Below are 142301 nucleotides of genomic sequence, written 5' to 3' on the forward strand. Positions count from 1 at the left end.
AATGCTTTTGTGTAAACTTGTTTCGGGAGGAACGACGAAATTTAATAGGAAACAAGGGATTTGGTATCGTGGATAAAACTCATTTTGTGACCGAGCATTTTCGGTTACCGAAAAATCGCAACGCCACAACGCGAAAATTTGAAACTGTGTTGTCGAAAGAAGCGGGAACAATAAATGTTTAGATAAATATTTATTTAGCGACGGATGAAGAAAGCCGGATCGAATTTCTGAATACAATTCGTTTCGGCGGTACTTCCGGATCCGGTGCCATTCGGTTCGAAAAATAATTTGCCGCAGACGCGAAATTCGGACGATTCGACGTTCTTTAGTAACGTTTCCGGAAGACTCGAGAGATTCGTCTTCACTCCTCCGGTAAAGATTTCGTTTTCTTCCTCCTTGGGAAAAGGTAACCCGGTCGGTAATCTGAATTTTCCTGGTTTATTATCAAAAGGGCACTACTTACCGCCAATCAGACGGCGTCGGGGATAGAAGAAGGGGCGTCTGGTCGGCGGAAGCGGCAGAATTGGCAGACGGGTCGCAACATCCGCTTCAGCCCCTCGCGATGGGCCCTCCTACTCAACACGTAGACGATGGGATCCAGGCTGAAGTTGGTGGCCAACAATACGTCGGCCACTCGGTAGAAGGGGCGCTCCTCCCCCTCCGGATCGGCTTGGGCCATGACGATGGTCACCTGTCGAAATAAAATGTATTTCTTAAAAGCTTTTCAAATAAAATTCCCAGAAGTTCTTCGTGAAATTCACCATTACTTTCAAAAATTTTCTTGTTTGCTTTATTATTCCTTTAAAAATTTTTATATTGATTATTTCAAGTACGAACCTTCTGGTATTTCATACAGTTAGCTGTCACTTTATATCGTTTCTACATTTTACAAATAACGGGAAAAAAACGTAATTGTAAGTTCATTACCGTTTCTGGTCTTAATTTTTAGTGATCACGAGAGCGTGCGGCTTTACGTCTTCGCATTGACTCTCCTCGCCAATTATCGAAAGAATGGGTGGGGAAAATGCGCATTACTTTCGAAATTAATTCGTGCTAATTGCAGTTCAGTTAATCAGCTTCTACAATATCCAATTCTATTCTAGCACCCGGGCAGAATTCGTCTCCTGGAAGATTCGGAGTCAGCTCTATCGATTGCAATGAATGTAAATCAATTCAAATTGATACGGATCCACTATTCGATTCGTCGAATTGGTGATTCTGCTCTATTAGACCAATAAGAAAGAAATTTAGGTGTCGCCTCTCGGCAACACTTAGCCTGGCAAAGGACAGCGAGATCTCGTTCCTACAAAGCCAAGAAGAAGGCGCTGTAAGAACGAGATCTCTCCTATTACGCCCTCTTCGGATAGCGGACCGCCTGCTGCACGCGCGTAGAATAACATTCTCCCGTTCGACTCACCCACTTGGGACCTATACCATTGCCGAGTGTGTTTGGAAAAAGCAAATTCATTCTTGTTCGCGGTTACCGCACCTCCCGTGGCACATTGGTACATCGGAAGGACTCGATAACCGTGGCATATTATCGTAGGTGAAGCCATAGAAACTAATTTTTACGGTCAAAGCAGATAATTACCATTTGGGGCAGCCAACAGACGACGAAGAAGATGCAGAAGACGATCATCAACTTGGCGAAGGCCACTTCTTCGGCCGTGACGTGGTCGAAGGCCAGTTCGTTGCTCTCCTTGCGAACGACGGTGCGGCCGGCACCCGCCTGCCACTTCTTGGCGCCGATTCGACACAGAACTTTGACCACGGCCAAGTTGCATCCCGCCATGATCAGGCACAGGGACAGGCCGAAGCCCAGCATCAGGTAGGCGTAGGCCACGTCTTTGGCCGACCTGGCGAATCTGTATCTGACGCAGACGGGTCTCCCGTCTGTAGCCTGGCCGTCGTAATACAGGCCGAAACCCATCAGAGGTAGACAGACTAACGCCAGCGCCACCATCCACGTGGCTAAGATGACTCTCTTGATGACTTTGTAAGTGATGTGCTAAAATTCAAACAGGAAGGCATAAATATGAGAAGAAACTGAAATACTAAAAAAATATAGAAATTTATTAGTAAAATATGTGTTGGATTTCGAGTTACGAGATCGTTACGTATGGCTAGAGGATTTGTTTCTCTTCGGCGGCGAAATTTTCAGGTGGAATATCCCAGTTGCAAAAAGATATTTTCTAGGGTTGTAGAAGGATGGTCGAGATGGTTAAGAGATTAAGATGGCGGCATACTTTTCTTGGACCCAGAATCGAATTGTAAAGAATGGAAAATCCCTCGTAATTTTTCGGGATAGTTCATCCGGATACGTCGGGCACCGTCCTTCACCATCCGCCCGCCCTACCGTGGGCCTAGCCAAACACACAATGAGCTGGCTAAAAATGGCTCTCGTCGCGCTCACAGGACGGAAAGAGTTTTAAAAAACGGTAAAGGATTCGGATTCGAATCCGATTTGATTGTTACTCTTCTTCCATTTTTCAGTTAGGCCGATCGATCGATCGATCGTCGAGTGCCAGACTATTCAAAATATATTAAACCCGTTCACACTGAGGATAGTCGCAGATCTCGGTTCTCTAACCTCTCGAGTACAAACTCAATTCAATTTGGTGAGATATCGGCTGGATATCCTTGTTTGCATTCCCTTCTCCGTTGAGACATTATAATACTTTTTAAATTAAATTATATCCACACAGCAAAACAGTCTGGTAAACACACTCTTATGGTGGCGATCGACTTCAAGGGAGCGTTCCACCACGCGTGGTGGCCGGCTATTCTCTCCACACAGACTCTCACTGTCCTCCGAACATCTTTGGCCTATTACAGAGTTACTTCTCTGATAGGATCGCCAGGGTTATTGAATCCGGCACCATCCATTATTCCAATAACATCTCCAGAGGCTGCCCTCAAGGGTCTAAATCGGGTCCTTTACAATGGACTCCTCTCCATTACTGACAGGGCCCCCTTCGAGGGAAACCCCTACCTTCAGGCTACGCAGACGACACGGTCGACCTCCTCTCGCACCAAAATCAGGAAGTTCTTCAGAGGTACACTGACAAGGTCCTACAAGCAGTCCACAATTGGAGCGAGGAAAATAAACTCCTATAAAAAAAAAGCCTTTCTATCTCCTTCCCTAAAGGGAACCCCCTCCAAAAGAAACCAATAATCCGAATTAACGGCCAAAGGATCAAATGCGTCGATTCCATTAAATACCTGGGGATTATCCTCGACCCCAAACTCACGTGGAAAGAGCACATATACTATATCTATAAGAAGGCTATTACCACCTGCCACTCTCTAAGAAGTATCGCTAGGAATTACTGGGGATTAGACCACAGGACTTGCCATATCATTTACAGGGGTGCCATCGAGCCCATTCTAACCTATGGCTGTGAGGCCTGGGGATATTCGGTCCTGAAGACCCACATCCAGCGGAAGCTCCTGTCTGCACAAAGGTAAACTGCCATTGCAGTGACTAAAGCCTATAGGACCGCGTCAACGAATGCCCTGCTGGCGATCGCTGGCCTAACTCCAATCCACTTCTTAATCCTACAACGGTACCTAAAGAATCTGCTACTTAAAACCCATTCTAAGGAACTATCTACAACCCAGCTGCACAAAATCATCAAAAATCTCAAGCTGTCAGACGAAATGCATCAGATAATCTGCGACGTGGAAACCTTTGGTATAGACGTTGCCACCAACTCTGATCCGATCCACCCGGCGGAAAACTTTACCATCTCCTTTTCTGCTATCCACAACAGTTTCCCCCAGGGGAAAAATTTTTACACTGACGGCTCCAAATCAGACAACTCCGTGGGTGCTGCCGTTTACCTTGAGGATACTTTTAAAAAGACCTACTGGCAGGCAGTGGCGCGACTTAGGGAACACTGCTCCAATAATCAAGCCGAGTCACTGGCCATTCTCTGCACGCTGCAATACATAAAGGCGAACCCCTCTACCTACCAGAACACAAGGATAAATATTATCAGCGACAGTAGGGTCGCCTTGTACCAACTTAAAAACGCAAACCGCAAACTTCCCATTGTCAAAGACAGTCTCGCTTTTCTTAATGATCTCAAGAACTCTGTCACCATCAACTTTTACTGGGTGAGGGGTCATTCTGGTGTTCCCGGAAATGACAGAGCTGACGCCCTGGCTAAAAACGTGTCTGCCATTTCTACTAACTATCATACCACGCCATTCCTCAGACTAAAATAAATGGTACACTCCGGAATATCACTCTTAGTAAGTGGTAGCACGAGTGAGACCACGGCTCCACCGGCCGCCACACGTATGCTTTCTTTCCTAACATCAAATCTAGGCTCGCCAAACCCTACTTTCGGACCACCCACTCCGTTACCCAAATGCTCACGGCGCACGGTAACTTCAAATCGTACCTGCACCGGTCCTCGACAAGTGCACCGCACAGTGTGACTGTGGGATACCCGAGGACGAGGACCCAATTCATCTCACCTTTACACTGCGCGAATTATCATACTCAACGGACACCCCTTCGTTGCATGGCCGAATCTGAAGGCTTCCATTGGCCATGCCGACCACGTGACTTCCTATCCAGTGAAAAGCTCTTCACAGCCTACAAGACCTTCGTGTCCCATCTGAATTTGTCTAATTACGTCCAAACTATGAAAAATACCAGCTGAACTCCACCTCCATAGCTCATCTAACCTTGTACGCCCAGCTACATATTGTTTTGTATTCTCCTTTTTGGTAACCGTCTCTGTGTATTATACTACCATTATGAACCTCACTCAAATTCCACTCTTCGTTACCATCTAGGGTGGGTCCTACTGTAATTTAATTTCCCTGGCACTGTATTCAGTGCGACTCTGTTAATGGTACCTCAACTCGCGATATACTGTAAAATTTTATGTTTTCGAAATTTATGGAACCCGGCAAGCACTGTCGCGACCTCCCTTCCTCCTCTTTCCTGTCTTCTCCTCTCACTCTCCCCTTTTACAATCCATTCTATCTATCTCTCCCTTTTCCCCATTTTTCCTCTCAGACAATACCCTATGGGTACGCCTTTCATCTTTAATAATAATAATAATAATATTTAAATATTATCTTATATTCCGGTCCTATTTATACGTTACTTAGAAGAGAAGGAGAAATCCTCACAAAATTCAAAAATTTACAGACGAGATTTAAGTGTAATTGATTTTATAGAACTCGATTTGAATATAACAATTGTAAAAATTCTGAAGTTTCTGTGCGAAGTAACAGAACAAAATATGGTACTGTAAAATAAAGTAATATCTTGTATTAGCATTCGATGGTTAACCTTAATTTCGAGTCTGTCGACGGTGGTAACTCGAAAGATTACTGGCATAAGTTCCCACTGTACTTGTGTGTGATAAGGTAAAAACATTTACCGCACTAAAATAAAGTAGTAACTTCTACTTTTGAGAGCCGAATTTTTGGAATCTCCACGTTTCGTTACCCCTAAACCCAAAATAATTAAAAACTAAATACCGGACTGGTGTGGGTGTGTTGGCGTTGGATAGCATAAATATTAAGAAAGAAAATTTGGCAAGACAACTCGCATACAAAGGAACATTTACGCTAGTAAATTTTGGTGGTTAAAAGAGAGGGGTGGGGAGATAGAGGGGATGACATGTCTCGAGTGAGTTAGGACTCGATAAAAATGTTACTGGTTACTGGCATTTAAAATATTTATAAAACCTCGTCTCTGCACTTGAAATTAAGCCATTTTGTTTTTTTTTTAATAATTAATAACATAAAAGTTATTTTTAAATAACACGTCCCGAGCTAATGTCGTAGTGTTTTTTAAAATTAAATATTTTTCTAAATGGAAACTTTTTTATCACCATTCGACAAAATTACTCCTCTTAAACTTTTGTTATTACTTAAATTTTACATTCTAGTATAATTAAATATTACCGAACTTCCCGAATTAAACCCCTTGACCTCCCTCGGTTCCTTTAACGTTCGAGTTCCAGGAAAGTCGGGCCAGAGCCCCGGTCAGACGTTTTTATACTAAATTCCGACGATAAGAAACGTTGCAATTTCGATTTACAATTGTATTTCTTAACTGTCGTTGTAGGCGGGGAATCTTATCTCGCAGCAATTTATCGCATATAACGTAATATACGTTACGTGATATTGCACCGACCGCACTTTTTTTCCTTCTAACGCTGGGATGAAAAGGAAAGCATCGGAGGTAGAAAGCTTTTAAGTGTTTCTCGCTCGACACCCACACAACTCGTTTACTAAGCGAGTGTCATCGGTCGAGAAGACGTTAGTTAAGTTAATGTGAAGATTTAACATTAACAAAAGACGATAGAAGATGAAACGATTTCGGAATACGTTATTAATTAACATTGAAATTAATTTAAAAGATTTAAATCCTTTAATTAGAATAAAATGATATAAATCGTGAAGTTCCAAAATAAAATATTTATATAAAATCCAACGATATTGTAGTGGGAGTTTGAAAATGCTTAGCAAACGAGGAATTAAATTTAACTATAGAATAATTAAACTAAACATTGGTTTGGATTGTTGGCGCGTTAACCAAATGAATGAAGTGGCTAATGAATAGACAAAACTTAAGAGGGAAACACGGCATCCAAATCAGATCCGAATTTCTCCTCCTTCTATTAACAATTTACGGGTGCCGCTCTCTCTGGAAGGAGATCCGCACCCACGTTTTTGATATATAACAATACTCGTTGTTTGGTTGGTGCTGCAAAAAAGCTGGGGAGGAAGGTGAAGTTAGTGAAACCTGTCGATCTTTAAATTAAATCTGGTGATTTTAACCTTTTTCCAAAATAATCCGCACTTGGGGATAACGAGTTCTGGCATCTTTAAAGTAGAAGTGATGACTTTTGTTTGTCGATTTGTTAGTTAGGTTTTGGTAGGATTTGCTGGAGCGTGGCGGAATTCAGAGTTGGCAGCACGACTATGAATTTTTTCAATCAAGCACAACGGCGCTTACTTAATTCTTACTTAATTACTTACATAATTAAGTAAGGTTTTCAACGGGTCTCGATGGTACATACTCTCAGACATGGCGGAAAAAAATGTCAAGTCCACATTTATCTTATTTCTTCCGCTATAAAAATGGAAGATTTTAAGAAAAAAAGGCGATAGAAAATTATTTATCACAAAAGGAAATTTCAAAGAAGTATTTCTGAAGCAGAAAACATCAATTAGAACAGTTTATCTCAAATGAAAACAAACTTCTTTTCAGATTATACAATTCAATTGTTCATAAATGTCTTTTTTCGCCATTAAAAATGAACTGGAAGATATTTCAACCTTAAACTTGTTTGATTTTACACCGGATAACTCTACAAATTAAAATTTCCAGCTATTTCCTTTTATCCTTTCCTCTCGAGAGTTTGTTTTTTTTTAATATAAAGTATTTACTTCCGTTGAAATCAATAAAACTCGTAATCACAATAATTGTTTAATTTATCTTCCTACCCGAATGAGCGATGGCCCAGGCCGAAAAATCGCGTAAAATATCTATCAAATTATTTCGTTAAGATGACGACTCTCTTCCCGATCCTCCCAAACTAATGTTTGGTCTCGATTTTCATCTATCTATTTTGTTTCCTGTGTTTACGGGTGGTACAATACGCGAGCTTACGTACAGGAACCCCATAGAAAGTTTTAAGAAGCCAACGGGTGCTTAAAGCTTCCTAGTGGAGTGTGTATTCGCACGCGTTATATACCTTAACGAGACATTGATCTATAAAGCAGTTTACAGAGGATGATATATTTGGAATAAAAGTACGTTAGTGTGTCTGGATGCCGCTTTTTAATTAAAATTCTTATATACTTAAGACGAAAGAGATCTACAAACAGAATTTTATATCCCTAATTATAATGTTTTTAGAAAGATTTCTAATTACATTTAATAAAATTTGGTTTAAAAAGTAGTTAAATTAAATAAATCCAGTGTTAAAAAATAGAAACGTAATTATAATGATATAAATTTATAATACGAAGAGAATCGAATACACGTGGAAACCAAAGAGCCTTATCGATCGGTGCGGATTATATATAAATATTTATAAGATACATTTTAAAATGTTTGAGAAAAAATATGTAAATAGGTAGAAAGGGAAAGAATGGAGATCAAACGGAAAATACATAAACTAACAATGAAAACAAACACGAAACTAGAGAAGGAAGTCGCAGCCAAGGATAAAACTTATTTAAACATTCCAAAACCCGAATTTCGTAAATTCTAGTTTATTTGCTGACAGTGGAAATATCAGACTCGTTTATCGGTGTCTCCCCCGCTTTAACACGGCCCCGTTTCCCCTAAACTCCGGGTCAGAAATTAGCATTGGAATTATATAATGTCCCGCAGAGTTGGCCGACATCGATTCCTTTTACGCGGCTGCAAATTAAAATCGTGACAGTTAAATTGGGGTGCGAGCGAAGAAGTGGTGGGAATTTTCGTTTCTTCAAAATTTCAACGTAAAAGTGCCCAGACGTCTCCTTCTTTCCACGTTAATTAGTTATTAATTTACTCGAGGCGTTAAATATTTTAATTTACACAACTCGCTTTTAAATTCGTTTAATCGCTAATTAATACGCAATTAGCCGATTATGAGTGAATTCCTTATCTTAATTAGTTAAAAGGTGTTTACGAAATTTTACATCGTGTCGTAATAGAATTTTCTATTCATTTTTAAACCTCGTAAATTATACACTGTAAATGCAAATGACAAAATTAATTGAAACGCGTAACACAAAGAAAACCTTCCTATACATACAGATGCAAAACTTCTAGAGATTTTCCGGATTTACAGGGAATTTCTAGGATACAGTATAGAGATAGGGGTGCGGATTCTACCTGTTGACGGGGTGGAAAGAGTGCCAAAACTATTCACTCGACTTTTACATAAAAATAAAGTACCGATCGATGGTTTTCTAGTTACGATATTAGCGGTTGACGTTCTATTTATACAATAGAATTGATTAGACCACTAACGTTAGACGACCGTGCCTCGTCCTTCTACTCGACACTCTCTTATCGATCGACATTGCTTTTTCTCTTTCGCTTCCACCCGAAAGCCTAACACAAAAACGACGTTTGTTTTTGTGTAACGTCAAGAACTAACCTTCTGTTTAATGTTTTCCGGCAGTAGAATTTGTCTTTGTAACTATAACATGCTTTAAATTACGATGTCGTAATTGTACTGTACATATTTACAACTTAAGAGTGTTCTATACTTAGTGTTAAATGGGAGATGGAATCGAGCCTCGTTTAGCGCTGTCGAGGGTTCTTATGTTTTAACAATGCTTCCTAGAGACACGCAAAAAATATTTCGAGTATGCGAGAACATTCTTGTACACTGGATAACTAATTATAGTGGACAATTCTCCCGGAAACCCGTCGTAAAGCGAGAGCTTAAAAATCTAATTTTTCGGTAAAACCGGCAATTATTTTATTGTCGTATTGTCACAATGCCGGTCGGCTATTTTTAATCATATTTTTTAATTTTTTTAATTTAAAATATACGCTCTCCACCTCGAATTAGTGACTTGCCCCTGTACATCATACTTTTCCTTTAACAATAAAGTCGTGCCGGTCGTCTAACTGCTTTTGAGGAAAATTTGAAATTTTGAATTGAAATAACGTAATTTTCGATTTACACCAGACGTTTATGTATAGTTAATCGGGATCTTCTGCTCCTAATATTTCCCTATCTGCTGTTGATTTTAATTCATCTTACACTAATCTCGAAATTGAGGAAAGACAGACAGATTTGTCGAATAAACGAGTAAATGACCTAAAGGATCCTTCTGTCTCTGCGGTAAATATCGACCCCCGCAGAGTTGCTAATCGCTCTTTATTTATATTGAGAAAATTTACTACCAACTTAACTTATCGTCTCGATGCACTAACGAGAGTCGAGTTACAACACGGTTAATAGTAGCTTCGTTCCTCTTACGTCACTAAATTCCAGCCCCGTCTGAACAAAAGACGTCACTCGGACGTAACGCGTAACAATTAATTCTATTAAGTGTGACATTCTTGAATTTGGAAATTTTGTTTACCGAAATGGAGGAGCCAACGAGTTACGACCGGCCGGGAATGTCACCGGAAGAACACCGAAATGACAATGCGTTCTTCTATTTTGGGTGGATTGCGTGACAAATGAACGTAATTACGCGTTATCTTTGCTCGTCTTTGTCTCTTCGTCTCGTCGAAGGTTAAAAGGATCGTTCGTCTTCTTCCGATCTTCCTACATACCAGTTTATCCCGTCCATCGATTAAAGGTAGGGGTGTCTAAAATACCCCGTAGTGTAAGGGGACCTCTACTGTACTTCTTCGATCCAATCCCGACTAATTTCTGACCCACTTCGGCGGTCGAAAATTAGCCACTTCGACAGTTAAAAAAATTTCGGGTCCCGATTTAGCCCCCTTAAATCAGCAGCGTAAGCCCGATGGCGTGTTTCGCTTAACGATTGCTTAAGTGTTTTCCTACCTTCATACGTAATTAACGCGTCAATCACACGAAGTCGAGCGAACCGGAGTGAGAAGTTGGAGAGAATCGAAAGGTTGTATTCTCTAGAAACACCTCCGCGTGCAGAAAATAGACATATTTTCTTCAAATATCCTTATCAGGGATTAAGAAAGACGATCGACTCGAGAAGAATCCCATCCCCAAAGAAATAGGATAAAGAATCGACAGTAAGTTTAAGATTAAGAAACTAAAATGGTAAACAATTTATATAAAACACCCGCCTACGTAAGACAATGACGATTAAGGAAGAGTATAACAATCAAATATTCGGTTTAACGACGCAAGTTGGCCCTCTTACCCCGGTCAATAAGTAATTTCGTTAATTTCTTCGCCGATTGCCGTACAGGGCGCATCTACGTTGCGTCGCAGGTAAGACTTTTCTGTCCTTTACTAAATCGTAAAGCGTCAGTCGCGTAAATTTATTACTTAAATGTCACTTCTGCGTCAAATTCCGACGACGAAACAATCGTAACATTGGGCCAATTATTCGTAAATTATCGGCAAATAAACTATCTCGACACCCGCGTTATTCGTTGTTTTTTCGTCGAAACCAACCGTCGTCTTTCTCTACGTCGTCGAATTGATCTTCGCTCCCGAAAATATACTTTTTGGGATGCTAGATTTTGAGACGGCGCGAGACCGGCGCCGTCCCGTCGCGGCGCGCCATATCCCAGCGCGTGCACCATTCCGGATAATAGTAATACGTCGTTCTCGTTTCTACGAAAAGAAGAACTCTAATTAACACCCGTCTTTTGTCTCGCTCCATTTCTGACGTTTTTTTCGGCGAGTAATTAGACGTAGAACGAAAGCGCGTCGCCGCGAGCTCTCCGAAGCGACGTCGCGCGGGATCGACGCTGGCGGTAAAATATAACACGAAATTGTTATTATAATCTACTTTTAAACTCACAACCCCGATATAACGTACCCGCCCCGCAATAAAGTTTCTCTTCAATCTCGATTCTTCCGTGGGGATCGAATCTTTGATAAATGTATCTATTAGAAAATGTGGTTTATCTTCGGTCCATTCTCGAATTTTGGACGGAAAAGTCGTGAAATCGATCAAAATAAAGATAAATTTTAATAAAACCGCGAAATAGAGTGATAAAAATCCAGCCGTGTCCTTCTTTTATCCCTTTTAAGAAGCTTTCGGAGAGGTTAGAAGCGGTAAAAAGTGATAAAGTAGAGGAGGAATCGACGAATAGAAGAAATTTTAGATCCCGAAACCATCAAAACATTTAAAGTATTTTAGAAATGCTAAATGCTCGTCCGTTGTTTATCTGACCAATCCACTCGCTCTTTGTGTCCCTTCTCGAGACGGTAACCACGTGACCACCGAGAGCGATTGTTACCACACACTTAACCGTTGTCTATCAATTTTCTAAGCTCCGGAACTTCCGGAAAAGTTTCTTCCTTTCCGGAACTTCTTCGTATCTGTATCGAAGGACTTCGCTAGTTCCTCGAGCCAAACGACAGTAAGTTCGACGAGAGAGAGAAGGAAAGTGTCGGGGTGGACCCCTCGTCTTTCGAACGGGCTAGTTTTCTTTTTAAGGAGAATCGAATAAAAGAAGGGACTCACCTTATGGTAGAGAAAGGGTCGAGCCAGAGCCAGGTACCTCTCGACGGCCATGACGGCCGCCACGCACCCCGACCAAAGGCCGAAGGTCCTGAGCAAGACGCGGAGGGCGCAGAAGACGGAAGTGGCCACCCGGCGAGGGTCGAGATACAGGCGAGCGTACATCAGGGCGAAGGAGCCCAGGAGGGCCAGAAGGTCCCCGACCGAAAGACAGCGTAACATCAGCGCGTGCTTTTCGTTGGCTCCGGCTCTCGCCTTGGCCAGAAGAGCCAGAGCACAGACGTTGCCACCGACGCCCAACAGGTAGAAACAGGTGATGAGCGCCTGTCCGGGTAAAGACACGTGTCTGAGAGACGAGTCGGAAGAATTCCAGCTCCGGGTCATCTTCCAACCTTCGGCTCTTCCGTCCTCCGACGATTCCCGTTCTCGGCTTGCGCAGACGCCGAGCGGCGGCGCGCGCCGCCCGCCATCGGTGCGGATGCGATTTCGGGTCCGAACCCGCGACGGACGTGTAATTCCCACTCGGGCTTACGTCTACCTGCGTGGGCGTCTTCTCCACATATTTCGCCCCAAAACGAACGGGATAAATGGAAGTGGGACGAATCTCCGAGGACACGCAATATTGAGACAGATTCCATTTTAAAGTCGCGAAACACCAGGCAATAAAGGTGGAATCTGACCGACAATAACAGAAAATTGAAAAACACCATCGAGGTCGATCCGGCGCGCGCATTTATCAAAAAATATATCGAGTTACAGACACCGAACGATTCTTACGACACAGCGCGCGGTGTTTGCGCCACAATATAATTTCCTGTTTTCCGGAAGTGGCTCGGATGTTCCGCAACCCCCGATAGGTTTAATTACGTAACGGCCATTGTTTCCGTCTCCGGCGCCTTTGTTTCCCATACGCCGCATGCAAGTCGGAATTTAGTGTCTAACTTAAACAATACCAAATTAGGCTGAAGTTTTAAGACATTTTTTATATCGGCTATGTCCATCGGTCAAAAAATGACCCCCGAGATATTTGGACTGCGGAGACCTCGAAACGTCGAGAAATGGAAAAAATTCGGGGTAATTTCTGTATGTGTTCACCCTCTTTCAAGCTTAACTCCCGTGTTTTTTCTCGAAAATTTCTAAACTTTTACAGGGAGGTTTGTTTATTAGGGAGATCGATGATATTAAACTTTGATGGTTAAAGGTCAATGGGTGGGAAGATAAGGGAAGTCGTGTGCATTTCCAGTAGGGTCGGACTTAATGACGATTTTACTAGTTATTAGCATTTACAATTCTTTTATAAAACTCTCCCTACCCTCGAAATTAAGCTTCTCGCCGTTTTATATAGAAATATAAAATGTTTTAAAGATAAGATATGGTAACAGATGGCGCCAGAAAATTTCAAACGTCGCCGGGAAAGTCGAGCAACTCGTTGCCGGTTTATTTTTCCATCGATTGTCAGATTATTTTTAAACTATTCGTAGGGAATTTCGTCGACGTCATATTATGACGTGGCCATTTATCTATCGATGGGTGTCATTCCGCATTCTTCGCATTATCGGTCGTTGGGATATTTTTCCATTTAACCTAAATTTGTAACCGTACCGTGATATTCCCCGGCAATTTTTGTCTGCCCGCTGAGGGAAACTCTTCTATCCGACTTCTCGACTTAATGGCACTTATTAAAATATCTAAATTCTAAATTCTCCAAAGGTCGATAAATTCTAAGTTCCAAAATGCTTTTATACTTTTCGTAATGCTTATTTGTCTTAAGCATTATTAACGGGCGGGAGATGCAGCTCCAGTTAACAATTAATTAACGTGGGATTCGTTTGTAAAATGGCATTTTACTCTCTTGCCTCGAGCCTAACTAAAAATATTCGATAATTGCATATTTTTTTAATTCCTTTTTTCACAAAATCCAATTATTTCGCCATTTTGGTTCGTTACCGGCGTTGCTGCCAACGGGTTTCTTTTCATTTTAAGGTATTTTAGCGAAAACTTAAATAAGCAAACGGCCTTCGGTTTGATGTATAAAGGGAGGAAAGAGAAAAGATGGCGTGCGGATGTAATGTCCCCTGTCGTTCGGCTTCTCCTCGATACTTTGGTGGCAGGAATTCGCAAAAAATCGTAGAAATAATCCAAGTTCTGGTAATTTTCCTCACCCGATTAATCTCGATTTACTTCGGGATATTTGAATAAACTCCGTCCAATCAAATTCACTTTTGTCAATCTTAAATTCTTTCCAGTCAACAAATCTCACTTTTCATTTGTATCTGCACGCTACAAAATTGGCAATTTCTTTGTTCGGGGAGTGGAAAACAATACGAATTTTTATTTGAAAAATTCATTCTTGTCCGGAGTGAAATTCTCCCTCCAAATTTTCGCGTGTTCTATTTATAAATTTCACGTAATTATAAGTGCATAACCTATTTTAAAGCCGCAAATTTCTTCTATAACTTGCATCCTGCCAGTTGTTTATTTGCAGCCTGTTTTCTTAGTCGTCGCACCCCTTACCGGAGCCAAAAGGAACCGGAAATTGGGTGTAAATCACGGTTTATCGAGTAGCATCGAGCGCCATTGGTGAAACGATCGATTCTAAATTGTAGAGAAAATATTTTCGCTGCGCATTATACGCGGATGAAGCGGATATTTATGCCTTATTTATCGAAAACTCGACTTTTCTCCGGCGAAAACTAAATGATTTGTGAGGAAGACACGAAAGAAAAGGGATATTTTAATAATTGAGATGTAGAGACGAGAAATTTTAGTAATAGAAAACTCACTTCTTATACACATTTACTAAGTATAAGTGAATTCTTTGCTTAACGATGAGAAAACGGCGTAAGAAAGGGGTCGAATTTGACGGCCAAAATTTTAATAAATTCGCGCGCGTTACGGGAACAACGCAATATCCGTCGGGGTTACTAACAAACATTTGTTACGTAACGGATGCCGTGGCGTGACGTCGAAGAGTGTTCGTCTCCTGTAACCGTCCTCCCACCGCGATATCGGCGGGTGTCCTAATTAACGGACGGCAATAACACGGCAAAACAGAACAAATTCAGAAAATTGATTCCGTCCAATTACATTTCGGCCAATTTTCCAGAGAAGCGTAAACGTTTTGCGCATTTTTTCCGAAGGGAAGGGACGTAACACTTCCTAATACATCAAAAACACTATAAAATTATTCCCGAATCCGTCCCGCAAGAGGATAAGAAGTTACGACGCCAGCTTCAGCGGAAGTAACCGGTGATCCAGATGTCAGGTATGCTTAGCGGCACGTGCGTCGCATCTGTACCTTTGGCCAATACCAAAAATAAATGTTATGTTCTTAAGAAAAAGCAAATAATTGCGTGTGGAGATTATGCAGAAACGAAGGGGTGTAGAGAAAACGTATAAACGTCACGTTAAAATAAAACAGGTGAGAAAAGTCGAACAACACGCAGTATTTATGTTGCATTTCCTCGGATACCGACTTAAAACTTTTAATTTTAGTCTAGAATTTCGGGAATTTAAGATAATGCTCGAATAAATTAAAAATTACGTCAAGAAAACGTAATTTCTAGCCATATTTCTCATCTGGTGTGTGATCCGAGCGAAAATACTTGTTCGAATGTCGGGGAGAAGAGGCAAAAATATCGAGTGTCGTTCTTCTTCCGGTGTTAAACTTCCGTTTTCGCTTCTGATCGACACGTAACTGGACACTGCAAGCCGGAAGCAACCTTAGAATCCTCCGATTAAACCGGAAGAATACGCGAACTAAAGTAGGGGGAGACGATTCCGGTCGCTATGGCAACTTACACAGCGGATGCTATGCAGTGACGTAAGCGATATCTGTACGCCAGAAAGTTATTTCCAATATTTAGCGGTGGATAATCCTCTTCGTAACCCGGATTGGCGCTAGAAACGTATAGAAGAATGGTTCCAATCGTTTACGACAATGCGGGATAATTACGTAAGTGATTTAAAGGAGTGCTCTTCTTAAAACAAACGAAAAGAATTTCTGGTATTACGTAACGTTTTCGGTAGTATTTTCAATTCTTCTTCGATACTTTTCTGTCAAAGACACAAACGCGCTTTATTCCCAAGTGGACTTTAAACGTTTAGCGGGAAACGTCTGTTGATCTCGAACTCTCTTTACCCACAAACAATAGAAGTTGATTATCCGAAATTTAATTTCTCCTAAACGCTTGAAGATTTTTAGGTGTTGTAAAAACTACAAATCTCCAAGCTCCTTCATCTGTTTCGTTTTCTGGTTTCGCTTCTTTATCAATAATTCGCTGGAATTTCTCTATTATTTTTGACATTAAACAATGTAATTTTCTTTAAAACACTCGTCTCGGGAGACTTTTAGAAGTATTTTTTTTTTTAAATTAGTAACGGCAAAACTCCTCAGTACACTATAATTCCGTTGTCATCTTCGACATAGAGCAGTTTTCTTCTCGAAATTCAAACCTTCGTCTCCTATAAATCATAGAAAAATCGTAAGATCCGAGACGGAGGTGTTAAAACAACTTCTGTCGGTGACGTAGGGTCGATAGAAATTCATACAAAGGGGGCTAATGAAAAAATCGAGATTTGCCGCCGAGAGATTAGTTTGACAGAAAGATCAATCGAATTCTTGCATCGGACCAATTCCTTTTCGATTTCCAGTGAAAAATAACCAGAGATAATTTATGTGTATTAAAGTGTTGACCAAATTTAATTATTTGAAAGAGACTTAAAGGAAAAACTTTCACAAAGATTTTTTTCTTTAGCCGAAACGTTCTTACACAAAAAGAACTTTTAGAGGAAAAAACGTATTTAATTGTTGGCAACCGGAGCTTCCTCTCGAGAAAAGAAAGTCCAGAAACGTTTGCTTTTGACAGTTAAATACATTTTCAAAAATTTCTTTGTGTTAGCAACAAAGTTCACTCTTTCTACAATTAGAAATGAAAAAACTTTGTGCCGTTTTCACGTCCACGAAGCGACCGAGATTCTTCTTTCTCTTCTTCCTTCTCTTTAGCTTCCCCCACCAGTCCTATTTCTTACACGTCTCCACCTCTCTCTATCGTCCCCCTTACTCGACTTGTAAACAGTCCTTCCGTCTCTTCCGTCTACCCCTATTCCTTCTCCCTCCTTATCGTTGAATCCTCTTTGGCACTTTCTCTTATCCTTCGTTCCTACTTTATCCTAGCTTCTCCTCAAACACACTCGTCTCTTCTACCCCCTTCTATGTTTATTCATTTCTCCACTCGGCCGGATACGTTACTTACGTACATTTTAAGTTTCGAACTGGGGCTGCATATGTAACAATAGAAAGTACTAGACCATTAGAAGACCTGGAAGCGGATTTTGGGGAGGGCCAGGCGCAGCCGCACCCCTTCTGGATATTAAAGTAAGAAATCGCTAAAAGAAAGTTCGGCAGAGTGGCCACGCTAAAACTAATTGCGTAGCATTTCCTCTACTAAAATAATTGCCTTCGTCGTTGTTTGGACGGACATTCAAAACAAAGGGAAAACAGAGAAAACAATTGCTTTCTTGTTTATAGTTAACAAATACGCCAATAGGAAAATTCTCTCATTAAAATATTCTTCTGTCGTAATTATTTATTGCGACGTGATCACAATGCCGGGCTGCAATTTTCGATTATATTTTTTGATGTATTTCATTTAAATTATATACTCTTTACCTCAAATTAAGTAGTGGCTCGCCCCCGCACATCATGCTTTTCCTCTAACAATAGAGTCGTGCCGGTCATCTATCTAACTCCTTTCGGGGAAAAATTTTTGAATCGAAATAACACGACTTCCGGTTTTTAACGGCCGTAAGCGGGAGGCCGTACATTAAGGTGGAAGGAAAATTCCGCGATTTTCCACGTTTGAAATTTGTTGGAAATGCTTTGTTTGCGGGAAACTAGGCCAATCGCGGACCCGTACAAGCCCACCGTCGTACTTCCTTCGTTAATCTCTAGAACGGAGCTAGGAAAATCCAGGCCGGATAGGGAAAGCTTGGGTGCCGCGCTATACGCCGGCTTCCGTTCGGACCGAAAGTCACGCGACTTTGAAATTAAAATACCGTTCAAAAGTTTCAGCCCGCGTAAGAATAACGCACCGTACCTTGGATTTTTCTACTTTGTATTGTTTGTCTCTGGGAATTTGTGGGAATTTGCTTTGCCACGGTTTTCTTCCACTTCCACGTTTGCTATGACGAAGGTTTGACCTTAAAGTCCCGCTGTAAAAAGTCTGGGGAGAAGACTAGGACTTTGGAGGAAGATGTCTTCCGTAAAAGACAAACGTCCCATTTAAATTACATTTAGATGCCCAAACACTACGGGGTTTCTTACAGTTAGGAAGTAAAACCGCGCTACTTTTCCGACACTTCCTAATTCCCGCGCGCCTACTAACTCCGGAAGCCGTTAAATCTTATTCTTAAAGTGTGGTTAACCGAGCCATTCCCGCAATTATTACGTCCTCCTCGGCCAAATCGGGTTGTATTTTAAATCTGGTGGGTTATCGACGCAGTAAATCCTTAGGCGGGAGCGAAATTTTGACACTTTAACCTTCTTCCGCTCTCTACTCCGTCGTATAAAATGTCATCCCCGAGGTAACGATATCGTTGTACTGTATAAGTTATTTCCGTAAATTAATTTACTGGCTACCGCTAACCGTTCTCTACTTTCTGTCCCGTTACGCCGTATACAATACTTTAATATCGATTTTTTTAAGTTTAATCAATTCTTTTATCCATCGTTTATCGGCTTTGTTTCTTTTTAAACTATGGAGAACGACTCCATTTACTTTATCTGACTTCTCCTCCATTGATTTAAATGACATTACTTACGCTATTTAGACGTTGGCTTGTTACTATCTTATTTAAACGAAATCTTGTCAAAGCCGCTTAATTTCTAACACTGTAAATAGATTCTTATACTACAGTTGAAAGTTAGGAATGTACACTTACGGCCGTTTAATACGTCAGAAGTGTAAACACCGAGAAAGAACACTTTAAAACGCAATACTCCAGTTAATTCTTAAGCCTTTGTGTCCTTATTATACAAATTTATTATTTAAATGTCTACTAGGACGGGTCGTATAATAAGTCCTAATAACGCGACCTGTCCTAGTAGACGTTTAAATAATAAAACAATAGGCCTACTCGAGTGTTCGATATAAACACGACAGATCGATGAAAGACGAAAACAATGCGATTACCGAACGTGTGTAAGCGGAGATTAGCGGATTAAACTAGAAGTTTCCTTAACAGTTTACGGAAGAATGACAAATCGTCTTCGTTGACAGTGTTTTGATAGCGGTTCCACCTCGTCTACTTAAATTCTTTGTGTCTTCGAACAAAGAATTAAATCGTCCGTCTGTTCGTCTGTCCTTCCTTTCGACAACAGATATGGAAACCAATCGAAACGGAAGTTCCCGATTATACACGAACTTCCGGTGCAAACCGGAAGTGCGTTATTTCAATTCAAAAATTCTCACCCCAAAAGAAGTTAGATAGATGACCGGCACGACTCTATCGTTAAAGAAAAAATATGATGTACGGGGGCAAGCCCCTAATAATTTCAGGTGGAGATAATATATTTTAAATTAAATAAATTAAAAACGATAAATAATTGCTGGTTTTTCTGGTTTCGTCTTGGGCTAATCGAGAGAGCTTCGAGTGTAATCTTCGGTTATATCGGAAGAATTAGGAAATCTAATTAATATGATAAATCTGTAATCAAAAATGATACGAAGTTAAATAGTGAGGTTTTCTTTAATCGACGGAAGAATCGATCCGTTCTTTTGTTTTTTAAACATCAGAACACGCGCCATTTCCTTCTTTAACGTGTGTTTAATCGACGGTTAATCGAAAACAACAGAACAATGTACTGTACTTCCGTTTTTATTGATCTGTCAAAGATGAAATTTACAACGGAAATTGAATAATTTACGTGTCTCGATTAAAGAATTTCGTCTTACGTTTCCCACGACAACTTCGGGAAACAGCAATCGACACTATTATAAATAACACCTCCGAGCATTCTTCTCTTCTATTATTAAGCACTAACAGTTCTTTAACTGTATTGACGGATTATAAGAGATTACGCAGCCATTTGTAAAACATATTTATCTTGGAATAACATCGTTTGTTCTTAAGGTTCAAAACACTACAAACAGAAGAATGGGAGAATCTCTTGTAAATACACTAATTGCCTGACAATTTATTATCCTACCGTATAAAGTGCGGTCATAAATCCTAAAGCAATATTTCCAGGTTAAGTATAGTAAATTTTTGCAGCTCGCTTATTACGTCCTCTGCTGAAAGAACATCAATCGACCGGTGGAAAAATGTGTGCGAGTGGTGTAAACAACTTCATTTTTTTTCCGCTTCTTATTTATATTTCTGTAACGCGTGATGTCCAGTCGATACGTTGAAACCCACCCACCGCCGGGCCTGGTCCAACCCGTAATGGACTAAAAAGAGCCATTCTTAATGCTGGAATCGGCGCAACAGACCGTACAGAGTATTGAGTTGCTATTATTATTATTAAATACATTAATTGTAATTCTATATGTATTAGTTTTAATCCCATTTTTTAAATAAATAAATTTAAATCATTTATTTATTATATTGAACAAGAGATGGCGGCTGGGTGCTCGGCTTCCTGCCAAATTGCTCGGTAATTATTTTGCCTTAATAGCCCGATAAAGGAATCCGGCTGTTGGTTAGTATTGGAATTAATTATGAGTTTAGTTGTATTAATTATATTTTTAATTGCGATAAAAACTTCATAAATTTATAATAACATCCAAATTATATTTTTTATATTAATAAACATTCCGATAAACATCTTTCTTCCGTTCAGAATCTATAACGTTATAAGATGGAACCAGGTCCTTAAAACAAGTTTCTTTTATATAAAGGTCTACGGTATTGGGACAATGGAATTCAATTAGTCAATAAAAATAATTCAATAAGCATTAAATTATATCAACTTATTCAATTCGGCAAAAGGATCGTGTGTTTCATTATAATTACTTACACCGAAATGCTTTCAACCCGTCTATTAGAAACCACGCTGACATTCTAACTACTATATTATTTAACATTTCAAAAATTTAAATGAAATTCGAACTAGAATAAGCGAAATTTTCTTTATATAAGTACGGGTAAACTGCAGGCGACAATCGCTTTTCACAGTCTCGCAGGAAATCGCCATTGGAAAAATGATAAATTCACTCGATTTGAAATCGAAATTTATTTTAAAACATCCCGGAAGCATTTTTTACAGTTTTATGACAGTTATCTGTCAAGATAACCGCAGACCTGGAAGTCCATTCCTTTTTCAAACTAGAATATAGAATATTTGTTTTATAATTGTAAATACAATACTTACTCGCCCTCTTATGGCATTGCGTCTTCTACTTTTACGACCGGCGTGTATTTTCCATTATAATTGGGTAAATGTGAATGTCGTATTTTTATTGATCCCTTTGTCTTCTATTATATAGTTATGATTTTATTTTCAAGAACGTAATCCAGATTTATGACGTGAACGAAAAGCGCGTCTCGCTTTACGACAGTTTTCTAGAAATCAATTAGTTGTAAAAACGAGGCTGCTTTTTATATACCTCGAATGGGTGGATAAAACTACCGAACACTGGTAGCTGGTGGTACTGGTAGATTGTGGGTTCGTGCCTGGCCAACGAATTGGCCACGTGCAGTTTTTTCGGGTTTTCTTTGAGGGGACTAACGTAGCCACGTGAGATCAACGTTGGACTTCCCATCAGATTTGATCTCAGACCCCTCGGAGCGACGACGACTCCCTTCATTCGGGGTGCTTAGTCTAGAGTTATTAAAAATTTATGCGTTCGAAGATATTTTATATTCGGTTTTATTCTTATAAATTCTTTACATTCACTATATCGCTTTATCTAATTAATATTACAGTATACGACCGCTTCACGACTCATCACGTTACCCTTCCCGATTATACGACCACATAATGTACAGTACTGTACATTACGTTTCGAGCCATCCTCGTGTGAAACTTTACACATAAAATCCTTATTTCCGGAAATGTAAACTCGGTTTGTGACACGGAAAATTTGGCAGCTATTTACGACGATTTTACAAGAAAGCTGACTCCGCAAACAATAAGAATACTCCTTTGTCTTACTTCTCTAACTGTTATTTAAGATGTAGTCGCCAGCTCAGATTGAAGCAAATCTCGGGTGAAGCAAGTGACCTTTCCGCTACTTCCTTATTTTGGTGGTTAAATGTCGAAGAGTAGGGAGATACGGTAGAATGCGTCACGATTTTACTCGTTATTGGCATTTATAGAAAGATAGCGCCAAACACAATTTTGTGTTAGTGTGTCTTAGTGTTTCTTAAAGATATGTAATTTCTCTCTTTCTTTAATTATTTTTATAGGGCAAAATACAGAGTGATTAAAGCGTCTTGATTCATTTTTGTAAAAATGGCAACAAAATCATTTGTTTGCGAGTCGTATGAAGCGTGCTGACCCAAGAAGAAAGAATCGCTGTGCTTTGCGCATGTTTCGGTGGATTAAAGCACCATCAAATCTTCCTGTTCCATAGCTTTCGAGAGAGATCGTGACACGTTGCTTGGCAGCAGTGGCGGATCTAGCACTTAAGAGGCCCAGGGCGCTCAAGTGCTAGATTTTGAGGGTCACCTCTAAATATTTCCACTACCCCTACACCCTGACGGCCGGATGGCCGAGCGGTCAAGGTGGCAGCCTACCGCTCTGGGGGACCCAGGATCGAATCCGAACGGGTCGAATAATCCCCAGGAATTTTTCGGGGGGTGGACCGTTTGGATATGTCGGGCCCCGTCCCTCACCACCCGGTCGCCCCATTGTGGGCCTGGCCGAACCCATAATGGGCTTACTAAAAAAGGCCCTCTTAGTGCCCACAGGACGGAAAGAGTTACAAAAAAAAAAAACCCCTACACCCTATAGTACATTCCGAACGATAAGCTGATAACTGATTCCCTGTGTCTATTTATGAATATTCTTGCATTTTCATACTCTGAAGCATCTGAGAAATCTGTTACGTGTAATCTATATATATAATCGAGACGAGTTGATAATAATACTCGTAATAATAATAATAATAATAATCAGCGCAGAGCCCAAATGGTTAGGAGTTGAAAGTTGAAATTTGGTATACAGTTAGGGTACGTCACGAGGACGCACACTAAAAAGGGATTTTTCGAAATTCCTCCCCACGGGGAGAGAGACAGGATTAAGTCTTAACACTTCCATCAACAATGGACGTGTTAAGTAACAATGGAAGTGTCAACAATGAAGTGTTACGTAACAATGGAAATGTTAAGAGCCCAAACGGTTAGGAGTTGAAAGTTGAAATTTGGTACATAGTTAGGGTACGTCACGAGGACGAAATTCGGATTTTTCGAAATTCCTCTCCACGGGGAGAGGGACAGAATTAAGTCTTAAGACCTCCATCAACAATGGACGTGTTAAGTAACAATGGAAGTGTTAAGAAAAAGCGACGTGCAAGTCGCAGATGCAGTTTTTTTTTTTTTCGTTTTTGCGGGAAATCGAACATATTTTTAGATCCATCTAAAAATTCTCTAATTAGTCCGGAAACAGGGGGACCCAATTCTTGCATTCTGTGAAAACGGGTAAGGTTTACTATAATGTAATAATCTTAACCTTAACTATCGTTAATTTTGCCCGAGCAACGCCGGGCCCACCCGCTAGTATAAACATAATCCTGGTTGTCTTCGACAAATCGAATATCATCGGCAGAAACGGATAAATGATGTAGAACTAAATGAAATTGGGTCTTTTATCGATTAGTCTTCGAACTAAAACAAGATCTTTTATTTGCCATTATGAAGTAAACAATTAAAATTACGTTTCAATCGAAACATTCCTATTTACAGCGCTTCATATAACACGTTACTAAATTCGAGCCAAGCAAGTGCCTGGGGACCAACAGAAATCTGGTTCGAGAGTATTTTTCGAAGCCTCCACAGGCTGCTTAATTACTTTTTTCGCTTAAGCGAAGATGGAGGCGATCATGCACGAGGAACAGAGAAAGAAACTTGTTTTCTTTTATGGAAAAAGCTTCGAAGCCGGTGCAAGCGGCGGTAAATCCTCATCACTTTTCTTCCGCTTTATTTTCTCGGGAAAATTGCCATAGACAAAACCTTTTTGATGCAGTTAAATACTCGAGTTCACGAAAACTGCCGATGAAAAGAAGGCCATCTTTAAACGTTGTCGACTAAGCGATTAAAACCAATCCTAAATATTCGGTGCTGCAAAGGAGCTTTCGTCCCTCCTATAATACAACGCTAAAAGTAGGAAATTATCATAAGTATCAATTTTAACAAATAATTAATTTGAATGCAATATTTTCATCTGGCTAAGGATTATACTACTCTGTAAACAATTGTATTATTTTAATGAGAAGGTAAATGTTCGACTATAAAATATTTTTATTGAAAATATGTGATAGTTGAAAAAATGCTCTGTGTTTCGAAAATTTCTGTTCTATCGAACGTGAAAAACTTCTATTTTCACGTTCTTTCTATTCCACGCGTGCCCAAGTATAAGAAATCGAATTCGAAATCTGTAGTAGTGGTGAATTTTGAATCGTTGGTACCTTTCTTCTTTTTCATCTCAGAGATCTCTTTGAAGTTGAGAATATTTTGAAGTAAACGATGCAAAATTTGTGGTAGTTTATACAAAGAATATTGCTCTTAAGTATGAAACGTATCTATATTACTCCGCCTTGCCACTTCGCTTTATAATTAGTTCAATTAAATGCATTTAATTTTCAATACGTCGTCAAACACTGCAGTCGAGTAACAGTAAAATTCGGCGCGTAAAATAACTTTTCTCCGTTTACTTTTGTTACAGAAACAAGACAATATGTACGAGAAAAACAAATACGGCACACGTATTTGTTTTCCTCGATGTATTCGATCTACAAATACAGATCAAGATCGGTGATTCCGGTTTTGAATCCCAATCGCTAACGTGTACCTGAATATTATTTTATGCTCGAGAAACTATACATATTAAATGACATAAATAATATTAAATTATTTTATTTTCTTTATTTTTCGATGTTATGATCGCGTTATTTGTTAATTAACTTATCTTTACAGATTTAATTCGCTAAATAGAGCGACATCTCGCGTTTATACGATAAACGAAAATTAGAAAGTATGTTGCCACTTTTACTGATTCTTCAAACTTTTATAAATTATAATAAATAAATAAAAATTAAATATTACAATTATTAAGCTTAAAAAAATTTATGAATTTTCTGTGAATTTTATTACTTTTATTATAAAATAAAGTTTTGGTATTTTGGGAAAAAAAAAATTTAGAATGGTTGGCAACACTAATGCGTATGTAATGGTTACTACATGTGATTGTAGTGTTTACTGTAGATGAATTTTTTTGTTTTCAATAGTAATAAGGTAAATCTAATATCTTTGAATTTAATATTCTTGTTTTGTTTATATTACAAATAATAAAGTTTTCAATATACTCGACTACCGAAATCCAAATACTAAAAGTATTTTAGTTATAATACTTTTTGGTGAGAAGTCACAAATTATTCATTAATTTTATTACATATTTTATCATTTGTTGATATCCACTGACATATAACAAGATTTAGATGAGATTCTAGCTCCGAATGAGGGGACGGGAACCCCCCAAAATTGTACACCCCTGTGCCTTCAAATAATGCCTAATTCTGAGCCAGATTTAACATTAAAATATGATAAACACTATACAAAGATATAATTAATATATACAATAAATATTCTGAATGAATTTCTGATAAAAATTATTGTTATTTTCAAATTTATTTTTTTCAGAAATAGATTATAATAAACACATTCGTTGGACAAGTTGCCACATGGTAAGATATTGGGATATTGTCCAACAGGCAATTGGGTTCCGACCTCCTCTATGTCCATAATTTGTTTATTGGGCATTGTTTTTCATTTCTTTATCTGTGCCAATCATATCTCTTGTGGATTATGTTAATAATGGGTTTGTCTGGCCTTGTGGCTTTACTGTATACATAAAACTGGCTTTACTGTAGAGCCTTGTGGTTTAGGGATCTCTACAATTATAATGCTATTAAATACTTCTGAAAAATTTTGAAGAAGTGAGAAAAGCAATTGACATTAGACAGATTCTTTAACTCCCACAAACGGAAAAAACTGTGTTGATGTCTTGCATTAACTAATCAACAATTGATAAATGTATCAAAGAAAACAATCGCTCGAATTAAACGAGCTTTAGTCTAAGACGGTGCTCTACCGCCTTTCTCGTGCACGACACACTTAAGTTCTTCCAGGTATTCCGTAGGCTGCAAGTAAAACTATATAAAAAATATAGGAGTTACAAGGTATACCAAACAAATATTTATTTCTTATTATTTTACTTATGATAATATAAAAATATTTGAAAGTAGTTTATAATTGATATTCTTAGTTTTTGAAACATGCACATCATACTTTCACATGCTACTAGATAAATGAAAGAAAAACAGACATTTTTGGCCACTTTAGTGGACCTCCTTGGGTTTCAAAACTTTTTTTACAGTGTGTTGGATGAAAGAACTTTTTACTGACAAACTTTTTACAAAAATTCAGACAAACAAATATTCTGCACTTCGATGATGGTATATAAATTAAAATTTAAAAAATTTTTAAAACAAATTTTGAAAATTAAAATGTAAAATATATTTAAAAATTTAAGACTACAACATATTTTTAAACAACGAAAACAAAATTCAATTCATAGCAAGCAATGTTTGTCATACTTGTGGTAGATTTAATATTTAGGAGTTATCTTATTTCTTATTTTGATTTTTTAACAATCCAGAAATTATCCTGACAAAGTATCAAGCAGGGAACTTCTGATCTAAGGTTACAGGACAGAGACATTGTCTACTTGTCACTTCACAAAAATCCAGATAACAAACAGTTCTAACATACGATTCACCAAATTTACGCATGCACAGATTTTTGTAAAATACAATTCTTACTGTTTAAGAAGAGTTTGTGAGTAAACATTAATCTTTTTTTTTTTTTGTCTGAAGACTTCTAGGGCTTCTGATACATTATTTGGTTCATTTTCATTTTTAATTGTTTATTAGAATTACATAAATTTCAGGAACAACTTTGCTATATCTGTTAATTTTTTTTTTCTGAGCATATTTACTGCATATTATTGAGCATATTATAAATTTACTGCAATATTTCAAAAAATATTGCAGTAAATTTTCTCTAAGTAGTTCACAAATCACTGGACATTCTCCTTCTCAGCTACTTTGCTGGATTGTTTTTTTTTTCTTTTTATTTTTCTTCCTGTTTGTAACTTTTTTCTTAAGTGTATAATTGTGTTCAAAGTTATTCTTTGGAATAATAAAGTCTGTTTAGTTTGAAGTATTTGAATTAAAAAAAAAAGTTAAATTGCAAATACAGTGGGTGATCAGTTAATGAACACTTACGTGAAAGATTTTTATGTTCAGACAATGAACACCTCACAGAACAAACACAAGAAGTAACGTGAAATAATGAATACCGATTGGTCTTTTCTTGTTTTCAGGCAACAATTCAAAACTTTTTGGAGCGCGGGAGACGTCGACATTAATGCTCAGCCCAGTATATACTAATTGGATAGTATTCCTCCGAACTTTGAAACTCTCCTTTGTAATTCCTGCCTTTTATTTTTCTGACAGAAACAGTTCTTTTATAGTATTTGCAAGACTGTCGGGCAGGCACTCGTTAAGTTTTACATTGGTTTTTATTTTCAAAAGATGAGAGTATAATAGCAAAGGTAGAGAGTGGGCAGACGACGTTGCTAGGCAGTATGGCTTATACAGGTCTACAGTAGGCCGCAGTTCAATCTTATCTAAGATAAATACTGTATAATCAAGAAGACTCAAGCAGCTTAAGGAGAAATAAAGAACATTGAAGAGCTCATAATGGAACCCAAAACTAATCTAATGACAGAAGAACACCAAGAACTCTTGAATGAAGAACACACCAAGAAACTTGGCGAGATATGTTTTCTTGTGAAAAAGAGGATTAATGCCGATATCTGCTATTAATGATCTTTTGAAGAAGTAGAAGGATGTCAGAACGACAGTCTTAGAATGGCATCCAAACCGAGTTGAGGTTAATAGGCCTAGGGATCTCTACAATTATAATGCTATTAAATACTTATGAAAAATCCCAAAGAAGTGAGAAAAGCAATTGACATTAGACAGATTCTTTAACCCCCACAAACAGAAAAAACACGACTAATAAAAATGAAAAACTGTGTATATATGTATTTTTATGATTACATGTAAATAAACGTTATAAGAAAGTAAATTCTGCAATCGGAGCGAAAGCTTACACAGCAAGTAGCATTGGAACACAGGTACAGAAAGCTTGTGCACAAATTAATACTTCGATACCAAAGCACGGCTCAAGGCCTACCACAAAGGTAAGAAAGACTGGATAAGGACAAGATCATCCCAATCACATATAATCCATATGTCCGAAAGCTATATGGCGAGATAGCGAAAAAGAAACACGTACGCATCGCCTACAGAAGATGCGCGACATTATTTAACATCTTGACCAATGAAAAGGATGAACCGAATAGAGATAAGCTGGCCAGAGTCTACACCATTCCACTTATGGATAGCAGATGGGACAGAAAATACTTAAACACCTAAAAAGTAAAATGTAAAATTAGAATTAATCTAAATTGGATAAAAGGGCACGCGGGTACTCAAGGTAACGAGAGGGCGGATCTTTTGGCTCGCTTGGCTCCGAATTGGACAAATAACTATAATTATAGTTACACTCCCATAACTTGGTTAAAAAAGAATATCAAGGAATTCATCTGGCAAAGGGTGGCAGAAGAGATGGGATGAAGGCACGACTGGAAGGATAACACACGAATACATTCCAGACGTCAAGCAACATAATAAATTCGGACATTTAATACCCAACTTCAACATAACTCAACTGTTGACGGGACATGGGAACTTTCGGAATTACCTCAGGAGGTTTATTAAAAAGACAGATGGTTTGTGCCAATGCCCTCTGCAAGAAGCAGACACGCCACAACATATCATTTATCTTTGTCCAAACTTTAAGAACCAAAGGAAAATTCTGAGAGAAAAGGTAAATGATGAAGGTGAACTTTGGCCATGCGAACTGAAGAAGTTTATTAATAACAAGAAAATATATGCAGCCTTTAAAGAGTTCGCAAAAAGTATCAACATCCTAAACTGAATTCTCCTACTTAGTGGTAATAACAATATAGTCAGTCGATTTACGTTGCGCTTGCGAAAGTTTGGTATTAACTACGTTAATAGCCTTTAGTTGTACATATGTAAATAGTCACGCCTTGTTCACTCCACGCGCTTAAATATGTATCTCAACAATCTCTATGTTCCTCGTTCTATTGTTATGTAGTATTACCTAGTACTGTAAATATGATGTAAACGCCATGGGACTCCATGGACCACAACTATCTTTTATTCTTTCCTATCCCCCTTCCCTTTCACCTACTCCTTAACTGTTCAACCTTTCCTCCTTTTTTCCTCTTCTTGTTTCTGGGCTATACCTATGAGTGAGGCCCATAAATAAATTTTTAAATTCTAAATTTCTATACGTGGGCTCCACCAAACGATCTCTTGAGATTAGACTTAAAGAGCATGCCACGGATATTCAGAGGCAACGAAACACGACAGCACTGGCAACATACACATCCAATCCTGATGTTCACCCTGAATTAGGTAAAGCCAGAATTATCCACACTGCACGGCACCCACAACATATCAGATGGCTGGAGGCAGCCACCATATACCTAGCCAGCCTTAAAGAAAATCAGTGCATTAATTATAAGGATGAGATTACGCTTTCACTAGCGTGGCAGGCCCTTATGAATGATAGTTTGTTAGCCGAGTTGGTCAACTAATGCGCATGCGTCAGTATTATGTAAACGGGAAACGTGAATTCAAACATAATTTCGACGAATTTAAAGTGATTCGAATGGCAGTTCCAATGAAATTCGTATTACCTGAGGAAGAACCGACGTTTGTAGTTCGAAAACGTTTGTATACACCTATTTGTGTTACAAGTTTGGACGAAGAGGGATTATACACCAGTAAAAGGTTAAGAGGTAGCTATTGTTATAAGTATATATTTTTTTATTTTTGGGGGTCTCCAGAACAAATTAATCATATTCCCATAAAAACCTACAGTAAATTGATAATCGGTTAATGAACAATTCAGATGGTGAACAAAGTCTTGGAATGGATTATGTTCATTAACCGATCACCCACTGTATTAATAAACTTAATTAAATATTGTCAGTAATAAAAGATTTAATTTAGAGAAAATAATTTCTGTTATCTTCTCTGTCTATCTTCTATATAATGCTTTGAAATTATATTAGTACAAAAGAATGAATTGTAATGTTAATATATTGATTAATCATTTATAAAAAACAAAGTTATAACAACATTTTTGGGTTATTATAATTTATATATATATATATTTTCTTATAGTTTTAATAATGGGAAATGTCAGTTCAAGTTCGGGAATCGATGTGTCAGGTCCCCTTGGAAATGCCACCATCTACGAAATGCCTAGAAAAGACGCCGTTCCGTCAGAATGTCCCATGCACAATGCTCAAAAACAGAATGTCAACTTAGAAATGACAAGGAAGGATAAAAATGATGACATAATACCTAGTGAATGTCCCATGCATAAATCTAATCAAGATAAAATTGCAAACGAATGTCCCATAAAAACAAATGAAGAAATTAATCCTGAAAATATGGTTAGTATTTTGTTTTTAATTTTTATATATGTTACTGTGAAAGACTGAAATTAGAGAATGTCGATATTCTCCGGTGAATGTCGACACATACAAAATATGTCAGTGAAAGACCGAATATTTCGTTATATTATTATACATTTGAATAATTGCTGCTGTATGTCGACAAGCACAGATAAGCTTTGGTGGAGGTCGAAACAACACCCGAGAAGCCGACGTCGACAGAGAGGCGACAGTCTGTCGCCAAATCCTTTGTGGGTGGCCGGAGGCAGGAAAAGGTCATGCCTCTTTTCCTGGCAACAGTTTGGTGGAAACCACCCACTTTGTCACTGGATGGCGTTTTTATTCTTTTGATCCCGTGAGGTGGGGATCGGTTTGTTAGCTTTATACCTATAATCAGTTCATAATTTGTAAAGAAAAGTTATGTTCCATAGATGAGATTTCTTCTCAAGAAATATTGCTGAGAGAAGCAGCTGCAGCTAATTCAAAAAGTGCAGGGCAAGGCTATATATGCTGTCATTGCAAAAAGAAGTATTCCACGAATAAATGCAGTTGTAAAAAGCAAGGGACTCTTGTGCAATTCAAAGTGCCATAACAGTTTAAGTTGTTGCAATAAATAAGGTTGTATAACGTTAATCACATAATTTATGTGTAAGTTTATTATTGGTATTATTTTTCTTTAATGATTAAGAATGTACTGTTTGTTTTAGGTTCAACAGTTTATTTACATGTGCTGTTACTTAAGCTTTCTCCTATTTTGACATATTAAAAAGTTGTGTTTTTGTCTTAACGTAATAAAAATATTTTTCTTCAACATTCACCATCAGTGCATGCTGAATTTTGACATTTGCCGGTGTAAGTGAGAAATAATGATATTTAGCAAATATTTCATACATACACGAAACGACTGTGTGAATGCTGACATTCACCAGATATCGGTCATTCACAGTAATATATATATATATAATGGAAAAGTTTTGAGAATAAAATAAAAACTATCTCTTTCATCTTTCATCTTTCATCTGTGTCAGATGCCTCCACCTAACCAACAACCGGCTGCCGACCAGCCTTTCGAACTGTCGACGGCACGACAGCTTTCTACCATTCCCAAAGCCGGAACGGATAACGAAACGTGGGTCTATCCTTCGCAGCAAATGTTTTGGAATGCCATGCTTAGGAAAGGTTGGAACTGGAAAGAAGCAAATCTTCAACAAGAAGACGTGGCACACATTATTCGTATTCATAATGTTAACAACGAAGTAGCGTGGCAAGAAGTTTTAAAATGGGAAGCACTCCATGCAAAGTAAGTTTTCAGTTATTTCTCAATAATATGCAAGTCATTAAATTGTTTAATTAAGAATTTCTATCAAACTCAACTGCTTATGATTATAAAATATTAGAATTCCTTAAATACCAGCAACTTCACTATTAAAATATCAACAAACATTTTCTGGTGTTTTCAACATCTTTTGGGTCCTTTTTGAACAAATCCTGTGATATACAAACACTACTACTTGTTCAAATCTATGAAATTTGTAATTTCACATTGAATTGTTATAAAAGTTAAAACATTACTTCAAGTAGAACAGTTCAATACACTTGTTCTAAAATTTAAACTTTTGAATTCCAACACGTTCTAAAGAATCTGCCACAATTTATGCTTCTTTCTTATTATGCTTTTTCATTGTGTGATTTTCATGCATTGGAAAGGTCCTCCACATTTCTCTGATTAATTTGTTCCCCTTTTTGACTGATTTATAAATTTCTATTTTACTTATCATACAAAAGTTTACAACTTTCTGTATGGGTTTTTTCTAGGGTTTCTCGTTTCTCAGTCTTTTGCTTGTCTCAACCTCCAAAATCATATTAATAATGCTGTGTAAGATATATATATTAAAAATTACCTTTGAATTACGTAGAAATTTTCACAAATAGAAAAAATTTATTAAAGTTTGCTGGAAACTGCATACAACAAAAAAAAATGCTTTGAATTGAGTTGAAAATTTAAAATAATGAACTTGAATCAAACTTCTAAATTAAAAGGGAATTTTCGGTTTAAAATAAAACAGTACAAAATATTATTGTAAATTTTTATAATAAGATTTTAAAAAGCGAAGATGATCGATACTCCCGTCACTCAATCTGATTCTTATTTTAGTAACGAAAAGTCCTGCTACCGAGAATGCCCTTTCCAATTCAATTGATATGAGTGGAATCTTGTTTAATACATTTAAGAGAAGACAGACGTTATGTGTTTTTTCACCCGTAGCCTGGAAGATTTCTATTTCATTTTCGAGATGCATTACAATATTTCTTTTGTCATCTAGTATTCGTGATTTGTCTACCTCGGCTGCTTTAATAGTGGCATCGAGCTTATATTCCAATAATTCGGCAATTCATTTGGCTTTAATAATTAGGTTTATGAAGAAAAACGTCATACTTGCAGATTTCATACTCATTTGTATCCTTGCCCAATTTGCACCACTTGGTGTTATGCAGTTATTGAAGCTACTGGGCATGGTTAAAAATTAAGACAGTGTAAGCACAATTATTCCAGATCCTTTACTTGTCAGAACCTATAAAAGTAAAGAATTTTCAGTCCTGTCACAAATAAGCTATGTATTGATTATTGACTATTTGTGACATGCCATAATGAGGAAAAATTAAAAAAAACTTAACCACTTTTCTTGATGCTTTTTTCACTGCCTTTCTATTCGTTACAAATTACTGCTGTCTATTTATTATAGCTTCTATAACATAATTTGACCTTAAAACAGTCAGTAGAAATGCAATGAGAAAAAAAACAATCAGAATCTAACTGCAACAAACTAAAAGAGGGAGAGAAAACTCCAAAATGAAATTAATAGGATTATTCCAGCTTATTATTCATTGGTTAAGTTCTTGAGGTTTGACTGTACACATCAGTTCAAGATAGCTGGGTTGTTTTTCCAAATTTTATATATTAAAAATTCTTCTACATACTTGAGTTTAGTCAACAATTGATAGGAAATTAATTATTCTTGTAGTAATCAAAGTGGGAGAAACTATTTTATAAGACCAGTTTGTTACTTCACCAATTTATTGTTTTTTGCATTTTATTGTATTTAAATTTTTTCTTAAATGATTAAATTTAAATCAATTTTTGATAATTAACTAATAAAAGTGGAATTATTTTGGCTGTTAAAATGTAGAATGTTTCTTTTTGTATGTACTCGAAAGATTTTCCGAGGTAAACTTGTTATGTCCAGTTTTTTTTATTTTTACTGTAAATTTCGGTATGACTTTTTATATAGAAATTTTAGGTGTAAATATTTGGATAACTAGTCTTATAAAAGAAATCATCAGACACTGACTTTGACCTTTCATGTTGGAGATGTACATTTCAAATTTGGGTCAGATTCAGACTACTTGTTTACCAACTCTGCCCACTGCTATTGTTGATCTTATTTAAGAATAAAATCAAATCAGGTTTCTTCTTCCATAATATGAAAGCCCTATATTCCCTCAAGCAAGCATAATATAAAAACCTATATTCCCTCAAGCAAAAGTCATACACACCACGTACTGCATGGACCACCTCAGATGGCTTGAGGCGATATACATATGCTTAAACACCTTTAAGAACAATAATTGTATTAACTACAAAGAGGAAATGGCTCTATCGACGGCCTGGCAGGCCTTATTCGATAAAACTTTAAAATAACACAGCACCGTTAACGTGCAAGTCCGCAATGACGCTATCGGTTCGCACGAGAGACTATTCCAGAAGATATTCCGTAACATCTTTAAATTCAATTGGAAATACATTCGAATAGGAAGTTCAGAAGTGCCCGAAGAAGAGCCATAACGGTTCTAAATGTTTGCAACTGCTTTATTATTTGGTTGGAAGAAGCACACCGGTAAAAGGCAGAGAGGTATGTGTATTATAAAGTACTTCGGTGTAGAAATTTCTATAATTTAATTAATATAAAAGCATTATCACCATATCTAGTGTATACATATGTATGTTCTATTGGAAGATTGGAATCACATTACTTTCCAGAGTTCTTAACACTAATTCTTACAATGTACCAGACAGAGAGCTTCTTGAGGGGCCTTCCCTTTCCTGTATAAGTGTTTCACTCTTGTGTGCAAAAGAAAAGGAAGGATAAAACAAAGTTCGTAAATTCTAAAATATCAATGGTATTCTTGATGTTAGCAAACAAAATTCATAACTTACAAAAGCAGGACTGAAGTGTACAGGGAGCTGGCTGCGAGTCCAATCTCCAATTTTTGGCAAGAGATCCTTTGATGAGTGGGTTTTTCTAGAAGATGCATCACTCACGAAGGAAATGTCATCAAAGAGAAAATCTTAAAAACTTTTTCATTATATTTGTCATTTCAACTTAAATGATTTTTTCTCTTGAACAAATATTAAATAATTACTACTACTACTTCGCTGCCTTTGTCCCTTTGCAGGGGTAGGTCTCCTGGATCTTGCGTTGCCACTTTCCTCTATCTAAAGCGTCCCCTTTCTCCAGTCCTACTATTTTCATATCCTCCTCCACCACATCAACCCATCGCTTTCTCTGTCTTCCTCTACTTCTCTTCCCCTCTACTCTCAGGTCAAAAGCCCTCCTTGCCATATCATCCTCTCCTCTTCTCAGCATATGTCCGACCCACCTCAATCGAGATTTAGTTATCCTGTCCAAAATACATTCAACCCCCAGTTCTCTCCTGATCTCTTCACTTCTCCTTCTCTCTCTGAGCGAAATACCGGACAACCATCTCAGCATTCGCATCTCGGTCCTCGCCAACATCAACTCCTCTGTCTTTCGGAGGGTCCACGTTTCCGATCCATACAAAAGGACCGGTCTTATTATTGCCTCATAAATTTTGATTTTTAATTTCCTTGGCATCTTGGCATCACAAAGTACCCCTGCCAGTTCTCGCCATTTTAACCACCCCTTACTGATTCTACTTTTCACCTCCACGGTGCATCCTCCGTTTTCATCTATCATCACTCCCAGGTACTTAACCTTAGCCTTTTGCGTGATGTCAAGACCGTTTCTATCCGTTAACTTCAGATTTATCTTCTGATTTTTAACACTGGCCAAAACCTCTGTTTTGTTAATGTTTAATTTCATTCCTCCATTCTCCAGACATTTCTGCCAATCCCCCAACCTTTGTTGCAACTCTTCTTCACTGTTCGCTATCAGCATTATGTCGTCAGCATAAAGTAACTCCCACAGCCCCTGTCCACCAATGGTTTTACTCAACTCATCCATTACCGTTATAAACAGTAGAGGACTCAAAGCTGATCCTTGGTGTAACCCCACTCCAACTTCAAATTCTTCTGATCTACCCTTAGGTGTTCTGATAGCAGTCCGTGCCCCTTTATACATTTCCTCTACCAGCCGAACTAGTTTTTCAGGCACTCCTTTCCTTCTTAAGCACCAGAACACCACCTCTCTAGGTACTCTATCATAGGCCTTTTCTAGATCCAAACAAGCATAGAACACTCCCTGGTTTCCCTCTAGCCTCTTCTCTTGTATCTGCCTTGCTATAAATATTGCATCGATGGCACTCCTTCCCTTCATAAATCCAAACTGTCTTTCATCTATCTCCACCTTTCCTCTCAGTCTGCTTTCCACCACCTTCTCCAACACCTTAAAGGCGTGTTCTAACAGCTTAATCCCTCTGTAGTTGCTGCACTGTAGTGGATCTCCCCGTTGCTTATAGATCGGCACCATATCACTTCTCTTCCACCCCTCCGGTATCTTCTCAGACATCCATACTCTTTTCATTATGTTAAATAACCATTCTTTCCCTTCCGGCGCCAGAGCCTTAAGCATTTCCACTACCACTCCAGATGGTCCAGCCGCTTTACCGGTTTTTCATAGACTCCACCGCCCGATTAACTTCTGCCCGTGTAATATCCTCCACCGGACTAAGGTTTTCTTCTACGTTTATCAGGACACCTCTCTCATTTTCCTCATTTAACAGGTTTTGGAAGTATTCTTTCCATCTGTGGAGTATCCTTTCCGCCTGTATTAACAGCTCTCCGTTCTCACCCTTTAGCGCATTTATTTCTAATATATCCCTTCTAGCACTCGCTCTGTTTCTTGCTATTTTATATATAGTCTTCTCTCCTTCCTTGGTCTCAAGCTTTTCATACCACTTTTTCCACTCTCTTTCTTTAGCAATTCTCACTGCTCTTTTGACTGTTCTGTTACACTCCTTATATCTTTCTCTATCTTCTTGATTGTCTCCTTTCTGCCATACCCTAAATGCTTCCTTTTTCTTTCTTACTGCTTCTTTGACCTCCTCATTCCACCACCATGTCTCTCGCCAGAGCCGTTTCCCTTCTCTTGTTTTTCCACAAATCTGCTCCGCGGCTCCCTTCACAATATTCACGAAATCGTCCCATTCCTCATTCACTCCTGCCTCCCCATTCAGCTTCCTATCTTTCATCCTTTCCAGTACTTCTCGTTGGAACTTATTAACATTCTCCCCTTTCATTTCCCATATCTTCAATCGAGCCCGGCACTTTTTGTTTTCTCTTGGAGGTCTATCTTGTACCATTATGTCCATTACCAAGAGCCTATGCTGTCTCACAGCCGCCTCTCCTACTATGACCTTACAGTCCTGTACTAGCCTGCTATCCTTTTTTGACATTAAGAAGTAATCAATTTGGCTACAATTTCCTCCACTCTTGAAAGTAATCAGGTGTTCTACTTTCTTTAGGAACCAAGTGTTCATAATTTTAAGATCAAACGCTGTTGCTATTTCAATGATCTTTTCCCCTGCTTCATTTCTCTCTCCAAACCCTTTACCACCATGAACCTCTTCTGACCCCTCAGCGGTCTTTCCCACGTGGCCATTTAAGTCTCCTCCCAAAATCAGCATATCCTCACTTCTTACATTTCGCAGAACCTCTTCGAGACTTTCTTCAAAATCCCTCTTTTCCTCCTCAGAGCATCCCACCTGTGGTGTATATCCCGACACCACATTCACTATCATCTTTCCTATCACCATTTTAATTCTCATTAATCTTTCACTCTTCCTGTCTACCTCTATCACTTTCTTTTTATACTCCTCATCCAATATTATTCCCACACCATTCCTTCCACTCTCTCCAGTGAAGAACAACTTAAATCCTTCTCCCATCTCTCTTGTACCACTGCCCTTCCATCTAGTCTCCTGAACACATAGAACCTTCACCCTTCTCCTCATCATTACATCAATCAATTCTCTTCCTTTCCCTGTCAAACTCCCTACGTTCCATGTTCCCACTCTCAATTGAGTCCTTCTCTCTTGACCTTCCCTTCTCTTTCTTTTAGTTTTCCGTTGCCGCTGCATATCCTCCGGTCTTTGACCATCATTTATTGGGATAACCCCAAATGCAGAGGAAGCGGGATCTCCATCTTTCTTTTTGTCGTAGGCTGATGGATTCGCCCACGGGATACTTTGGGCTGTATCCTGCCTCATCGCAAGATCCTTATTCATTATTTCTTGAAGCCGAAAAATTTTCCAGCCGGATGCCCTTCCTGACGCCAACCTCTTTTAATCGCCTTTTACGATACGCAGAGGATACGGTTGCTGTATTCTAATCCCCGAGCAACAGGGGCAAAATATTAAATAATTAAATTGCCTAAAATACAAAAATGCTACCTCAAGTTTTCACAGAATTATAAATTTCACAGATTTGAACATCTAGTTAGTTAGTGTTGAAATATCACAGGATTTGTTCAAAAAGGATCCAAAGTCATCAGAAAATGTTCATTGATATTTTAATAGTCAAATTGCTAGTATTTAAAGTCTGTGAATATATTTAAGAATTTCTATACTTATTTAACATTTTAAATGTGTAGTCGCATTCAGTTAATGGCTTTTAAATATTTCAAACATTCTTAATGATTGTAAAAAATCTTTAAAGAAATGAATTGACAATTTGTAAAGTTACTCATTCAGTTTTAATGGATCAGATAGAGAAATGAGTTGTTGATAATTATTCTTGGTATTAAATTGTTCGAAACATAACTCTGTGTACATTTTTAAAACAGTTTTTATAAGAAACAATTATAAACTATATTATAATTATCAAAACTTTATTTTTCACATTTAACTTCCAACTTGACGTCAAATAAGTCAATCATATGTAAATGGACTTCTGTCGGACTATTTATAAGCTAGAAATTATTAGAGTTTAGTTAGAAGTAGATGGATTCTTAGCATTTGATAACTGTAATAATTAGAATTAATTTTAATGACAGTAATTTGACTCTACTGTAGAATTGCAGGATCTTTGTCACTAGATATACATGTAATTTGGAATTAACTAACTACCATGTAATGTTTAAGTAAACTTTAAATGACCAAGAAGAAATCTAGAAGTATTTAGTAACTTGATTTTCTTTTAATAATGATGTTACATTTAAAGAACTATATTAGTATTTTATTTACATTTAAATGATTATAATTAAATTTATTGTAATTGTTATAATATTCACAAGATGACAACTTGCCTATCTGTGATTCAAATTGTATAATACTTTAATTGATTAATTAAGATGTGTCCAGAAATTTTTAGTTTTCAAAATACAAATATATTTTTCCTAAACATTATTAATAGAGATGGTCCTAAATTTTGAACAATTAATTGAGTAAATTTGTTTTAATCTATCGTCTAATATAGCTTTCTTTTGGGAAAAAGTTCTTATCTTACGTAACGGGCATCCGTTACTATTACCCAAAGCTTTCTAAGTAATTTGATTGTAAATAATTTATCAGTAGAGGTATAAATATTTTGAAGGCCTTACGTAAGCCATTCCGTATCTGATTTTAATAATTAATTCCAAAATTTTCAGATTACACAATATATTTTACCAGTTAATAAAGAAAAGTTATTTTAACAAGCAATAAATTTTATACTGTAGATAAGTTTATTTTGGATTATTAACAAATAAAACAGTTTTTATGATAATTGCTAATTTATTCCTTTTAATATATTGGGTTGTTCGGAAAGTAATTTCGTGTTTTTATTACTAGAGGATTTAGATATATTTTTACCAACCAATTTTATTTTAAACCACATTTTCATTATACAGTAGAGCATCGATTATCCGACCCCCAATCAAACGTCACGTCGGTTAACCGACCGCGTTCTAGTCGGAAAATTCAAGTGTACGATAGTGATGTGGTGTTACAATATTTGGCTATGTCTTGGCTACTTTAATATTATTTTTGTTAAATGTTTGCATGTTTTAGCTGGTAACATTGGCTCAACCGTGAAAGGGAGGCCAGTATTTAAACCAGACTTAATTTTCAATTTTTTTCTTTATTTTTGTATTTATTTTGTGCAAAATAAAGAAATAATTTTTAACAATACAATAGTGACAATTATTATTTTTAAAAAATTTTGTTAGGCTTAACATCGATGAAAATTCAATGCGAAGTAGGTTAATAGCAATACACTAATATACTAATTACATGGGATATACTAATATACTATACTAATATTGTATTTTTTCATACTTTCGGTTATTCGTTTTGTCAGTTATCCGACCAACCCCAGTCCCCAATTGAGTCAGATAACCGATGCTCTACTGTATACTTTGACAGCTGACATTTTAAGGCTTATTTGTAAAAAATTTTGTTCGATTCTATACAATTGTTTTTTTTTTTTTTCGGAGACCCATCAAATATGGAAAATCAAAAGCATCATTTTTGGCATATTTTGCTTTTTTAAAACTAAAAAATCAAAATGCCGTTCAAACAAGAAAAAAATTGTGGTGCATGTTTGGAGAAGACGTGTTGAGAGAAAGACAGTGCCAAAACTTGTTTACAAAATTGCGTTCTGGCAATTTTAATATAGAAGATACACCATATTCCGGACGGCCATTTGAAGCCAACGAAAACAAAATAAAGGTACCGATGGAAGCGATCTGCCGTATAACAACACGCAAAACCACTAAGAGATTAAATCTGTTAAATTGAACCGTTTATTATTACTTAAAACGAATTGGTTTCGTTTCAAAGCTCGACATATGGGTTCCACACATTATTAACGAGAGATGCTCTCTATGGTTAGATTTTAAAGAAATTTGTTTTTGAGCTTTTACCAGACAATTTAACAATTGATTCGAAAGTGTACTGCCATGGAGTAAACAAATTGAGTAATATCGTCAAACAGAAAAGGCCAGAATTGATCGACGAACAAAGTGTAGCGTTTTACCACGATAATGCCAAATTTCACACAAGTTCGGAAACTGTTATAGCTTAGATGGGATGCGTTATCGCACCGACCGTATTTGCCAGATCGGGCATGCTCGGATTATTACTTGTTCCGGTCTATACAAATTTTTTTAACTAAGACATTTACTTGAAATGACAATGTCAAAAATCACTCGGATCAGTTTTTTTGTAAACGACGATCTAAATTTTTATGAATGTGAAATCGTGCTACTACCAGAAACAATGACAACAGGTATTTGACGAAAATGGTCAATATATAATTTAATAAAATATTTATTTATTATAAGAATATTGCAATTATTTTTCTATGGAAAAAACGAAATTACTTTCCGAACAACCCAATATACATTTCCCACTACGTTGTAAAACTTTATTATGGAGTTAAAACTCAGTTTATGTAATTCAGTAGTGCTGATAAATTACATATTTAACAAATGATGGTAGCTTTAACCCAAATGACATGTTTTGTAATATTGAATAGAGATGACATCAAAAAGCAAAATTTAATTTTTGAGTTCTAATATTATCAATATTAGAACTCAAAAGATCAAGATCCCATCGTGCTTTTTTTGGGATTTTTGAGATCATTTTTTGTAAACGTCAAACACGCAATACATTTTTGACTTCAAAATATAAAATAAACGGCAAATATATTTAAAAGAACGATTTTCAAATCAAATTTAATTTTGCTATTTTTATTAATCCTACATGTGTAAAAAGATGTAATTAAAACATAAGATTCTAAAAATAAATGATTAAATTTTCTGATTTAAGTTATTTTGTTTTTATGTTTGGATTGAATGTTAATTTTTTTACAACAGAGAATGTTGTAATCCGAAGCTGAAAAGGTTTGGCGGGAAGGCTCAAGAATATTCTCCCAGAGCTCGCATAAGGAGTTTCCTCGGGTTTGTAAAAATCTAAATACTTTTACTTATTTTTACCGTTACCGGAATGATTTGGATCAAATTACAATCAATTACTATGACCAAAGTTAAACAAAGTAGGAAACTATTTGTATATTTTTTTAATAGTGCTTATTGTTTTATAATAAAAAGTGAATTATAGAATGTAGGTTTTTTTTTCAAATATTAAACAAACAGCCAGTTCCTTTTATGGTTGGATACAAGTAAATGCAATTTGGCAGTAGATCAGCCTCCATGTAATCATTTCTTGTTAAATATAATAATTGTAAATAAATTAATTTAATTTAATTAACTTTAGAATATTTTGGAAGAGAAAATTGGCCCAGAGTGGGACTTGAACCCACAATTCCTGCTAACCATGCAGGCATGTTGCCAGTTATGCTATAAAGACATCTGTCTGATCTTCACCTCTAGACTACATAAATAATCAGCTAGTTTACGTGTATCAAAACACTACAGAAACTGGAATCATAAATAATAATTTCTTTATGCTTCAAACTCTACTTCCAGCAGATAGCTTCTTTGTCATACAAACGTTTTCTGCCTTTTAAGAGGCCCTCTTCGGGTATAAGAACAAAATCGTAATAGCTCGAATTTAAAACATTGAATAAATTTTGACCAGTAAGAGATCATTGGAGACGGTTGAACTTCTACACAGTGAAAAAACTTTTTAAAAAAGCCAATGACCAATACCATTTGATTCAAGATCAAAATGTTCCAAAATTTGATTTAGGTTCAAAACATGCAAACAAAAAAAACTACACACTCCGAACCAATATATGGTGTGATAACGTCAAAAAATTTTGAAAAACATCGAAAAAACAAGCATTTTCAAACCCCTTCTGGGCTCTGCTTCGGTTCGAAAATGTGTTTTTTTTTTATGTTGTATATTGGTTTCGAGTGTGTAGTTAAGTTACTGTGGTATGGCGAGTTATTTAACACGTGTAAACATTTTAAATAATAACAGTTTAAGGTTAAAGTTAGATTGCATCAAAAAGGCTGTCCATCACTAAAATATTTCTTTGTAGCCAGTCCTCATCTACATAGCATATATTCTGAAAAAAGCCTGCTAAGCATTAGGAAGGCTTAACTTGTCCTTATTATTAATGCACCCTCCATTTTGCTTGTTTGCAAACTTCCAAGGCTTAATATGTTTTAAGTTTCGATCTATCAAAAGTCCTGGTTTCATCCCAGCCAGGTGACATACCAGGTTCACTGGAAAATTGGGCCAAACCAGTTATGTAGTTTTTCTCAGTGTTGTAAGAATGTTCTTTTACTCTACATATTAGTTATCTTCACATATATCCAATATAGGCCAGTTGGGCTTTAAATCTGGTATCCATTGAAGGGACTTTGTATACCCCAGGCGATCGCTATTTGCTAATTATGTCCCTATGAATGGTAAGAAAACATGAAAAAGTCCATATTTACATAGTTTTTAATTGCTATTCTGTGTATTTAAATGTAATAAAGGAAGATTAAGTTGGCTCTTATTAGCTAAGTTAATTTTCTAAACAAATTAATATAACTGTCATTACAATAAAATGGAGCCAGATCTAGCAGTCACTTATCATTTTAAGAACTAATATCTCTTCTATTAGCCTAGTAGTTTATTAATAAATTCTACAGAGGAAGCAATGTCTTTTTATGACTGTTATAAGAATGTAAGTCTGACTTGTATGTAAAATTTTATTATGTTTTTAATATTTAAAGCCTATAAATGGCAGGTCTGTAGTACGAGATCAAGTGATCGTTAATACATAAAATATGTTGTTCGTGATTCTTTGTTTACTGCAGAATTCAATTTTATAACATTATTTTTCTCGTTTGGAAATTTTCCTTGTTATTATTAACACTTCCTATGGAAGAAATATCAAAATTTGGTTCAGCATAGAGAAAAATTTTGTGAACCAAAGTCCAATAAATTTCTGTGATGTTAATCTTACTTTCTTGTTTTAACAAGTTTGTGTCTGTGTGTAAATTTTTGAGGCAGTGTGTTAGTGAAGTCTCTTCTATGTAGCTTACAGAATTGAGTTTGTCCTCAAAATTTGATGGACCAATTTTGATAAAACTATGCCATTTTCCATTAACTGTAATGAGGAATCCAAAAATGTAATAAAAACTAGGGATCCATGATTTTGTTCTGTGTATGCCTGATGGAAAATGGTTTCCAAGAACAAAACAATTGACAGCAACTAAATTTAAGAATTGCTTGTCTGTGCCCAGCAGATGTGAGGATTGCCTCTCCATGGTCAACAAGTATAAAGATTATCTTCTTGTGTAGTAATCAACTGTTTTTCTAAATAAATAACGACTAACCCGTCACAAAGCTATACATCCACAAGAGCCGAATTATCGGGCTAGAGTTGGCTATAATAAATAAATAATTAATAAGACAATTTGGCACTAGAGCTTGGCGTTAGGTGCCATCTCTTACTAAACTTAATAATTATAATTAAATTAAATAAATAATTTTAATAATTTGGAACTGGAGGAAAAGAAATTGGCCTGAAGCGGGACTCGAACCCACAACTTCTGCTATCCGTGCAGACACGTTACCACTTACGCTACCCGGACCTTCAGTTCGATCGCCTCCTCCAGTATATATAAGCTAACACGACGACCATCGACGGTCATTACAATGCCGGCCGGGGACACATCAAGTGCCCATGTCCTCCCAAGGCACTCAACCGGCAAGCTCTAGTGCCAAATTGTCTTATTAATTATTTATTTATTATAGCCAACTCTAGCCTGATAATTCGGCTCTTGTGGATGTACAACTGTTTTTCTTCAATCACATGCTCACATCCCCACACATCTTTTACATATATATTCAAACACATGTCAGTGCTCAGGTTACAGAGCAAAAGGTAACTTGTATGTACTAACACTAACTTAAAAATTCCTAATTTTAAAAATGCAATGCTCTACCTCAATTCTGTTGTGATACAACAAAGTTCTGCAGTCTCACTAGTACATTTTATATAATTTTTGAATTTCTCTGTTTGCATTATTAGTTTTAGATGGCTCTTTATTATTATTTTTAATGATTCGAGTTCAAATTTAATAATTTCTTAATAATATCCATATCGGTAAAGGTGCCCGTCGGGACAGATATCAATTGATTTACGTCATTAGTGATAATTGGCATAGCAGCTCTGTTACACTCCTCGTTTCATTCTCGGATAAAACGTCTGATGAAAGGGACAAGTTACTTTAATTATTATGATTATTTTGGCCTCTCTGAAATGCATTTATCTTTTATGTTGCAAAAATTTTAACACTTCATCTACTACTTTATTAGGACACAAAGTTCAAGAGAATTCGTTCTGTAGGATGCAATTGAACAGGCAAATCATCATAAAGCAAAGATTTTTTAGTACAAATAGGTTTTTTAATTAGTGATTATGTTTTAAATCCAAAAGAAAATGTTAAATGGAAATAGCCATTGCATGATTTCCTTGTAGAAATATTCTCTAACTAGAGATATTTTACACATTACGTGCACAACAGAGATCCATTTCAAAATACATCTGTTTTCATCTCTTATACATACAAATTTCTTTATTGTAGTCAAATTTATTATTAATCATCGTTAACTATACAAAGTTGCTTTACTTTTTGAAAATATATATTGGTTGCATTACTTACAAATGAACTGGTTGGATACTTTAGACACAACTGGTAGAAATTAGAGAATGAAGCATGCTCTTTCTTTTACAAAATAACAGTAATTGTGTCAGTCTCAATACATTATTATTATTATTATTATTATTATTATTATTATTATTATATTCAATCAACATTATAAACAACTAGTTCAATTCTATAACAGTAATGACAAGTAATATTATTGGGCTGCAATTTGAAAAAATTGTAGACCTATAAATTCCCACTGTCATCCATCTCTCTGTCTGTCTTCCTTAATCTTGAGAATGGTGTTAAACAAAAGTCAAGACCAGATACGAAAAGCCTAGGTACAGTACATCAAGCCTCAATTGACTGTATACAAACTTCTGGTCTAGACTGGAAGTCACATGAATTCAATTCAAAAATTGTTACATAGATGAATGGCTTGATTCTGTTATCGGCAAAAGTATGACGTACAGTAGACCCCCCTATAACACGGATTCGTATAACACGGCGGAAAAATTGCGATTGTGATCGTATAACACGCTAAAAGAGGCTTGTATAACACGGTAAAAGAACGAGACAGATTGTTGTGGCCGACTTGTGTCTCGACGGGAATGGTCAAATCTGGACCAATAGTGGTCGAGTAGCGGTCCTACTCGAGAGCTACCGGCATAGCGAGGACCCGATCGGATGACCGTTGTCCAGCGGCAGGCGTATATACGGACAGTTTAAGTGGGAAAGTCGAGTTTTCTTGTGGAAAAAAAACATTTATTATTCAACGGCCATAAAAATTGTTGTCACGTAGTGCCTTAAGCCTGATTACTAAAGAAAGTTATTTTAAATATAACAAGTAAGTTAATTGCTTTGGGCTGTGAACGGCTCATGTATTTGTAAAATCTAAGTGACTCGTACAACACAGAACATATATCTACTGCGTTATAGGGGGGTCTACTGTATAAGGGTAAAACACTACATATTTGAGATTGAGAACATATATTTTAAATTGAATAAATTAAGAATACGATTAAAAATTGCAGCCTGGCATTGTGACAATAAATAATTGCTTGTTTAATTTAGTAATAAATTTTCAATTGAGTACAACTTAAACAGTAGACTTTTAATAATTATACAAAGTCACATAGAAAATTGATATGTTTAATAGAAATAAAATATATTTGAGATCTAAATTTTACATCATTTAATTATTCAGTTAAATGAACACACACAAATTATGTAGCAGGTGTTTTCAATTTTAAAGTTTATAGAAAAAGAAATTGATAATCTTACTAAGATTCTGTATTAATTCTGTAGTTTTATATCGGATAACGTAGACGCATTAAATATATTCAAAGTTTTGAGGATAAAACCATCTTCCGAAGTTAATTTGAAAAAACAAAACAAAGTTTTTAATGGTTTCAATAATTTAATTAGCACAGAATAGCCTCTTCTGAAATTGAAATGGAATAGCAATTAAATATAGAGTGTCTGCATGTTAATTTAAATTTGACTTTATATTTTATTAATAAATAATTATCTTAGTAATGTAAAATGTTTTAAAAGATGCTGCAAACATTCTCTTCTAAATCTCATCTCAAAAAAGTGCTCATTTAAACTTGAAAATTTAAATGCATTTGCCAAATGTTTTTGGAATGTTGTTTTGGTGTAAAGATATTCGATTCAAATTAAAATTTTAAAATATTTCTGTAACATAAAATTGTTTGTTATTGAAATTTATACATATTTATAAGAGCGTAGGAACTTTCTTATACGGTAATATCAAACACTTCTCTAAGATACGTAATAAAAATATTGTTTGTAAATTTTTCAAGTTTTAAGCATTTTATAATCGTGTATAGTGGATTCATTTATTTTAAAATGATTGTATTTGTTAATCCTATATATACTGAGTGGCTACAATATTAGATACGTTTTCTGCACAGACAGTGTAGGATTATGGATAGAGGTATAAAAACTATCAGTAATCAGCTATCAACACAGTAATCGAGTTATTGGATGCCCATCCAGGAACTTGATTACTGATTGTTGTTATAGTATACAAATCCTTGGTGCTAGATATACTGGTTCCAGTTTCACAGTAATGGTAACTCTTTTGGGCTGTTCACACACACAACTTTATCAAGAGGTTACCGAGAACGGTACAACAAACAAAATATAGCCGGTCGGATGCAGTTTTACGGGCAAAAACAGCTTGTTGACGAGAAAGGTAGCGAGACGACGACAAGAATTGTATGACAAAACGAGACTCCTGTCGTACAAATAACAACCAGTACAACGGTGGTGTGCAGAACCACATCTCCAAATGCATAACTCTTCTATGTTTGTCTTGGCTAGACTGTATTGGCAGACATTTGTGTTTATCTTTTCCATTAGAAAAGATAAACGCAACTCCAGTGGGTTTGCAGCCGGCGATAACGGACAGTTGAAAAGTGGAAAAAATGCCTCTCTTGCATTATGCTGATGGCCATATCAGAATTTGGTACAAATAGCATAATTCTATTGATTCATTCTGTGTGGTGTCACCAGCATAAACTGTTAGTGACAGCATATTAGTTCCATACTATTATGTTTATTATACTATATTGTTTTTTAGCATGTCCAATACAGTATCATTTGAATGCCAAATCACATCATATTTTGTTGACAGGTGTATGCCATCATGACTTCAGTATCTCTCAACATTGCATCATGTCACAATGCAGATACTGTTGTAGAATAATTTCAAAGAACACAACATAAGAGTTCGGACTTAAATTTGATCGAACATCTGCGTGATGAGATAGTACAATCAATTCACAATATGCCTGCAGCAACTGGACCAAGGTTTCTATAGAATACGTCCAACACTTCGTCAAAGGTATGCCCAGACAAATTCGGGACATCCTACAAGATTGCTTTAGTACCGTAGGACAAATCTAATAAAGTAGCCGCTCGGTGTAGACTAGCTTAAACAAATATTTTAGTTTTACTATTCCGTTACAGATACGAGCTACCTTTCGACCGTCACGATTGGATAGTAGACAGGTGCGGTAAAGAGGTGAGGTACGTGATCGACTACTACGACGGCGGCGAAGTCGACCCAAACAGCGGACAGTTCGCCATACTGGACGTCCGACCCGCACTGGATTCCTTCGAGGCACTGTGGGACAGGATGAAGGTGGCCTGGTGGCGTTGGACGACGAAAGCGGAAGACTCTTGAGAGCGACAACAAATTTCGATGCCACGGCATAGAAATTAGAATCTATTTTGTTAGAATCTATTATATCAGTTGACGACGTAGCAATAATCTTTATATAATTTATTACAAAAATTATGTAAATTAATAAGAAAATACAAGTGAATATGAATTGGTACTTAAACAATTGCAATGTAGTTAGTGTTTTAATTTATTCAGAATAAATATTATACAGTTAATATAATACCATTTAGAAACATTCCTTCTAATTCATAAGAAATGATTTTAAGCAATTTATGCAATTAAAAGAGTAATTTATTGCTCTCTTAATTGCATAAATTATGCAGTTACTTTTACACATATCAAAGTATTGGTTTATAAAACCAAGTAGTTCCTATTTTTAAGTTTGACAAAAAGCTAAGTCACATTACTATCTATAGAAATTGTTCTGTTCCCTATGAATGTTGCCTTGATATTGCCTGTCAACAGTACTTGCAAATTATTATTCTGTAACACCAATAGACTGCTATGTGACTTAGTTTGTTGTATTAGTATTTGGCATTTAGTTATTTATCTTTGAATATATCTTATTCTAAATTATTTTCTAAAATTGAATGTTTATCTTTTTTTTTTTCACATTTAAGTACCGTATATGCTGGCACGTAAGTCGATCTCAGTTAAAGCCTCCGTATGACATTCGAGAGTTTGACAATTTAAAATTATCATCACATTATTAAATTTTTAGTTTTTTTATACAAAATCACACCCATTGAAATAAACTGCTTTACTAAAATATGATCAGAGAAGCAAGATGCGTATAGTAATCCCCAGAATAAAAATGGAGTCGATGTGCTAGATCTCGAACGTGTCGCTCTAGTAACTCGGAAAAAAACTTTGAAAGTTCAAACACGATGTTGTGCGGCTTCTTTTCTTTCTTGTAAACTCTCAAATTTCTTGAAAAAATGTCAGAAAATTCAAATATATAACAGCATTTTAAACATTTTCAATTTCCTAACTTATGTTCTATATACAGTGCATTACATTATGTTGATATTATACGGAACTGTTTTCCTTGGCTCCTTTCTATTCTGGGAAAGACTATTTAAAATACATACAATGGAAACATTCTATAATGTTATGTAATAAATAGAATATTTTTATTAAAATCCATTAAATTACAAAAAACTTATTTTAAAATGCTTACATGTAAAAATATTTATTAGTTTACACTATTTTTTTTTTTCTAAAAATATATAATACAAAAATTACTTCATTTTTTTATTACTGTACAATGCGCTAGAAATTGTTTTGTAATTTATTTCTATCTTGAAATTCTTTATCTATTGCTTTTGATAATGCATCTAGATAATTATCCAAATTTGTTGTCGGTTTTTGAAGGAACAAAGCGTGTGCCAGAAACGGTAATCTGCGTAATGTCCTGCCACTTAGACCTTCGCTTTTCTTTGCCAGTTCCTTCACTCTGAGACTGTAACCGATAAACGAATTTTCGCCGATTTCGGAAGCGATGTTAAGTTGTCTGAGAGGAAGAACGACGCATTTGGGAGCGATTATCTCGACGTTCTGCAACTCCAGGATGCAGGACCGATATATGTGATAGATGGCGGAAGCGGAGGGCGGACCCACGTACTGTTTTACGTCGGCGCGGTCCACGAACGCCAGGTCGATGGCTCCCGTGATGTTCGACGTGGTCAAAATTATCACGTTCGGATATCTCCTTATGTTATCCAACTGGGTCAGCAGGGCGTTGACCGCCCTGACGGCGTCGGAAGGATCGGCGCCTCCCGCGGAAGAGTTCCTGGCGTGGGCCAGGCTCTCCACCTCGTCTATAAGGACGAACACCAGCGCCTCCCGATCGTCGATCAGTTCCCGTATCTTGCTAAACATCTTCATCACCAGTTTTCCACTTTCGGAGAACCACTTGGAAAACAGACTGTGACTGTTGATTTCTATCAGTTGGCCGTAAGAATAACGACTCCCCAGTCGGACGGACAGCTTCTGCGCCAGCGCCTTACACAGGGAGGTCTTTCCGGTCCCGGGAGGACCGTGCAGGAGAATCACCCCGTTCCAAGAGACGACGTTAGAGTCCACGTTCCTGTCGGAGAAGAGCAAAGTGGTGGAAACGAAGTTCAGCAACTGCGACTTGACCTCGCCGTCGTAGATCAGACTCTCCCACAGGCCGTGAAATTCCCTGCTGGGTAATATCCAGTGACTGGCGGCCGACAACTGTTCGTCGTCGATTTCTTCCGTGCTGGGTTCGTCGTCGACCAAACGGTACACGTGATAATGTAACCGAGAAGACAATAAGGACACTAATTTGCCATTCGACAGATTCTCGTCGACATCACAAATGGACACACTCTCCACGTGTTGCGCAAGTTCCGGTTCGAAGTCGTTTAAGATACAATCTCCATAAAGATTTTCCATCTTCTTTATCATCTGATCGACTAAGGACTCGACGTTTCTAGGAGGAAGAGTGCTTTTGTTGCTCTGTCGCACTTCGACGTGTATCGTAGGAGAAGAATCTAATGCCCTTTCTTCTTTCATCTTCTTCCGAAACATTCACGATTCAATGTCTAAAAACACGTTTTTAATAACAAAACGTGGAAAAAAGCACTTTAACCGCCAACGAAGTTCGCCACTATCTTTAAAATTGACGCTTTTGAAAGTAATAGTGTTGCCACCTCATTAAGCTATTTTCCATCGCCCAAATATAGCCAAATGATGTCATTGAGAATAAAATCTTGTTTGCGATATATTTAGCTCACAACAATGTCGTCGTATTCTTACGTTTATATTTAAATATTTCAGTTTTATCATTCGTCAAAAATTCGGGTTATTTTTTCATTCAGATTTTAGAAAAAAATCATATTTCCAAATTCGCTTGGAATAGAGAAACTAGAAATATAAAACTAGTACTTGTAATTGGGGTGGTGCATCCGGATATGTCGGTCCCCGTCTTTCACCACCCGGCCGCCCCATTGTGGGCCTGGCCGAACCCATAATGGGCTTGCTATAAGATGCCTTCTTAGTGCCCACAGGCCGGAAAGAGTTACAAGAAAACAGTACTTGTAATTAAACTTAGTTTATCATCTTTTGGAATTTATAGAAATTATTACGTTATTTAAAATATTTGAGAAACATCTTTATTTTCTTTACTAGTAATAATAGTATATCTGGAAGGTACAACACGGAATTAGCGAAACGGCAATGATTTTCGATTGTTTAGAATAACAAAATTTTAGTAAATTGAACTAATTATCTGTTTAAGCTCTGCATAAGTTTTTCAATTTTACTCATAATTATTAATCGTTAATTTAAAAAAAAAAAAAAAATCTAGATCGGCATCCGAATATAGGAATCCGCTGGCGACGTAGAAGTAGCGCGTCATTCAAACACGCAAGAACCCAACTTCGATTTTTGACAGGCAGAAACTTTTGTTAGGGTCGAATTATAAACTCCGTATCGTATCCGTATGGCAGTACCGTATTCCGTAAGAAAAGTTTGGATCGATCAAACTTTTACGGTAGGAATACGGAGAATTGACCAACTGCGCATGCGCTAGGTCGCCTCAGTCAATATACAATCGGAAGTAGTGCGGAAGCAACCGACGAAACTCTGACAAATTGGTTAACATGTAACTTTTGCCCGAAAATGCCGCTTCTGAATAATATAAAATTTTAAGTTAAGAATTACTTTGGTCATAAAAAAAATAGAAAAATAATTATAGTATTAGATCTGGCAATAACTACCGATGATTTTGCGCATGCTCACGATGAACTGCTTCGAAACCGCAAAAAAGTTTGTTCCTTTACGGATACGGAAAAGGCCTTACGGTAGTTTATAACTATTGCTGTAGATATCCGATGTAGCAAACATTTACGAATACGGATACTGTTACGTTACGGAGTTTATAACTCGATCCTTAAACCGACTGCAGAAGTGGAAACGACTTCGGCTTGCCATTCTGAAAACCCGGGTTCGAGTGCGGATACTTTGGACCGGTATTCTTTCCGCCGATCACTCCATTAGATTTGGCCCGACGCGTAAAACAACAATTAGATACGAAGACGATGATGAAATATTTTTAGAAAGACGTTAATGTAAAAGATTATATACCTGAATCAGTGGCGTAGCTACTCATTCTGCGCCCTGGAACAAGTAGAATCGGTGCGCCTCTAGTCCTCGGAAGAGGTTTCGCGAAATTTGTTTTGAACATTTAATTTAAAAATATATATCTAATTATTTAATTTATTTGAGATTCGAGGCATTTCAACAATAAAATATTCAATTTAATAAATATATAATAATACTATAACATTATATAATAATAAAACAAAATAATTCTTTAAGTATGGAGTATGTACCTAATAATATTTACTACACAGTATATAAACTGTATTAACAAAATGTATGCAAGTTTAGTTTCATAACAAATACATAATAATAAATTTTTAAAAAAAACTTCAAAATTGTTGTTTTCTCGCTTTTTCGTATGCGAATCGGCCAATCACTTTCTCCAGATCGAGTTGACAAGCTATTGTTTTTTCAATTGATATAGCCAAAGAACTAAGACAGTGTCGTGACACGCTGCTTCTTAAATAAGTTTTGATTAATTATTAGAAGCAAACATTTTTTTACAAATGTTTTTACAAGTTTTTATTTCGCCCTTTCTAACTTGGCGCCCTCGTGATTCGCGCGCCTGGAGCAATTTGCTCCAACTGTTCCACGATAGCTACGCCTCTGTCCTGAATGACAATTTCGACTCTATGATTAAATCTATAACTTGCTATTTTTTCCATATTTTTGAGCGGAGTTTTGCACGAGTCAGAAAGAGTTTTGTCTGTTTTCGAAGTTTAAAGATAACGCACCACTACCGAACACGATTTTTTTGCAAATATGTACGACTCGGTAAGGTGGCCGAACGGTCGAGGTGGCAGCCTACCGCTCGGGACCCGGGATCGAATCCGGTTGGGTCAAATAATCCCCAGGAACTTTTCGGGGGTGGTCCGTTCGGATATGTCGGACCCCGTCCCTCACCACCCGGCCGCCCATTGTAGGCCTGGCCGAATTCATAATGGGCTTACAAAAATGAGGCCCTCTTAGTGTCCACAGGGCAGAAAGAGTTTTAAGAAAACCTGACATATTCTTTAAAATCGTAGTCAGAAAATGCATCCAGTAACTGTAAAGGGAGCACAACTTGAACACATTTTGTTTCATCATTTGCAAGTTCACTTTTCAAAAGTGCGTTGATAGGAATGTCGTCATTCGAATCAAATTCTTCTCCATTAGTTTAAAGCCAATTAGTAGAAGGCCAGCGTGTCGCAAACAATTTGCTATTGTTTACATTTTTTAGTGCCATATGGACGTAGTTTATTTGCATCAAGATTTATAGAAAACGATTCTTCGCTGTTATCTATAGAAGTTGGCATTTTTAAAAGGAGAATTTGCCGATAGCTGTTCTTTAAGCTGAGTGATCTAAAGCAGGCCTGGCCAACCCAAATTGTTTCGCGGGCCACTTTGATCACGCGTAACATTACGGTGGGCCACAATTTAGGCAAACATGCTTTTAAAAAAGTAAAACAAATACAAAATGAATAAGATTTTATTGTTATACCAAGAATTCGTACTCGCACTTGCGCATTATAACAATGACACATGCAAATTTTCATTTATTTAATTGTTTTGGTATACACATAACTGGAAACAAAAGTTTTAATAGATATATAATATCGCTTAGCGGGCCACACAATTTAACGTGACGGGCCACGGGTTGGCCAGGCCTGATCTAAAGGCAGTGGCGTAGCGTAGAGGGGCGGCAGGGGAGGCACAATTTCACAATAAATAATAATAATACAATATACCTATACAATACACAATAATAATGATTGTTCTTGCCGAAAAGTTCTTTAGAATTACTGTATATTTTAGTCTTTAAAATTGAGATACCTAAATAAGGGGGCGGCGAATTTTCCTCCGCCCCGGGCGGCTGACACCCACACTACGCCACTGTCTAAAGGTTGTATTTTTGAACTTGTATTGGGCGACATTAGAGCCTGGACGCCACATTACCGGAATTCGCGACGTAATCGTAAAACTGAAAGCCAAACTGACGAAACTTCCGGTTTTGGAAGGTTCTGTTGGACAGAAACAACACTGAAAGCAGAGTTAAAAATTATTTAACTTTTCAGTTTTCGTTCCGCGCTTCTGTCGTACTGCAACCAATAAAAACGCGAAGATTTAGTGACGCGTAGTTACGTGATTTGTCACGTGAAGTTTGAAATAGTCATAATGGTGGAAAGTTTAGCTAAGAGAATGAGAAAGCAAGTAGATTTGGAATTATTTATTGAAGAAGTCAGAAAGTACAGGCGTTTATACAACAAGAAATGTACAGAGTTTAAAGATATAGGGTTAAAAGACAGGATATGGACGGCGATTGGTGTGAAATTTGGATTGAATGGTAAGAAAGTTTGATGTACTGCATTCAACTCCTAAAGTGGAATCGTTTAATTATAAAATGTTTTAAATAGGAAACGAAGCAGAACAGAAGTGGAAGGTACAGAGGAAAAAAAAAGATTGGGGAAAGTTCAGTCAGTGGTAGCAGGAAAAAAGATATTTATAAGACCACGTGGCATTTGTAGGGATTTAATGCATAGCGTCCTAGGAGACTACATAAGCGAATATGTAAGGTAAGTTTATTAATGTCACTGTTTCGATGATTTCGGTGAAGTTTCCGATCTATCGATAATTTCATTGATAAATTTCATTTTTTAAAATCCAAATATTGTTCGTTATATATGGGTTCGTTGTAACCGGAAAAAATAACATTACTCGTATTCGTACTTTTAAAATTGGTTCGTGATAGCCGAGCGAACACTACTGTATCAACAATAAACTTTTTTCTATAATTTTTTAACGCACTTTATTTATGAAAATGTGAAAAGCAAAGAGATCGATAAATACAGTAGACCCCTATAACACGGATTCGTATAACACGGCGAAAAATTGCGATCGTGTTCGTATAACACGCTAAAAGAGACGCGTATAACACGGTAAAACGTCATCGCCGACTCGTGTCGTGACAGGATTGGTCGAACCTGGACCAATAGCGGACATTGCACAAACCGTTGAGTTTAAACGAGCAGCGGACCTACTAAAAACCATTTATTATTCAACGGACATAAAAATTATATTTCTATTAATGATGTCTCCAAAGTTCAGCGAATTTTTCGCACAAAGAATAACTTATCGGGAAACACGCGTCCGCCGTTCGACGAGCCGCTCCGCGACGAAAATAAGCTTAAGCAATGGCATCGTCGAACGGTGCACGCTCGGTAAGTAATCCTACAATTTTTTGTTTATATCATAGTTTATTTGGATTATTCCCAAAAAATTATACGTGATTTGGAAATATTGAGTCGAATTAGTCTAGAATCGATTAATTTTATAGAAGAAAACCTTTCAAACAGCCTTAGCCCCTAAACTGCACACGTACCGGGTTGTGATTGGCTCATGTATTTAAGTGACTCGTACAACACGGAACGTATCTACCGTGTTATAGGGGTCTACTGTATTAATCAATAAAATAATGGAAGACGGAAAACGAAACAGCTTGTCTATAATGGCAATAAAAGTGCGACAGGAGAAACGAAGGTCCGATTGGAGCGCCTCTAGCGGGGGGAAATTGAAACATTTAACATATAAGATCTTGGAAATTGTATTAATATTTTAAAAATATACCCGTAAACATTAATGTCGTTATGTAAACATACAATTACACACGTTTTTGGCAATTTTAAGTTGAAATTTTGAAGGAGTTTAGTTTCGGTTTCGGGATTATTTTAACGTTCGACCGCGTCCCTACTTCAAACGTCAATTCCTGTGGTAAATTTACGGATCCGAAGGACGAGCGAGAAAATGTCTGAGACCGATTTCTTATTCAACAACGATAATTCGACGGTTACCATCGAAATCTAACCCGATCCCATTGCTGCAGAAGCATGGATCGAGAAGTTCGAAGATCTCATTATCGAAAAGTCTTGGTCCTTACTTGGTGGAGACGTGAATAATCGGTGCGGCCAGATGGCCGAGCGGTCAAGGTTAGCAGCCTGCCGCCCTGGGGGACCCGGGATCGAATCCAGACAGGTCGAAAAATCCCGAGGAATTTTTCGGGGGGTGATCCGTCCGGATATGTCGGTCCCCGTCCCTCACCACCCGGCCGCCCCATTGTGGGCCTGGCCGAACCCATAATGGGCTTGCTATAAGAGACCCTCTTAGTGCCCACAGGGCGGAAAGAGTTGGGGAAAAAAAAGACGTGAATAATCGCCTCCTACGAGTAAAGAATCTGCCGATACGATATTTCGAAAACGAAATTAATTATTACAAAGAACTTCAACGACTGAAAACGAAGTATGCAGAGATACAAAAACCCTTATTCGAAAGGAGATTTTAAATTATTAATGGAATCGAAAAGCATTCGACGGACATTAAAGAAGGAAGATCGGATCCCGAATCAAACCTCAAGAAGAGTAAAGGAGAAGAAAATGGCGGTATTCCAAATTTTTGGTTGACGGTTTTTCGGAATTCTTACATCCCGTGTCTGTCGCGATTAACGAGAAGGACGAAATGGTTTTGAAGCATCTGAAAGACGTGGCCGTGAAATACGTTTCGGACACTCGAATGGATTTCGTCTTAGAATTCCACTTCGAACCTAACGAATATTTTAGTAATTCCGTACTAACGAAGGAGTATCGTGTGAAGTGCGAAACGAATCCCGATGAACTTTACAATTTTAAAGGGCCCGAAATCGTGGGATGCCAAGGATGCCTTATCGAATGGAAAGATGTGACTGGAAGCGCGGTTAAAGGAAAGAATTTATTTTTCGACTTCTTCAATTTGCAACAATGGGAAGACAATTCAGAAGTGGAGAAGAGAAACCAAGTTTTGGAAGCTGACTACGAGATTGGCAAATATATCAAAGAGAAAATTATCCCTCGGGCCGTTCTTTATTATCTCGATGAAACGGAAGAGTCTTTTGATTCGGAATCCTCTTTCTATTAACGAATTTGCTCAAAAAGTTTCTTGGAATTTCCAAATAATTTCATAAACTCGATATTTGCATTTTGAAAATGACTGAAATTTTCGCAATTATTCAATTGTTTTACAATAATTCGAAATTTTGTTTTTTCAAACACTTCATTTATTTAAAATAAAAAATAATTTTCGTTTTAAAAAAAGTACTTTGCACGTTTGTAGAATTATCTGCGTAACTTCTTAATGGTTTTAATTAATCTTGCAAAAAGTTCCATATTTCATTAACTCAAGCATTTTAATCGATTTAAAGTATTATTCGTTTGCTCCGGTGAAATTCTCATAAAGTTTTTATAACTGAGAATGTGTGATGCCATTTTTCTCCAAATACGTTTTATCGAAGAATTCTAAACGCAATGTTTTTTGCTACAATATATATATATTGTGGCGCTAGTGGCATTGAAAGTTTTACTTTTTATTTTTATCAGAAATTACGTGCCGGGCTGTGATTTCAAAATATTTTTCTGGTCGAAATAAAGGAAGGAAATCGTCGGATTCGCGTGTATCCGTTTAGATAACAATGGATAAATATCCCGGTTCTCCCGTTATTGTTTTACCTCTGTGGAAATAATAGAAAATGACAATTGGACGATTTTCCAATTGTAAGATTGATCTTCATTCGTTTATTTTAAATTACTCGTACGCTGAATAAGGAACAAATAATCGGAATATTTTTATTTATTTTCACGTAAGAGAGGATGTTGCTAAGCCGAAATCAAGATATTTATCAAAAAAAGTCTACGATTCGTCATTATTCGTGAGTGTCTCCCCTGTCCTATGACTTTAACACTTGCTGTTAAAATGCGTCATTAAGCGACAAATTTCGCGTTTAAAATCTTTCTAGAATAAACAGGACGGAAGTAAATGAAAGACGAAGGCAAAAACCCGACGGAAAGGCAAAGAAGGAGGGAGTCGAAAGATTTTCGGCCGCTCTTTTGGAGCGAATCTGGCAGTTGGCCCGTCCCAAAACTGCCGTGGCTTCCGGTCCGGGTAGGCATCCTCCCCGTCCGGTTCGAGCGTCTCCCCTCCCTCCTCCGGAACCGCAAATTTGGTGGCCGAAATTGAAACGGATCGAGCTTTCCCGACCCACTGCAGTGTCCTATGCGCAACCGCCGTACGTATGTCTTTAGTGTTTTATGTTAGGAAATAAAACGCAACAATCTGTCGAGAGTGGAGTCCCTCCCGGAAGGACTTCCTATTTACGTGTTTCTTGAGAGAAGACATCACGCGGTCGGTCGCGGGTTCGTGCCCGACTACCAGAGGTCCGTGGTTTTTACCACTGGCTAAAAATCTAAGCCCATCTGAAAAAAAAATTATCACGTTTCTTCATTGGTCGTTTTCGAAACGACCAATTAGGAACCGCGGTATGTCATTCCGGAGATGCACCTTTCGGGGTTTCCATACTGTAAAAGTCACGTGTGGTTCGAAAAGGCGGTGTTTGATAACTAGTGTATTCGCAGTGTATAACTTTCCCGACTGTTATGTATACGTAACAAGAGAAAGAATTGGAATCGTGCGAAATTTCACTCTCCGAGTTTTTTGCTAATCTCCACATTTTTAACCTTTTGCGTCTATTTCGCTTAATACCTCACCATGCTAAATTTAGTTTCTTAATCTTTGAAGTAAGAAACAAACTTTGGCACGATGGCTTGTATATGAGAGGCATTGGTGCGATTAATTTTTGGTGGTTAAAGGTCATGGGGATGAGGAGATAAATGGCTGTCGTATGTCATATCTCGAGAGGGGTAGGACTTAATGAAGATTTTATTCGTTAACATTTATATCTGTTTATAAAACTCATACCTACCCTCGAGATTAAGTCTTTTGCCATTTTACAGTAATTAAAAATATAAAAAGTTTTTATAACAAAATCTCGTAACAGATGGCGCCACACACAATCTTATTTATTTTGCTTAATAATATAAGCTTTTTAAAAAATAAAACTCATAACAGCCGAGAAAATTACGCAACTCGTTGGTGGACTTTTAAAATTCTTTTATAGTATGGGAAGCATTGGGTGGCGGAATACCTAATAGGCGCGCTGTAGGGCCACGGCGTCTCGAGAGACCCCAAAAATTATATAGCAGAAATGCGCCTTTAAAATTTTATTAAGGTGTACGATGTTGGCTAGAGTTTTGGTTTATTCTAATTCTCGTTAATTATAAACTGATTTTGGTATAGCGTTTAGTTTTAACTGTCTTCTATTAGTAAATGGCCAATAAAGCTTTATATTAAAAATGTAAAATCTTTAATTTGAATTTTTATTATCTGTTTCTTCGTTAAAGTGGGTTTGTTGTGAGAGAAATTAAGGAATGATATTCCTTTATACGTTCCTTTTTCTGTTGTTATTTTAACATCCGAATGCGCACGTGACGTAGGCATTTTTGTTCGTTATTCGCTTTATTCGAAACGAAACGGATAACGGTCACTACGCCAATCACGTGCCCAGAGCCACCTTCTTCACATACTATCACGTGACCTAATCCAGTCCCCTCTGGTAGAAGAGCGGCTATTTTCTACGCGCCACCGGTGACATTAGATTTTCGTTCATAAATAGTGTTTATTTGCAGAAAAACAGAAAAGAAGAGTAAAACGAGACTCGTGGTCTTTCCTCCCCCGAAGAAAGCCACGGCCGATGTCACTGGTGTTTTCCGCCGACGGACCGGAAGAGAAACCGAAAATACAAGAGCGGAAGAGAAAATGGAAAGAGAGCCGCCGAAGAAAAACTCGAACGTTTCTCTTCCTCGGAAATCCTTCGTCCGATTCGAGGAAGAAGAAAAAACGATAATGAAATTTCTGGGACGAAAAGATTCTTTCATCGAGCTGAAGAAGAGACCCGTGTTTATGGATCACCGCTTCGATTACCGAGACAAAGAAGAGAGGCGAAACAGATCGGAGGAGGAGATCGAATTTCTGGAAAGACTCTCGTACAAATTAGTGAGTCAGGTGATAGATAAATGCCACCAGATGGTGGGTTGGAAAAAATCGGTCGGCACCCTCTTTCCAATAGAAAATTCCGTCGAAATTTAGAGTTGGAAACAACAAAAGCTTTCAGAACAAGAGGGAAAGAAACTGTCAAAGGCACCTCTAACTGAAGTCAAATGTGTCGAAATGATCGTCGTCAGTCTTCAAAATATTAAAATATACTTTTGTATTTATTGCATTTTCACGTGTAATTTCTGTGAATTTCTCCATTCGTTGCGTAATTTCTTAGGTCAAGTTTTTTAAAGTTTTTCAACACCTCCTTAGTAGGGCAGATACTGTATTTTATTGCATCTAGATTCCTGGAAAACGTTTTGATCCTTCGAATGTTTTTCATTCTGTTGCATTTCAGTTATTAATGCCGCTAACCGCTAACAGTAACGGGGATGTGGTTCGATTTCAAGCACGAACCGCCATTAATGAGCATGATAGGGTGATCGATGGTATAGTCTCGATGCGCCGGCGTTAACTAATCGATAGATCAATCTAGATCTTCGCGTCGATATCACTTTGAAAAAATACGCTAACGGAAAGGAAATGCCAAAAATATGCCGCCACTGGAAACCGAATTCGAACTCTAGTAGCAGAAGCGCGATGCCCATTTTGGGGGCAAAATTATAGCTTTGGTGCAAAAAAGTTGCGGATTTTGTTTCACTATTCGAATATCGGAATAGAAAAAATGATTAATGTTACCTTAGGTAGCCAAGATGGCGGCTCGTCTCTAATTCCAGCAAGGAAACAGTGGGATGCACGTTCTAACCTAACCTATTCTAATCAATTATCTCATAATTATTAGCTAACCAATTATTAGAATAGGTTAGGTTAGAACGTGCATCCCACTGTTTCCTTGCTGGAAATAGAGACAAGCCACCATCTTGGCTACCTAAGGTAACATTAACCGAAAAAATAATACAGAACATTTAACAGGCGTGCACTAATCGTCCGTTACCTTTAAATCATCTCTTCGAAAGGACGTTTTTCGTAAGCTCTTACAAAATAACGAATATTTTTCCCGTATATTGCGCTAGATCTTTCAAACAAATACCGTCGACCGTTTATAGCGAAATTCAAATGAGTTTCTCATTTAAACGTGGCAGCTTGAAAATTTTGGAGCAATCTCCGAATTCTTTTGTAACGTTAATTATGCCCGGTAGAAAGCGCGAATTTGAAAGCCAGGCTGGAAAAATGTGACGTAAGAAAAGTACGAGCGTCGATGGCTATCGAAACCGGATTTCTAACGTGTCATAAACTCGTTATTTCGTACGCGTTTAAAGATTGCCAATTACGTAATCATTTCAAAAAATGAAAGAAAAGAGGTTACAAAATGTAATGAAGAAATAATACAACCGACTTGGACGGATTTCCTATTTATTTTCAAATAACCGCTTTTAAACTTAATTCAATATTTTATCATTTCCCGGGCGTGATGAGATTGTTTTACAATACAGGGAACCGGTAAAGTCGCCGGCATGTTTACTGACGTCATTCGTCAATTCTGGTATATAAAATTCTTGAGGTTGGTGGGAACCCGGTGACGATTCCACGTCACACTCTTTTACAATTTACTGCGTTTTTCGCCTCTTTACCTTTATAACTCGGGATACGAAAATTTGAAATTCCTCTTTCGCTTATATCCCAATTCTTTCCGTTCTTCTAGAAATATTTCTGTTTTAGAAGAGTTCCATCCCAAGTACCCGAAAAACAGTCTAAAAATTAAAAATTTGTAAACTGATGTAAGGCCCCATCTTCAGTTTCCATCTGAAAAAGCGTAGTAAACCCCCGTATAGAAGGTATGAATCTTAAGATTTTCGAGTAGATCGATGTCTGTCTGTTCTGTCACTTTTCTTCCACCAGTGGAAGTGACTAGACACAGAACAGACAAACGGGCGGACTATCCACTATTACTTACATCGGTCGGCATTATAATTTTCATTTTTTCTTCATTTTCCGATGCGCGATCGTCCTAAGAAGTTTGAACAGATCTGTGAATAGAACAATATTTTTACTTACACACAAATTGTGAAGATACAGCTGCATATTTGCATAAGTTATTCCCAAACTGGCGAAATTTTCGCGCGTGGGAGTTAATTTTCTGAAAGACCAATCGTAAGTCAATATTTAAATTTCCACAATCCTACGTAATCGAAAGCGGCAAGGGTGCAATGGCACCGGGACCACATCGCGCGCTTCCCAGTTTTCTCACGTATTACCTCCGGCTAATAAGACTATTTTAATACTTTACGAATATATGGAAATAATCATTTTTATAACGATTTTATTGACTATTCGGGGAATAAAGTCAAAATGGGGATCAAGGCCGAATTTCACAAAAATGGAGACATTTTGCCCGTTAACGGAAAGTGTGGGACGTATGAGATCAGTGCTTAAGAATTCCCTGGCCGTGACACGAGGGTTTCCAATTGCTACTTCTTGGTCGGTATTTTTATTTACTTGTGTTTCACGTAGGGAACATCCGGACTAAACTACAATCGATATGACGTCATTATGATTCGTTTCGATAATTCGGACAAATTAATGACATTTTTTCCTCGAAAACAAAGGAAAATGCTATAAAAATTTTACTCTTTATCGTCGTACTGTACAATTAAAATCTCAATTATTAAAAGTTTATTCCTTTTTTTACCCATGACGAAAATATCTCTGCATTACCATAACTGTCTTAACGAGGAAGAATAGGAATGTTTTCCTTTTTTAAATTTAGTAATTATGATTCGACCGGTTCAACAGCAACGTACTTCAATGAGGAATCAGTCGAAGACGATCGAAGGGTGGGCAATGGGTCTATTCTTCTTCATTTGTCAATTGTCTGTTCAATTATCCCGTTTGCGATTTCCCTGAAGGTACAACGGGCATTTCGAATTTACAAGACCATTTACAGACGTTCCTATTCCAGTTCTGTAACACAAACGTTAGAGTAATTGACTTTCGTTTGATATAAATCAAAATTCGATCTAAATTGTCTGTAGGGTGTCACGAATCGAAAACACGCCGATTATATATACAAGATCTTCCAAACAGTGAATGTGTATCAGTTTTCTGACTTTATTGGGTTCGGCAGACTCAAACGTTGGGATTTATAAAAAACCAGGAGGGTCAAATTTCACACGATTACAATACTTTGCGTGTTACGTTATAACAGCCGGGAAAGTAAAAACGTTAATAGAGCAAAGGGACGAGGTATGTTAGATCACTACGATCGTCTTACCAAGGAACACGTTAAAGGAGAGTCGGGAAATTTCTCGAGAAACGGGTTATGAATGTCGTTTAAGTGTCAGATATTATAAATTATCGAAGTATTTCTAAATATATTCTATCATTTTAATAAAAATAATTATACTTTGTCTTAGAATAAATTATAATTACTTAGTAGCAGGAAAATTCCCTGACTCTAATTTTACAGTTAAGCGGTGTTGGCTCAGTTTCCCAATCCCCAATATTTTTCGTGTATCGATCCTTCTAAGAAAATTTTTTCCATCATCGACTCCCTGCGTATTCCTTAATGAGAAATAGTTCCACGATTGCAAAATGTTTACGTGTACTGAATTCTCGATATAATGAACAATTTTGTCGGCATTCTTTATGTACAGGCTACAGCCAACGATTTCGCTCAAACTTTTGAGTATCGTTATAACGAGAGGAGTCCACTATATTAACAAATTTGTGTTACGCAGTTACTCTGTTGTAATATCAATTATAATAGTATAAAGTTATTGTTACGTTAAGCTTATATTATAAGCAATCGAACGAATTCTAGGCGCCATCCGCTTTACGCCACCTGTCACGCTCTTCTCCCTCTATATCACTCGCTATTTTATAAAATGAAACGGAGAACGCTGGAGCAACTTTCCTCCGTTTCGCCGTATTTTCTGGCGTTATAACACCGAAAATCCTTCGGTACTTACGTATATTTGGGACCATTCAAATGTTTGTAGGGGAATTCGTTTGTATCTCTGAAGATGGCCGACGACGTGGGCAGGAAAGGGGTCTTTGATGACGAAAAATAATCGCCGCGTATTTTAAAACGGCTCAAACTGGGTGACAATTTCGGGGAAGGAGATACCTTGATTTCGATGATCGGCGATTGATTGCGGTGGGATCAAACTCCCCTTTCGGAAAACACTCTGCCATAAAATCCTTCAAATATTCGCACGTGAGACGAAGAAAGGAACGGGACAAAACAGTACTTTTTTTCTTCTGTCTGCTAGAAACTCCGTATTGCCAGTAACACGACACCCCAGGAATGCTGGTAAGGTCTGAAGTTTGAATGGAGCTTTCGATCAAAGATAACAACTATTTTCTGTAAAATAATAATCAAAACGAAAAGAAAGGGATTAACAGATTAAAGAACTCTTCCATAATTCCTTATATATTTCTTACGTCGACTCGCCCCATTTAATTAGTCTTTATTAAATTTCCGATTTGATATACCTTTCTAAATATATAATTTGAGTTTATTTTAAGAAATTCAATGGCGATATATTAAAAATATTTAATGGGTGTCGCGACGAAAACATGCCATTTCTCACTCCCAATAGGGAAAACTTAAGTTGTCAACTATCGCCTTGTTTTTAAATTACTTCCATAACTATAATAATGAGAAGCGCCTTGTTCTCGGCCGTTTCCTTTATTGTAAGGTTACGCGAGATCCTCCTAATACATCGAACGGGTGTGCCGTTTGTCATCTCACCCCTCCGTAATGAACTAGTGTAGACGGATCGGCTCCCATATCCGAAGATAGGTTTATTTTTTAACAAAATATCCCTTATAATCCGTTTTTAGATTGGGACGAAACACTCGTTCGGTGTTTTTAATGAAACTTTCGATTGTGTACATACACTTTGTGGACATTATACAATTAAGCGGTGACGTCTCCAGTTGGCGTAACACGAGAATTCCTTATATTCTTCCCGTTGCTTTTAGGACGTTTCGTATTCGTTCTCGGTGAGAGGAGGGTTGAGGGAAATTTCCAAAGCCGCGATTGCGTGTCAGGCAACTAGCTAGCTAGTTTAACGATTTACGGGCTACTCGTAATCCGATGGGGTGGCTCGAATTCTCGTAAAACGGGGAATAAATAGGCAAAGACCCCGTAATTTGGAGAATAAAGTCGTATGCGGCCTTCGCTCTTAACTTTGGTAACCTAGCTTTATGACGTCGTTTACACTCATACAGCTAGATAACCAAAGAAAATAGCGATGCCAACGGAAATTCGGGCAGTGCGCTCGTCGCGTCGCCGTGGCTAATGGCCACCGCGCGCCGCGAAAATTTTTCCCAATTTCACTTCTCCGAATATGCGTTCGTAAGTGTGTGACGCTTTCGAAATACAGTTTCAAACACCATAAATTGTACTGCACAGACTTAACCAGGCGAACTAAAAGTTACTTTCGAACGACGCGACGCGACGCCGAGCGCCAGCGACGAAGTCTAAGTAAATTTTTGGAATCTCATAGGTCCGGTTTAACCGGGCGCAAAAAACCGGAATCGCTACGTTCGGATCGTCGTCCGCGGCCGTCCTTTAGTAGCGACCTCCCGAACGCGTCCAGACATAACCCATCCGGCCCTCCGAACGCGTCGCCTCTCTTTCCAATATAAAGACGACGACGTCGTTACTCCATCTTAATCAATATGGCGGCGAGTCGACGAAACGAAATATTTCTTTCCGAACACGCAAAGGTCGAAAGTCATTAAAAAACGGAGGTGTCGTTCCGCATTTTCTCGACCTTCGACCTTACCGGTCGTACAGTCGACACAATAGCATCGTTGTAGGTTATCTCTCGGCTTACGGGACCAGCGCCAATCGACCCGACCTCGATTGTTCGTCCCAGTTTCTTTCACCGCGGACGGGAACACGCGAATCGAAACTGGATCATATTTCTGCAGGTGTCGCCAGAGGAGGGGATGGAGAGCCGCGGGAAACACCAGGGAAATCTCGAGATAAGTGGAAGACGGGTGTCTCCATTCGATAGAAAACCTCTTAATTTCTAGCGAATTAACAGACGTCTGCCCTCTCCGGGCAAAACAACAAACGAAAACAATATGAAACGACGTCGCCTCAGATATTGCACTTTACATATTTTCCGGTTTCGGGAGGCATCCGAGACGGGAAAATCTGTAAATTGAGAGATACGAAAGGAAATGCTTAGCAAAATCTCGACGAAAATGTAGCGACGGGCGTAATTGCAAATTTGCTTACGACGACGGCGCGTGGCGTGGCGTCGGCGCCACCAACACGGAAGCGAGTTATCTGGATGATAATCGGAATTAGGATTTAGAGAATTTGGAGGTAAGAATTAGCAGAATCGCCTTTGCACTGGTCGGCGGACAAACCGGAGCGGGATTTCGGCGCCAGAACCCTATTTACCCGTCGGGCGCGCGATGCTATCTACCTGGACGGGTGGCATGCGGTCTGAACCGCATTCCTGCGCTCGTCAGCCCGCGGCTACCCCCTCCACCCGACTCGACACCGTACTTTACTCGACGGATCCTCTCCAACCTTTGTTACTTCCCTCTTAACCCCACTTTCCATTTTGTCTTCCGGATGGAATGCGTACTTCCGACCGGAATCGGAACCGGCCACGACGTTTCGCCAGAAGTGGCGATCTTATCCAGCGCACGAGAGAACCAGAGATTAGGCGCGGAAAATCAAATTTGCATCCGTCACCTCTTCCATGCGGCCAATACTCGTCGGGCCGTCCGGGGCATTAAAATCCCGCGAAATGGCCGAATCCCAAGGCCGTGCCGGGTGAGAGCGCAACTTCCAGAGTGGCCATTCCCCGTACAAAATGGCGGCCAGCGAACCAGCCGGACGTCTCGGGGGATCGGCGGTTCGAATCCCCACCCCAAAGAAAGGGAAGGAGAAGGAATACGGCCGGGAAGGGAGAAGGAGACGAAAAGTTACCTGGAGAGGCGCCTGACGCGGATCCGAAAGAAGGAGAAGACGAAGGAACGGGCGAGTCGGCGACGAGGTGCGCATTCTAAAAAGGTTTCCTTAATGGAACGGCCAGGTATCCGGTCGACCGCGTTGGAGCGAGCACGTGTACACGTTTCGTAGCTTAGACATTGGCCACTCCCGCCCCTACCGACCAAACAGGTAGGACGAGGCTAGGGCGAGTCACGTCTGGCCTCCTCGGCCCTCGGGGTGCGGGCTACAACCCGGGGAAATTTCCGCCCGGGCAGCGGGCCGCCCGCCGCCTCTCGGGCCCGAAAAACCGCAACCGGAATCGGAAGTGCCGGAAGAGGAGGCCCGACGGAAGTAAAAGAAGCGCCGCGCCGAACGGCGAGGGTGGGTGTCCGGGGGTCGCGCGGGTCGTCGTCGAGAAAAAACCGGTAAAGTTATTAAATGGGAAAATTATACGGCGCGAGAAAGCGTCCGGCCAAACTCGTTTGCGACGTCCCGGTAGGTAGCGCCTCCCTCTTCTCGCGGAATGTGCGGAGGCGGCCGTCGATCCCTTCCAGGCTCCACCCACTCCCGGACGCCGGCCTCCTTAAAAGGTCGTCCTCCATACCGGTTCCTTCGCTCTCGTTCGACTCTCGCGCTCGTTGCGTAACCCGGACGCGCTCTCTCCTCCGTTCGACCGTTTCCCACGACCGCAAAAATTTAACTACGTCACGGAGCGAAGTACGAAGAAATAATACAAATATAAATATGACGCGCAGGCTCGTGCTCGTTCGAGTTTCCCTCCCTGGCTCTCTACGCAGCTCCCATTGGTCCGATTTTCTCCGACGTAAGCGTCTTCCCGATATCTCCCGCGTCTTGAAGATTATCGACGTTTACCGATATCGACGTCATTTTCCAACTAGAACGGACCAATCGCGTTCGTCGACGTTTTCTGCCACGGTCGTAAACCGCGCCCGATTTTCCATATTTGGAAGTGGTAAATATTTCTGGTTTCTCGTTGATTAGCCGAAATCACGCGACATTTTTTATATAAAACTTATTTTTAATTTATTCCGAGTTTGGTAAGTTGCGTCACACACGTCTTCTCCTACTAACAACCCTATTTTGGTTGTTTTCCAGGGAACTACATAGTCATTATCTACAATCGTTAAAGTTGTACTACTTGCACTCCTCTTTTACCAACTCTATTAAAGGTAACGCCCGTTTTACGTAGGGGGACGTGTCTCACGTGTTTTCTTCCACACTTGGACGCTTCGCGTGGCGCGACGCTTCTCTTTGCGCGACGACACGATATGGTGAATGTTTATCAAAATTATTATCTACTTTTAAACGGCGAATTATATTTACTTATTACGTTTAAGGACATTTTCTATTAAATTTTTGCTCGTCTGACGATCCACCTCATTTTTATACTTGTGATTTTTTTATACGGGCGACGCGCCACGCGAATATAAGCGCCCACTTAACGCGTTATACGAGAAGTCGACGTCGAGACAATAAGTTAGAGTTTCCCAAGCGGTGGGTAGCGACCCGGGGTCACCAGCCTTATACCAGTAAATGTCAGGGTCTTCCACTAAGCTAAAGGGGGATGGTAAATAAAAAAGACGGAGAAACATTCCCGGACGTTCCACCCACGCCTAGTCTTCGGACTTCGACCCGTCCGACGTAGGATCTCGCTCATTAAACGTCGTTTTCCCCTCCTCCCCCGTCTTCGATTGTTTGGTCGTTCGTCTCTCCCCTACCGACGTTAGAATTGGAGAGAATTCTCCTTTCGAAGTTTTGTTCTACCTCCTCCTCCCTCCTCGAACCTATAAGTGACGTGTAATTCGTTGTTAAGTGTCTTTACAAATCTCGTAAGTTTCCAGATAACCAGACAAATAAAATGGCGATACTCTTGTGTTATAATATTCCGCATAATTATTCATTTGCGAGAATAAATTCAATCCTCTGGGGATTTAATTTTTATCAACTTTTTCTAAACAAGCGTTCCATCAAATTCATTTAAACCCGTGTGGTAATTTCCTAGTGTTAATAGGAAACTATAACACGGGGTCCGAATAGAATAGTAAGATCCAGTCTTTTTAATTAGTTCGAATCGTCTAGGCGAAAGCTATTCTTCCACGTAACAAGCGCAGAATCGATTCACGCGAAAGAATAGGAGGATTGATGGAAGAATGCCAGTCTACTGTCTGTCGTTGACGTATACCCGTAGATGTACTTTTTTATAGGTCCACGTAATGTAAATAACGAAACGCTTCACTCCGCTTCCCATCCCGGACTGTCTAAAGTGTAGAAGACAATACACGAGAAGAGTATCGTCACACCTAACTCCGAATTGTCTTTTAATAATAAAAATAGTTTTAAAAAAGAGGTTCCTCTTTATTTTATAGTTTTGGATTATCTTTAAATTCAGGATTCTGGCAAAGTTCGAAATAACAGAATTTTTCGGTTACTCGCGAACCGTGGTGGATGCGTGACGACGGGATAAAGTATTGCTCCACTCGTGTTTCGCATCTTTGCCAACGCCTTACGGCGAGATTTTCCACCAGTTTAGCAGACACCAGACTTTTGTAATATATCGTAGCTTTCGTGACCCGTCCCTGGTATATTACGTCATCTTGCCACGTATCGCTCATCAAATACGCTAATGCCGCTTTCTCTAGCGGAACAACTAGTATTATAAAGTTTGAGTTTATAAAAAGAAACTGTATAAATATGATGTACGGGAGCCTCAGGATCTAGAAGAGCCACTTGCCAGCCGCAATTGGCCGTGGTGGTAATATACGATTATAATTGTAGAATAAATCATCTTCCATCATTTGTGGATCTTTAAATCGTTCCGATTTGAAGTATCTTCTGGTAGACTCCAGTTTTCATTCGTTTATCTTATTGGTTCGAGGATATCATCTGTGAATCTCCTTATTGTCGTTTAGGAGGTGGAGAAATATTTTGTATTGAAATACAAAATATTTACGTGGCGAAAACAATTTCCTTCGTTACGATGCGATAATTTTGCATGGAAATCTTCCTATTTACGTTTAACTGAAGTTTTCGTTATCGTAAACAGCTGAATGTTTCGTTCGTTCTTGGTATCAACGAGAAAGTGTATGCAATTAAAAAGCGTTGTTGCTGACTTTCCCGGTATTCTTTATTTGTTTTCATTCCTAATAATTGCTACCATTACCCAAAACGAATGGTTAGGTTTTCAGATTGGTTTGGGAGATATTAAGGAAGTGAGGGTCCATATTTTCTCGAATCAATTGGTTCGATTTTCGTCATACGAGAATCGTTACGTGTGTCAATCGCAGTTTCGGAAACCATATTTTATCGCATTTTTGACTTTGTACCGAAAATAATTGTAAATATTTATTGCTTCAAGTGTTAACTTTTTTGCTTTAATTGTTACATTTTCGTCTCCGGTCTCGGAAATTAAATAAATGACAAACGATAACAACAAAGTTTCGGACTTTCTCAAATTCGTACCCGATTATTTCGTTTCTCGTCTCGTCTTTCGTCTTCGCCCTGTTCTTCAATTTTACGCTTTATCTAATAGAGCTTACTCTGGTGACTTTACTCGTAACGTATATTTTGAGTTCTGTTAAAGCCTTTCGAGCCGTTTCTCTGCATACAAACCCTGTATTCCTATTCACTTTTTCACAGGGGCGCTGTCTTTATCTTGGACTTCTTTCGCCTACGCTCTTCTAGGCGGATGAAGACAAAACCAAGAGTTTTTCGAAATTAGCGGATCCGTTTTATGCTTCTTTCTTCTCTTTCGTTGTGCAGTTTCGATCGCATTTTAGCCGACACGGAATCTCTTCGTTTGTATATTCGTAATGGCTACACTACTGTTGTGGTATTTGCTCCTTGACCGTATCTTTAGAGGGGCTTTTCGTATTCGTCTTTTCGCCATTACGTCAGTCGTTTCGTTTTCTTTTTTCGGCCCGCCAACGGCCGAAGGATCGCGCATTACCAACGGGCCGGTCTCCCGGAGTTTCCCGGATTTTCCTTGTGTCTAACCGATCTCCCCTGCGTAGCCTTGCCTTATTCTATCAATCTAACTTCCTTGTACTGTAATTTGATTCTGTAGCAATTTCAAAGAAATTCGTTAATTTCTGCAATTACTAAATGTAGAATGCTACAGAAAGCGATTGTTGGCCATTCTGGATTTACCGAAAAGACTCCATTTTCCAACTGAATATTGCAAAATTCGCCCGAGGAAAGAAAATTAGATTGTTTTTTCTAAATTTAAAATCCGTTCTAATTAATTATCTAATACTGTTACTCGACTTTTTCGAACAAATCTAATTGTAATCGATTACTTCTGCCCGTAAAATAGCACGCAAACCCGTTACGGAGGTAAATAAAGGTGGCGCTAATAGTCGATTGGTGTCGTCTATTGTCCCGACGTCTTAACCGTGAACGTAACGATTGTATGCAAATTGCATCGGTAAATGCAACGTCACGAATTTGTCCAGTTTATAAAATATGAAACTTCAGTTAAATCTGCAAAAGTAATGCGAAATAAAAACAAAATTATTTAATTAAAACGTCGACATTAAGTTTAAAATCTCGATAATTACGGTATATAAATATAAATTTTAATAAATATAAACTAAATAACCAGTTTCTATTTTGTGTTTATGTTTATTTACAAATAAACGAATTATGTGTTGTGTGGAAATACGACGGATTTCGTCAGATGTCCGCCATTTTTTCTATCCATTTGAAGTTTGAACGCAAAATGGAACAAACGAAGGAAAACTTTAGAGAATAATCGATGTATATATTCACAAGTTGTTTATTATTTAAAATTTAGAAAAATTAAAAGCTCCAAAAACTTCCGGGTGTAGATCTACAGTTGAATAATCGGCCCAAACTATCGTTTACTCAATTTTTTTAAATAGGTTTTCGTATAGGCTCAAAATAGGCTTGTGAAAGTTGTGTTGTTGGTTCATGTTATTAATTATTGTATTAAGTAAAACCAAATCTATCCGAAGTAAAAATACACCACGCGCATTTCAACGGCGACCCACAGGCGATTTGTGATGGTAATATGATTTGGATTATTTTGAATACGAAACCTTAGAAAAAATGGCCGTAGTGTTTCGTATTAAAAATCTACAAATACGTAGAAAAATGCGGATTTCGTTTATTTCTTATCTTCGCGGAACAATTCGAAGGATCCATTCGGCACTGGGTAAATAAAGGCCAAGTATTATGCAACTATTCTATTTTGGAAGACACAAAGATTTCTAAAGCCTAAAAGTTACCTTCTACTTTTTTCACCGGAAAATATTTAATTGGTTAAAATTTTTTCTCCTGTGGGCATTTCGGGAGCCTTCTTTTGTACCCCGACGGGGTTTCGAGTGAGATCGATAATATAAGGCGACGCAACTCGGAGAGATGTGCCAAGGGAGACGCGCCTGTCAAGGACGTCTTTTTTTTTTTTTTTTTTTTTTTAACTGTTTCCGCACTAAGAGGGGCTCTTTTAGCCAGCCCATTAGGGGTTCGACCAGGTCTACAATGGGCGGACGAGTGAGTGAGGGACGGGGCCGACATATCCGGTCGGATCACCCCCTGGGGATTTTTCGCCCCACCGGATTCGTTTCCAGGTTCCCCAGAACGGTAGGCTGCCATCTCGACCGCTCGGCCATCCGACCTCTGCCGGGACGTTTTTCGGGGTTAGGAAGGACCAACCTAGCAATTATGTAGCCCCGGGCAAGATTGTTATTTGTCGCCTGTTTTAAATAGAGGCTTAGTGTAATTTTAATCGAAAATTCTCAGGGTTCGGACTTCACACATTTAATTACTTAATTATTTTCAAAAAGTAAAATAATCGAATGTAATTATAAATATAAACTTTTTAAAATATTATATAATCACATTGCACTAATTTTATACATTAAGAAAATACCGACAGTATTAAAAAAATGTAATACAACTATTCCTATTATTTTACGTCGCTGCGTTTATAGTGACGGGTATGAACACGCATGTATGACGTGTACATACACGAGCAATTTACAAGTTTCAACTTGATGCGTACGTGCTGTTTGTAATTTGATCCACGTATGGAGAAAATTTTAAATGAAAAACAAATGCAACCATCACATTAATTTCTTTTCTTTACGTGTGTACTTATTGTAAATAAAACGTTTATAAGTTTATAATAAATGATTTTTTCTCATAAAATGATTTCGTTATTGTCTCGCGACCCCCCGGTTGAGAAACACTGTTTTAACTAATAGCAATCGGTTCCATAAATGTATCTACAGACACCTACCCGATACCTTTCTACGCAATATCGCGGGATTTATGAAATTATAGCCGCGTTTTAAATATTAATCAAAATTGATGTACACAATACAATATTCAGAAGTTTAGCTAGGCCGTTTTATACAAATATTACGAAAACAGAGAGATTACTCGCCCCGTTTCTAATCTCGTTACAAACGACCGATAAGAAAGGAACGGGAAATCCTTTCCGTTAGAGAACGGCGCAAATTTTAAATTATCCTCTTAACTAGAACACTTCGAGCTACGTACAGTACGAGCACTTCGTTACTTCCTCTACGAGAATAGAAATCTCTAAACGCGTATTGTCTGGCCAATTATTTTATTGTTAGAAATACGAGAAAGACGTTCGTAAGTTTTTAGGTTACGTCTGGATAAAACCGGTGGGCGGAAGAAGGGGCGTGGGTGGGACCGACTCGAATAGAAATGACATCACGCGCGTGGCCTCCGTCTCTGTTATTACGTTTAAAAAACCAGCGAGAGCGAATTAATATTCCGGCGCTTAAAAAATTGGAATTTACTAAAAAGGAACCGTTAAATTTGTAGAGGGAGTCGTTCTCACTGCCGACCGCAGAGGGCGCAGTCTTCCGTCTCGGACACGAGGGTCGAGCGCAGTTAGTTCGGGTGCGCTCCTCTCTCTGCTCGGTTTTAGTCTAACGTCTCCGTCGTCGCCGTCGGGATCCGTCCCGATTTCTTGCGGGCAAAATGTCTTCTAAAAGCAGAAGAGCGGCTTCTTCCGGCCGCGGCAATCCGTCGGAGGAGAGAGCCGTCAGTCCTACCCGACTGACCAGGCTGCAGGAGAAGGCGGAATTGCAGAATCTGAACGACCGCTTGGCCACGTACATCGAAAAGGTGAGGAGTCTGGAAGCGGAGAACAGTCGCCTGAGCGTGCAGCTGCAGAGCACGGAGGAGACGGCCACCAGAGAGGTGACCAGCATCAAGTCCATGTACGAGCAGGAACTGTCCGACGCCAGGAAACTGCTGGACGACACGGCCAAGGATAAAGCCAGACTTCAGTTAGAAGCGGGAAGATGGAAGTCGGAAGTCGACGAACTCAAAGTCAAGTGAGTTCTTCCGTTTCCCATTTATTCCCCTTCCGTCGTCGCCCATGCGGCGACCCCACTCCCTTATTACGTAATAAATACGTTACGTCATCGGGAAGTTATTTTTCTTTTTACCGCGCAACCGGGCGAGTTCGGACGCCAATCCGGGATTTAATCGCGTTTATTCGCCGGTAAAAGTAAAAATTTCCCACCGGGTTAACCGGAGCCGGTGACCGGCGATGGCCAGGAAGACTGGTGTCGTGCTCGGTGTCTGCTGCCCGTCCTTCTGGGAAATGTACAGTACGTGTCGTCGTCTGTTTTTCAATTTAAAACAAAACAGTGAAAAATCTTGAGATTGGAAACTTCGTCTATTACGTAACAAAGACGTATTTTCGTACGAACGTTCGTAATCGAACTTTTTGCCGTTTTATAATTAGAACCGGCCACCTGGAACGCGAATTTATCGTTTGTCTTTTAAATTTTTTCCGGAATAAAACTCCTAAACCCAGGCGAGAGGTGGTCCTCGTCCCGTGCCGTCAGGGTCGTGCTTGTGTAAAAATCTAAAAGGAATCCGGTGTTGTTTCCTTTTGGCGGAATGGTAATGTTGCATTTTAACCGTGTGGATGACGGAAACCGCCTGTTTGTTTTGGTATTTTTTGGTGGAACTTTCCACGGTGTTCTGCTGCCGGAGGTTTTTACCACTTCGGTCGATCTTCCGGGAGGAGTGGCATCCGAGTGCTTAGTTTTTTCCTTTATCTTGTCAAAAATAAGACTTTTTTACCGTCCGGGATGCATTTTTAAGACGACCGCTCGTTCCTTTTTGCCTCCCGCCTCTTCCGGCTTCCGTTTGTCTATTTTGTTAATGCCGTCGAATAATACTTTTTCCAAATGTTTTTTCCCTTCGAAATCGTAAGGAAGCTAAACTTCTCCATTTGTATAATCTTTGTTTGTTTGTTATAAGTTATTAGACTTAGTAAATTTCCCAGTCTGTAAAGTGTAAATATGGGCAGACGATCGAATAAAAGTATTTACGTAGACGACGGAACCTCGGTAGACCGTTTCTTGGGAATTTCGATAGAGTTGTCCGTCGGGTCGGACGGTGGAAGACTGGGCTCGGACCTCCCTCCCGACGGCACTTTTCTTCGTTGCTCGAATCGACCCGATTGTCGATGCTTATAAAAGCTTTCGATTGATATTAAAACTAACGGTTAAGCCCGGCTTTGCCCTGGCAAAAAATAAGAACGAACGTTAAGATTAGGTAATTTCGTACTTCTAACCCTTCTCTTGTATTACTGTATTTACTGGCGTATAAGATGATCTCGCATATGGGATGAGATGTGACTAAAGATCTAAATAAAGAAAGATATATTAATACAATTCTAATTTTATTTCGTTTAATCACAAATAAAATATTATCAAATGCACATAAATGCACACGTTGTCCCGTAAAAATTACTAGCATTTTCAACATTAAGGAAAAATCTTGTAAAATTGACAACGTAATTTGTTAATGTAAAACTGGATGACTGGGAACCAATTCTCAACAGTCTAATCCACTCTCCGTCGATTACGCTTAAGAGTTCCTCTAAATTCTGATTTCCGAATAATCGTCTGTTTTCATGTGGGAACGGATCCAAACTTATATTGGGCTCTCTTGTGATTTTGGAATTTCGTTTGTTTTGTTGGGCAATCTGCCTCGGGGATGCCTTCTGGGAGGTCTTTTTAAAGGTAACCGGCTCCTATTTGGGCATTACGGACGTAGAGAGAACCCGGAAAACTCCGTGTCCCGGCCAGGTGCAAACACGCGACCGGACTCCCGGCGTTCGGGGAACAGAACTGCTTGGCCACCGGTAAGCCGATTTTGGAATTTTGATTTGGAATTCAATTCAAAAGCTTTTTCTATTGCTATTTGTCTTTACTCCGGACAATACGCAAGAATGATTCAAAAGACCCAGATAGAATACTTTTGTTTTTAAACACCAGCGAGTGAGCATCCGGTAAAAAATGCAAAGACTGGGTTGACAAAAATTATAGCAAAAATGCAAAGAATACTTTTTTCGCACGTATAGGACGACCTAGTTTTTGAAGCAGTGAAAAATTAATAAAAACCTCGTCTTATATGTGAGTAAATGCAGTATATTATAGAATTTAGTTTATATAACTATAAAGGTTATCTTATATAGCCCATCTTGCCCATTTTCACCCGGTGCAAGAATTAGGTCCATTCTTCCGGGGTTAGAGAATTTTTGGATCGGTTTAAAAATATGTTCGATTTCCCACAAAAATGCAAAAAACTTCATCTAAAATAGAAAGAACAGGTAGAAGCCGAGTTCTTTGGGGTAATCCTTAACCCTCTCCTAAGAAGGAATTTTTCGAAATTCCTCTTTAGTATGCATTCTCGTGGCGTATCCTAACTGTTGTGCTATATTTTAACTTTTGACTTCTAACCGTTTGGACTCCGTGCTAATCATTGTCGTTAACCCATCTCGATTATATTATAAGATGTATAATTTCAATATTTTGAAATCTGGTTTAATTTGTCATTTTCGTGTAAGCTTTCTTTGCCGGGGAAATTGTTTTCTAATATGATGATTTGCAACAGATTCTGGCATATAATCTGTACATATATGTAATATGACAAGATTGTCATATTAAATGTATGTAAATTAATTTAAAATATATTCTTGTTGTTTTTATACTTAGAATAATAGAAATTGTATTGTATCTGTATCTTGTTATTATATGTTTACATTCCAGACACTTCGTATTATAAAAATTAGCTCGCATGTTTTTTGTTTCTCAATGTGTTTAGTTGCCTAACCTGAAATTTGCAATAAAATGATTTGGAGTTATGCAGTTAAAATGAGGATTTTTCTCTTTTGGATCGTCACGAATAAATTTTGTTAGATTCTATAATAGAATTATATTTTGCATTTTTGTCCTCGCGTCCGAAATTATTTGGTACGAAAAAGACGAGCGAAGGTGTCTCGTGCCGGTTAAAGTTTTGTATTCTTCGATCGTACTAGAAGAATTTAATTACTCGAGTGCATTATATAATTTGTAAAATTACTTTGTTAAAAATGTATTTGGCCATTCCTCGATATATTCGGTATTTTTTAAACTAAGGGCACGTCGTTTCGAAGGACGGAGTAAACTTTGTTTCGAAACGTCGGATACTTTACTTGCCGACCGGCCGGTTACCCTAACCGGAACAGAAAATGAAGAAATTTAAATAAATGTTTTATGGACAATAGTAATTTCTGAAAAACAAACAAAATAGATTAACACGGTCAATGTAACTTTATTTTAACTTGCAGAAGTAATACTTCATTTTGATCGAGGATTTCTGAGAGTTAAAGCGAGAAAGTTATCTCGATTGGATTAATGGGTGAATGACCGAGATGCTTTCTAACAAAGAATGAAAATTCTTTGTTAAAAGCGAATTTGTATTTGCGTATAAGTGTGATATTTCGTTTTGATTGAAAGTTGACTTATATTTAAATAGAAAAAAAAGTTGATTTTTCTGAAATACTTTTGTTAAGTCTTCTGACAGGCTTTCAGTTATATTTTTAATTACCTTCATTTAACTGTTATGGCATTACAATGAAAAAGTGAACACTGACCTTAAAACTTAACCCAAAAATCTGACTTTATGGATATCTTTATTGGGTTGATAATTTAATAACTAGTTAGGTTATATACCTTGTGCATTAGTAATATATACATTCAAAAGTTAATTTATAATTCATATTATTGTAAGCCCTCTAACAGAATTTTTCTTTGAGATATTTACAAAATAAGATATAAATGAACTTCAATAAAAATGTCAGTATTTCTTTTTGGATAATTAATGAATAAAGCCAATATCTGTCACTAATATATCTTTCTCTTGTTTTTATATACATTAAAGAGTGTTTCCTCTAACACTAAACTGTCTGTTGTTTTATGTAACAATTATTATTACCCAATACTATTTGTTGGAAATTTTCTAAACGTAGAAAAGCATTGATTGTTTATCAAAATAATAAGATAATCGCAGTAAAAAATGTAGGTCGGTGTTATAAGCGATGTATCCGGTGGATTATAGGCAGAGAATTTTACTGAAAAGTCGGTCTCCTATTTTATTGGTGGATTAACTAGTCGTTTAGATTTATTTATATTCATCTATGTTTATTTTAAGAAAGTAACACAGGTTCCTATTGTTTCTGTAGAATAGTATAAGCTACAAATAGAAACATCTGAGAGTTTGTTTATATATTTTCATACTTTATAAGAACTACATTCTTATTTCTTTAAGAATCTGCTTACAATAAATTAAATTATATTTCAAGTTTATAATTATATTAAATTGTTTTGTTAAACATCATTTAAGACTTAAGGAATGGGAAGATAAAAATTGACGGCAAATGCAAATACATTTTTTAATTTAGTAGGAAAGTGCCGAACGGGGAAACGTCTACCTCGTTTGCGTGTCCCGAATACCAAAAGGTATCGAATTACCTAATTGAATTTTGTGACGGAAACAACTTATTTATTGGTTTTAATTTGATATTGTATTAGAAAATAGTCTATTTTTTCTTAACAAAATTTACAATATTTTTTAATTACAGAAAAAGACAAATGAGGACTTTGTTTACAGTTAATTAATACTACTTAGATTTTAGTACTTTAATTCTATTTAAACTAAAAGTTTTGATTTATCACTGGATTTACCACTACCGTAAATTATCTCTTATCAACATTACATACACTCTTTCGGTTTTACATCTTATTTCTTTAAATTTTCTGATAAATATATAATAAATAGAAATTAATGTGTTTAGAATTTCAGTTTTAGAGCTACATTTGATCACATTTAACTAATGTAGAAGAATTGAAAAGCTTCCAATATCAACAAAGATTAGTCAGTTTGTTCCACTTTCGAGTTACGTCATGTTTTACTAACTAGGTCTATAAATAGAAGTGAAATAATAATTTTTTTTGTAATCATTATACATTTGGTTGCTATACACTTTCATTTTTATTTATTAAATGTACTGAATATTCCAATTAGAAAATTTTTGTTCAAATTCTGGACAATAAGTGTCTAAACAATTATAAACATCATATAAAGTTATCAAAATGAATTTACTGCAATTATAAAATACCTTAAGGTGTGTACAGTGTGTGTATGTGTACTCTTACACTTTACATATAAAATTGCTGTTACTTAATAAAAATCCAGATGGATAGTTATTAAAAAAATTCAATCCTTTGTCACGGAAAATTGTAGGCAGGTGGATTTTTTTGGGTCGATCGCTAGTCCGGCGTGAAGCAGATGTCCTCCGCTCCACAAATCTAACCTGGCCTTCCTGGACCTCTCTACCTTGTAATTAATAATTTCTCTAAATATTTTACAACGAATCAAATCAAATTTAAATAATTCTCCATCTTGTTAAGAAAACAATGAAATTTAAAACCTTTTTTTTTTTATTTTATACAAAAATAAAATTATTAAAATGGTTTTAAATTTTATTTTTCTTTTATAAAAACAGTGTGATGATTTGTTAAAAATGTTTTTATTGACGTATCATGTATTTGCCAAGAGTAAAAATAACCAAACCGGCCGTATTGGGCGTGTCTCCGACGTACGGCACACCTAATCAATGAATTAGATTTGTGACGTGATGGGAAATTGTCCACCCTTGATGTTTCCATTGAAATTTTTTTTTTTACTTTAGATAAAAGAATTGTTATAATATAATAAAATAATGTGTACGCGCACATGCATGTTCACACACATGCTAAATAAATATATACATATATAATTATAATAATATAAAGGTAGATTTAATATCTTAGATTGTATAATTTGTTATTTTATATATAAATGCACACATACGTGTGTGTGTGTGTGTGTAATTTAAATTTTGTTAAACTGTAGTTCTTTGACAGAGGTGAAGTTTAACATTTTATAGTAGTCTGGCTGAAAAACATTTGACATTTAAAAATAATTATCTTAAATCTATTAATTTCTTCCTCATTACAACTTATAATGACCATTCAAAGTTACTTCAGTTTATTCCATTATTTTCAACTTCAGTTCTCCGTATTTAAATCCTTATGCCAAGACTCGATTATTGAATGCACTCGCATATAAATAAACTTGAGTCTCTCTTTAATAGTATATTAAGTTATATCAAAACTTTGGTTTATCTCTAAAAATAAGCTTTTATTCTGCAAACAATTGTTGTATTAAATTGGGCTGTTTTGGTTTGATTAAAGCACAGGCTTTGAGGTTGTGTACACGCGCGTGTGTACATAATACACACTTTTTAGAAGTCAGTTGTTAAAGTTTTGGCATCCATAAATTAAAATTTGAATTGTTTAACAAAATATTTACTCAAGCATTAACATTAATAAAAAAAACTTTTGTTGTTAAAACACGACTTATTGAAGTGTTTTGGATTTTTAATATATGTCTTTTTAATATACAATTATCAGTTATTTATTGTAATAAAATATGGTTTAACCACTGCTCTTTGCCAATGAAAATAATTTTACATTTTTAATAATCGACACTATATGAATTTATTATTGTGTGATCTGGTACCAAAAATATCGGAGTTTTGACCGGTAGAATTTAAAAAGGAAAATTAGAAACCGGTAATTAAATGCAAAATACTTTTATGTAGATGATAAAAAATAATAATTTACTTTTAAGGTAATATAAAATTACACCGACCTAAAAATGCTTAATGTATCTGCAGTGAGAATAAAAGAAAACCGGTCTTCGACCCGATTCGGTATCGAAGTCGAAATTACATAACGGAGTTGACGAAACTGCTTTAAATGAAATGTTTCTTGCAAGTTGTTCTTGATTTGTCTTTTGAAAAATAGCATAAAGCATTTCAAAAAATAATAAAATAAGAATCTCTCTGAAGATTTGACAACTATTCCGTATTGCTGTTAATAATGATAAGTGGAAACATTTTCAGAACATCTGTTTTTGATCACACACTCCACTCAAACCACTATTAATAATTTTAATGGCACATATGCATCTCTGTATAATGTGAAAAAGAACAACAATCTTTACAAGTTTTGTCAAATGCCCAAAATATTTTTGGTATAAACTTCGGTAGAATTTGTGGAATTTTTAATCTTCATATTCTAAGAGCAATAAAAATACTTAAGATTAATTTGACTGGTTTAAATGCAGTATACGTTATCATTAGATAAATTTGGTTTTATTTGAGATTTAATGGAAAAAGTTTTTGTTTAAAGATTTGAATGTGGAGTGCAAAGCAACATCCATTTTCCTGCATATTTGTAAATCTTATTATTCAACCTGCAGAATTTCTTTTTAAGCTTTTTGTATCCATCCATAGCAAAATTTTTCAAAACATTTCAATGCTAAGGTAACTGTTCTACAATTTCTCTCAAAATCAAAATAAATATGTGAGAACAGATATAAAATCTGTGGTCAGTATTTTTACAAAGAGCAGCTTTAACATCAAACTGCAATATTATAAACAGTATATTTGGTGTTGCATTATTTTAATACAAAAAAAAGCAGACTGTGCAATAAATGTACTTTAAAGATTTTATCAAAAGTTTCCTCAATACAAATATAATGTAAATTATAATGATTCCTGTAAGGAAAACTCAAAAATAGCCATGTTTAGTTTATTATCCAGTTATTAGTTATACAAGGTGGGCAGAAAGGACAGATGTTTTTGAAATGGCGAGAACTCGTCACCAGGTAGAGTGACAGATGTGTGGCAGGAGGTGTGTAGATAGTAAGGTCTTGGCATTGTCTTTTCAGTTGAAGGCATGGAACCGTGGACAATAGAACACCGTGTGTTTGTGTACAAATGAGGAAACGGTCGTATGCAAAGGGGATCACTCGGTTGTATACGTCTGATGGGAATATGTTTTTGTGTTTTTTCATACAATAAAAATGTATTCCCATCAGATGCGTGTGGTTTCAACAGAATGGGCGACAGACAAACAGCTAGAGCATCAATTGACATTATTTGTCTCTTCCCTAGTCACCTCATTTCCAAGTTTGGTGACATTCGTTGGCCTCCTCATTTGCCCGACTTATCCATGTGCAATTATTTTTTGTGGGGGACACCTCAAGACGTATATACGAGCATAAGCCCCATTCTTTGCAAGAACTGAAGGAAGCTATTCATGTGAAAGTTGCCAAAACAGCCTCCAGAAATGCATCACTGATAACGGACACCACAGGGAGATGTTGTTTTCCACACTTGATTCTGTAAAATGCTATTTCAATACGTACTCACATCTTCCAACAAATATCTTTTCTAGTAACAATTACAGATGTGGTTTTTTTAAAAAAACATCCATCCTTTTTGCCCCACCCTGTATTAATATGCATTTGGCATTACATTATTATTTCTAATATCATATTTGATATATCTTTAAACATAATATAATAGATAGAAATAAACATGCAATATATATTTTACCAGATCCAATTTTTGTAAACCTGATGTGATTTAACATTTTGTTTTTGACTATAAACAAATGGGTAATGTGATCATTTTAAATGAATGCATAATAATATAATGTATTTATTATGATAGAGTATTTTAATGTCAATAATTGTGCAAGTTTCTGTGCTTATGTAAAAGTTGATTCATTGCCAAATTTTTCATAATACGAATGTTGCACTTATATCCACAGTTCAAAGTTTTTAATTTAAAAGAATTGTGCAAAATTCTTCTTAGGCTGTTAAAATGTTCGGTTCAACTTGTGATCCTCCTTTTTCTGATGTCCAAAAAGAAGAAAAACTCAAATTTTACATTTCACAAAAAATATATTGATGTATTTTATAAACACTAAGATTAATATTTGGTTGCAAGGCTCTGTACCAGACTTAGTAACTAAAATATTGATTATTGTATTTACTTACATATAAAACGAGGTTTTTATCCATGGATAAAACAAATAACAAACTCTTACTGGAACGGAAATAAAACGTACAACACCTTTAACATATCCCTTATTAAGCTATTAAAAAATTTGTACTGGATATGTTAAAGGTGTTGTACGTTTATTTTTTGTTTTTATCCATTTTTCACTGCTTCAAAAACCTAATTTGTCCTATATGTGCAAGCAAAGGATTCTTTTTATTTTTTTATAATTTTTGTGACCTGTGTATTTGCATTTTTTTTACCGGATTCTCACCTTCTGATGTTTAAAAACAAAAGTGTTTTATCTGGGTCGTTTGAATTGTTCTTGTGTATTGTCAGGAGTAAAGATGAATAGCAATAGGAAAAGCAGAGCTTTTGAATTGAATTCCAAAATTACATGGGAGCCGATATGTTTTAATCTGTTCCTACATGAAAACAATGATTATTTAGAAATCAGAATTTGAAGAAACTCGTAAGTATAATTGACAAAGAGTGAATTCGACCATTAAGAATTGGCAAAAAAAGGTTCCCGATTGTCCAGCTTTACATGAACAAATTATGTTGTCGATTTTACAGATTTTTGCGGGACAATGCGTGCATTTACGTGCATTTGATATTTTACTTGTGATTAAACGAAAAAAAGTTAGAATTGTATTAAAAAATCTAGTTTTCTTTATTTTGATCTTTAAACTTACACCTTGTCCTATATGCGAGAATGTCTTATATTCAAGTAAATACTGTATATTAGTAATTAAAATATTTTATATTTATTATCTTAACTGAAAAAATTATATTGTAAGCACTAAATAACATTTAGTGTTATGTAAATATTAATATAATAATAATTACTGTTCTTACTTTAGGATCAATAAAAAGGAAAAGGAACTGTCTGCGACAGAGAGAAGACTAGGCACAACAGAACTGCTAAACCAAGATCTCCAGTCTCGTCTGCTCCAGGTGCAAAACGAACGCAAGAAACTTCAAGATGAATTAAAGGTTGTACCATATTATTGATACTAAGTTTTTATTTAATTAAATTTCATGCAGTGCTACAGATTATTTAAGATATTGTCTGAGGATAATCCAGACTGCTTATTAAAAACAGATTTAAAAAGAGCAATCATTGAATTAATACACTACACAAAAAATGTAACTCATTTTTGATTAATGTATAAATTTTATACATTGAATAATCAAAAGTTATTTGATTGCAGAATTTTCTTAAAATTAAACAGTTTATTCAATTAAATCATTTCAGCGAATAAAGATATCTTGACACTGATCAAAACAATATCACTCTCGGTTTACTTACTATTCTAAGTTTTCTTGAAATAGGAAAAAATACTTATGTAGGTTTTAATGAAATTTATACCATTTACACCCTCCCTGTCAATATTCTACAATTATGCAGTGATTTTTCCCATTCACAAACTTCATTTAATTCTTCATATTGCTTCTTGTATATTCCTTTTGATCTTTGCATGAAGAAAAGGGTCAAGAGAATATTCCCTGGGAATTTTCAATAAAGTGATTAAATACAATGATCACATTACCAACAACTATCAGGTTATGACTTTACACAATATTTGTGATCTGATCAGAGATTTAAGTTAAAGTATTAATTATATCTAATGCTTAAATAAATAGCAAAACTATACTCTGCTTTTGATATTTACTTTATCTGTAAGATACTCTATTATTAATTATACAGGGTGGTTAGAATTAAACTGACAGTACTCAGACATATGTGGAGCCAACTGTATTGAACTGAACCAAATGAAACTCTGTAATAAACCAAACAATCACTATAATTAATTGGACTGATTAAGTGCTATTATTAATGATTAACTATTAAGTACAGTGGAACCTCGCTTAACGAGCACCTCGTACAGCGAGTATTTTGCATAACGAGCAAAACAAATTGTAAAAATTTGCCTCGCTTAACGAGCAATGTTTTGCATAACAAGTAATGAGGAGAGGGGAAGTCCCGAATTGTGTGCATGCGGCATGCTCCATCATTCTGTGTTTAGCACTCCTTCCGCTAGCATCTTAGTGTCACTCGTGATCACGTATTTTTCCAAACTTGTGTTCGCACATATTACTTATAAACATCAACAACCCTAGCCCATTATATAATAAACATGCCAAACGATATGCCAAATTCTTGGGTCATTAAATTTAATGACCGATTCCAAATTAAATTTTAGAAACGTCTGAATTAAAAATTAACTATTTATAATTATTGAATTTAATACGAGATTGAAACGTAACTGCCTACCTCTAGTCAAATTAATTAATTCCCAATATTTAATTATAGCATTTACATAACCCAAGAATTTGGTATATCGTTTGTAGTGTTTATCAAACATATTAGCTCTAAATTTTTTTTAATTTGGTTTGTTTCTGCAGATCGAATTTTCATTCCAGGATGGTTCATTCCTCGCTAGAAGAAATGATGATGATGAGTCACGCTCCTTAACAATGTTTATTGTACAATTTTTTTGAGTAAACGTTAGACACAAAACATTTGAGCATTTTTTTGGCATGGAACGCATTATTGTATTTTACATTAATTTCTATGGGAAAAATCGTTTTGCTTAACAAGTGTTTTGCATTACGAGTAAGACTCTGGAATGAATTATGCTCGTTAAGCGAGGTTCCACTGTAATTTGGTACTAGGAGTAAACATTTCATGCAATCTCTTATTTAACTTAATAATTATTATAATTACTAATTTATGGGTGGATCAAATGAAAACGAAACAGTAGTCATAATTCGGTGTATGTGAGTGTAACAGAACTGTGTGTAGATGTAGAGTGGGAGGTGAAAGAGGAGAAACCCTGTTGAGGAATGGACTCACCCTTGGTAAGCGCACACAACCCCGTGGTATGAGCTGGCAGGCAATCAGTCTGCATCATGTTTGCGACTAAAGAAAAGCAACCTGGTACCCTGGAACGTTTGCGTGCAGCAATCGAAGCCAAGCGGCCAGGAATGTTGTCTTCTGGAGTGCTTTGGCTCCACGACAATGTGCAACCACATACGGCCACTCGCACACTGAGCATGCTTGCGAAGTTTCGGTGGAGTGTGTTGGAACACCCACCATACAGCCCCAACATTTCACATCTTTGGTCCGCTAAAAAAAGCATTGCGGGGTCAACGTTTTCGATCGGCAGCGAAGTCACGGACACTGTTCGAAACTGGTTTCAATCTTAGCCAAACTCTTTCTAAGAATGAGGTATTCACCACTTGGTGCAATAGTGGGACAAGTGCTTGTGTAATTTTGATGATTACATTTGAAAATAAATAATGGCTACTGTTCTGTTTTCATTTGATCCACCCTTATATAAAGGCCATTATCTGTGTGTGCACGCATGTGCATGTGAATTCTTTATAACTCCTGAAATTTTTGTCCAATCCAGACGAAATTTGGTTATATTCGTTTTATGTTTTGATGGAAAGTATAGGCTACTTATTTTATGAAAATATTGGCTATAGACTAAACATTTTATTGATTTCAGGTCTGTGATCGCATTTACATTGTAGTGACGTCAATGATCTCATTTAGTTCATGCTTGATAAGGGAATTTCCCTTAAGTTGCACTTTTAAATATTTCTGCAAATGGTATAATTTAAACTTGCTTCATTAAATTTAAACTTTAAAAAAGATAGCCTCATTTTGTCACTTCTGTAACAATTTTTTTTAAATCTTTCCAAAGTGATCACATGACATTCTATTATCTAATCAGAAGTCATGATCTAATGAGCCTGTTATTTAGAAAATATTATCACTCATCTAATTAACATAAATACAATTTGTCTTTGTTTTTAAAAAAGATTAAAAATGAAATTAAAAAAACTTGTTTTGTCAAAAAACACCTAGGAAAAAGCATAAGAATAAAATTGGACAGGTAAATTCTAGACCTAAAAGGATAATAACCAAAACCTTGAAGGCAGCGAAGTCCGACTTGAGCAACATAGAGTAAGAATGGTTTTGCCAAGGACTACAGAAACAGCATCACGATGTCAAGCTCGACTTGAAGTTCTCAATTCTTCAATATTTACTTTCTCATAAAAAATATTCCATCATGCTTGATGGGAGGATTTCTAGTTAATTTAGAATATTCTAGAAGAAAAGAATGGGTCCAGAGTGGAACTCGAACCTGCGACTCCTGCTTACTGTGCAGATGCATTGCCAGTTACTCTACCTGGACCCCAAGTGATTCTTCGCTTCCAGACATACTTAATTGTCGATACAACCATCCACAGTTACTCATGGCACTGACTGGGGATGACTCCTATGCCCATGGCCTATATAATCACCCACTATGGCACCTAGCTGGCTATTGTTTTACCCTGGCGTGTGTGTGTGTTTTTATATATATATAAATATTACTATATGAAACACTACATGTGCAATTCAAATCATAGGGAATAGATTTACAGGAGGAAAAGATTAGTTAGTCGAAATTTTCCCACCAGGGAAAAATGTGGCACATGTAAAAAACATACAGGGTGGGCCAGCGAAAACAAAACGGCTGAGTGTTCGTGTTCGTCCAAGCAAAGCGCTCGGACAGGTCGATTTTACTCTCGAGGGGACATCTTTTGCAATAAAGTTTTTGCAATTCTGAATACAACAGACAACAAAAAATTTTAAAAACTCATTTATTTTGTATTAACTAAACAAGCATTTATTTCGAAAAAAATGTTTGTTTAGTTAATATTCAGAATCGCAAAAACTTTATTGCAAAAGATGTCCCCTCGAGAGTAAAATCGACCTGTCCGAGCGCTTTGCTTGGACGAACACGAACACTCTGCCGTTTCGTTTTCGCTGGCCCACCCTGTATAATTGTGGAATTATTTGAAAGATTGTGTTTATCAGGGCTGCATGCAGCTAAAAGCTTGCATAGTACTGTACATGCTACTCAGATTCCTCCCAAAATGTTATGTATGGCATCAAGAACATGGTTTCATGATTGCAACATGTAGTCTACAGAGGATCCTACAGTGAGCACATACTGTAAATGTGTAAAATGTAACTTTATTCTTCTAATAAAATTTTGTCTCTTTGTCTTATAATTGCCATCCTTTCAGTGGCACATTTTTCTGAGATGGTGAAAATTTTAACTATTTTTTCCCCCTCAAAAAATCTTTCTTGCGATCTTTGTTGCACATATACAGAGTTTCATTTGATTCGGTTCAGTAGAGCCGGCTCCACACATGCCCAAGTACCATCAATTTAATTCTAACCACACCCTGTACAAAATACAATAAATAACAAGCTTATAAAATGTTTGATCATTTAATAAATATAGCAATTTGAAAATCAGTTGCACTTCTTTGTATAAGCAAATGTGTAAAATGTAGAAGCATACTGTGACATCACAATATATTTGTTTTGTACTATGACAATAGTCTCATGAATATTTTTACATTTTGCTCAAAGTAATTCCTTTTTTTCTAGCAAATTGAATAAGTTAATGAAACATAACTTATATCTCATTTAATCTTATTAATTTTAAATCTCATTTGATAGCACTAAATTTAAACTTTTAATTATCTTTAATGATTAAAAAAAATATATATAAGTATAAAAGCATGCTTCATTATCAGGATTATGATGAAAATATAATAATGATATTGCATATGATTGAACAATATATTTAAAGCATTGTTTTTTGGATAATACAACAAATGAACCCTTTTTAAATTACCAAATCAAAATTTTATTCTCAAATAACTGTGTTTCTAATGCATTTAATTATATATTTGGCTTTTCAAGTGAAACATTTGAAACAAACACATAATTTAAAAATACAATAAATTCACAAATGCAGATTTAAATAACTGTCTTACTGTTAATATGTAAATGAAGGTATTATGATATATTGCCAATAAAATAATATATAGTTCATACTTTTTGGTATATTCAGTATTTATGTATATATTTATTTATTACAACAGAAACTTGATTATCCAAAATGGTTTTTAAAAAAAATAGTAGAATATAATACACAGTAACCAAATTCTCTATGTAACTGGAAATTACTATATCACTTGTCAATTGTAGAACTAGGTTCATATAAGTAACATTATATTAGATTTTAAGTAAATTAATTTACTTTCAAATACAGTTATCGCAATGCCTTTGGTGCCACCCTTCACAGAATGCAAACTCACCATCTAAAATGCAGTTTGTAAAGGGTAGCACTGTAGAGAGAGTATTTTGGTTGAACGATTGCCACGTGACTCCCATCTTTTGAAGAAGATTCATCTTAATGCAGTATGACTAATCGACATGCTTCAAGAAAAGAGCATTGATAAAATGTTTAATACTGCATATATTATATTAACTTATTTTGAATACATTTATAAATTTCTTTGTCTTTTGTCCATTCTTTATCCTTTGGTATTTTATAAGTAATTTACATCTTTTTTTAAAAGCATACAGCATTATTGCAATATTTTACTCAATTTATCAAGTTTGGCACTATGTTTTTTAAATTTGTAATTTTATTTAAATCATTTTATATTTAAGTGGTTATCAAAGATTGTTAATTCTGGACCTAAACAAATTGAACAGATATTTTACAAATGTCTTAAGCTAAAATATATCCTACTTTGAAGTAGAGATGAGAGACAAAAACCCTTTACTTAGATCTTTGCACTAAACAGAGTTGACTCCATAGAACTTAAACCAATAGTTCTATATTTTTTTTAAATAAATGCATGAGTTACAACTACTTAATGTTTTGCCATTAAGTCTCTTCACAAATGGGAAAGAATTTTATTGTATTGCATTTGTTCTTCTAAAAGCATACTTAAATTTAATCTCTTCAGGTATAATCTTTCTATCAGCTATTGATACTGAAGAAAGCTATGCATATGTCATTATTATATACAGTAGTTTTTAGGGACTACAGTTAATCCATAACTATTCTCAAGACTTTCATTTTGTACATGCACACTTGCAGGCTAGAAGTACAGTCTGTTTTTAAATATTGTGAGTGCAATTCAAAAAATTGATGTCGATATTCCTTTAATATATAAAAAATATTTTTTTCGTTGACTTTTTATATCTTCAAATACTTAACAAAACAATATTTGAGTTTTGGAAGAAAAGTATTTTAAAATCAAATTTTTGTTTTCCTTTTCAAAAATTTGATTTTGTAAGTACAGTAGAGCGTCGAAAATTGGAACGTCGGTAATTGAAATGGCCGGAAACTGGAACGATTTTCAGTCGGACTGTGTCGTGCTGAATCGAACGTTTTTGATACTAAATTTACTTCTAAAGTATAATTTTCATGTTTTTTATATTCTTCAATATATTTATTTTGTTTGTACAAAATGCAGAAATAATTTTTAACGATACGATAGCCTCGATTATTATTATAAAAATTTTCGTTAGGCTTAAAATCGACGAAAATTCAACACGAAGCGACACGCAACGGAGAAAAATTCAACAGGAAGCGATACGCAACGGAGAAAAATTTGAACATCGGACAGGTTAATATATTTTTTCGTACATAATCGGAAATTGGAAAAAATCACTACTTGGAACGACCCCAGTCCCCAATTGGTTCCAGTTATCGACACTCTACTGTAATTTAATATTTTGTGATTGCCATTTAGACATTTTTTTCAGAAGAAAATGATCTGCATGTCTGATTTTCCTCGACAGACTTTAATTCGTAATTTACTGCAAGATTAATGTACATAAGAGTGTCAAATAAAGCCAAATTAAGTCTCTCTTGTCTGTTCAAATTGGCTCTTTGTTTTCAATTTCCTATGTGTACACAAAATGCAACTGCAACATTTAACTATTGATTTGAATGGTAAACTTTTGTTACCGTGGAAAATTTAAAATGCACGACTGACTTGGAATGCAATCTCACCAAATTTGAAAACACTCCATGTTTTCAATACATTATTCATTGCATACTCTTTATCTGCAATTCAATAAAGGGGAATAACAAATATGATAGATTTGCAAACTTATATGTAGCATAATTTGAGACTAATTTCATAGTTTCTAAATGGCTGTTTTAGCTATATTGCTTATATACACTTATTATAGTATCTCTTTAAATTAGATTGTACAAAAACAGGTTTGAGTGGTCTTTTTTTGTGCATTTTTTTGTGCAGTATATGAATTTTGATCAAATTGGTATACCGCACAAAAAAAATTTCACAAAACAAATCGCATAAATAAAAAATCGCACAAAAAAAGACCGCACAAAAACAGGTTTGAGTGTATTGATTTTTACATGCATTATTAAACATCAGTTTCACTATAAACAAGTGCAACATTTTTAGTAATGCTTAAAACTTGCAGACCAATTATCTGGTTGTTTTGGCTTACAATACAGTAATACCTTGGTTTTTGTTGGCATGCTCACGCGACCTCCTGCTAATTTTGCAAAAACATAGGGCAACCCACGTATTTTCCTGCTCGGTGTGGCATTGTTTCTCATTGTGTGAGCATTACCCCCACACATCTAGCCAAACAATTCCATTGCTTTCTTTCTTTTGGCTCCATCACGAGACCAAAGAAAGTTTCCAGAGCCAGCAGCCCTTCAAATGCTATGTTAAATGTTCATTTATTCTTTAAATTAGTTTTTTTATATTCATTTTACATTAATTTCTTATTGTTTTTAGTATTAAACACAATATTTATTCTCTCTATAAAATGTGTTTTTGGTATGTATTTTAGTGTCTAGAACGAATTAATTAGATTTACATTGATTCATATGGAAGTAACTGCCTCGGTTTTCGTCGGTTTCGGATTTCGCCGATTGTTTTCAAATGGATTATCGGCGAAAACCGAGGTATTGGTGTATATTGTAAAATTATTGTTTTCAAATGAATTTTAAAGATTAATTAGATTCTAGAGTAAATTTGGTGCATATGAAATATGCAAAGTTAAATATTACAAATTACTTATTTTAAATTATATTGTTTCTAGAAAAATAAGTCCTCATACTTTATCGCCATTATTTTGAAGATAAAATCTTTAATTCTTTTTAATAAAGGAATTGCAAGCCGAATTGGCCAAACTCACAAAGCAGTTGGCCGCCATAAAGTTGCAGCTGGAGGATGAAATATTGAGAAGAGTGGATCTAGAAAATCGTCTTCAGAGCATGAAGGAAGAATTGTCTTTCAAAGAATCTGTTCACGAAAAGGTATGGCAATTTTTGCATTAAAAAAAATTTGATCATTTAATAAAACTCTGAAAACTAATTTTATATTCCATGATTTCTTTATTACAAACATGAAACTAATTCAACAGGTTTTTATTTTGAATTGTTTATTCTTTGTTCTAAAAAGTAAAATATTTACTTTCTATTTATTTGTTCATATACAGTAGAAACTTGATTTGACATTTTCTGATTTTAAAGGAAATTTTGTTTGTTTTACCAAACCCTTCGATCTTTCTAAAATATGATATTAATGTTACTGCATTGAGTGACCTTTGAATCTGCATATTTTTGGGATTTAATGCAAGAAAAACTCAGTCCCAAGATGAATTTTCATATCAAACAACAATTTTCAAAAACAAAAAAAAATGTACTGTATTTTTATTGTTCACATGGGTGATTTCGTTATAAAAGTTCGACAAATTAAGTGTGAAAATCGCACTGTGAAAAAAGCTAATTGTCCCTAGCAGAAATGACAGTAGGTACTACCGGTTGCAAAGAGGCTGCGGTGAGAGAATGGTTGGGAGGTAAATAGCACGGACATCTACGAGGTCATTTCTATCTCGTGAAGTGAAGAGCAATGTGAATGTTGAATTGAGTCTGCAATATGGGTTGTATGACAGATGTTACCGAGTGGCAAAAAGGAGTCGTCGTGTTTGGCCGTGCCCAAGGACACAAAGCAAATGAAGTAGCCAAATTCGAAGCATACTTTACAGTTTGATAAATTAAACTATATGTGACAGTAAAAGAATTGTCAATTCTGTGCATTGTTCCACCAACAGCTGCAAGAGCTTTACAAAAAAATTTATTGAATTTCAGAAATTCACTTTTTAAATTTTGTTTTGTACTGCAAGTCTAAACATTAATTAGTGAATTAAACATGTATATGACAAATATCTTGTTCATGCCCCATAATTTTTTTTTCTTTTAAATAAAAAGACATTACGTAATAAAAACAAAATTGTAAAATAAGTTGGATGTTAAAAAGTGATACTTATCAATTATTTTATTAAAATAAAAATTAAAATATTATTAATAAATTGTTAAACTTTTGAAATAATCATCTACCATAATGTATAAACCTCTATCTCTTCAAAGCTTCCCCCAATTCAACACTGTGGCATCCATTTCCATTCAACTACAACTAGTCTTCTTGAGACCATTTTTAATTTTCCAAAATTTTGAATATGAATGCTCCATTTTTGTTGTTTGATATCTGACTTCACTCTTCCCAATCTACTACTAACTTTTTTCATGAACAGTTTGATTAAGATCCCGCTTATCATTCTTGGCTAAATAATTATTTCCTAGCATGCCGTTGTAAAATCGAGAGGTGGCTTTAAATTCATTGATTTTCATCTAATCTGTGGCATTCAAGATTCTAACTGAAGTAGCCTCTTTTTTTCAGTTTACATTAATTATAATCTGTCGTCGTAATATGCAAGTTATATGATATCAGACTAATATATCACAACCCCATTTCTCTACAATTTGACCTGAATTTACTGTCCACTTTACTTGAAAAGGCCAACTTAATTTTTCTTTGTTTTAGCTTTTTTTACTTGTATTTTACAATTTAGTCGGTTGTACTCTGCTTGTTCTACTTTATGTATTTATTAAGGGTTTTTACTATTAACGAGGGGAAGGAAATCTAATGGTGCAAGACATTTTCTATTTTAATTGAAAATAAATAAATAAATTTGAGTTCGAAAGTTCTTTGAAAACAGGCAGCTGACACACAAAAATCAACTAATTTCACCATTTTGTTCCGAAGTATTTGGGAATTTAGCACCCAATACTCTAGGAATGAAGTGGTGCCTCGTAGTGCATAAAATACTTTAATTTTTCAAGAATTCATATTTTTCTGATAATGTACATTGCATTCTTCCTTGATGTTTCATTTTTCCTGGGTTTGCTGCTGCTCAAATATTTCGTGTCGATGAGTTTGTGAGATTAATGTGGCTTCATACACAATTAAATAAGACTTGTTACATTTTACGTAAATACTATTGTTTGAAAAAATATTAATCTAATAATACTTTGTACACATGGACTCTACACTGGAATAAATTCAAAATATAGATTTTAAAAAACTTTGAAAGAAACAATATGTAAAGGATTTTCTTTCAAATGTATAGAAATTTCTTATTAATTCTCCAAAAATAACTACATTTTACTTACCAAAAAATGGGAGTGGAGTGTTAAAATATTATTTTTATTATTATAATTTACATAATAAACTTGTATTAATACAATGCGAAATTTTGTTATTCCTACAGGAATTGACTGAAACTCGAACCATAAAACACACGGAGATAAACGAGATTGACGAAAGACTGAAAGAACAGTACGAACAAAAGTTATCGGACACATTGCACGAGTTGAGAGAGCAATACAAGTCGCAGATCCAGATGAACAGGGAAGAAATCGAAAACATATATAAAACAAAGGTATTGTTATTTATTATTCAAATTTGTCAAACTACATTTCAATGACGTATTCATGATTGTAAGTTTTGGTCGTAATTATTATCATCATCAATTATAACTATAATATATTATATCCAGTTCTAAATGCAAATATATTTAATTGAAAACAATATATGGGAGAGCCTGCCAAAAGCTTTCTTGTTTTACATTTTTCCAGTAGAATCTCTTGTTATAAAAGTTATTTATTACAAACATCTCTGGATACAACTTTTTAGTGGTTATTTTTTTTTATGTAGGAAAAATTTACTTGTTTCACAAACTCAATATCAGGAAAAATCTCAGTTTATAATCCAAATACAAATTAGAATGTCAAAATTGTGTGCACATGTTTTGAAAAGATTGCTGCTTTGACACTGTTCAAGTGTCCTCCTCAGGAAATTCTTTTTTATTGTATACCTTGTCTGTTTCTTGTAACAAATTTCTTCATTTGTATGCACTATTTTCCACCTTGTATTGTAATGTTTGTTGTATTGCATATACTACACTGTACCTGTTAACTGCATACAAAATAATTATCATTTTCTGATCAAACAGTATTGTTATGTCATGATATAAATTGCTTAGAATGATGATCGGTTACTTTCAAACATAGTAAAACATTGTATTTTAGGAAGTAGGAATGGACCGATGTAAAACAACTTCTCCCATTTTACAATAGGAAATAGATTCCTGGTTAGTATTTTCATGCAGGACATCTGATGTTATATGGGGGAATGCTCGGTTATAATACATGACGAAAATGTTTAATTCTAAAATTAAGGACAGGAATGTTGACCATTTCTGTATTTCTGTTAAGTGGGACAGCTCATCATACATGAGTGCTTTTATATAATTTGCATCATTTGTCTATTAAGTTCAGAAGTTTTTGTTAAAGCCAGTCCTCGTTTAAATTTATATACACAAATTGTCAGATTACATTCTATTTTAACTACTTTGAAAGAAATTGTGTAGTTTAGATCAAAATGAGTTTCTATTGGTTGGTTAAAAAAGAAAACAATGAGAGAAGTTCTAATTATATTTGCACTTTGCTGATGTTAATGTGTTCCAAAATGTTTAGAATGCAAGATTATTTAATTTCTTGACTTGGTAAAATTTTTTTTAAATTTGTTATTTAGTAAATTTGTCCCTTATCTTGCACAATATCAGATTGTTTTACAATCAGGACATTTACATAATTGTAAATTTTTCCACTAAATATCTGAATTTGCACATATAGATAAATCACTATATTTTGGTACTGAGATGTTGGTTCTATTAAATACAAATATTTAACTGTTCCAAAAATTGAATATTCAATTGAATAAGTAAAGAAAAAAATTACAAGTGAAAAAAATTTAATGAAGGATAAATTCTTATAATGGAATCATTTGTGTGCAAAACTTGTGCAAGATAAGACAAATTTAATGAGTTACCAACGATCGCCTTAATTATAGCCAGATCTTTAAGGCGATCGTTGCTAATTCATTATATACTTGTCGGGCTTAGTGATGATTATTATATATAAGACAAATTTGTTAAAATAATCAAATATGCCCTGTGTACTTTTTGAAATTAATAAAACTGATGTTAATTTGATTTAGTAATCAAAATTAATTCCTAAATTTGACACTGGCTTCTGAAAAAATTGTTTTCTTATTAAGGATAAAAATTCATTTGCATTATTCAGCTGGACGATCTGCAGAGAAGAGCGGATCAAAACAGTAACAGTGCCTTCACTGCCCGAGAAGAACTGCACAGTTTTAAGAATAAACTGGAAAGTCTGTCGTCGAAAGTGAATGATCTAGAAAACCAGGTTAGTGATAATTTCCCTAATAAACAAAAATGTGTGTATATTTCTTTGTTATATTTTAAAGGTGTTTGAATAAATCTAACTGGTGAAATAATGTTGAAGCAACTATAATGGAAAAAAACTAATTTTTTTTTACAAAAATTATATTGGATGTTTTAAAAGTATTGGGTATTTGGCACACACTTGTATGTTGGAGATCAAATCACAAGAAGTGACATATCAAATGTCCTTATCTAAGATAATAGGACAAATTGATGTTCTGACATGACATTGCACTTTTTTTGCACTTATTTTTAGAGTATTTTTCAATAATTATCGCCAATGGAAAACAGCTTGAATTAGAATAAAAAATATTTGAATTCTTAAAACTGACTAAAATAATTAGAAACTTATAGATTTAAATTGTTTGTTTTAATTCTGTGTGGCTGTGTATAGGATTGTTGGTTTGATAGCTAAATTTATTTTTTCATTTGGTTGTGTGAATTTTCTACTATTTATATTAATGAATATAGATCCTTAATACATTTTTGTATTATTTGGTAAATATACCGGGTCTTTATAATTAAAGTTCCACTTTGAAATGGCCATAGAAGGAAAACTACTGAAAAAATTGTTATGAAACTTGGTAAATTAGTTTGGTTATAGCTGAATCAATAACAAACTTATAAACTGCTAAAAGACAAACTGTTCTTATCATAAAGATCACATTAATTAGTTACGTTACTTGTGACAACATTCTCTTGTATTTTATATAATTTTATTCCTAATTATACAGGGTGGTTAGAATTAAACTGACAGTACTCAGACACGCATGGAGCCAGCTATGTTGAAGTGAATCAAATAAAACTGTAATAAACCAATTGCTGTAATTAATTGGACTAATTAAGTGCTATTATTAATGATTTAACTATTAAGTAATTTGGTACAACAAGTAAGTGTAACATACTTGCTTCTAGTACCAAATTACTTAATAGTTAATCATTTATCAGCTTTTTATGCATATAACTGTGAGAACTGAGGGTAGAAAAGGGAACTCTAAACCCCTCTTATTGGCAACGGCATGGTGAATCTCCTTTACGGTTGTCAATGAATGGCTAGGAGAGCAAAATCGAGTGGGGAGTGTGGTGAGTAAGTTGATAGGTTCCGAGTAATGCCAGGTCAACAGATAAACAAAACAACAAATTTAATATAAACATAAAAAGGTTAAATACATAGAGATTATGCTCTCTAACTACTTAGCAACTAATGGCCCGAGAGAGCGTTTACATAAGCTGTTCAAAATTAATACCTCTGTGGGAAACGAGGTGTGGCTCTTTCGTAGTATAGGGTCGTCATTGGCCTTCATAAGGAGTAGCAGTCACGGGCGGCAGTTTCGGCGGGACAAGAGTTTGGTTCAGCTCTTCCGGGTATGGCCACTCTTCAAGATGTGTCTGCTTCAATTATGGCTGGTCGTACTTCCAATGTTGATGTCCGCCCAGATGATCGAGTGTGACCCCTTTTTATATGCATTTCGTGTGAGAACTGTCTGAGGTCAGTATGAAGTAATATGTTCTAAGTTCGTTTTTGTGTCCAGGTTTGTTGGATACAAGTTGTCAAGAATCGGATGTATCAATGATTTCTGGATACTTTCTATCCGTTATTGTGGTTTGTCTTGCCTCATAAATTCATTTGTTTAACAGTTTGTTGTTGTTATTAATTATCTGTTGTGACTAAGTTTATAACCTAAGTCCAAACATTGAAATAATTGGTGATTCAGAGGGATATTGGATAGGGGTGTTATCTTTTCAATCAGGAAGTTCCCGGTGAAGATCCGGGTTTCCAATTTATGATTAAACTAATAGGCTAATTAACTCTAATTAACCCCTCTTCAGATTCTTACGTAATGATAAAATCTTTGTCTTGTAAAACAAATATAAATTCATTCAAAATCATTAAAATAAAAATATTTGTACAGAATGCCAAACTACAGAGTCGCATCCGTGATCTGCAACTGTTGTTGGAACAGGAGAGAGACTGGCACCAGTCAGCCATGCACGCCAAAGAGGACGAAATTAAAAGACTGAGAGAACAGATGGAAAGACAGATGAATGAGTACCAAGATCTGTTGGATATTAAAGTGGCTCTAGACATGGAAATTACTGCTTACAGGAAACTTCTGGAAGGAGAAGAATCTAGGTAAGCTTAAATTTAAGAATTTTATTCAATATAGTTGTTATTTCTTGTCAAGAAAGTATTTGATACTTTTTTATAATTCCTTCATTAACAACTTTTAACCCATTCAAGGCTGTTTTTCGACACCTGCTGGCAGCCACAGGCCAAGTTTTTGTCTGAGTTAAGCCTAACATCATTCTGCCATTCATAAAAATTATTTTCCTTGGTTAATTTACAAAAATTGGCATTAGTACTTTGTTTTGACATGGCAATAATAGCAATTACTTCACTAAATAAAGGCAACATGATGATTAAGATTTTCATTTATTTCACTAAAAAAATCACTAATGTGGTTAATACTTTCTGTATAAATATAAAAATTTTGATTTTCTATCAATGGTTAACTAGTTCGTTCATGTTTTCCAAATCATAACAGATGTGCTGTAGTAAGGTCATGTGAATAGTTTCAAACTCCATTTGAGCCATCTAAGTTTCCCCTTCTTGTCAGATAATATGGTGTCCCAATTTGTCTGGTTTCTATTGTAATGTCATGTAAAATCAAGATGAGTAGTGATATGGTAAGGTTTCCGAGCAGGTTGTTCCCTTCTTGTATATTCTATAATTGGTAACAACTTGACAAGTGATCCAGTAAGAACCAGAGACTTCTAAAGCAGTTTGTACTTTATTTCTTGTCAAATTTCTCAAATAATCTATGGATGTCCCCATTTCTGTTCCCATATAATAATTTTTATGGATTTTTAAATATCTATTGAGATCATCAGATCTTCCAATTTTCAAAGCAATTCCTCTAAGTCATTGATTTATCATTGTTAAGCCCATCAGCATTTTGCCTTTTCTCATACTTTCAACAGATAAAAATAAATCAAGTTGTTGGTCTTTAATTTTAGTTGTTAAAACTGCCAAAGACTTATAAATAAACAAATATGGCAAAGGCAATTATAACAATTACTAACAATAAAAAGCATCTGTCAAATAAAAGGTGTTGAAAAACTAGTTTATAATTGGGTATTTTTAAATATCTAAAACCCAATAATAATAATTTGGCAATTGCTTGATTTTAACATATATAATGCTATATTATTACTACTATTAATAATTAATTTCTTAAAATTAATTACTTAGCATTTAATGCTGCACTTAAATACAACTCATACCTCATGTTTCAAGGTATGAGTTGTATTTAAGTGCAGTTACAGAAGAGTGTAAATATGGCAATGCCGGCCAAAAATTATAGAAAATTGGTTCTGAAGATTTGTAGGAACGAACCAAATTGAATTTCTTGATAGTAATTAATTTGGCAGTAGAGCCAAAATTCTTCCAGAACCATTAATATTTTAATAATTTAGAAGGTTCTGGAATAAATGAATTGGCCCGGAGCAGGACACTAATCCACAATTCCTGCTTGCCAGTTGTGTTGCCAGTTATGCTACCCAGACTTTCATCCGATCCTCGCATCCAGAACTTCAGTTATAACCATACAGGCTCTAGTGCCAAATTACTTAGCATTTAATTATTAATAATAGTAATATAGCCTGATCTAATCTGGCAATTTTGTGGCTTTAATGCTCCAATTATCTGAAATCAAATGTAAAACTGTCTTGATTAAAGACTCTATGTATCCCATATAGACAATTTGACATTTGCTTCCAGATAATGTGTAATTTAATCAATTTATTATATATTTGTCAACTTTGGCATTAATTATTAACAGGATAATTATACTGGTGTTAAGCATTTACACAAGAATGAGGAAATCTTTTCAGAGAAAACAGACTTTCATTATTAAGCTACCTGTACACACAACAATTATCATCTGTGTTTTGGGCTATTGTGCCCCTCGTCGACAGGATTACAAGGATTACAATTTTTGACTATAAATAATAAATAAATAATTATGAGAAAATATAAATAAAATGGTTTACCAACAATAGATTTATAAACTGTTAAAAAGTTCACCTTTGTAATGTTTGTTCCATCAAGTTACACAATACTGACGCAGGTTGAACTTATCAAGCTATTAATACTCATTCATTATCTAAGATGGCAACCCATGATTGGTGGATTATTCCGCCTAAGTTACTGTTTATTCTATTTCTTTCATTTTTTATATTTGTGTGTTCATATAACTGCCTTTTATAATTATTTGGTTGTTTTTTCCTTATTTTTACTGTGTCTATTTTTATTTGACAACCATTATTATTACAATGTTCTGCCACTGTAGAATTTGCATAATTATCTCTTATGGTGCATATATGCTCCTTTATTCTGATTCCTAATTTTCTTTTTGTTTCCTCTATATAAGTTTTTGTAGGATCACAACTGCAATTAAACGAATAAACAACAACTTTTTCATCCATTAATTCAAATTTCGTATCTGACCTATGATATAAATATCTCTTAAATAAAGTAAATTTAATTCACGAGAAAAATAACTTATCTTTCAAAATACTTTTAACTCTTTCGAATATTTTTGGTATATATAAAATTTACACACTTTTTGTCTTTATTAAAATTACTAGTTTTATTTGCTTGATTATTAATCCGATCGGTCCATTTTTCTAATATTTTTTTTTGGATATTCGTTTAGTAAAAACATTTTATTTATTTGTTCTATTTCTAGCCGTCGGTCCTGTAAATTAGTCGTTCTGTTTTCAATTTTATCTACATACATTTTGAATATGTCAAATTTCATAGATTGAGGGACGTTAGATTTATAATTTAATACTTTTGGTATTTGCATAGGCTTCATAAATTTTTTATATAGGTACTCCTCACTTTACGACAACTATGTTGTTAAGTGAATTGGTCGATAAGCAAGGAGCTTGCGCCGGGAATATAGGATCGTTGTAAAATTATACAAATTATGTAACAAACTTCAAATTTATTCATAAAAAGACTGTTATAGTGAGCTATTAGCCTATTATAGTACTATAAGACAATTATAGTATGCGCAAGCCTATTATAGTATGCTTAGTGCGCACGTCACCATTCGCCACTGATCGACACTTAAGCCGAGAAAGGGGATGCCCCGAATTGCTGGTCGAAACTCGATCGGTCGTAAGTGCGAGTGGTCGCTAAGCAGATAGGTCGTAAAGTGAGGAGTACCTGTATTCTAATTTATTATTATTTCTAATGATTGTTATATCTAAATAATTTAAGCTATTATTGACTTCTGTTTCAGCTTCAAATTTTGTTTTCCTCTATAGCATTTGCCTGTTTTAAAATTAAATTTTTGCTAGTCTGCCTACTATCAAATATAATTATGCAGTCATCTATGTACCTATTATAAAACATTATGCCTTTAATTTTTTTTATCTATTTAATCTGTAATTTAATCAGTTTATCATTTTATGGTACTTTTGTCTATCAACTGGAAACCTTCAAACTGAGATGGGAAATGCTTTTCTCTAGTTTAATCTTTGGTCCACGCCCTTGAAAGGTTCAATTTGGAATAATGTTTGCAACTTACTTTCTTTTCAATAACTTCACATACACTTAGTGACAGTCGTATAAATAAACTATTTGTTTATAATGCTTGCTTTTGAAAGCCACAATTATATTACAAATGTTTTTGTCCCAAAATAGATCATCGTTGGCTTAAAATTCAAATAGATAAAAATGAAGAATTAGTATAGTTCTGGAACTGGCAGAAGTCCAAGAAGCATAATTGGCAATGCATTCGCACGGTAGGCAGCAGTTGCAAGTTCGAGCCCCACTCCGGGCTGATTCTTTTCTTCCAGAACCTTCTAATTTAATTATAATTATTAATAGTAATAGTAAAATAGCCTGATCTAATCCTGCAATCATTTGACTTTAAAATATGTGAAGAACATTCTTAAAATTTAACTCTAGATTGAGCATATTTTAAAAAGCTAAAATTAGCATGCACAATACATACCTAACTTCCAGGATTCAATCAACTTGGACAATTGACAGAAAAGTGCCCTTAGCTCAGAGTTGGATAGGTCTGATTAAATCCCTGCTTGTCAGATTAAAATAACACCAGATATGGTGGTCGAGATTATGAACCATTTAATATTTTGCAAAACTTTGTATCATCATGCTAGTCATCTTCCAATTTATAGTAGTTTTAGTTAAGCATGTGTATTGTGCCAGCCAATGCATTGGCTGGCACAATACACATGCTTAACTACACACACAATGTTACATTATCTCATTGCAGTGGGATAATATAACATTAAAATACAAAATGTTAATGTTTAGTTTGGTATGTATTGTGCATGCCCATTTTAGGTTTTTAAAATACATTCGATCTCAGATTAAAATTTAAGAACAGTCTTTGCATTCTATCCATTTGAATTTTAAACAGATGATCTAATTTGTGATGAAAACATTTGTCATATAATTTTTGTCTTCCCAAAGTAAGCATTGGAAATATACCTCTTCTTATGTAAATATTTTTGGAACAAGATAAATGAATGTCAGAGTATATCTGATTATCATCACTTTCGGATCAAAAGTACTGGTCAAGTAAAATAATTTTGCTAGTTTGATGATGTTTCTTTACTATTTTTCATCTCAAAATTGGATCCCAGTGTTCTTTCCTCCAACATCCTCTTAACATTGCTGTACCATTTGCTTCTCGGGTTCTCATCAATCATTTGGTTAATCAGGATGCCCCTTTTCAAATTTGTTTTTCTAGCATGTTTGTTGAAAATTTTCTCTCTAACTTGTATTCTGCATATATACCACTCACCAAACCATCACCAGTTCATGTCACAAAAAATGAAAAATTCTTACGAACATTTTCGTCTATGTGAAATAGACATCCTCGGGTCTCTACGATATCAAACAAATGAAATGTTTTTTAAAAGTTTGGATTGATTACATAATTCGAATACGCAGTGTCAAAATTTATATAATGTTTGGGATATAATTTCAAAATATGTAAAATTTAAAAATATCCGAATAAATAATGAATTAATTTCATGTAAATTATCCTCCGTAACTTACATTATCCCTAATGCGAGTTTCTGTCGGTGAAGTCTAGTTCAAAAATGGTGCGCCATGCTATGGATAGTGTGTCCATTTCCTTGAGGTTAATAGCGACTCTCTTTTTAATTGCCCGGTAGATCTCAAGTGATTTGAGGTATTTGAGTTGTGCCTTATCCAACACTCTGAACTACAGAATTCTAAATTGTTACACAATGTGGATTTCCTCATTACCCATATATGTCACTAACACTGTAGTAGTCAGAACACAAATATTCCATAAGAAAAAAGCTTTCGTCCTTGTAGTGAGACCTCTTGCCATTGTTCTAATGTATGTTAATGAGCGGTTAACTCGGTCGTCGTGAAGAGGTACCACATAAACCCCTGGAGAGTATGAGTCATCTATACAGATTTTATCATTTCTGATGAGAGAAGATTATTGGACAGTTTAGATGTGCTACATGCACTTTAGTGGTCCTTGCAATTTCTCTATATATATATATTAGAAAGTGTTTTATTGTATGTGATAACCTTCATTCGTTCGTCTTGTAGGATAGACCTCTCCCTCTTATTTATATCTTGTTTTATGAGATGTTTAACCAAAGGGGACAGGTATCCATGTTGTGTTGCTAAGGCCTTGATCCACAATTTGTTTTTTTCTCCCCTCTTTGCTCCGAATAATGTGTGTGGACCCTTTTTACCAAAGATTGAAAAGTGGCGACTTTAACCATAAGGGTCGTGTGAATGGTTAGGTATAAATAGAGGTGTATGTGACTCCTTACGGAAAACACTGGTAAATAGATGACTGTGCTCCATAGTGATGGTACATTTTTTGGATATCAACATCATACGACTCTCTCGTTCAACTTTCAACAACCGGTCATAGGGGTTATTGTTAAAATACTTAAGTACTGAGTCAAGGTTAGGTACTTTGTTCCATATTATGAGAATGTCATCAATGTACCCGACATACAATGCTGTCCTCTTGAAATTTAGGTAATATGGCATTCTTGTGTTTTCTGACCATTCACAGAGCATTCCTGATATTGGGCTACCCATATGTACTGTACACACCTTGTCTGTAGGTAGGTGACCCCTTTGTATTCGAAGAAGGACGAGTGTACCATCAAGTGCGTTAGATCTAACACATCAGGTAGATACTTATAAGTGCCCTCCACCTTCGTCAAAAGAAAATTTCTCAGTTCACAGAAACAAGGTTCCAGTTTTATAAATGAGAACAATGTTTGATAGTCACATACTGTAAAATACACCACCGATGACTCATTAAGATCCCGTAATTTTCGAAGTACTTGTTCTGGATTGGTGATGTTTATTTCACATAGATGAAAACATTTGTAAGAATTTTTCTTTTTTTGTGACATGAACTGGTGATGATTTGGTGAGTGGTATATTTACAATTACCCAGTTTTTGAGATATATTGTACTAGCAGGTAGGCCCGGCGTTGCTCGGGCAAAAGTAACGATAGAGAAGATTGTGACTATAACGTAATAATCTCAAAAAAAAAGAGTAATTTCATCAACGAACTAAGTATTTCTAAAGAAAGGTCAAATTTGAAAATCGAATGTTCTAATATTGTTCGATTTTCACGACGTGTTCTGATTTTATCATTCGATTTTCATCGAATGTTCTAAAGAAGAAAAGTCAAAAAACCGAACTAATGTGTTTAAATTTGAGAATCGAATATGTTCTAACATTTTCTTTTTTTTCCAGAGCCCGTGAATCTTGCACGTCGCTTTCTCTTGTTCTCCATAGTTACTTAACAATTCCATTGTTACTTCACACTATCATTGTTACTTAAATTTGGTACCCTAACTGTGTACCAAATTTCAACTTCCAACTCCTAACCGTTTTAGCAAAAATGAAGATTATTACGTTACAGTCAACATTATCCGTTTTCACAGAATGCAAGAATTGGGTCCTCCCTGTTTCCAGACTAATTACAGAATTTTTAGATGGGTCTAAAAATATGTTCGATTTCCCGCAAAAACGAAAAAAACTGCATCTGCGTCTTGCACGTCGCTTTCTCTTAACAATTCTATTGTTACGTAACACTTCAATTGTTGATGGAGTGTTAAGCTTTAGTCCTGTCCCTCTCCCCATGAGGAGGTATTTCGAAAAATCCCTTCTTAGTGTATGTTCTCGTGACGTACCCTAACTGTGTACCAAATTTCAACTTTCAACTCCTAGAGCTCTGCACTTATTATTATTATTATTATTATCATCAACTCGTCTCGATTATATATATAGATTCTGCATTATTGTCTGTCTGTCAAAAACCATGTTTTGGTTATGTGCATAAATAGCATACACTGCCCAATTAGTTGCAAAGATATGGTCTACTTCGTAATAATCTGATGCTTTTGAGTTCTTTTTACATATCTCCCCACTACTACAGGTGTGTATTTTAAAATAGTTTTTTGGGTGTAGATAAATTGTTTGACTTCTGTCGGCTGCAATTCAAATTTTAGTCTTATCCCATTCTATTGACCTCCAGAAGTGGCTGCTTTTTAAGTGGCAAAGTTTGACCTCTGTCCCATCTTCTGACCCTTTGTGGATCCAGCTTCCCAACTATCAATATTTCCATAAATTCCTGTTTTGGTTGCAGGATGTTTGGAATGTTGGCTTTACAGAAGACATGGAACTCCATAATGGTCCAAATTCACAACTGTGTTGCAAGAATAGAGGGTGGTGGCTGTGTCTGGCATAAAGACTTATCCTTGTATTTCTTTAGGAAGGACACTAGCCTCATCTGAACTTGTGGATCTTGATGTCATTATCAAATGACAGAGATCCATATCTAGCCTTCTTTGAAATGATTTGTTACTGGCATGTTCACTTCTGTCAAAAATGAAATGGAACTCATCATCCATAACCACATTGAGATTGCTTGCCACCTTTGAGACTCCATCATGCAGCTTCTGTAAGGGTTTTTCAAGTAGCAACTTGCTCCATTGTTGTTTTGGAGCAGACCTTAGCTTATTGATATTCACTTGACATTTCTTCAGAATTTGGCAAAATGTCAGTGTGACATTTTGCTTCCTAATTTCCTAAGCATTTGTCCAACCTTTCCCAAGACTTCTTTCTCTAATTGATTCCTCTTCCTTTGACCAATTCCCATCCTGTTTTGCAAATTCCCTTTGTTCCACCCTCGAAATGACAGTACATATTGTACGTTGTGGAACTTCCGTCGAACAGAAATGTTTAGCCATATAAAATTCCCATTTTTGTGACTTTTGATATAAAATATGCCAATTATGTTTCTTTGGTTGAATTCATTTAATCCTTCCATTTTTAAAATAGAGCCTTATTTACATAAACTTTCTTCAATAAATGAAATCCAGAATGTTTACTGTCTTGTGCACATGTTCAATTATTCAAAATTACCAGAAAATGTTATTGAAATTTGTGCAGATTTAGGATACATGACTGTATTTATTCATTTCCTAACTAAAAAATTTAGATGCCTATCATTTAATTTCTTGTTAATGCTATTAATGATTCTAGAAATTCCCATATCTTTAAATCAAATTCTTTACTCGTGTATTATTATTGCAGCATCCCATAGTCATAAGTCATCTGCGTATTCCAAGATTTCCGTTGTTTTTCTCACCATAACCTTATTACAATGGATAAAATATTTGTTGCCCCCTCATTATCTGATGTCCATTCAAACACCAGCAGAGAGAACTTTTAACCAGCATAAATACTCTTTTCATCAAACCTTTGGGACTTTTCTTCCCTTCCCTTCAGTTATTCTCTTTTGAACTATGAATTTTTCAAAATCTAAATAATCAGGATTAAGTGTTTCCATACTTTCTTCCAATCTATCAAAATAAATAAAATTAGACCATGTAGTATAATTTAGATTATCAGTAATTTTTTCCAAAAGATATTCTCAAAATAGCAAAATTGGATTTCGTAAAGAGATGTAGTCTTATTATATGTGGAAAACAATAGAGTTTAGAGAGGAGATCGGATAGTATGCGATCGTTGCGACTGTTATTAACTCGACTATGTTTAATTGGAAGGTTGAACATTTCACTGAATGCATCAGAAAATTCGTACGTTCAGAGCACTCCGGCGGCTTCGACTCCCGTCAGAGGATCGAAAAGGAAGCGCACCGTATTCAGTCAGATGGAAGAGAAGTGCGACTCTTCCACCCAGGCTTCGTCGTCCACCAAGGGAGACGTAGAAATCGTCGAGTACGACTCGGACGGAAGATTCATAAAGATTCACAACAAAGGAAATAAGGTAATTCCATTTTCCCGTCCTTACATCCATAAAATCATTCCTTCACCAATAACTTAACTGTATTATTGTTATTGAATTATTGTAAATTGTTTCATGTTGTGTATTTTCATTTATTATGGTATACATAATTGGCAACAAATATGATATTTTTCAATTTCATAAATGTTGCTTATCCTAATATTTTTTCTCAAGTTTTCTATCAGTCAGAGATGAAACATCCAATATTTTAAATAGTGTATTTTTTTATCTCACATAAGTGAGAGAAAAAAAATACATGTGCAGAAAAGAAAAACTCATAAGCAAGTTTTTCATTTCTGCACATTTAGGTGGATGGCATGGTTCAAAATCGGCCAACGTACACTATATATTTTACAACATGGTCAATTCTGGTTATTAGCCCGGTCGGTTAGTAGAACATGCCACATATTAGGGCAAAACATTCGAGAATGGAATCAAATCCTATAATGCAAGTATAATCTACTTTGCCTACTGGTCCTGAAATGCTGCTTAGTAGCCCTGCTGGCAAGCATTTTTCAAAACTAAAGAAAAGAGAGACGAATTTGGATATTTTTGGCTTTTCCGCGTGCGACCTCCGTCTGGTTTCCTTTGTCGGCTATCAATCGTGGGAAGAGAATCTTTTCATTTTCTAGATTGTACTGCAATGATTGTTTTTTGTACAGAAATAATTTCTCATCATTAAAATGGTTTTATTGCACTCAGATGTTTGTTTTATTGGTGAGAACACATGTTGACATAGCTTGTTAACATAACTTGTTATATAGTATCTCAATTGCATAACTTATTGGAACGTTCATTTAGTAACCCCAAAAAGCTCCAGTCCCAATACCGTTCTATTAAGTGGCTGTATACGCGTAATAATTTCATTTTAATTTAGTTTTGGTAGTTATACATTCTATCAAATGACTTCCTTGATTTGTATAGTAACAAAAATCTAATTGTAAATTTCAGGAGCTTCCCATTGGAGGATGGCAGTTAGTGCAGAAAACTTCCGAAGACGAAGGAACCTCTTTCAAGTTCCAACGAAACACCACCATGAGTTCGCATGCTTACGTCACGGTGAGTTCTTGCAATGTTATCTGTACTGTACGGATAACGTTGCAATGCATCCGTACTATACGTGATTAACTTTTCTCCTAATTAATTAGGTATGGAGTTCCGATAGCGGTACTTCGCACAGTCCTCCCAGAGACATAGTCATGAGGGGACAGTCGTGGATTCCTTCGGATTCTTCGACCGTCACACTACTAAATAACAATGGAGAGGTGAGTTTTATACGTACTCTCGATCTTTCTCCCGTCAAACCTTTGGAGTACTCACCTTTGTTCCTTTATTCTACAGGAAGTGGCTTTTTACAAACTTATCAAAGAATCTCACTGTTCTGCAATTCACAATCTGTCTGACTCCGGATTATCCGAAAGCATTTTACAGGTAAATTTCTTATTTGGAGTATTTGGGTGACCAAAAACAAGCGATTCCAAATGAAATGTGACCTATTAGGCTATTAGGAGTTTTTAATGAATTACTATCATTAAACTTCATTTTATTTATAATTGAATTTCTTAGTGTTATATAACTAATTATTTGTATTTTCTAAATTTCAGGATCGTTCAGAATCTTCTCATTAAAGGAAGGTGGCTGGCCACCACCACCCCAGTGTTTTTATCGTCGCATTTGTTTTGTATACTTCAGTATTATTTTTTAGTTTAATCTCTTTCTTCTCTGACCAAAAATGGAGAAGATTGTCCCTTTGTCTTACTTTGTGTCTGCCTTTATTCACATTTTATTTTTTATATGCATTTTTTTTCTACACTAACTAAATTGTTTCGTATCAAATGATTGTTGTTCTAATGCTGAGAATAATTAAAATTCCAAAAAAGGATTCCGGCGTCCTTACGGGTACTTTTGTTTTGTCAGTTCCAAATTTTTAAATCTGGTCGCTTGCCCTCAAACATACTAAAACTATATCAAATCATCTTTCTTTATCTGTAGTCAAGAAAAGCAGACAAGATTCAGTGAAGGCAAGAACGACATGGTAAACTTAATTAACATAACATGTGTTTGTCTTTAACACACTCCAATGATGAAACTGGTCAATTTGTTTAGCAAAGTCTGCATTAATTGTTAGCGTTCTTTGGAGATGGAAAGAGTTAGTCATTGTGCCATTTCCTGGCCAAATCCTGGTCACTAGTCTTCTTGCACTTCTTGTTACGTAATGGACTGGTGATTAGTGCATGGACCGTCACATATCAAGGAAACGATCGACCACTTCCGGGTATTAAGGGAGCTTCCTAGACCGAGGCAAGGGTCTTCTGCCGGACTAGTCGTAACACGCAACCGTTAAAGCCGGTAGCTTAATAATAAACACTGCATTTAGTGCCTCTATTTATAACACGAGTTCGGTCAAATGTACCAATTATTTGCTTTTAATAAATATCGACTTAAACAGTTCTTGGTGTTTTTATTTCCAAAAAGAACCCAGTCTTAATACATTTATTAGTTTGAGGGAGAATGGGCAAAAGCATCAGGTGTTATGACAATTTCAGATAACCAGAAGGTAGGATGAAATTTTAAACTATCCCTCAAAACAATGAATTAAACACTTTTTTCGATAGAGCAGGCGGAACTAGATGCCACTATTCATGTACTGAATGTGCTTTAGTAATACATGTAAGAAGTTTCAAGGCACTGTTCATAACTACTGGCTAAATTGGATTATAATAACTGACTACTTTGGTCAATGTTACAATGTGTGTATCAGCTTTTTTTATTACTGTTGGAAATCTTTAAACATCTACAGTAGGGCCCTGCCATATCCAATTAATACCATGATACCTCAGATATAAAATAGTATAGGAAATGGTGTTACCTGCTTAATGTGCCCACCCTTGGGACCAAGATAAATGGACAATACATGTTTTATCAAACAAACCCCACGACACATTGTTTTGTAGCTTTTGCAAATTAATTTCTATTAATGTCGACAGGTACGGTATTATATAGCACTATACAAAGTAATTGTGTCAAAAACTGTATATCCCCCTCCAAATTTTTCCAGTCACATCATCTATGCCGTTTGACGAATTAAAGTTCTGAATACAAAGCTTCTGTGCAAATGTGACTGTTACTTCCTGTAGCATTTGTGCCAAGAAAGAATTTGCCAAAACCATCTCGGAACAGCAGCATTTATCTCAAAATTTGCTGTCTTACTTTTCTGGAATGGTTTGTTTTCATTTGTCTTTGTTGTTGTGCTTTGCATTTATGAATGACGTTACATTGTTTTACTTATCCTGAATTTTTGCTGACTATTGGATTCAAGAAACTTACACTGTTCTCTAAGAAAAAGTTAATATTTCTAGAATTTTCTAAATTCTTCGTGAACAGTTGCCAGACAGAAATTTTTATAGCCTAAACAATTATAAAATCCAGCCCAAAATTTATAATTGCCAGTGCCCAGAAAATTAGGTATTGACCTAAACAAGATAATTTTGAAGATAATGAAACTATTTTTCAGTTTTTCAAACATTTCAAATGTGGATTGAATTTAGTTTCTCAAGGTAACTGTTGTATTGCAATATTGAATCAACTTCTGTTAATGGATTTATGACTGTAAGTTAATTTCTTGCCTGCACTAAGAGTTGTCAGTAGTCTGAAAACCTACAATCCACCAGCTTTTTTCTGTAAAGTGGTTACTTTAACAGATTACGTTTCGGGAAAACCAGATCTAAGAATCGTCACTATACAAAGAAAAAGCATCCCTAAAATCTATTGAGTAAATTTCAGACCAAATAAAATTGGTCACGGCAGGAAGGTGGTCACATTAGCAGGTTCCACTGTACTTAATGGGATTTTCTTGCATATCTATGACATGTTTTTTAAAGTAAATAAAACAAAAACACCCTCTGTAGTGTTTATACCTTTATTTGGTGCATTTTTGTAAAAGAGACTACAGGCATACTTTTTCAGGCATAGAAAACTGCTTGCACTTACCAGGGAAAATTCTACTCCATATGCACCTTATAGCTTTCTACAGACATCCATTGTACAGCATTTACCCAGAGTTGATGTTTCAGGTAACCAAATCCAAAAGAACTTACTGGAATTTCTTTGTTTATAATAGATGTAATCCCAAATTGGAGATATTGCAGTAAGGGAGTAAGAAAATTTATGCATCGAAGGTGCTCGTGGGGCCTCCCTTTTCCTATCCTCCTTTCTTCACCACTTCATTCTACACTATCTCTTCCCCCTTCCTTCCGTTTCCTTACTTTGGACTAAGTCAGCTTTTAAATGACAAAGTCTCCTCTCTTAATTCCTTTATTTAAAGTAAAGTAAGAGGATTGTCTGTCAGGATGGAAAAATGTTTGTTTCACTTGCCGGAACATAGATTTACGTTGTTCTGAAACCAATTGTCGAGATCTGTATGACGATGGCGGCATTTGATGGAATCCCGAGGAAATGGTCAAGTGGAAACAGTCAAACCTCTTATCACCATGATGCCTCTTTTGAAACTTTCTTGGTTCTCTGTAACCAACTTGTTTGGCACATTTTCTCCTTTAACTTAACAGATTCTTCTATCCCCATTAATATAACTCAGACAGATCCAGCCCTCATCAACTATGATCAAGTATTGGTTCCTCCACTCAGCAAAGTGGTTCTCATAGAGCTTTCTCAAACTGGTGATGTTCTCTTTATGCATTATGATTAGTTTGGTTTTTTTACATGTTACCAACTACAGATCTACTATATTGTAGTGGCAGAATCAGACAATACTTTCCAGTTACTTTTTAAAACATTTTTTTTTGTTACTAAGGCTTTGACTTTCTTAATAGGGTCCTTGGTACGAACTGGATGGGACCACATGATCAAATACCCTTCTCCATTCTAGCAAGTCATCTAGCAAGACAAGCTGCCACATGTCTTGCTAGATGACTCTACATACTGTGAATTGTGAAACCAGATAATTCTAGTTTTTCGGTGCTTTCTAAAGGATATTCATCTACAGCCATAGTGAAAGCCAATAATATGATCCTTAAATCTAAAAGTTTTCATGCATAGCATTTTGTGCTACACAAACAAACAAATACACACACACTACTGGAAAGAACAGATAGCAATCTAGCATAGAAATGCTTGTTCAGTGACTCTTGCACAATTATGCTAGGTAGGAATTCCAAAAATGAATCAAATAAAGGTAAACACTAGCAATGGAGACAATACCAAAATTTCTTCCAGTTCAGATTTTGTTTCTGTTGAAAACTCCTAATTTTGATTCTTTTAAATACTTTCTATTAATTTTTCAAAACTAAAAACACTAATTTAACCAGTTTTAAGTGGCAATTTTTTTGTAAAATTAAAAACACTAAACCTATAAACCAGCAAATTTTTATAAAAAGTGCAAATGTTTTTGCCCATGTTGAACGGGCATCATCAAGCAAACTAATTTCCAAATGCTGAAACAAACGGGGGATTGCCAAATGTGTGCAGAGGGGGGTGACGCAAGACGGGGAGGGAGAGGATAGTAAGATTTATACTTCAAAGGAAGACATCCACACTGTGGAGGAGTCAACATTGTGAAAATTAATACTGGTGTTATTGCGAGTGGCCTTAACTCTTCCATCTTGAGCAGATGGATATATAGTATATGTGAGACGTGCTTTGCAGAATACTGCATCAATGTCTGGGTCAGAGGTGAAGATAGCCGACACCTTGTTGGCCAATCTTTTTGTGATGGACGCCTGCACTTTTTATAAAAATTTGCTGGTTTATAACTTTAATGTTTTACATTATGAACATGGTACATTCATTAATTAATTAAACATCAAGATTGATTCTGGATTTCTCAATCTTAATCTTTTGAAAAAAAACTGAAATCTCTCCATTTATATATGGATACATATGCTATTATTGTGTACTACAAAATAAATTTGTAATCTTATTTTGGATAAAGTTAATATTGCAACACTACTCTCAAAGAAATTATAGCAAATTTCCTTTTACTCTAAGAACCATCCCATTGTGTCATTTAGGGTCACCCATCTTTGGAAACAGCTTCGTTGGCTGATGCAATGATCGGCAGAGGGGAGAGGTAAACGAGAAGATGCACTTCTTTTTTCAAGCTTCTCGCAATCGGCATGCCTCTTTGACGATCGGCATTCCGTCGTATTTAACACTAAATGAGGTTCGGCAAATGATGCAACAAGCTAAACAAATATCATCGTGAGTTAACCAGTTTTTGAATTTGTTCACTTGAACCACAAATGTCTACTGTCATTTTGGTTTTTCAAGATGAATCAGTCTAAACTTAGTGAAAACAAGTATTTTACTTAGAATTTTACAAATCTCATTTGAAAATTTATCATGTTACAGCATCACCTATGAATCACAATGAGAAGGTTGTTTTGTTGTAAGTAAACATTTAATAATATACTATTTTTCTGACTTCCAGCCTTGATTTGAAATTGCCAGTCAAGTTGGCTGGGTGTAAACCCTAATGTCACCCTATCTCTCCTAAAATAAGGACAGTTAGTACTGACCCGAGTGCAACCTCTCGTCGCTCGGCACACTTCTTTTGTGTAGTTAATGACAGATATCGCCTCGTATATTGGACATTCATGTCGACGAAGCAGAGAGTAAGCAAAGTTTACAATAATTTTTAACCGAAACAATTAAAATGATTCTATCACATTAATAAGATTAATTAAGAAACAGAAATCATGAGATTTGCTCAATTCCAATTACCAGAAAATGCCAGATTTTTGATTTCCGAATCTGATTAATCATCCCATCACTAGTAAACACCCTTCCTATATTAACAATAAATAGCTTGATGATGTAAATCATAAAAATAAATTTTAATATTCTCTCTCTCATGTTTGTAAAATCTATATAAATGAAGCACTGACACGCCAACAGTGCCTGTGTGTGTTAAAAGCAGGAATTCTAAATAATAGTGCTGCCAATACATTCTCCATAATATCCAGTTCAATAGTAGTAATACTTTTTAAATTTTCACTACAGAGTTTTTGCTTTACTTCACATCTTTCAATTCCTCAATTTAACTCTTGTGGGGAAAAGTGTGAATATTATCTGCAAGTGGGTGCAACATGCCAGACAGACTAGAATCTGCATCAGTGTAAAACAAATAGTCGTCGTAACAACATCGCTAGACCCCGACCAAATGCCGAAACACTATCGGGCTATATATGGCTAATTAGCCATATCCAGACTGATAGGATTTCGGCATTTGGTTGGTGTCTAATCATAGTAACACTTTCCTAGAACTCTTAAAGTGAGATGCTGAGAGACTTCATGCACAATTAATTAGCACGACCTGACACAAGTCTGCAAGTACGACGTTTTTCTTCGTAAACCTAATTATTAAAGCCAAACGAATTGCCGAGTTATTGGGCTATAAGCTTGATGCAGACAAATCAAGAATACTAGAGAGCAAAAGAAGTACTACAATCTTGAAAACAAACTAGAAATCTGCCAGGCTACAGGTGAATAAACACATAACGTCTGTTTTCTCTTAAATGCATTAAACACAATTCCACTCACATAAATTGAATCGGAAAGGGCATTCTCGGTAGCGGGACTTTTCTTTAATAAAATAAGAATCAGATTGAGTGATGGAGGTATTGACCATCTTTGTTTTTTAAAATCTTATAAAAATTTACAATAATATTTTGTATTGTTTTATTTAAATAACAAAAATTACCTTCTAACTTAGAAGTTTGATCTAAGTTCATTTTTTAAAATTTTCAACTCAATTCAAAGCATTTTGTTGTCGTCGTATGCAGTTTCCGGCAAACTTTAATAAATTTTTTCTATTTGTGAAAATTTCTACGTAATTCAAAGGTAATTTTTAATATGATTTTGGAGGTTGCAGAACATAAATTACTTTAAAAAATGAAAAATAATTATAATATCATTTGATTTCATGATATACAAAATATCTTAAAAATAATTAATTCTATCTCAGAATTCCGGAAAACAGTTCACTTTTATCCCAGAATCCCGGGACAAGCAAAAAGACTGGGAAATGAGAAACCCTACCTTAAAATCATACAAAACAACATTAAACAACTCAACATGGATAAGTGTTTTTTTTTTTTTTTTTTAATTTCTTAGGTGTAAGCCGTCTTGAACTGTGTACATAAAATAAAAAACACACCTTTTCTTGAAAATACTTTTCAATTTTATACATCCCACTCATATTCCTTACATCTCCAGAAAACAACCAGGTTTCGTAAGTACAAGTGAAAGAAACAAATGGTCTGACTTGGTTTATATTTTCATATCTTTTGCATATATTGTGTTGAACAAAGAAAATGACTACAACATTCTTAATGATGAATGAGCTCTTGAAAGTAAATGCTTAAAACAAATACAGAAATCAAATTTCAACAATGAATATCTTCTCAATTGTACAAAACAAGGACCCTTATTTGAGCAGTAGATTGCTCAGGCCTTAAATTCCTTGCTAATGCATTCTTCTACTTTGCCTGGGCCTTAACAATATTCAGAAATACATTTAGCCATAGACTTCACGTTTTGCTCTAACGAGGCTTCCAACCCCTTCGTTGGTAACCACATAATCAACATGTCTCCATCTTCACTCAAACCCAGTCCAATTACAGCAATGGGGGTTACCTTATCACCTAGAACTTTTTCCCTTTGTTGTCATAAACAGATAATGTTCTTTCTTAAAAAGATCTACCAGAGCCTCTTGTGCAGTGTGCTTATATTTCAATTGCGCTACAGCTCCCCTACCACCCTTGTAGAGCATTACATCATTTATCTTTCTGTCAGCAGTATAGTTTTGAGTGCCCCAGATGAAGTTAGCCTGAACTGCTACACAAGAACCTCAAATGTGGACTCATTGTAGGTAGCTTTCTTGGACGTCTTAAGCAGGGAGGTCAATTCTTTTGCGAGTTTGAGTAACTTGCTTTCAAACTCTGCAATGAAAGAGTTTGAACTGCAAGACTTGCCGCCGTCCCTTCAAGACAGATGGAAAAGGCTTCTCAGTAACACTGCACATCACCAAGGTTTTCTAGATCCAGACCATGCTCCATCTTAAAATGCTTTTCCAGAAGTGCTTTGAATGACGATACCAAACAATGAAGTAAAACAATCAGGGACACTTGAAGATCAGGTAAGTACGTGAGATAACTAAGTCTGAATAAGAAATTGATAACAAGTTCCACCTTGTCCTTGAAACGTTCATCCATGTCCGTATTAATATTTGTCATAAAATTCGGATCATGATGCAGATTCTGCAAGTGTACAAGCTGATCCCATGAAATTTCAAGCATCTCGCATTTCAGTGGGTCTCCAGTTAATAGCATTGATTGGTTTTAGTTCTAGTGCTTTCTTAATAGCTTCAACATAAGTACTATCTATCCAATATCTCTTTAGTTTACCTGATTTCAAAAACTTCACAACTGCAAATGAATTGTACAAGCACTTCCCATCTGGTTCTAAATAACCATTATACATGAGGTGTACCTTCTTTGCAACATCCTCTTTCACCTTAGAGTGCTCAAGCAGAACCATAACCTCATTGTTAGTGAAGCAAAATAATCACCTAACTCCCTCATCTTCAAAAACCTGTGTATCTCTAACTCACTTAGTTGAGCACTAATCCCTATGCCTGACACATCTAAAATTCCTGTAACAAAGGCACCAGCCACAGCTCATTATCTTTCAAAACGCTTCCCAGCAAACTGGTAGTTAATTCAGCAATGTCCTTCAGGTCCTCCTCCGCCATCTTTCTGCTTATTGCTCTGTTAATGACCAAATTAAACTCATCGACGATGATGAAAACCCTTCTACTAAACTGCGTTTGGAAATATTTAGATAGTTCACGCAAACCCACAGAAATATCACTATCAAAACTTTTAAAGTCATTTTGATCACACCACTTTTTGCACATTGCTTTCTCATCCCCTTCCAACTTTAAAAGTGCACTGTTAGAAGTTAAAGAAGTTAACGTTCATTAATGGGTACTTCCCAAAATGAGAATGGACAACTTGTTCGTGTTCCATTACTTTGAGCCCTTTTCCAGAGAAGAAATTGTAGTTGAGTGTATCATCCACAGTGTCTGTGTCAAGGTTACTCTTAGTTAATGGCTCTCCATTTTGATTGACTTGGAGCTCCACAAAGTCTGCTATGCTGATAAGATTTATGGTTTTACCAAATCACTGCGGCCCTGTCATCATTATCACAGGTCACGTTTGAGGCTTCCTCTTCTTCTGTCCATCTGCACTGCTGTAGAAGACAGATGATATGAGGGGAGTTTTATCCACAAAGTATTCTTGTGCCACTAATTCTTTGAACAAAGTAGAGAGGGCCAACTTATTCTGCGACTATAAAAAAATTATTAGCTTCCTACTTGATCATCACCGGAGCAAATTAATTTGAAACATGATTAAACATTTTATTACATTGGTACTTACTGGCACAGACATTTTCTGGTTGTCACCAACTTCTTCAATTTTCTTCAAAATTTTTGGTCTCTTTGGACTGGGGCCTTCTGGACTACTGCTCATCACCTGAATAAAAAAGAGCGTAATTATTTAAAATTTGTTCTAAAATAATGATTACACACCATTAACGGTAAGACTTTCAATGAATAAAAAAAAATTGCTTTAAAATCTCTTACACAAGATAAAAAAAGGTTGTGAAAGAAGCAATTTGAATGAGAAATTGTACAAAATCACAAATCTTAAAAAGCAACTGCATCGTATTAGACTCCTTAAAACTTACATTTTCTTTGTAATTAATTACGTGTGCGCCATCAATTGGTGCAGGCACATTATAAACATTCTTACAGCTATCACAAAGTCTTCAGTTTCTAGGACACGTAGCATTTTATCTCTAAAATTAGTCCCCTTAGTCATTTTCTTAATTTTTAATTCTCTTTTTAGTGTAAGGATGTACTCCTCCTCTGATCCAAGAAAAATTATTCTAGAATTATGACGTTGGAACCAATTTTCTCCAAAGGTCTCCAGTTTCAAACCTGCTTCAATCTGCTTTACTTTCTTTGGATAAGTTAGACTTTGTTGTTTTGAAGACTTTAGGTCTTGAGCAGTAACACCGCTTATAAATTTAAATCTATCTTATGCTTCGCATTGGGTTTAATACCCTTATCAATACAGCCTTTTGGATTCTTAGGACCCTTTTGGTTATTATTGATTTGTGTTCTCTTATCATCCAAAGGGCTTATTTTGTCATGGTTAAATTTTTGTTTACAATGCTCGTTTAAAATACCATCTGCACCTTGAGTAGATAATCTAGTGAAAATCCCCTTAGGGTCTTGAGCAGCAACTCTGCTTAATGAAGATCTTCCATGTTTATCTCTTGGAATATTAACACCAAACACATGTTTTTCACAATGAATATTATGCTTTCTAATGTAAATGTTGATTATTCTTACACTAACTTTATATGTTTTGGCAAATTCCTTTTTACTTTTGTTTTCAAAATCTCATAGCCTTAATTAATCCCTTCAGACCTGAATTATTGTTAATAGTAAAAAAAGATAACATTTTTTGATTGATTATTGGTAACAGGGACATCATAAAAACACAATAATGAAAAAATATATATTTATTAAATTTTTTCAATTTTTCAGCATGTGCATAATTATGCACATTATGTCTCAAGTGTCATTAACAAAAAGTCATACATTTAATATAACAACATTCATAATAAAGCAATTTTGTGCAGAGTAAAACATTTTTCAAATTGTTTTTTTCCTATGGAATACCACAAAACAGTTTCTCTCTTTTTTATGCATAAATGTACATTACATTTATCACAATAAAAATGAGTTTTTTGGTTACATGTATTGTTTTTGCACCGTTTTCCTTCTTTATTATTGTCTAAAAATGGCATATGATCTACCCTATTGTATTGCACTTCTGGAATCGGCTTCTCTTTTAACTTTTGCCTTGGAGTCCTCAGAGAAACTGGGATTGCTGGGACACCCAGATTTTTTTTTTTGAGACAGTTTTGTTGGCTTTGACTAAGTCTCGTGCAAAAATGTAACAAATCGAGTTGATCTTTCTTAGCTACATTAACGTTCGTACAGTGTTTTTTTTTTTTTGTACTCGAACCACCTGTTTACCACTGCTAAATCAACAGCTTGAAAATACATATGAAGTGTCCACTTTTCTGACCTTATATATATTCCATAAAGAGACGCCATCTGGTCTAGGAGGTCCATACCACCCATGTTTTCATTATATAATTTAACGGCAAAAAGAATAACAAAGATAAAACTTTGCATCTTGACCAAGTCATATTTATATTTTTATTAATTAAATGTAAATAATGCCAGCCATGTATAGTACTTTTATTAGTTTTTACTTAAAATGTAATATTATGATTGTGGCATGAACACCAGAGGATGCTTTACCTGATTTTACATCTTTTTGCAGAGGCAGTAGCCTCAAAAAAAAAAAGGTCGTCTCCGAAATGTTGTGAATTGTTTAAGGACTGCTGATGGTGTGAACGGCAAAAAGAAGGACAAGATGCAAAGTTTTATCTTAGTTAAAGTCTATATTTTTATTAATTAAATAATTTAACGATTTCAGGTTGATTGACATTTATAAACTTTTTTTGGGTTTTGTCCAACCTTTGTGCTTCATCCATTATTCCCTTTCCCACAAAATTAGATGCCAATATGACCAATCGATTGTCCATTCACTTCACAACAACTACGTCTTCATCTAAGCTAACTACTTGGTCAGTGGAACCTCTGCTTCTTTTTTTGATCTCCTTGTTGGATAGCAAAGGTGGATTTGAAAATCTATTTATCCTTACTGTTCCTGCTGCAGAAATATTTCTTTGCTTCAGTACTTGCAGTAGCTGGTAAGTCGAAAAATAATTGTCGTAGTACAATTTATGTACACTCACAGGAATACTTTCAGCTAAATGCATAACGACTGTAGCAGCAGAACCATACTTTTTAATGCATTCCTCATTTAACTCTGTAGTAAAGCCTTGATATATCACAAAGTCATACATCTGCCCACTGGATCCACATAAGACAAATATTTTAATTCCCCAAGAAATTGGTTTTCCTTTCATATGTTGTTTTATAATAAGCTGTCCACAAAAAGGAATGATTTGCTCATCTATTGACAGGTTTTCTTCCCGTTCTAACTCCAAACATCGTCGAATAGAATCATACAATGGTTGGATTTTATACAAGCAGTCATTTGAATCTGTTGTTATTTCCAGATTATTGAGATATGAAGATTAGTTCTCAATTGAAAAAATCGGTCTCTACTCACATTGTCTGTAAATATGGAAATACCTAACATCTTGTCCAGAATAATCGAACTCTAGGAAATTTTTAGAGTGCCGATAATTAAATGCAGTCCAAACAATGTTTTAATTTCGGATATATTGGTTTCTTTGAATTTGCCATTATTTTGTAAACCATACATGTTTGTGTATTTTGTCACTTCTTCAAATATCTCATCGGGTATATACTTTTGAAAGTAATCTAAAGGATTCTTCAATGGACTGACGAACATGTCATCTGATTTTTGAAAAGTCTCCAATATGGTCTCAAAATCTTTTCTTTGCCATTTTATATTTGCTTTCTCTGTAACAATCAAAGGTTCATCTTCAACTTAAATTTCTTCATTTATCAGTGTACTTGAACCTACTGACTCAGCTCCTAGCAGAACTGATTCTAGCAGAACATCTTTGAAACGCTGACGACAGTTCATAATTCTCGTCTTCCTCATCGTCGCTCAAATCAATGTCAGAATCTTGCGCTAACATGTCAAATATTTTATTAGCATCTTCTTTGTTGCTAGGATTATACATTTTCCTGAAAAAAATCACAATTTTATGAAACATTGGCTACTAAGAAGTAACACATGATTCTGACAATTTCTAACATTGGTACTGTTGAGACAGATTGGGCATAATTATGCACAGTGGTATTTACATACAATTATTAACATACTTTGTATATTTTATCTCACAGTTTTAGAAAATATACATTATTTCAACATATTTATCAACATTTAATTATATTTTATAACACAAATAATGCTATAAATCATTTAAAAAGTGTTAAAACATGTACTTACCTCAACCTTGACAACTGTCACTGCAAAACTGATGATAAATTCAGTTGTTGACAAAAACTGATCATAGATGACACTAATTGGATGATTTTAAAACAACTAGAATGATTTGGTTCATGTGCCGAGAGATAGCAGGAGAGTAAATTATTTGAAATAACAATTTTATAAGGTTTCAAATGTTACGTGCATAATTCTGCACCTGGAATCTGAAGGGGTTAAATACTCAAGAAGTTTCACTGAATCCATTTATATATTTTTAAAAAGTAAAAGGAAACAAATAACCAGAAAAGGAATTGGAAAGGAATCAAGAAAATAGAAAGGTAATTTGTAAAGAAACCAGAAAAGTAAAAGGACCGGAAATTAGAAAAGTAAACAGAAAGGTAACTAGCAAACAGTAGATAGAAAGGAAAGGAATACAACCAAAATATTTATATATTAAATGGCAAACCAAATGACAAAATCATGCAAAACGCAAAGACTAATAACATTAAAAACATTTCACGACACTGTCAAAAGTGTTCAAGATTTATCTAAAATCAATTTTGATAATATTTTAGCATTTGGTAACAATAAGTTCACTGCTAAAACAGCTAAACAATATATTGATTAGCTGTTTAGATGCTTCAGATAAACAAAAACATCAATTTTGCTCATTATTTGTTATTTTATTTTCTAAAATGCGTGAATCAGATTGTAAAGGCATAATGTTGAGTAACTCGATACAAAAGAATAAGAAATATAAAGATTTTTAACAAATTAGAAGAAGCATATCAAAAAGAACACGACGAACATAATGCTTTAAAGAAGAAATACAATGAGACTGGAAAAGATGCAAAAGTTAGTATTCCAGGAATATCATTATCTTTAACTTTAAAAGATAGTAAAATGCTTAAACTGCATGAATGTGTTGAATTAATGAATGAACTTGATGTACATGAAGAAGAATTAAATAAAAAATATAAGAGAATTTCTATTCCTGATGATTATAAAAACAAGGTAAGCAGAGCTTATGTAAAAGCATCTAATGAAGGAAATCATTATTTACAAAAAACAAACAAATAATAAAACTTAAAGTTCTTGAACAGTGAAACTGTTTAAAAACCTTAAGGTTGTGATTAGTATGTGGCCGTGCACATAGGTATCTGTTGAGTTAGGAATCAACCATTGTTTATCATCCTTCCAGCTTAAAGATTTCTTATTTAATTCTGTATAAATATCATGTTTATGGCTTCTAATTACTGCTTGTTTAAGAAAGAACTCTTTTTGATTGAATAAGCAAGTCTTATAATCTAAACCTATTTCTTTCTTTAACACAGATTTCTTGATTTCCTTTTAATTTTTAGTTACTGAATCCATTTCTCTATAGCTATACATTTTAATCTCAAACCAATAAATTCTTCCATTTTACTTCCATTCAATTCATCTTTAAATTTCCCAATTACTTTGTTATTTTTATACTATGAAGTGCATGATCTTTTGGATAATCAATGTATCAAACAAGTCTGGATTAGTTCTCATAAACTGATAGAAATCAGTATTTTTGAACTTGTATATGTAACTATTGGTATCTTGATGTAGTAATTTAACATTTTCTTTAAATTCTTCTTTAATTATATTATAATGGAAGTCATACATCAATAGTTTTGATAAATCCAATATAGCTTGCCCAATATAAATCAGTTTATTGAATAATACTTTTGTTTTATAGTTATGAACTGCCGATAAGGAGGCATTAAAGAAATTAAAAGAAATATTTTATTTGTGCAAGCGCTGTTATTCAAACTGCTTGAGGACGACGTGCGTAAATTATGTCGAAAGCACTTGCACAAATAAAATATTTCTTTTAATTTCTTTAACACCTCCTTATCTGAAGTTTTTAATTGTATTAATACCACTGTTGGCGTGACATCCAAGCTAAGTATTTAGTATACCTAACAGTTATGAACTGCCACTAAATGTTCACCGAATATTGTTCTTGATTTAAAATTTGGTTTGTTTATAGCTTTCTGAACTTTATCTTCATCACTAAATAATTTTGTTTTGTTGTTTTCTCACAGATTGCATGGATTTTCCAAATACTGAATTTGACATTAATTTCCAAAATTCCTTTTCAAAATTATTTTTTGCCTTTTGACTTTGCTCAGTACTAAACTTAATATATGGTGCTATGAAATCTGATTGTGTAAATTTTATACCTCTGTGGACTTTGGTTATTTTCATTCCTAAGCTCTTATAGAGTTTTAATATTTTGTAATGGACTATATAATTCTTTTTATCATAGAAATGACAAAGTAACTTTTCAGTCTTTCCTGGGAGGAACTTGATTTTCAGGAGCTAGTGGAAGATCATTGAATTTATTATGCAGTTTTAAATCTCTCAGAAATTCTAAATCAACTTCAAACATAACCAGTATGATTGTCAGAAGTCAGGATGTCATTGATACTTTCTAACTCATTAGAATCCATCCGTTTAAAGTCTTTTTGTGGTAATTTTTGATATAAAGCCCATCCATAAAGTTTATTAGCATTTAGATATACCAGTTGATGATTCTCAGATGCTAACACATATCTATTAGAACACTGACTAATTCCACCTCTTATTCCTTTCTCAAAAAACATGTACATCTCATAATCTGTTAACAATTCTAACTTCACTTTAGTATATTTTAACGTACAATCTCAAGCTAATGCTGGTGTAGTATAATACCAAACAGGATCTAAGCCATAGCTTTTGTACAAACATAAATCTCTAAAATAAGCCAGGACGATTAAATACAAATAAAGAAAAAATATATTTCTCTTACAGACAATACATATAAAATGTGTCTTTTATCCAGACGTCCTTTCTCACGCAGTTGAGGGATAAGACAATTCCACGGTGGAGTCGACCTTTTATTTGAGGCTTCTCGTCAACCTCACAATGTAAAATAGTCCAATATTTCCCTCTAGTAGTGGCAGCACAATTAAGGTTGACTCTGCTGTGGAATTGTCTTATCCCTCAACTGCATGAGAAAGGACGTCTGGATAAAAGACACATTTTATGTCTTGTCCATAAGAGAAATATATTTTTTCTTTATTTATAAATCTCTAAAATTCTCAGATACATCAGATAGTAACAGAACATCCAATTTTAAATACAAGTTATGCCATTCACCTAGATTTTTTATTTTAAAATGGTTCCAGACTTTTCTAGCATGATCATACTCAGGCCAGCTTATACTTTCTTTTGTTAAGGATGAATAAAATTTTTTTATGGGAAGTAATCTTGTTTCATCAAATCTCTCAAACGAGTCCATGTATTTATGAATAAAGTTCTTAATGGAATAAGGTCCCGATATTGTGAGGTATATTTAGATGATATAATTATCTATTCATCTACTTTTTCAGATCACCTTCAACACATTGAAGATGTGTTGAAGGCTGTCCTCAACGTGTCAGAGGAGGGCCTGACTATCAAACTAACTAAAAGTCATTTTTGCCGACCCGACGTACATTATTTAGGATTCCATGTAAATGAAAAGGGGTTATCTACAGATCAAGGTAAGGTAGAAGCCATCAGCAAATTCCCAAGACCAAACAACATGAAGCAGCTAAGCACTTTTTTAGGTATGTGTAGCTGGTACAGCCGCTTTATTCCCCAGTATGCAACAATAGCTGAACCACTGTACTGCCTGTGGCAAAAACGTACAAAATGGACTTGGAGTCCTGACTGTGAGAAAGCTTTCCAATCATTAAAAGAGCACCTCATAACTGCTCCTGTTTTACAGCTACCCGAACCAAACATTCTGTTTGTCCTCTACACAGATGCTAGCATGGTCGGACTAGGGGCCATCCTGTCAAGCCCATAGCCTACGCAAGCCGAACTATCCAGAAAGCTGAGAGGAATTGTACAACAACTGAATTGGAATGCCTAACCATCGTATGGGCTGTGGAAAAATTCCAAGGATGCCTCGATGGGACGGACTTCACGATGGTTACGGATCATACCGCCCTGAAATGGCTAGAGTTCAAACAACCTTTCAGGTAGGCTGATGAAATGGGCATTACGCCTACAAGAATTTAACTTTTCTATCAGACACAGGGATGGCAAAGATAACCAGCTTCTGGATGCTTTATCTTGATTACCATTAGAAACTGAAAGTGTCAAGGAGACTGATATTACTACAAAGTTACTAGCCATCGAAAGTATCACTAATAGAAATGAAATAATCCAGGCTTAGTGAAGTGATGAGGACTGGAAAAATTTATACAAATACTTAGAAGAGAGTATAATCATCCAATTTCTTCTTCCACCAAATGTTTTAGCACAAAACTTGCCCCAAATGGTCTGGACCTTATGAGATTTCCAAAGTAATATCGCCACTAGTCTATGAACTAAATGATCCAACTACAAGAGCCAAGCATAGACGACATTATATGTCAAATCTCAAGAAATACAACTTGTTTCCACAAGCGCCTACTCTGGCATCTTTGCCAGCCCCTCTTGACCGAGCAACACCATCTCCACGATGGCTTCAACCCCGAAGGAGAGTAAACTACCGATAGCCTGACAGACTGAGGTCCAAGAAATGAATGAAAACCCCAACAAGGGAACATTACCAAGGTTTTACTTTTTCCGGCATTTAGAAAAGTATACAAAAAGAAGAAGAAAAAAACCTTCTGTCAATTGTCAGCTTTGCGAGTTTGTAAAATCTCCACCTCTCTTCCTGTACGAATGCCAACTAACTGCCCTATACCAATGTTGACAATATTGTGGAAATGGGACAGTCACTTAGTTTAGGTATTACTGATTTGGAAACCCTTTGAAAGAAATGAAAAATTATTTCTTTTGTTAAGAGAGGGGTGTAAGGAGTCAATGTCCGATTGTTATTTTATGTTTTTGGGCATTATTTTTAGTTAGTTATTTTCTTTTCAGGGGTCTTTTTATTTAAGGACAAACTCCTAAACCCTCATGTGAAAAAAAATTCAAAAAGCAGATACAACTTTTTCTGTGGCAGTCCCATGATGTGAACCAATGTAAATTAGCTCAGTGCAGCTTCACACTGCTCTTTGAATAAAAGACAGATCATCCACTACCACGTGTGGTGTAATTCCTAACAATGACCATTGGCGACACGTCAAGGAAAAGTGATTAAGCGGAAGCAACGTATACTGTGGTTGAGTATTTCTTTTGGGGTGGAGATTGGATCTTAGCTTGTATTATTATACGAAATAAGACTTTCATTTGTTTAATTGTTTACTCCTTGTTTTTTGTTACTTGACTAGTTGACATTTTTGAAAATTAAACTAACTTTGGTTATAATTAATCATTTGTTGTTATTGTTCAACCTAATAATTTATTGTTCAACAATAAATATCTATTGTTGATTTCTTTACTTAAGTGTTTTGAATTTATATTTCTTTTGCACAAAGTCCAGGCCTGATACTTTTAATTAAATTTGAACCCTAACTTGTGTGACTCCGCCTTGTTGCATCACGTGGTGAGTTACAAGCAGAAGTGATAACACAGTGTGATAAGGCCGTTCATGAATTAAATCATCTAGACACGTAAATACCCCAATTAGAAATTCCGTTCTCGGTTGAATGACTGGTGGCTTAGTTTGCTAAGTGATTAGCAACCCTTCGGTAGTGGGTTCTATTCCCACTGCTGTCGATAATAAACCATGCCATTTTTCATAATTACTGCTATCTCTGTGCTTCCGAGCGGCCATAGGTTGCACAATCACGATAGTGGGAAAGTGGATACAGTATGAGTACTCGAGTGGTTTCTCACCTATTTGTCTCACCTCTCTCTCATCCAGAATGACCCCAGATCACCATTTATAGGCAGATCAGGTCTTATGTTAACATAACATCTGCCTGACCAGCCTTGATGAGAGAGAGTGTCGATTTGACAGTGAAAAGGGAGATTTTTGTTAATTTAATATAATCAATAGTTACAACAACAACACAGGATGCTTCGATTTGATGGTTTTTTGCCCCACAAAATCTGTCCTAGAAATGTTATCAGTGTTTTGGGGTAAAAATGTTGTGGGAGATGAATATTTTTATAGTTTTTTGTAATTTTTGAGGTAATTTAGGGGAAAACAGTTTAAAATTTCAGTGTTTGGTTGAAAATTTATCCCCCCACAAAATCTGTCCTAGAAATGTTATCAATGTATCAATGTTTTGGGGTAAAAAATGTCATAGGAGATGAAAAAAGGTGGAAAATGCTAAAAAAAAAGCTAAATTAAAAAAAATTTTTTTTTGCTTGTTTTTGGTGAAAAATCTCCCACAGAGGAACCTGCCAGAAATGTTAATATGTTTTAGGGTAAAAAATGTTGTGGGAGATGTATATTTTAAAGTTTTTATGTGATTTTGGGGGGATAAAAGGCTTAAAATTTGATGATTTTTTGTTAAAAATGTTGCCCCATGATACCATTCAGAAATGCTATCGTATTTTAGGGTAAAAAAAGCTGTGGGAGATATCAAAAACTAAAATAAAATAGAGGAAAAAAAACACTCAAAACAAGCAAAAAATTCAAAAATTTAGCTTTTTTAAACAAAAATTCATCTCCCATACGATTACGGCTAGAAGTAACATTTTATATATTACTTGTGCTAACAGCTTCACACTAAAATTTAGGTGTACTGATGCATCCAACTTCTCACCAGGTATGCCCATGTCTACAAGGTATCCTCCTTTAATTGATAAAACTGCAGTTGGAGAAATCCAGACTTTAATCAGAAGTTGGAAAAAAATGATAACCAGCAATGAATATGCATTTTATAATAGAAATTTGAAAGTTTTAACACAAGTCAATATCTTAATTCTCTTCATGTTTTGTCTTTTCCATTATTACTGTATCAGTGTCATCACTAAAGTCAATCAGCCAAATCAAAGTGATTACTGATTACAAGTTTCAATTAATTTTATGAGTCAAAAAAATTATGCAAGAAATTTTTATTAAAACTACAAATGCAGTGTTAATAATCAGAGAAGAATTTGTTGCAAAAAAGTATTAGTTTGTATATTTGCTAATAAAATGTCTGTAACACAAGTGCAACATATTACAACAGATTTTATGCAGTGAATTTTTCTTTATAATCAGTAATAAGCTATAAGTATTTTTGTAAAAAACTTGTAATTTGACTACTTATCTGAGAATGCAAACTGTCTAATACACTGCCAATCTATCACAGTTGATATCCATATGGAAACTTTAAATACAATCGACAAAAATGGCAACACACATCAGACTTTTGTAACTTGTTGCTATTCTATGAAATCATTTTTTGTAATTGAAAATACTGCGAATGGCAGATAATTTTTAAATTTGCAATGTACCAAATAATTTGTTTTTTACAAAATGTATCGAATGGTATTTGTATGTTCATGAATGGGTCACATGACTGCGTAAAAATTCTAAAGATAGTTTGCAAGAGACCTAATCCTTCTTTTGCAATTTTTCTTCCATTCCTTTTGATGACATAAGAAATGAATTCATAATAAATATCATAAATATTTGATGTGCAACACGACAGACGCAAATGCGTCAAAAATATTCGAGAGTGGTGGAAACATTTTCTGTATAAAATTTATTTACACAACAACAAAGAGAGTGTCTGTAACAAAATTCAGTAATTTGGAAGTCACACCGTGGATGCATGACGAATGTGAAAATTCACAACGTATTCAGCATTCGTCCTCTGCACACTGATGGCGAAGGGGTCGTGAGGATGAAAGGTAAATGCCACCAATCTCCTGGCAGATGCTGGGGGATTCCTGCCTTGCAGACCCGCATAGATTTTGAATTTCAAAAGACCAGAATCGCGGGCGTAAAATCTATAAATAGCAACATCTGATGTCAATCCCAAGAGAGACGAAGGACTGACTGTCCGACTCGTCCACTTACCTGATGGGATAGTCCCCGCAGGCTTTTGGCCTTTCCATCACCGACACCCACTTGTCATCATAGCTGAAGAGCGAGAGATCCAGGTAGGGACTGCTGCTGTACGATTGAGAACTGATGGGCAGTTGGGCTAATAGTCTCTTGATAGCTTCGGTGTGACCCCCATAACGAGCATTGATAATAGTCTGTTTGAACCTCTGTTGGATCAAACGAGCATGAATGTTGTTGGAAGGAGAACAGGTCAACTGCGACTCTGAGTGTAATGTGGCATTGCGAAAAAGATCACAGAAATTCTCAAACAATTCCAAGAGTTCCTCTGATGTGTTCTCGTATACTGCCAGAACTTTGGTGGTCACCATGTTGTAAACCACAAAGAATGATGGCTGAGAATTGGGATCAGAGAGCCTCAGAGTAATCACCTCTTCACTGGCATATTTAATTAACAGGTGATTTTCATCCAAAAGTTGCATTTTCCACATTCGTAACTGGCAAAACTGATCAAAATGTTGAAAGAATTTCCTTAGAGGTCTGGGTGTTCCCTCTTCCAAACTTTCTGCTACAGCCCTGCAATGAAGAAATGCCAAAAGTCTGTGTTTTAGAGAGTTGATCGTCACTTCTCTATAGGGTCTCTGGTTGCTTCTGCTGCTACTTTCATGTAACATTCCTGACATCATCAGAAACTCATCATCCTCAAAGCAGAAGCGTCCAATGGTCCTTACGTCCACAAAGGAACCTTCAGGAGTCACCTGGAAAATGTGTATTGTCTGATGCTGCACAGAAAGGACTGCTAACGTGTCCCTATACAGGTAAAGTCCTTGATTGTGTGATAAAAATATTTTGTCTGTTTTAAAGGTCCGCTTATCACACCGTTTACCTTTACGCATGTCAACCAAGTGCAAGGAATAATCTTCTAGAGGTGACCTGGGATTTGGAGATACAGATTCATTATTTCGATATATGTCAAAGAATGGGGGATGAGGATCATCAGGAACATAAGCTGCAGAACCCACAATTACATAGTTTCCGTCATCAGTGAAGAGACTACATTCCCTGTTTAACTGTTCCCCATTTCCTGCTACACTAACCACTTGCTTGAGCGTGAAGAACAATTCAAATATTTTACTCCTAATCTTTGTGGACAATTGCTGTTGCTCTGTTCCATTGGGCGCAATCTCACCATCCACATCTTTCAGTAACTCCTCAGCTGCCGCAGGTCCTCTATATTCATATATCTCAATGGAAGTCTGATCAGATGAGAATGCCACAAAATGTCGACCATCTGGTGAAAACTTCCTCAGAAAACAAGGTGGCTTCTCCACATTAACCACTGTAAAATTTGGAAAAACATTTTGATGAAAAGCTCGAGCCACATGGAAGTGTGTGACAGAAGGTTTTGAAGGATATATTTCTCGTTTGATCAACCTAAGCACAACATTTTGTGGAGGTATCTTCCTTGGCACAACTGTGTGATCTTCCTGACTAACTTGTCTGACAGTGGTCGGAGCTCCTATAGATAAATTCTGTCGAAACCAGGGAAGTCCTTCCTGTTGTTTATGTTTGTTTATTAAAACTAATTTCTCCGGATGACTATGACCTAAAAAATAAGATTTGTTAATCAATATTCAATTTCATATTGAAACATTTAGAAAATAACCATGTTAGGTTGCTATTCCCGTTAATATTTTGTAAACTTAGCAAAGAGTTTAAAAAAAAAAAAAAAAAAAATCTGTCTGTAGGCATGAAGAGGTCCTGTATTCGGGTCAAACATGGGTTTGTCAGGTCCACAATGGCAATGATTGGAACCTGACATATCTCAATCAAACCAGCTACAAAAATTTTTGAGGTTACGACCCAAAGTCAAACCCCTGTCCCTTATCATGATTGGTTGAAGACTTTACATCAATGCTTAAATTACTACATAACAGTTTAAGAAAAGCATTTACAAAAAATTTCCTCAATGCAAACAAACCATAGCATTTGTAACAATAAATCAGCTTATAGATATAACATTAACAGTTGCTAAACAACAAAATCAATATGTCTACTCTAATAACCTTAAGTAGCTTCGCAAAGTATAGTTAGCCACAAACGTTTTCGGTCCCCTAGGACCTTCTTCAGGTGGGATCTGAGTAGAGAGTGACCCTATGTTCTAAACTCTCGTTACAGATGCATTCCAACCCCCTGCTCCAGATGTGTACTATAAACAAACATCGCTGCGCATGCACCTATAACGTCGGGTCGTACATCGCTTACCATGCCTTTGAAAGCTACTTTTCATCTTTAAAGTTGATAGAAAGGCCCAGACAATCCGCTTTAAAGATCTCTAGCGCCTCCAAATACTTAAGGTGGTGTACCTGCCTGGTTCTCTGTATCAAGGTCGCTTGCTGCAGCCCGGGCATAATGCCGTTTTCACTGGCATATACAGCCAAGGCAGTATTGGTCTTTTTCTTCTCGATATCTGTTTTATGCTCTCGGATGCGTTGCCCGAGGGATCTTTTCGTGGAACCGATATACACCAGATCCCTATCGAATCTATCATCCCGGAGTGGAATTCTATATACACCCGGCACCCTTTCAATGTCCACCGGATCTTTCCCATTCCTGAGTAGGGTGAAAACGTCCGGTTTACGCTTGTAGGCTATTTTTGTATTAGTGTATGCACTAATCTCACGGTATAAGGAGTGCAGATGCCGCTTGTATGTAATAATAACAGGATGGGGAGCCACACCTTGCCGCCGATTATTCTCCGGAACCGCATCGAACTAGTTTACGGGGTTGCGTTGCTGTTTGTCTGCTATTCTAAGTATAAGCTTCTTGTTATAGCCATGGTTTTCAGCTATTTCTGCTATTCTCCCTATCTCCTTCCACTTGTCCCTCTCCATATTACAGTGTGTGTGGGCTCTTCTAGTAAGTGGTCTAAAGGCTGCCAGTTTGTAGCTATACGGATCATTGGAGTCGGCCGGGATGTATATCGGGATAGCATTCGGTTTCCGGTATACATTAGTGTCGTAACCCCCACCATTAAAGGTAATATTAATGTCCAAAAAATGAGCCGCTTCATTGCTCATTTGCTCTAACTCGATCAGAAGACCATATGGATTGTCATTCATACAACGTACGAATTTGTCAATGTCCGGTTTCATCTTCCAGATGATGCGATGTCGTCAATGTACTGTACCTTTTATATAGGTCGATGTTACCGAGGAACTCGGGGATGACTTTGGCCTCCAAGCGACAAACCACAATTTCTGCCAAGTCCCCAGATAAGGGGCTGTATAAATGACAACCACTTTACAATTGTCACTTCTTTTTAATGTACAGAGCAGCCAGCATCTAGGGTAAAAGCGTTCGTAGCCAAATAAGTGATATAAGATGGGCGTCGAAAAGCTTTAATGACAAGTGTGTACTATATGTATACTATTTAAATCCCTATACGAGAAACAGTGAGAAAAGAATGCGTATAAAACATTATAGCTGGAGACCTTTTGCTTCAGTTCTGATGGTAGAGTACAGAATAGCCTATATCTGGGACTAAAGAGCTAAAGACATTAATGTTGTTAGAAAGTAACATGTGGAAAACTAAATTTGTTAGTAAATTTTTACTTTTGTTTTAAATAATCTATATAAATAAAAATGTAATGTTCGTTTGTTCCTAATAGCTAATCTCCGAAAATTCTTCACCGATTGCTTTGAAATTTTGACACAACGCTGCATTCGAATACGTGCATTTTTATCTATATATATAAAAACGAATGTGTGTGTGTGTGTGTGTGTGTGTGTGTGTGTGTTTGTCCTTCATGCATTACCACACCATTTATCCGATTGCCATGAAACTTTGGGAAGTTGTTTAATACATTCCCGCAAAGGTTTGTGGCATATGTGAAGATCACCATTTCCCCCCTTTCAAAAATATATTTATATATGGATTAAGGCTTTTATGTCCAACAGATGGCGCTAACTTCAGACGACCTAAGTTTGCTTTTCTGTGAGGCATTATGCTTTTCTGTGAGAATGGACCTAAGCAGATCATTTTCTACCTATCTATATAAATAAAATACAACGTTTGTTTGTTCCTACCGATTCCTTTGAAATTTTGACACAACGTTGCATTCGAATATGCACGTGTTTTTATATAATATACATGTCGAAATTCTCCCTACGGGGAGGAGATGGATGGGATTAAGGCTTACCGTGAAGAACTCTGCTTCTATTTATACTATTTTATATGTGTTTTTAATTGCGTTTTAATAGGTGACGTCAACAGAATATACACTAAAAAGGGATTTTTTGAAATTCCCCAGCGGGGAAAGGGACAGGATTAAGGCTTACTGTGAAGAACTCGGCTTCTATTTATACTATTTTACATGCTTTTTTTGCGTTTTAATAGGTGACGTCAACAGAATATACACTAAAAAGGGATTTTTTGAAATTCCCCCCACGGGGGGTGTGTTACACATTTATAATAGATACATTTTGAGCCACAACAACGCGTGGCCGGGTCAGCTAGTATAATATAAATGTCGAAATTCCCCACTGGCGAGAGGGACAGGATTAAGGCTTACTGTGAAAAACTTGGCTTCTATTATACTATTTTAGATGCAGTTTTTTGCGTTTTTCATTGCATTTTAATAGGGTATGTCAAAAGAATGTACACTAAGAAGGGATTTTTCGAAATTCCCCCCACAGAGAAGTGTTATACATTTATAATAGATACATTTTGAGGCACAGCAACACATGGTGGGTACTGATAGTATATAATAATTATATTTTCGTGTCAAGTATTTCTGTTACTGCACACGTGTGTGTAGGGAATTATGGAAGTGACGTCACGCTCGACATGTTCCCCACCGTTCGGAAAATTTCCTTGCGTCAGTTGTCATGGGTACGCGTGTTCGCGGGATAACGATACCATTTTAGCATTTTTAATGTCGCTTTCTCTCGTAGATGGAATGTATTATGGTAAATTAAAGTAATTCGTTTTGTTAATATCGAGGAGTGCCTGCGTATCTCTTAATAAAGTTGTTCTTAAACGAAGCAAATAGCTGGAAATAAATAATCGTTCGTAATTTTTAAACGGTTGATCGTAAGTAATTTCTTTTAATACCAATCGATTCAGCGTGTCAAATTATATCTAGATATGTCCAATGTCTATTCGTTAATATTAAATTTAAGACCGTTTTTAGCTGGATACCTTTTGCTTTACCCTAACCCAAATTTTTGTAACTTCCCGAAGTTTTTATAACTGTGACTCATTACAAATTTTCCGCATCGAAATACAATACATTCGACACGTAAAAAAAAAAAAAAAACTAAATCGAACTTTATTATAAGTCCCCTCACCTGTCATTCTAGACGTCGAAACTTCGGATCGCGAGCTATTCTTCTGCACGACATGTACGCGCTCAGAACGCCATCTGTTCGAATTGACTTTCTTCACTATTTTAATAATTAATATTTTTAGAAAACGAAATATTTGCTTTGAAACTAACTAAAATATGTAATATATTTTTAGAAAGTCTCGAGAATTATTTATTTTTAGTCATTTTTATTTTACACTACTACTCAATTTTGTATAACCGTGGTTCGACCTACGAAAGGGTCGGTCAAACCGGATGGCCGAGCGGTCAAGGTGGCAACCTACTACTCTGAGGGACCCGGGATCGAATACGAAGTGGTCGAAAAATCCCCAGAAAGTTTTCGGAGGTGGTCCGATATATTTGGTCGGACCATCCCCTCACCACCCAGCAGTCCCATTGTGGGTCTGGCCGAATCCATAATGAGCTTGCTAAAAGAAGCCTTCTTAGTGCCTTCAGGACAAAAAGATGTAAAAAAAAATCAGTATTAATGTTATATTCATTATGACGTATTTATTTCTGTGATACATTCCATAGTGTTTTCTGGCAACAGTAACTCCGTGATCTCATTATTCACTTTGTTATCCTTTTATCAAGTTTTTTGTTTACTCTTTCTGCCTTCTGGCGCAGTAAAAGGCCACTTTTTCAAGCCTATCGTGGGTTTGGTCAGTTTCACAATGGGGCGTTTGAGTCGCGAGAAACGGGGCTCGACATATTCAGAATACATCATCCGTAAAAACTTTCTTGACTTGCTTGTCCGGATCGATTCCGGAAATACCAAAGCGGTAGGCTGACGCTTTAACTGCCTCGGCTATTCTCCGTCAATATTTAATGTTTAAAAATTCAAACTGAGAAATTTTTTGTTCGAAACTTTTAAACGGAAAGTATACAAAAATGATTTACAAAAGTGTAAAATCAAAAACTCGGTTATCGAAGCGTGCTCCGATGCAAATGAATCTCTATTACGTACACAAAGTATTCAAAATGACCCAAAAGAGAAAGAGGAGAATAAATTACTTTTTAAGGAATCCATATTATCTTCCGCAATGGGTAATAAAATTATGTCAGCATTTGATAATGATGACGAGTTACAATCTTCTCAAAGCAAAGGAGGAGGAGAAGACGAAGCATTTAATGATCGTGAAAGCGCTTATCTATCAGAAAATTCTAATGAAGTTAAATCTGTTATGGTCAATTTCCTTATCTGGGAGGCGTACAGTACAATATACTTTACCATAACGACAAAAACGAAGACAGACAGTTCGGTGAAAAGTTTTGTATGGTTCGGTGATATCTAACAATTCAATGAGCTTCGAACACGAGAAAGCTTGAAATATCAGTTATAAAATGTTTAAACGGTTATTCGGGGTTTTTCTTATTATTAACGAAAGAAAAGATGTCTAAAGAATTATATGTACTGTACTATAAGTAATATCAAAAGAATCTTGCTTAAACAAAGAAGTGAAAAAGAAAATCCATATGATAGATAGAGTTTTACATTTAATGAAAAATAATATTTTTTTCGTACAACTCTGTGCAAACTTTGAAACTAAATTCAGTTTCTGTTTTTTATATGACTACGTGAAACACGGCGATTTGATAATGATTTCAAGGAAGCATAGACGTCCTTCATAGAATCAAGATAAAATTTTCATGGCAGAAATTGCACTTACTTGAATAAACTCAATTATTAGTTTCAAAACACTCCTACTATATTTAAAGAAATATTTAAAGTAGATATTTCCAGCTTTATGTTTGAGTTATAATTCAAATTCCAAGTGTTTCATTCTACATTATATTCTATTCTTTCGGTTGTATTAATTTTGCTAGTAAAGGTCGAAGAGTGGCTTAATGTAATAATGACTATTTGTTTGTGAAGCACAGAATTTGATCATTACACAATTCACTGAATTGTAGATGAATTTTCTACATCCTATTATTTCAAATTTTATTTCTATTAGTATATTTCGTAATTTCACTAATTTTGTTGCATTTATTAATAACACCAGATTGAAAAACTTCTCAACTTGAACATCCTTTCATAAGTTGTTCGTAATAAATGAGTGGCTTTTTATAAATCATAATTTAATTGTTTGCAATAATTTTAAAACATTTAGTGAAGCTAACATTTCTGTCTGGATAACTATTCAAAAATTTTTTAAAATCAGATTAATTTATAACATTTAATCATATAATTGATACATATATGAACTTGTTGACAAAACTATGTCTTGTTTATAAAATCGTACTGCCTGATGTCTTACCAGCTTAGAGGTATGAAGGAGTACAAGTCAGGAGTTGAAATTTGGCACAGAGTATTAGGTGCCCAAATCATGCGCGCATAAAAAAACCAGACTTGTAGGTAGTCCGGGGATCGACATCCGAGACAAAATAAAATACAAAATGGCGACACTCTCTTCAAATAGGCAGTAGTGCGAGATTTGCGCATGCGCTGCTCGTTGGTAAGTTGGAAATACGAAAATTGTGAAATCGAATTTTTGAAAAAAAACCCATTTACCTGTCCCGTGTAATTCCACATATTTCTGGTTGCCACGGGCTAACCTTGACTAATTGACCGGAGATATCTCGTTCTCGATAGAGGAGTGTATTGCTATTCGCTTATACTCCAGGAAGACAGGAGGGTGATCGCTAAGCGACAAAAGAGCCGGCCTTATCGAAGACGACCAACGCGAGGAAGACAGGAGAGAGGTCATGAAACGACCAAATCCGGCCTTATAGGAGACGGCCAATGCTAGAAGGGGGGATAGAATGCCTTCCGGGAGGACTTTCAGAAAAAGCTGCCTCCTATTCAGGCATCATCTGCAAGGAAAATAACCTGGGAAAAACTCCTGTTGCCAGCCCATCCGAGTGAGGCGCAAACCCCCGATCGAACTCCAGTGTTTAGGGTCTGGTCACCGCCACTATCAGCCGATTGCAGAGACAGAGTTTACGTTGAACGACGTTGAACAGCCAAACGGCATCTAGACGTTGGCTGGATGAACCGCGGTTTAAAATGCGTTGCAAAGACGACGGTAGTCTATTTCTGAACGACATCTAAACGAATTTCGGCAAAACGTTGGCTCTTACATTCTTCGCTGTTACTTCCCTCTCTCAGGTGTCGTTTAACCAATCAGGTCATTCGTTTATGACGTCAGAAAAATTGCGACGAACAACGTGTTCAAATCATGCCGGAATTTTTCCGAAGCAGAAAAACGTGTCCTCGCGGAAGTTATAAAAAATTATCCTGCAGTTGAGGAGAGAGGTTATTCTGGGGATAAAAATTATCGTATGAGAGATGATACAGAACAAATTTCTTCGTCGTTTCTTTGTTGGTCTGCTCGCAGCAAGATCTTAGTCGGTTAATGTTACCTATGATATCAAAATGACGGATCGTCTCTGATTCAATGAAACAGAAGAAAGAAAACAGTGAGGGCGCACGTTGTAACCTAACCTAACCTATTCTAATAATTTGGTTGGTAATAATTATGATAATTTATTACAATACGTTAGGTTAGGTTAAAACGTGCGTCCTCACTGTTTCCATTCTTCTGTTTCCTTGAATCAGAGATGAGCCGCCATTTTGGAACCATAGGTAACATTAACCTCTTATTCTTATTCGTTAAACAAGAACAAGACCTCATTCTTATTGTAAACGTCTGTATCACTATACAAAAAACTTTTTAACTTTATTTAATGATAGTTTGATAGATATCTGCATATAGTAGAGACGTAAACTCCGATAAGATCACCAGCTACCCTCTGGAAGCTTCCGGTGGCATAAAATCGTAATTTCGTCAACAACTGTCGTTCAGTAATTAACGGCAATCTTCTTCAATCTATATGCTTAATTTCGTCGTCAATACGATTTAAAATACGAACAAATCCAGATTTAGAAAAATCTATACCGAATTCGAAATTCGTCTTCGGAACAGATTTCTAAAGGATTATTCCGATCTCATATTTTCCTTTCTCTCATCCTAATTGTCAAGATGAATAATTTTCTTGATTCGTCTCGTTTACAAGATTAATTAAATGAACAATATCCATTATAACATAAACTTTGCGACCAACAAATGAATAATCGGGATATTCAGAAAGCAAGCGTGTGTCACGGACACATCTGAACATCGATGTTTTGCTGGGTATATTCCGCGCTTTCTCCTGCAGACTGCGCTAAACACCAAACATCCCGCTAGCAAACGCACGGAAATCTCACCTCGACTAGCTTTCGACTTCTGAATCGTATGATTTCAACAATGGAATTCGAACAATAAAATTCAACAATACTATTTATTGTTGAGTTGTATTAAAATTTGAAAAATTTATAAAACTTTTCGTATTTTTTTCAAATCATAATATTTGTTGATTAATTACACTAAATTGTGTTTAAGAAACAACAAAAATATTTACATTTTATTTTTATACTATACTATGAAATTAAATTATATTTTAAGATAATAGAAACCAAATGAAAATAGTATCTTATTTATAGTGATAAATTGTTAATAAAATGGTGTCTAAACCTGCTATCAAGGCAGTCTAGAAAGTAAATCAAATAACTTGCTTGTAATCACTGTTTAAACTGGGGTAGGCCAGAAATGCCGTTTCTGCAATGAAATTATTTCTGAACCGCGGTCTATACGATCTCTAAACTGCCGTCGGGTTTTAAACGTTGTCTCTGCAATCGGCTGTATGAACGGAGACGGAGTCCACTCGGCCACCGGTGGGCCAGAGATATCTCGTTTCACTATCAGAACTTTTTGAAACTAGATGGCACGTCGTTATAATTTTATAATTTTATATTAAAACTCACTTCCGAAATAAAATTATTTTTTCTTTTTACATTTATTAATATATATATATATCCTATGTGCAAAATAAAAAAAAAATAATTGCGAACGATACAATAGCCACCATTATTTTTTTCAAAAACGGGAAATTTTCGCATTGACAAAAATTCAACCTGGAGAGAAATTTCAACATTCGATAGGTTTTGTTTTTTTTTTTTTTTTGTAACTCTTTCCACCCAGTGGGCACTAAGAGGGCCTCTTATAGCAAGCCCATTATGGGTTCGGCCAGGTCCACAATGGGGCGGCAGGGTGGTGAGGGACGGGGACCGACATATCTGGACGGACCACCCCCCGAAAAATTCCTGGGGATTTTTCGACCCGTCGGGATTCGATCCCGGCTCCCCCAGGGCGGCAGGCTGCTAACCTTGACCGCTCGGCCATCCGGCCGCTTACATTCGATAGGTTAATTTCACTGAAAATGCATCGTGGATGACCTCGTGGTGGTGGCTGTGGCCGGCGAAGTTTGAATGATCGCGCTCAAAAGCAGCGATACCAAAGATGATTGGAGAAGGAGAACGAGACCCGCCGTGAGCGTCGAAGTGATCCCGCTTAGTAGTGAGTCTCCGAGACATAGTCTTGTCCCAAATACGGCTTTGACGTTTTACTTGTTTATTGGTTATGAAAAGTTAAATGTCTACTCGTATGATAAGACGTCGGCTCATGGCATTCGTTTCGGGTTTGAACTTAAGCTGCATTTTCGCAATTTATCATAAATAGTTTGGGCAGGGCTTCATTTAACATTTATATCGCATAGAAATGATTAAAGAAAAAAGAAAAAATTGAGCAAGCTAAATGATCTATTTTGTATTGTATGCCGCGCTTATAAACTGATAACATTCAAAAACTTTTATATTGCTTTTTCCGCCCGTGGAAACTAGTAGGGCCTTTTTAATCATATCTGACCAGGTTCACAAGAAAAACTACCGGGTGGTAGGGACGAGGTCAGACATATCCGGAACAGACCGCCTATGAAAATTTCTTGAGATTTTTCACCAGC

At 35.9% G+C, this 142301-nt stretch overlaps 5 protein-coding genes, 1 long non-coding RNA gene and 1 pseudogene across 8 annotated transcripts; 4 read left to right on the forward strand and 3 right to left on the reverse strand.

Moving 5' to 3' along the window:
- Nucleotides 1-212: 212 nt before the first annotated feature.
- LOC136990784 (prostaglandin E2 receptor EP2 subtype-like) lies at nt 213-12608 on the reverse strand. The gene is made up of 3 exons (XM_067289218.1): nt 12121-12608; nt 1592-2008; nt 213-691 (listed from the first exon to the last, which is right to left on the reverse strand). Exons 1-3 carry the CDS (start codon nt 12499-12501, stop codon nt 470-472), a joined length of 1020 nt encoding a protein of 339 aa, XP_067145319.1. The 5' UTR covers nt 12502-12608; the 3' UTR covers nt 213-469.
- A 12889-nt stretch (nt 12609-25497) lies between these two features.
- Cchl (Cytochrome c heme lyase) lies at nt 25498-49130 on the forward strand. Of its 2 annotated transcripts, none has more exons than XM_067289117.1 (5): nt 25498-25572; nt 30687-30961; nt 31990-32261; nt 42016-42099; nt 48751-49130. In XM_067289117.1, the coding sequence occupies exons 2-5, from the start codon at nt 30695-30697 to the stop codon at nt 48965-48967; spliced, it is 840 nt and encodes a 279-aa protein (XP_067145218.1). In that variant the 5' UTR covers nt 25498-25572; nt 30687-30694; the 3' UTR covers nt 48968-49130. The 2 variants fall into 2 exon arrangements, with proteins under 2 accessions (XP_067145218.1, XP_067145219.1); XM_067289118.1 differs by lacking the exon at nt 25498-25572 and adding an exon at nt 25995-26021.
- Nucleotides 49131-50158: 1028 nt separating this feature from the next.
- Nucleotides 50159-51607, reverse strand: pch2 (pachytene checkpoint 2 protein). Its single transcript, XM_067289219.1, has one exon. It carries the CDS (start codon nt 51521-51523, stop codon nt 50240-50242), a length of 1284 nt encoding a protein of 427 aa, XP_067145320.1. The 5' UTR covers nt 51524-51607; the 3' UTR covers nt 50159-50239.
- Nucleotides 51608-55252: 3645 nt separating this feature from the next.
- Nucleotides 55253-58021, forward strand: LOC136990772 (nucleosome assembly protein 1-like 1-B; annotated as a pseudogene).
- Nucleotides 58022-58685: 664 nt separating this feature from the next.
- Nucleotides 58686-60684, forward strand: LOC136990786 (uncharacterized). 2 transcript variants are annotated; one of them, XR_010883111.1, is made up of 3 exons: nt 58686-58808; nt 58896-59165; nt 60622-60684. It is a non-coding gene; the product is annotated as an uncharacterized lncRNA (long non-coding RNA). The 2 variants fall into 2 exon arrangements; XR_010883112.1 differs by having other exon boundaries at nt 60630-60684.
- A 14031-nt stretch (nt 60685-74715) lies between these two features.
- On the forward strand, nt 74716-111549 carry LOC136990720 (lamin Dm0-like). Its single transcript, XM_067289141.1, has 11 exons — nt 74716-75307; nt 85074-85206; nt 93240-93389; nt 95684-95854; nt 97560-97685; nt 99637-99857; nt 108858-109080; nt 110050-110157; nt 110247-110363; nt 110440-110529; nt 110703-111549. The coding sequence occupies exons 1-11, from the start codon at nt 74949-74951 to the stop codon at nt 110724-110726; spliced, it is 1722 nt and encodes a 573-aa protein (XP_067145242.1). The 5' UTR covers nt 74716-74948; the 3' UTR covers nt 110727-111549.
- A 19218-nt stretch (nt 111550-130767) lies between these two features.
- On the reverse strand, nt 130768-136515 carry abo (de-etiolated protein 1 abo). The gene is made up of 3 exons (XM_067289119.1): nt 136441-136515; nt 131104-132694; nt 130768-131033 (listed from the first exon to the last, which is right to left on the reverse strand). Exons 1-3 carry the CDS (start codon nt 136445-136447, stop codon nt 130841-130843), a joined length of 1791 nt encoding a protein of 596 aa, XP_067145220.1. The 5' UTR covers nt 136448-136515; the 3' UTR covers nt 130768-130840.
- Between the last annotated feature and the right edge of the window lie 5786 nt (nt 136516-142301).

The sequence above is a fragment of the Centruroides vittatus genome, unplaced genomic scaffold, assembly GCF_030686945.1.
Source record: "Centruroides vittatus isolate TY-2023 unplaced genomic scaffold, ASM3068694v2 contig_134, whole genome shotgun sequence".
In the NCBI taxonomy this organism is placed as follows: domain Eukaryota; kingdom Metazoa; phylum Arthropoda; class Arachnida; order Scorpiones; family Buthidae; genus Centruroides; species Centruroides vittatus.

Excerpts from the sequence above, each read along its gene's own strand:
- LOC136990720 (XM_067289141.1), top strand. The coding sequence starts at position 74,949 with ATGTCTTCTAAAAGCAGAAGAGCGGCTTCTTCCGGCCGCGGCAATCCG. Across the intron at positions 99,858-108,857 it reads CTGGAAGGAGAAGAATCTAG|GTTGAACATTTCACTGAATG; the intron begins GTAAGCTTAAAT and ends TTTAATTGGAAG. Across the intron at positions 110,158-110,246 it reads GTTCGCATGCTTACGTCACG|GTATGGAGTTCCGATAGCGG; the intron begins GTGAGTTCTTGC and ends CTAATTAATTAG.
- LOC136990784 (XM_067289218.1), bottom strand. The coding sequence starts at position 12,501 with ATGACCCGGAGCTGGAATTCTTCCGACTCGTCTCTCAGACACGTGTCT. Across the intron at positions 2,009-12,120 it reads GACCCTTTCTCTACCATAAG|CACATCACTTACAAAGTCAT; the intron begins GTGAGTCCCTTC and ends TTTGAATTTTAG. Across the intron at positions 692-1,591 it reads TCTGTTGGCTGCCCCAAATG|GTGACCATCGTCATGGCCCA; the intron begins GTAATTATCTGC and ends TTATTTCGACAG.
- abo (XM_067289119.1), bottom strand. Across the intron at positions 131,034-131,103 it reads TGCGGGGACTATCCCATCAG|ATTTTACGCCCGCGATTCTG; the intron begins GTAAGTGGACGA and ends TGCTATTTATAG.
- Cchl (XM_067289117.1), top strand. The coding sequence starts at position 30,695 with ATGGGAAATGTCAGTTCAAGTTCGGGAATCGATGTGTCAGGTCCCCTT. Across the intron at positions 30,962-31,989 it reads AAATTAATCCTGAAAATATG|ATGCCTCCACCTAACCAACA; the intron begins GTTAGTATTTTG and ends CATCTGTGTCAG. Across the intron at positions 42,100-48,750 it reads CGCATAAGGAGTTTCCTCGG|ATACGAGCTACCTTTCGACC; the intron begins GTTTGTAAAAAT and ends ATTCCGTTACAG.
- pch2 (XM_067289219.1), bottom strand. The coding sequence starts at position 51,523 with ATGTTTCGGAAGAAGATGAAAGAAGAAAGGGCATTAGATTCTTCTCCT.